Source organism: Trachurus japonicus, chromosome 20, assembly GCF_045865225.1.
Source record: "Trachurus japonicus isolate A0001 chromosome 20, Traja_1.0".
Classification (NCBI taxonomy): Eukaryota; Metazoa; Chordata; class Actinopteri; order Carangiformes; family Carangidae; genus Trachurus; species Trachurus japonicus.
The window spans coordinates 7522569-7664998 of record NC_140926.1 but is presented as its reverse complement, the minus strand read 5'-3'; the positions used below and the strand labels follow the sequence as shown (position 1 = coordinate 7664998).

Genomic DNA, 142430 nt, shown 5'->3' with positions numbered 1-142430 from the left:
AAAATACCCCACTCTGCCTTCTGTTGCCACTGGTGTATACATTACAATAAAATTTAATAATAGCTCTTATAATTTATAGCAAAAGACAACACACAAATCTAGTTGAACAGGCAAACCAGGTCACTTTATCTGCTAAATACATTAACAAGAACATAAATCTTACCAGGAATCTCCATCCCTGGAGGCAGACCCAATTCACCCGTTCCTTCTCTGTCCATTTCATACATTATGTGGGCATTCATGCTGTGCCTCCAAGAGAGCTAGTAAAACTATGACCTATGACCTTATACCCAATCTATAACCCAACAGGAGGACACTCACTCGCTCCACCATTGGTCAAGTTTTAATTTATTGGGCTTTGTGACATGGATCATCTTTTTAAACAATCAGTGGCTTCACATACCAGATGCAGCAGAAACGTTATTTATAGGCTACCACTTTTCAAAATCAGTCCACAGTCAGATGTGGCCCGCCTCGTTGACCACATTTTTTTCTACCATTTCTAAAGGGCTAAAAACTGACCCAGTTTGTTCAGCATCTTGACTGGACCCATAGTCACGTATATTTTTAGGGCGACATCTAGTTAGTATGACAGGAGCAGACAGAGAGGAGCCCAGTTAAAGCAACACCATGTAGGATTTTGTGGTACAGGTTTTGAGAAGAGCAACTGTTACTCTACCTCGTTCCCAGTACAGTAGCCTACGTGAATTTGTTGCCACCATCGATTAATCCTATTAACTGTTTTTCTACCACTTAAATGAGTTTAGAAACATTATTCTAAGGTCGCAAAACTACATAGGTTAGGAGTGTGGTAACTAATACTGAGTTCGAGACGACTCAGGATTTTCCGACCTCCTACTTAAAAAAGTGCAAGCGAACGCCACCGCATCTACCCCGACTTCTCCCAGAATCAGTTGTCTGACGCAGAACCACACCATATGGTAAAACATTGATTAAAAAGCATTTTTAAAATTATTTACACTTATAGATTACCTAATGATGTTGTGTAACACAAATTCATGTTGTTATTTCTCTTTGATTTTGAATGGTCTGTTTTATTATTTACAAATACTAATGTTTTAATTGTTTTTGTGCCCTTTGTAATGTTTTAAAGCATGACTTTCAACTGGAAGACTTCGAGTTTCGAGGTGTCCCGAACGCAGCATAAGCTAACAATTAGGCGCAGTGCGGTATTTCATCAAATGCAAGAGAGTAAAAAACGACACATTTGGTCTTACTGATCTTCTTGTGAGTGCACAAACCTCTCCCACCATTTCCTGTGCAAGTTAACAGAGGAAGGTGCAACAAATCACTTGTGTCAGGAGGATGTGGTCACTTGAAAGAAGAGGAAAGGTAAAGTAACACAAAATAAACAAAATGGGGGTGAAAAGAAACACGACCTCGGAAGGACATTGTTTACAGCAGCAGTGGTGGAAAACAAATTAGACCACAGACCCCCAACAAACACCAGAAATACACAAATGAGACTGAATAACATTGCTTTTTTTAGTCAATGTACTCAAATTACTGCCAATGGCATGAATTTTTGGAAAAAATTCAAGAAATGTCTGGGGAAAAAATTTTGAGAAAAGGTTTGGGGACCCCCTTGAACCTGCTCAAGGACCCCACTTTGGGACCACTGGTTTACAGGACATAGTTTGGCTCAGGTTGCACTAATGGTCCAACTGTGACCATGGTAACTGAGGCTTCAGTCCATGTAAAAGCATCAAAAACATCAACATATTTAGGGAAGCGGAGAGACAGGGAAGCTGATGAAACACCTGTCAGCCTGCCTATTATTTTACATGGCATAGCAAACTGTTTGTTTCCCAACTGAGGATTATGGGGCAATGTCCCAAGATAGTAAAAGTGAGCTTTACTGGTGTTCTTTATAAAAGTTAGGGATTAAGGTTTGCGTGTCCCAGTTTATAGTGTAATCCCTCTCTGCCTGTGTCATGTAAAATGATCTTGAATCAGGTCTTTTTGTTGCTCATTAGACCCCAAATAATTCCTTTGTAGGCAAAATATATTTGCAGCCTTAATAGCTTCCAGCTTCTACTAAAACTGCTGTGAAAGAACTACAGTGATTGCATTGTCTGTTAAATGAGGGAAACGTTATGGACATTATTGCTGTGTTATATGTACAGTGTATAGCTGCATAAACAAAACAACCTCATCAATTCAGTTTGAATTTTTGAAAAAAAAAAAGTACTTTAGTCAAAGCCAAAAGTGACTATCCATAAATGTAACCCAGAACTGTTATTTAAAGATTTTACTTTAAAAAATTCAGTTAAATGTTAATATGCGAGTGCAGCACGATCAGGTTTTCTTCACAGCCATTGGAAATAAAACCTCCTTATTTTTTTTACCCTGTTATCTATTTATAAGTTATCAATATATTAGATTTCTTAATTATTGAATAACCTATAAACATTGAAAGATATGATATATAACAATTGTTGCATTGTATTGGACTTTTGCGATGTCCACTTCAGATGAGTGAGTTTAGGCTTCAAAATAATGATTTAAAAGCATTAATGGTAGTATTTTAAAATTTGTGAAAAACACAATATTTTGAATTTAGAAATATATAGTTTCCAATGTCCATAAACATCTGTCAGAACACCTCCCTGGAGCATGGTTCATCCCAAATCTCATGTCAACCATCCCATTTAAGTGTCCCAGGAGAGGAAACTGGTAAACATTGTCCATCAATGATAATGGATCACTATATTTTTTGTTATAGCTCAGGTCCATATGTGCCAAAAGATTAAATGGATGTCTGCTCATGATTTTAAACAGATGTCAGCAGCAGAGATGCAGTAGATATACAGGACTCAGCGGGGTGCTGGTCTGGTCAAAAGAGAAGCAGAGGGAGACGTGGAGCAGCCTCAGAACAGGAGCCAAGGTCAAAACAGTGGCAGAGATGAATGTGAGAGAAAAAGAAAGCAAGAGGGGCCTGATGGAGGAGAGAAGAGAACGAACTCACCAACGCCGACCAGACAACCAAGTAACTGTATCAAGAACGTAAGGAAACAAGGCAGAGATTTACAACAGCAGAAACATGAAGATTGTGTAACAGAAATAAGCGGGCTCATTCATTATTAATAACGTGGTTTCTTTTGTTTATGTGAGACTGAGGAAAGCATGCACAGAGATCTTCCAATTCTGAAAGATTCACTCAAAAGCCAAAAAGGAAAAATGGAACAAAGATGGAAAAAATAATGTCAAATGTCTCAAAATCTCAGGCATCAGAAACAAGGCCTGGTGAGGCACTGAGATCAGTGCTCGTCCACCATGCTCACCAAACCTCTGTCACCATCAAACAGAGCATCCACAGGCAGGTGATGTCACAAGTATTAAATGGGAGAGTCCTTAAAAAGTGTAGGCTACATTACGGAAACAGGACACCCTGACACAGCAGAACAGCTCCCCAGGAAGAAGAGGATAACAGGAAAAGCCCAAGATAAAGAAACAGAGGAAAGATAAAGATACCCTGAGAAACCTCCAGGGAAAAACTCACATTGAGCATCCTATTACCAATCTCTCCTGCTCCTGCTTGTTCTGTCACATGTGCCCATCCAATACTTGCACACTTAATGAGCCACGTGGACTTTAAAGGCATCAACAAGCTGCAATCTGTCTTCAAAACACTGCACTTACAAGGTGTATCCAAACAGTAAACACCAGGTGTTTTACATAGCAACAGAGGGTTGCCTGTGAGCAGATGTCGAAATCACTCGGTGGTCACAGGGTATAAAGGTGCCTGCTGAAAGTCACTGTTTACAAATACGAATATGAATACGAATTACTTTATTAATCCCCAAAGGGAAATTCATCAGCTCATCTACCATTTGCAGAAGAATTAAAAAGGTACAAAGGATCTTCTCTATCTGTCCGTCCAGGTGTCCATCAAGGTCCATCAAGGTGTTAAGTGGATGATCCAAGTTGTTCAGAATGGCCTCCACCATCTTCACCGAGCATCTCTCTACATCTCCCAGTGAATCCATCAGGGAAACATGATTGAAAATCCCTGACATCATTAAAAGTTCCTCAGGATGTTTATGCTGCGCTCCAGACAGGCTTTTGAACCCATAAGTTACGACTTCAAGTCACGACTTACGACTTTGTAGCGTTCCAGGCAACCCGTAACTCGTGTTTTTCCGACCTGTTACCTGTGGAAAGTGCACTATAACGGCCGCCAAACTCGTAACTTCCGACCCATCAACTCGTACAAGATCGAACTGGTACGAGTTCACAGGTCGGAAAAACATTAGTTAGCTACAGGTTGCCTGGAGCGCACCATTAGTCTGATAGCAATGACTTCATGGAGACCTTCACATGGAACTTCAGCAGTTGTCATGGTGGGATGTGTGGGATGAGTCTTCACCAACATCTCCAGCTCATCATCACTTTTGTTTGGCAGAGAGTTGATATTTCCCATGATGACTGACAGCAAAAAGCACCTAAAGTACATCTCCACTTCCAGGCCATTAACCTTTGCACCACCAGCAGCACGGCAACCACGAAAGCACTTAATCTTCATCTCAGCTGGAACAGGGTGTCATCCTCCAGGCTTGCTCTAATTTCAATGAAAGAAGCTCCTCTCCTGAAGAATCTCCACTCCCCACAGAAGTATTTGACAAAATGTGATAGAAACAAAACAAAAACACAACAAAAATAAAGCAAAGTTTGAGTAAAAACTCAGAGCTACCAGAGCACATGTTCTGGAAAGTTTTACCCAACGCTGTTACTTGTCTTATATGATTTTTTGGGGGGCATTTTTGCCTTTATTTGACAGCACATAGTGAGATAGACAGGAAAGGGGGAGGCAGAGAGAGGGGGAATGACATGCAGGAAAGGTCTGCCCGACGCAGGATTCGAACCAGGGACGCCTGCGTTGAGGACTGTAGCCTGTACATGGGGCAGCCGCCTTAACCACTGCGCCACGCACCACCCCCTCATATGTGATTTAAGGAAAATGTCTCTACATGTTATTATTATTAGATCATACACACTATGTGAAACATATGACTCATGTTTACATTATCTAGCAACAGGTTAATAGGTTGTTTTTTTAAGTCAAATTTTATGTGAACACCCTTTAACTTACTAACTTACTTAGCAGTAAAAAGATTCAGTATAAGTGTATGAAAGATGTAGTAAGCAAGAACCAACCAGAGGCACATGTTTCCCTTCAGTGTGTTTCTTTGAGGTCTGAAATATACACCGTGTCCGGACACAGAAGCACGCAACCTCAAGTTGGACTGAAATTCTTCTCTGGTTTTCCACAAAAAAAACTCCTCAAGGAGGTTAAAGTTCCTTTTTGTTTTCTATCAGCACGCAACAGTAAACGGGAGCTCTGAATACCAACCTGACTCATCCAGTAAAAGCCAGACTTCGATAAGGTCAGGTGGCAGAATAGAAATAATATAAATTTACATGCGAGCTAAATTTCTCCGTAGATGGATGGCACATGTTGGGGATAGAAACAGGCCATTAGTCAGGGTGTTGATGGGGGAGCGCGGTGGGTCTGTACCTGGTTAGAAAAGGTCAAAGATCACGAAGACTGAACCCAATGAACCAACTCTTGCATCGTTGTTACCACAGCCAGCGATGCTACAGTATGGCCAAATTTCTAGCACAAGTTTATTGTTTTTATTTCATCCCCACTTTATGCGAAAGCCAAACCCACAAACCCAAGATATTCACCCCGATCACTGAGCTTAATTCTGGAAGCTACTAACAGCTGCAGGCAATTACTGGTGGTAATTATGGCAATATTATGTGGATTATATAGAAATATGTTTGACCTGGTCAGTATAAAACATAATTTAGAATATGTATTGCAAGAGATTGTTCAGATAGATTTATAATAAATTGTCTCTTTGCAGGAGGCCAGTTGGTTTGTTTAGCACATTTTTTAACGCCCTGTATCTCAATGTGACTGCTTCCTGTGATGCTGATGCTCGGGACTCAGTGGAGCCATAAGAGCTATGGCTTTTCCCTACGGCCGGCTTTGTGGCAACTTCTCACTCCCAACAAAGCAAAGATGTAATTTGAGTGCCCGCTCTGCCCACCACAGGTATGTTCGTTCTAGGGGACCGGATTACATATTCATGACGGCCACATATTTGTCCGATCCCGAGAGCTTTTGAAAGGTTCTTTAGGTGGTGCGGCTCAGTGACAAGTGACACAAATGAGGTGTCAGCTGAACAGAGTCGGCGGGGAAATTGACGGTTCTGTTTGCCAAAGATGAGAGAATATAATGCAATATATAATATAATGTATAATGTTGATTCCCAGATACTGCATGTCTGCATCAAATCAAATTGCCTTTGGCTTTGTTGGAAAAGACCAGACAGATGGATGGATAGGGTTAGGGTAAGGTCCATGGCTGAGTTGTATGTTTTGATTGGCTGGTTTGGAGGCATTCTTTCGTCCTCCAATAGGATAATATCAGAGCCTGGTTTGTTCCTCCGTTACACGCTGAAAGCACTCGTTAAGCACCGAAGATTTCTTCACGTTTTGGCTGAAACAAGGTGGTGAACGTCTAATAATAATAATAATAATAATAATACATTTTATTTATAAAACGCCTTTCAAGAACTCAAAGACACTGTACAGGAAATAAAAAACCAAAAATCACACAAGAAGCACAGAAAAGCATTAAAACATCAGGGGCATTACAACAGTTAAGAATAAAAACAGAGATGACATGTAGGTATTAAAAGCAAGCTTGGAGAGGTGGGTTTTGAGAGAGGTTTTGAAAGTGGACAGGTCAGAGCAGGTGCGGATGGGTTTGGGAAGGGAGTTCCAGCGGGAGGGGGCAGCGACACTTAAAGGGATAGTAGCATTTTTTTAAAGTGGGGTTGTATGATCTCCAAATAGCCCCCAAGTACTTTAATTGCAGTAGAAGACTCTCTGCACTCCTCCCATTAGCAACATCAGCCCATAGCCCTGCCCAGAGATTCACAACATACATTGTTGTGAATGGACCCAAAGAAACGGCCTATTTTCGTGGCCTAAAAGAGGTTTTACCTGAAAAAAATACACAGTTCCATTGTTCGCTATAATATAATTTTTTCCAGCCCCCTCAAAGTGCAGGAAAAACGCAGTTTTTATTTGGACCTAACCAACTGCTGATCGGCGGGTGCTAACCCTGGCCGGAGGGATACGTAAGTTGGTTACCTCCTAATAAAAACTAACTTTTTCCTGCACTTTGAAGGGCTGGAAAAAATTATATTATAGTGAACAATGGAACTGTGTATTTTTTTTCACATAAAACCTCTTTTAGGCTGCGAAAATAGGCCGTTTCTTTGGGTCCATTCACAACAATGTTGTAAATCTCTGGGCAGGGCTATGGGCTGGCGTTGCTAACGGGAGGAGCGCAGAGAGTCTTCTACTGCAATTAAAGTACTTAGGGGCTATTTGGAGATCATACAACCCCACTTTTAAAAAATGCTACTATCCCTTTAAGGCTCTGTCGCCCCAGGTCCGCTGCTTGGTCTCGGGGGGTAATGAGGTAGGAGGGAGCGGAGTTCTGGACGTACTGGAGTTTATTGAGGGTTCTGGATGAGAGGCCATAAAAGATGCTGTTGCAGTAGTCAAGTCTGGTGGTGATGAATGAATGCGTGGATAAGGGTTTCAGCGGCGATGTGGTGATCAAAGGAGCGGGTGCTGTCAAGGAAAATTCCAAGGTTACGGATGTGGGGGGAGGGGTACAACTCAGGTACAACTCAGGCAACGCTCTGAGCTCGGTCTTTCTGTGGTAACATTTGCATGTGACACAAATGTATTAATGCAAGCCAATTTCAAATTCAAGTTCACTTCCTTATCTCTACATGTAAAGGTTAGGAATGATTTTTATTTCAACCGGTGCTTCTCTACTGTATTCAGCCCCCCCCCCCTTCACCTTTGATCAGCACTACCCTCCAGTTTCTTGCTTTCTAACAGGTGTGTAAAGGCACCCAGGCGGTGAATTCATCAGGCAGTCGCCACATCTGACCTTTGTGTCAAGGCAAGATGTCAGGAAACTGCAGAGTAGCAGGATGGAGATCACCTGAAGCGAAAAATGTATTTCCAGTGTTGGGTTTGCTCTTTCAGTCAACGAACTGGGTCAAGGTTTTATTGAACACCAATTCACAACGGAAGTCCATGAAGGGCCCTGTAAATTCAATGAGTGATGATCTGTGACCCACGTATTTCGAATCACGGGTCCAACAAGTGACCATTCAAGAATCTTCTTTGGGCTGTTTACAGTAACAAACAGCTGCATCTTAAGAAAAAACAAAAACAGGTTCACATTGGCATGATTTTCTTGACAGAGAAAACACATATAGTGAAGACTGCGCAGGTCCTCGGGCGTGTTATTAGGGCTGTCAGCAGCTCGTCTCTTATCTCAGCCCCTCTAGCTGTTACACCACTTTAGACACAATTTATAGTCTTTCAGTCAAAAATGTAAATCAAAGGTGAGACGCTGGTTGTTTTACTTTACTTTTCAAAACGTAATACATAAAACAAAAACAACAATGTGACTGTGCTTTTTGTTTTTTGTTTTTTAGTCATATATGAGACTCTCAGCTGTTTCCCCCATTTACCCTCTATTTTCCTGTCACCTGTCTATGTAGACAAGCCTTGTAGGTTGCTATTTTTTGACGGGGGCTCAAGAATATCGTTGACAGACTGACTGAGTGGCTGAATGATTGATTGGCTGACTGAGTGAGTGATTGTACGTCTGCCATGGCACATGATGAGTCTCACCTCTTTGCAGCAAATAAACTGCTACTAATTGTAATCATAATTATTGAGGAAAAAGAGGAGCAACTGAATATAAGACACATTTTTTACATATTAGCCTAAAATACTTAACCTTTAATAAGTAATGAATAATATTTAACTTCTGAATTTAAAGCAAATAAAAGCTGAAGTGTTGTGGATCCCAGATGGAGGCTGTTCTCTGTCTGACGGACAAAATAACAAATCCATACGCAAATGTGAGAAGGTATGAATTTTTTTTAACATCCCTATAAATTCCTGAAGCTATAGTTGGAGACAGATATGTTGCAACAAGGGAGTCTCCCAGAAAACCAAAATCCTGATGGACTATAGAAAAAAATGTTGGGATGCATCGAATCAACAAGTCAGAGGTTTTGGTTTGGTTGTAGGACACATGTGGAAACCAGATGTGATCCATCATCTTTAACATCACATCCCATATAATAGCCCTATAAGGCATGAGAGAAAAAATTATAATTCTTATAGATGCATTCTCACAAAATGCATCCATATGGGTTTAACACACCATCTGTAAACCCCGCCACGCTGACGGACAACATTGTAAATGACCAGACATGAAAGTCCTGTAACTGGAATGTAGACTGTAAGCTGATCCGCTGAGCAAAGTATGTTTCCAGGGAGGAGGGGGACTTAAGCATAATCCAATTTATTAATCAAATCAATTAGCTTCTTTTGTACTGAGTGACCAGTGTCAGCTGTCGTCATTGATCTTTAACAACCGCAACACAAGGAAAAAGTGAGAGAGCCCTGAAGCAAGTAGCCTACCACCATCAAATACAGTTACATAAGAGTGTTAAGCAGCTGTTGCCTTTGAAATCTGATTAGCTTTATCAGCCTGAAAAGTGGATATTATTATCCAGTAAATATTAAACACACATGACAACCTGAATGCATTTTTGTTTTTTGAATTTATAGAACATTTTTTACAATAAAACAAAAGCACATGGAGTGTGTATGAATCCAGAACAGGTCCAAAGATATTTAGGGATGACGAGAAATTATGTTTTTCATTATAATAATCATGCTGTTTTCACAGGGACAGATTATTGCTTTATGAGTCAAATGCTTTAATCATGACTTATTTTATAATATCACTGGCCTTGTTAAAGGACAAAGTTATTTTAATCAGTTTATTATGATCAGGGGTTCAGCATGAATGTAAAAACAAAACAACAACTGATAATTGTTTTATATTATTCAATAAACTTGTATAAAATATGTAGCTTACGTATTCTCAAGCCCCAAAGTCTCTCTGCTCTAAATTGTGTAAAATACGACAATATGAATGATCTGAACTGAAAACACGCAGGTCACTGATGTTTATGATGCTGTGAGGCGTGAAGACAAAGAGGGGCGTGCGCTATGCATGTGCAAGCCTGCCTCTCAAATAAGTTAAAGTCGGAGAGGAGTGTGAGAAGAGACAGAGACAGAGAGCTTGACACATCACATCAACAAGAAGGACTTACGCGCTGCAGCCGCTGACGCCACCGCACCGCACCGCACCTTTTATCTTTGTGGCATCGGAGGAGAAGGAGCATGGCCACTGGAAGAAGGATGAAGCTGGTGCTCTCATGGTTGTGTATTCTCCATGTGGTCGTATCCAGTGCAGGAATCTTCACCCGCAACGATCTGCAAACTGCCCACCGCGCACTGTCAGAGAGCAGGGCCCAGGGCACCCAAAGCACAGGTGGGTATTTGTTTTTTAATGATTGTTACAACAATTGTTAAATTTTGCACGATATTAGGCTACAACATAAGATAACTAACACAAAATAAACATTAAGATACCATGACAGTGAACTTAAATGTGCATATCAATTAGGCTACTATACAGCCTAAACGAAATTTTGATTTGTGACCATGCAACCGCTGCCATTCAGCGTAAATGTGTATAAAAAACGACAACAATCGGTGTTACCCTCTGTTTTGACATGTTAGGTAGCCTATTACAATTGGAAATGTACTTTTAAGAGTCTCAAACATAGGGTTGAAGTGGATGGATTGTTTCCAAATATGAAATTTTCATCTGTAAAAAGCTGAAATGATCTAAAAAAAAAAAAAGTTTTAAAGCTGAATCTGAAAACCTGTGCATATGAAGAGGGTCTGTACTACACGCCTGGAGTTTGACTCAGGGGTGGGGTTGCAAGAGAGTGGTTGGGGCTATTTATTTTTTAAATTGCCTAATTAGACTATGGTTAGGGGCAACACAGAGAGGTCAAGTCAGTAGCAAATGGTGCTCAGACTGTAAGCTGATCTGTGGTCACTGGTCATCTCTGACAAGTCATAATTCTGCTGGAGCCATAGGCCCACATTGTAAAATATGATAGCTCCATTAAGCTTTACTACAAGCTTATTTATTTCCTTGCACTCCTCTTTGCGTGCCAAGTTCTGCCTATGGAAGTTCAAACATTTTGAGTTTTGTGATTTCATTTAGGCCTTGTCTTACTGTAAAGTAAACAGGAAGAGGATGGGAGGCTCGGGCGGCGAGGAAATCTTGGCATTTCAAGTTACAGTAAAACAAAATTGTTGAAATTATGAAACAGTTATGATATTTATTTTTAAACTAACTAAGGATGCTATGTTAGTTATCCACAGAAGTTAAAGCTGTAGTACTCCAACAATGGCTGAAATATTGACACTAAAAAACTACAGCGGACTACTTCCAACGGCGGAAGAACGCACCTGCTCCCACTGACAACAAGTTGTTGTGCAGCATTTCCCACGGAGTCACTCAAAGGAAACGAAGAGGTGAGTTGTTGGCATTTAAAAAGAAAACTGCTTTAGGCTACTTACTTTGCATTACTTAGCTGTTACTGCAGCGGGAAAAACACAGTATACCTTAGAAAATAGGTTAACTTGCAAGCTACCGTTAGCTAAGTTAGCGTAAGTGTAATTGAACTACCGTAGTTAGCGGAGTAGTCAAGAGCTTTGGTTGCTATGGTTACTAACTGAGTGATGACTGGCTGTTCCATTGTTCCATTTTGAACCGTTAGGTTTTGAATCGTTACGTTTTGAACCGTTAGCTCTTGAACTGCTGACGTTTTCCCACAAAGTCCAGTAGTAAAATAAGTTGTATTGAGTATGAAGATGTACATCTGTTTGGGGGGCTTTTGTAAACACCAGCATGAATCAGAAAAAACTTCAATTCCCTAACTTTTTATTTATTTTATCTGATGTAGTTTTCCCTCTCTTTGATACAATTTTATTTTTCCTTCTCACTTGAAATTGCTCTTGAATGTTAGGTTTGCCAATATTACCAAGCGAGTGAAGTGAGGACAATCCAATTTTACAATGAGACCGAGGGAAAATGAGTATAATTTAGTAAAAAAAAAAAGAGAATAAAATAACAAAGAACAGTTTTAATTTGATCTTTTCATTCTGTTGCTCACTCAACGACTGCTTATTATCGTTCAACATTACAACAGGACAACAATTACAGTTCATCTTTTGTATTAATAGAGTCTTTATGTTATTTCTAAGAAGACCAAAGGGAGAAAATGGATACAGTGTTATTGATTAATTCATCTTATTTTATTTTTTCACGGACTTTGTGCCCATCAACACCAATTTTATAATTATACCATTACTAACAAAGGTAGCAGAGTTACTATTCAAAGATGTAGCCTATTAACTCATATTGATTAGGGTATGTTAGTTATTGGCAAAATGAAAACATTTGAGGTGGAAAATTAACCGAGGAACATTAATGACAATGCAGTGAGTTAATTTTTTTCTTTCCTCAGTCCACATTATGAATAATATGGAAAGAGTTCAAATCAACCATTGCCATTTTAGTGTCTACATACTGACCACCAGAAGTGAATAGTTATTAATTTAAATTACTCAAAATGCAAACTATGATTAAACCTGTCCATTTGTTTTAGGTTCATAGTGGAGCTCTGGAAGTAGAAACACATCTTGGACTTCTTCATGAGTCTGGAAATGGATACCAAGAACTGCCTTGATCTGGACAGCATCAGGGTCTGTCAAGATAAAACTTGTCCTGGCCAAAATGCACAGAACCGCTGAGGTATTGTTTACAGACTGATGACTGCTTATAAGTTTTGCATGGGAGAAAACTCATTTAAAGTCAGTCAGTTCTAATATGACCTATTTCACTTATTTCACTGATGGTAAGGAATTGATGTATATGAACAGACCATATTATACAAAAGTACTTCTTACAAATATCAGATGCAGAAATGTATGGACTAAAATGATTAGAAATATTGCCACCTGCTGGAGTTGCAGGTAACTCTACCTCACTTTTCTTTTTTCTTTCTTTTTTTTAATGGGGTTTTGTGTGAGCTGTGTGATATGACCTAATGTCTAATGTTGTGATGAAGATTATACAAACGGCACATTTTCTGTAAATTCAATGAATAAACTTTTCATATCAAATGGCCACATGGAACAGTCTTTTTGTCCTATTAAATTGTAGCCTACTAGCTACTAAAATTAATCATTTTTGGAAGGGAATCTGTGTCAGACTTTCCATACCCAAACAAGATCAGCTTCCTACTGGAGAAATTAGCAAAATCATATTGTTTACTCTTGCAACATAAACGTTCTCTTTCACATTTTATCCCCTTTTAATTAAGATATAAATTTTTTGAATGAGGCATATTCACTGTTCTTAATCTGAGGAGAGATCAGATCTTCCTCCATCGCTGTCAGGTTTACAAGTGTTCAGTGTATTTCGAGATGTTTTCAATGACAGCTTTATGCATGATGTCCAGATTTACTTCTAAATGCTCTCTGTAAAGTTATAACTTACTGTTAGTCACAGACGTATAATCAAAGCCCTCAAAAGAGGGAAACCTTAAAACGTCAGGCTGCGGCTGCGCACAGATTTGAATGGTACAACATGACCTGAAAAAGGCTCACGGTGTTCTTATGTTATGTACAGCTGACACACTTTAAATTCAGGATGTTTTCCCAGCGTGAATGTCAGGTGAACTTTATTACCAAGGCGTCAAGGATAATGAAATTCAATGAGATGAGAGAAAAAAGAATATAATTTATTGTGTGTGTGTGTGTTTGCATGCACATCTGTAATAGGCTGTTGACATCCTTTTATGAGCAACGCTGCTCTAAATTACTGAATTCAACATTCCTTCTTCTAACTGAGACTTTTCTCATTCATCACTTACTAAAGACGGCAAGGCCCTCAGGCAACATTGTCACCTCTCTACAACTGGCTGCCTTTGGGTTTGTTAATTATCTTGTCATTCTCAGGGTTTCCTGCATGAGCAGGACATGTGGTTTCCGTGGCTGCTTATCTGCAGAGATCTTTTAATGGCTTGGTTTAGCGCTTCAAAAGAAGTTCAACCGGCTGTCATTGCAACTGGGTCTGATTCATTTCAACCGGAAAAGTTAAACTGTTGGCTGTAAATTACATACATTTATACACTATTCACATTTTCAGTTAAAATAAGTGATAATGGCCTGGGGTTACTACATGTTTTAACTATGCCCATTTTAAAAGCACAACTGCGTCCCAGCAGGTTCATCACCAAAATTATTTTGTGCCTTGATTCCAATATGAAAATAAAGAGAGAGAGACGGTGATTTGACACAAAGATTGATGGGTTGGACTAGAACCAAGGCAGCTGCAGTTAAGTCTTAAGATTATGACTTTGGGTTTTTTCAATTTTCCATTTGTTCAAAAACACTGACGTGCATTTGATAATACATTTTGTTCAGAGGAGCACAACCTAACTCATAACTCAGATTTTGGTGGTCAAATATCAAGATCACTTTGAACTCACTAAACTAAAAAAAAAAAAAAAAACTCTGGGATTTCATACTCAAAAAGGCAAAGGTCAGCTTTGCTGTGACAACAAAATGTTCTGCAAAAACACTTCTGGCCATTATTCACAGCTTGTCACTCAGGAAAAGGAGCTTTTGACCTTACAACTTGGGTGGTCGGTGGAGGTGTGCAACCATGAGGCAGTAGTTCGAGTGACCTACTCACATTGTCTTAATGTTATTTCAGGAGGGTCTTTCCGCCAAGGCAGACTGAGGCCCCTGTTTGCAAGGAGAGGACAATACGAACGGCAGAGTGTGCCGGTAAGCTGGAGGTTTAACCTGTCGATCATGTGCACAATGAAAACATTAAGCTAACAATAATTGTGCCTGTTTGAACAATAGCAGATTCAAAATTGTTTGTATCTTTAAGTGAACAAAACATAGACCTTTTTGTTGAAAGAAGAACATTCAGATAAGCCAGACTGAAGTTGATGCTCTCTCTTCCTGTTCTCTCCAATTTACAGAAATCCAGAGCGGTCCCTGCATCTCAAAATCGCCCTCGGCTTCGCGCTCGCCCTCCTCCTCCTCCTCCTCCTCCTCCTCCTCCTACTCCTGCTCCCCGTGCCCTTCCTACTCCTGCTCCTCCTCAGGTGAAACCCACATCTGAGAAGTTAACATGTTCGCACGTAACACAAAGCTGTTTACCCCAGGCTGGCTGCTGTGAACCAAACGCAGTATGCCATTGCCACTTCTTCAATGCTATCTGCTTCTGCCGGAGGACGAACGGACAGTACGAGAAGAAGACAAATACAAGATGAACTTTAAAGCCATTCAGCCCAAGAATTTGAAGAATTGTTATTTAAACCAAGGGCAAGTTTACGATGAAACAAGAGTTCAACATAACTTGGATGTCCTATAATTATCTGGCTGCACTATGCCTAATGCTGGGAATACACTGCCTGACCTGTGTTGTGTGTGGAGCAGCTGCATCACTCTGCTGCTGTTTGTCCGCACTTCAAATGTTCAATTTCTTTACATTACTTTACGTCAGTATTTTTGAATAAGTGTCACTAAAATGCTTCTGTCTCTATATGCAGTTTGTAAAATGGTTGGATTCAAGATTCTTCCTTGACATACATAGAAATTATGGCGGTAGATGTCAATTTATGTTTTATTTATGTTTCCGCTATATCTGTCAACAGGTCTTTTACATATATTACATATATTTTTTTATATAAACCATTTAAGCAGCTGCATGTGGAGCTGTTGGGTTGATTCTTTGTCAAAAATCAATGAATTTGTAAGAAGGAATCCAATAGTGCTGGATTAGCGGAGAACAAAGCAGTGACGCAGTTTGTCCCAGTTATATGCAGTCGTGACTGAGTACAACACAAGACACACAAAAACAAGAAACAGACTGCCATGACTTCAGATCACTCAGAGAGAAAGTGATAAAGTTTTAAGACAAAGTCAAAGTTTGTCCAAAATGTCAAGAAGACAAGATGCTGTAGACTGTCCTCTAATGAATTTGATAGTTCAACGCCGGTCGACACTTCACCTTCTGACAGACAGACAGACAGTCAGTCATGGATATTCACATTTATAAGGCTGATACTGTTGTGATCCAGCCAAAATAAAATAAAGAAGACAGGAGGTGCCTCCACAAGCTGGCCCTCCGCACCAACCAGGTTCACTCTTGCTTTCCTCAGAGACCCTCTCCCTGTGAACTGAGCTCCACAGGATCTTCTGTGAATGGTGACGCCATTTGCTAAGACTGCATTCGTCAGTAGGTGTAGGTTTGAGACACGATGATCTGTTGTCTTGAACATAACCTGTCCCAGAGCAGGCTAGATGTGCAATTTTAGTAGACATAGTGACCCTGGTGAAAAGTAGGCCACAAACTTACTACTAACTGATCTTACTTCGTAGTTCAGGACTCAGAGATGGGGTTTGAACCCCAAACCTTTGGACTGGGATTTAGAGGCAAAGTCAGTGCATGTGTGCATGAAGAGAAAATGAAATGTTGACTCCACATTACTTTTGACAGAGAATACAATATAAACTGTAAGAATACAGTTTATCTGCACAATTCAATATATATTTGAAAATGTAGACAGATCATGAAGTAACTGTTCATTGAAATTGACTCTGGTCTTAAATATTTGATCAATGAAATCATATGCATGAATGTGTATCTCTATTTATTCATGAATGTATTCCATTGTTTAAGTATTGGCATGGCCCACATATTTTAAGTGTATTTTTATGTACCCATCTACAGTCATTCATTCATTTGTTAAGTCATGGTGAACTGTGTTCTGCCATCCATTTGGTATTTATTTATACAGCTGTTTATATTATAACCATCATAAGCAGCAGCTGAAGTTATCACACTTGTTGTTATTGCAAAGTTAAATTGAGGAACAAGGCCCATTTATTAGAGAGGCCTAAATACATTAAAGATAAAACATTGAGGAAAAAAAAGTTGAAAAGGTAAATATCAGATACATTAAAATTGCAAAGAATCAAGTAAGAATCTTTTGTGTACTTTATGAAATGGCGACTTTAGATCTGACAGAAACAAATGCACTGCAGGTTTTGAAATCACTTCTTTTTAGCTTCCTTAGGACATTTTCCCCGCAGGTGCAACTTCACAGTTGGATTTGTCTGTACTGGATGTTACCTTAATTTACCCAAGAATTAACAACCTTCTTTAGGGGTGCTGTGGAGGAACACACACACACACACACACAAACCACAGTCTGTTCTTCCAAAATAATCAGGACCACTGACATAAACATTAATAGCAGCATTTTAAACTAAGTGATAAAGTCATGAAAACATTAAAAGCAAGGAAATTAAAGACAAAATTACACATAAAAACTATAAAAGCAGTCGTATAAGAGGCAGAATGCATATAAAAGGTTTTTTAAAACAAGAAAAAGCCTAACCAAGAAGATAAGATTTAAATGTGGTCAATAAAGAGGTTGCCAAAAATAAATTTGCACAAAATAATCATGACGACGGTCGTTAGTTAGGTCCATTCAGGTCACATCAGCAGCGTTCATTTCCACATAACATGTTTGCCTCTGGAGGTTGTCTCCCCTCATATTAACGGGGAAAACCGCAAATTACCCAGATGAACTGCCAAAAAAAATTGACATTTGGTTTTAATTTATTTTGAAGCAAAGGAAGTGGGCTTAACATCCTCCCTCGTCCTGTCCCATTCCCAGAGTTTTCCTCCCCTCTAGCTAGAGTACAAAATGTTTGCTTCCTGTCTTTTAGTTTGTCCGACAAATCACTACAAAACAACAAGTGCAGTGTTGCAAACCCACAATGCAGTGTCCATCTGTGCTCATGAATAAATGAAGTGCAGGATGGCAGTAGGACAGGGAGATGGACAAGCCGATAAGGCAAGGGGTTGTACCCAGGGCTGTTGTATAGGGGAGAAAGGTGATGATAATTCTAGGGGCCCAGCACCCAGTGGGGCCCATAAAAAACCCCAGTAGTCTAATCTTTGTATGACTGATTTATTCTGCGTAAGACCCTGACTAATACTCATAGTACACTGTAAAAACTCAACATCTTTCCAAGAATATTTGTCTTATTTCTTGTCCAAATGTCTCATTTCTAGTCAAAACTAATCTCTTTCCACTTAAAATAAGACTCATTACCTAAAAATTAACTTGTTTTTAGATCATTTTCACTTAAATTCACAATAAATAAAAAAATCTGCCAGTGAAAGTACGTTTTTTGTGCTTGTAATAAGGAAGAAAAACTTGCTCCACTCTCAGATTTTTTCTACTTATTCCAAGTGAAAATATGCTTGAAAGAAGTAAAAAGTGTCTAAAAACAAGCTACTTTTAATATTATTTGTCTTATTTTAAGTATAATGAGATTTGTTTTGACTAGAAATTACATTTTGACTAGAAATAAGACAAATATTCTTGCTAAGATACTTGAGTTTTTGCAGCGTAATGCTGCATTAGCATCAAAACAAAGAAGGCTAAATAAAAAACGATACATACGTAGTCTAAAAAAAAGAGGAAAAGTTAGGGGGAGGGGCCCACTTTAGTATTCTTTAAGGGGGCCCAGAATTCCTAGCAACGGCCCTGGTTATACCAAGCAGCATACAGTTCAAGAAGGAACCTGAGCTGGAAGCCAATGTCTATCTATCTTCCTATCCTCACCTCCTAAAGTCTTTGGACTCCATACAAACAAGATGGCACATGCAAGCAATTGAAATAAGTTTCCTCTGCAGGGTGGCTGGCCTTAGAGATACGTAGATCAAGGAGCTCTGACATCCAAAGAATGCTTGGAGTTCCAACCAGATCCGAACAGGCCAGTTGTGGTGGTTTGGGTGCCTTCTAGGTAGGAGGTCCTAGAGTAGACCTCACCCAGAACACACTACGGAGATTACATAATGTCATCTGGCCAAGTAACACCTCAGGATCCAGAGAGAGCTGGGAAATCTTGGGATACCTCTTTTAACCACAACTACAGTACCACCATGACCCAAACCTGGGTAAGTGGCAGAAAATGGATGGAGAAATGGATGGATGGATGGATGATAGATAGATGGACCTGCTCATTCCTTTCTAATTTCAAGTAATCTATATGTGACAGTTGACGGTTCCTGTCACTATGCCCCCAATTGATCATGCGCCCTGGCTACTTGGCCAAGGGGATGTCCCTTTGATTGACTGGCAAGCGCACATGACTCTTACCCGGGAGGTGTGGGTTCGATCCCCGCCCGGGCCCTCTTCACCTTGCCACATATAGATAAATTTGGTGTTTTCTCAAGACCATCTACTCTCTCAAAAGACCTGACAGGTGTCCTTCCTTGGGTCATCACCAATACACCTTGAAGTCGATCAAAAGAGCCGTTGTTGAGAAGAATATAGCGCAACAAAGCATCTAGATTCTGCAATGTATTTCATCATTCTTGTTTTCATTTAGCTGAAACTGGGGACAGTTTGCCAAGACAACACACATCATCATGGAGATTCAGGTTCATCCTCGTTTCATTCTCAGTTTTCCTTGTTCCATTCCTGAGGAACTAGTGTGCTTAAGGAGACGGCACCATGGGAAAGCAAAGCAGTGTGTTTTGTCTCATTTACTCAGAGCAGGTATCTTCCCCCAGGCCAGGGGAGTTTACATGTCCTAGGAGCAAGATAAGATGATGAATGATGAATAATGTAAGTGAGAAGTCACATCAGTGACTCAGTTTGACAGCAGGTAGTGTTTTTGGCCAGAACATTTTGCACCTCCGAGTTCGTTATCCTCTCAAATTAACATACGTGCTCAGAGGCTATAGGCTCCACTTCTTCCTCTTCATATACAGAGGCTTCTTTCTTTGACATTAATGGATAAGGACAAAATGATAGAAACACCTAAACGCTGCAGTGAGTTACAGGAGTAGTTTTGTGTGTATCGATTCCACATATCAGGTACCGGTCCCTTTGATCGCAAATTATTATTGTAACAACCCTGGAAAAAGCATAGGCTATCCATCGACCCATACCATACCATGCATCAAAGCAAATTCCTTACTCATGTGCTTTCTTTAAGTTGACACCTTAGTCGCAGGGCAGCATTGTTGAGTTTGTTTTTTCATTTCATGTTTTTGACGTCATCGGCATTGTGAAAAAGAAAGTGGCATCAATGCATACCCTCTACAGTCGATCAAATACAATAACAAAGAAAACATGGCTTTGAAAAGAATTGTATAGGGTCAACAGTTCTCTGACACACTCAAGTTAACCTAAATATTATGGTTTCACAAAGTATGAACTGCACAGCTTGCATAGGTGGTTATACTGTATCCCTACTGTATGTTCACCATTGTCCATGCTCCTGTTGGTAATGTTTGGCATCCAAAGCTCAGAAAAACCTTTGGTTTCATTACTGTTTGATATGGATCTTATTACTGAATTGAGTTGCTTGATCATAAATCCACAGCGATTGTAAATGTGAGATATGGAAACAAAGATCATAAGACATGAGACATTCACAATGGCAATGCAAGATTTGTGTTGGCCTACGTCATGTAATAACAGGGCTATTTGTTTATCTACCTAGTGTGGTTTTTTTCTTCTCTTTTTGACAGGGGATCAAAGAAGTATAACGAGACACTTGTTTATTGGAGGAAGACATGGGTCTAAAAAAAGGTTTTATAAGGAGTAATAATCCCTTCAGATCCTCATCGTCAGTATTATCCTGGAAGTTGTGGGTAATGATTTGACTGGTAGCGCTGCAGGAATCCAATAAAGCAAATGATGTCAGTGATGTTTCTCTTTTGGGATATCCTGACCTCAGTAAAATAAAAATAAAAAGTCCATCTGTTTATTATTCAATGGGACTGAAACAAACACATTTCAAGCGAATGCACATTCTGACTTCATATAACTATACCGTTACAAGTATATTGTGTATACAGATTGTGTAGACTATTGGGGTAAAATGTATTGAGTCACTTACATGAATGTCTGTCCAGCTACTGTAAAGTCCATAATTGCAAGTGTGGTGAAATTTCTATACGTGTACTTTGGTGCCCTCTGCTGGTCACCTGAGCTGGTCATAACTCTGTGGTTTGAATGGACCTGTATGTGCCATAAAGGTTTTTTTGTGTTGTTTTCCCCACACAAAGTCTATTCTTTGTATATTTGCCTGTGTAAAATACTGTTCTATAGGTTAGTTGTGTGACTGTGTCATATTTTGCCAAATATAGAATTCTTGTGCCATTTATTTCAACATCTCACCTCTCCTCTCCTTTCAGATTATTAACTCCTGTATCATGTGTTTAATGTGTGTATGGTTGCCTACCCTGCCTTGATCAGTCTCACCTGTCCATCATTATCAGTAATACTGGATCTACTTAGGTTTAGAGCAGGGGTTCTCAACTAGTCTCACTCTGGGACCCACATTTTCCCATGGTCATTAAGTCGCGACCCACTTTTATAGAATTCAAACCAAGACTTTTTTTTTTAAGCCTATAAAAACTCATTTTGCTCTTTATTGAGCAAAGTGCATTTCAGAGCACATGAATGAAACTGAGGAGGACCATGACAACTGCATGTACGGAAGTGAAAAATATCAAACTGCATAAAATGGAGACAGACAAAACAATATATTTGATTTCTAATGCATCTCCGCAATCAGAGCATATTCACAAAAGTGAATAAATACCAAATTGCACAAAATAAAGACCCACAAAACAAAACAAGATTCACTGCATTCAGGCCACATTAATAAGAAACTGATATCTTTGCATTCAGAGCAAATAATAAGAAACTGAGGAGGACCATTACAACTGCATGTGTTCACGTGTCTCGTGTGCCTTTCAATATAAGTTATTTTTCAAAATAAAAGACATGTCCAACATCAGATGTGCATTAAATATTATTTACTTTTTTGACCAGCTGTCCGCGACCCATCCAGAACGGGTCCGCGACCCACTTTTGGGTCCCGACCCACCAGTTGAGAACCACTGGTTTAGAGGACTATGTGTGACATCTAGTGGTGATTGCAACCAATCAGAGCTTACCGGATTCTGCCAATGGACCAAGGGCTCTCACCCTGACGTGAGAGCTATCTGAACTATTTTAAAACCTTTCTTCTTTCTTTAAAAAAAAAAAAAAAGGATCCAAATTGCCTATTTATACTATCGTTTGGTTGATGGTTATTATGTACTAAGATAAGTGTATCCATGTTGCCCTGCATGCTCAGCAGTCATAATTTAAAATCCACATATCATTTTGCATTAGGCCAGACTTGTAAGTAAATCTTGAATGAAAGTAGTCGACATAATTATTATTGACTTGGCTCAGATCATAGAGAATAACTATCGAGGTTTGTTGGTGGAGTCTGCTCTCAACTTCAGTCAAAAATCTGAGTCAGGATTTGCAGATGGATTATTTATCTAATACACACAAGCTTTGGCTGACATGTTATTTGGAAATAAAAGAGGCCAACAATTAATATCCATAACAACTTATCATGTGGTTTTGGCCCAGAAACTGACAGATTAACTGTATAAACCTCCCTCTAAACAATGGATTTCAAACATGTTTACTTGGGGATTTAGAGTGTACACACGCCATGCTTTTGTTTAACGATCCCAAATGATCATGGGTAAAAAGGTGTATCTAAAGAATCATGAACTGACACACTGAATGTGTAAAAATAACAGTTTAATAATCGGTAATTACGCAGTGTTTTATGGAAAACAAATCAGAGTTCATATTATTCAATATTTCATCATAATAATAAAAGCCAAGAGGAAAAGGCTCACATAATACACTATAAATACACTTTTCAGTAACAGAAAGTATTTGTTTTCTCTCTTGTTTTTTCATCTTGTGACTATTCATATTTATTTTTGGGACCCACTTGGTTCCTGACCCTCCAGGCTGGGAACCACTGTATCACTCAAATATTTAAACCACAATTTGTGAAGTGAAATGAAGCAGGCCTTTTGAGTGCGACAATGGGCAGTAGAAACTTTGAAAAATAAAATGGTCTATTTTGAGAATAAATTAGCCTAATTAAAAGAAAAAAAAATAGTATAGTCATTATTAGTCTGAATTTATGGCACTAATGCACCCATGTGGTGTGATTATAAATGAACACACTGTCCAACCATTATAGATAATTACCCCATGCACTCTGGTACTGCCCATCCAGTCTGACAGATTTGGTCGGAGGTCATGGGAGAGCTACAGTATCCAAGATCCTCAGCCTCAGCATCCTACCCTCTCCCACCCATAGCCCTGCTTGCTTGGTGAGTGGTGGGTGACCTCTCCTCTTCATCAACCCCAAAACGTCTTCAAACATTCATCCTCATCGCTACTAACCATGGGCAAAAAATAATAATTTTACTCAATTGGAAGGACAGAAACAAGATTTTTCACTAAAACATTGGTACAATCTGCTAACTGGACTGACTGTACTCTACAGTAGGATTAATTGGTTTTTAAAAAAAGTACTCGTTATTACTTGACCATTCCTCTTCAGACTGATAGTACTTGACCTCAGGATGACACCTAGAAAAAACCAGGTCAATCTGATATGGAATTTCAGAATAAAAGCTTTGAACTTCCATATTTCACTGTATTCTGTGTACAGTAGGATTAATTGTTTTTTTTTGTTCAAACTACCCGTTATTACTGGACCGTCCCACTTCAGACAGGTAGTAATAGACCTCGGGGTGACACCCAGAAAAAATCAGGCCAATCTGATTTGGCATTTCAGTATAAAAGCCCTTTGAACTTCCATATTTCACTATATTCTACGTACATTAGGATTCATATTTCTTAAAAACTACCCGTTATTACTCAACCATTCCACGTCAGACTGGTAGTATTAGACTTCAGGATGACACCCAGAAAAAAATCAGGTCAATCTGATGTGGGATTTCAGAATAAAAGCCCTTTGAACTCTCATTGTGGCCCTTGAGCCAAAAAGTTTGCCCACCCCTGCTCCAAACACTACTCCACACTGTTCATTCTCTCTTTTTTTGCACTCCTCCTTTAGCTGTTTTATCTACTGCTATCTACTATGTCTGATTTTTCTCTTAGTCTTTTGTTTATTTTGTTTCTGGTTTCTGTAGCACTTTGAGATTACTTTATGAAAAGTGCTTTACAAATAAAATGTATTATTATTATTCTCTCTCTCTTTTTTGATTATTCCCAACATATTCAACACCCCTCAATATGCCTGCTCACTCAATATAAATTGTATTTTGTGTGTATGCTTGTTCTGTAATTGCCCCTTGTCCCATAATGTTTTTTTTTGTTTTTGTTTTTTTACATGTTTAAATAAGTGTTTTTGGTTTAAAATAACAGATTGTCGTTGGCATCTACATCTAAAAGTGTTGACTGAGAGCCAACTCCTGTCTTGTCCTGTGTGTTATTACACAGCAGTATTTGGGGGTGGCGCGCTGTTGGTCGGAGGCTCCAGCAGCAGCGCCAGCACAGACAGCGATGGCAAGAGAACCGTAGCGGACTGCGGGGCCTGCCTGTCCGGTTGGGGATTTCGCCGACAACCGTAACGCTTTGAGAGGCGCAGGGAGAGCCGGAGAGAGTGGGAGACAGGAGCGGAGAGGGCAAGGTAAATAAAAACACGCCTGGTTACGTGACTTTAAAAAAAAAACACACGAATGTCACCGATGTTAATGTCAAGAGTGAATTCACACGAAGCAAGAAAAAACTGTTTGTGTGACTAGATAAGCGCCGCTGTTTGCCGTGATGGCGGACTGTTAGCATGTTAGCATCGCGGAGGCTAGTTAGCACGCCGGCTAGCAGCTAACTTGGCTAACTTTATAACGTAACGTCAGCTGGCTAAACTAGCAGGACCTGCGATCAAACCAAACACACGTACAGACACAGACAAACACACGGAGTGAGAGTTTCGTTTGTACGCAGACATAACCGCCTGTTTAACCGTCTGCTTTCAGCTAGTTACCAGGGTAACAGTGCGTTTCTGTGGTTTATCTCTGAAGCTAACTGGCTAATGGATCAGTTAGCTTTACTTTAGCTTTGGCAGTTAGCCTGCTGTATGCAGTTAGCTTTGTGTGACAGATGCTGCTGCACCTATGCAAACACAAGTTTACCAAACACTGGATACCCTTATTTTTTTTGTCTTTTACCACACGAAGCCCTGTTAACTTGTTGTGGTGCTTATTTATATATTTATTTTGCTAACCATAGCCTGTCAGTGGATTATCCAAAGTTAGCCCAGTGTGCGTTAATCACGTCAGAGTTTGTGTTTATGATCAGTGTTTTCGTTTAATATAATAACAGGCGGCTGTTACGGGGCATATGTGGGCCCGTTGATATTTTTGTGTGCCAATAAGTCAGTAATTCAGCAAGTCATGGTTTTATCCTTTTTACTAAATTTTGTCATCTTGAGGTGGTGTTGACATGTCGCATCTGCAAGGTGTCTCTCTCTTCTCTGTGGTCACGGTACAACTCGGGTCCAAGTTAAAACTCAGGTCTCAGGTAAACACGGGCCTGTCATGAGGCAGGCACACTGCTATTAAATACATTATTACCATGCTGCTGCACCTATGCAAACACAAGTTTACACTGGAAACACTGGAAAGGTATTTTTTTTTGTCTTTTTCCACATGAAGCCCTGTGGTTATCTCTTAACTTGTTGTGGTGCTTATTTTTTTATTTAGCTAACCTTAGCCTGTCAGTGGATTAGCCCAGTGTGCCTTAATCACGTAAGAGTTTGTGTTTATGATAAGTTTCATATAACAGGCTGTTGTTGTGGGGGTAATGGGGCCTGTGGATATTTCTTGTGTGCAGAGTCAATAATTCAGCAAGTCATGGTTTTTGTTTTACTAAAGTTTGTCATCTTGAGGTGATATTGATGCATCTGCAAGTTGTCTCTCTCTCTCTCACTGTGGTCATGCTATGTTATATTTATTTTATTGGATATGGACATCATCACAAGTACATCGAGACTGTCCCAGTGGACGGACCAGATGCTTTGCTTGGGTGTGTATAATAGCACACCTGCTAATTTTCAACACCAGTCCATACTGTAGGTGGCTTTTCTTAAAACACAGAGCATATCATATGATCAACAATAAAAAAAAATAGAGCAAACAAGTTTCATGATCATAACAATAATAATAGAAAGAAGAAAACAGTTTTGATTTGAACCATACTTTGATCACGCACAACTCGGGTCTAAGTTAAGACTCAGGTCTCAGGTAAACACGGGGCTGTCATGAGGCAGCCAGGCAGGCACACTGCTATTTAATACAGCATTGCCACCACATATCAGTAGCGCCCCTTCTATAAATACTGTACACGAACAATATAACACTTGCACAGTTACTGTTTGACTTGGCAGTAACAGTTTTGATCACAATGAACCACAAGAGAGTAACCTTGATAATAACATGGGACAGGATGTGTTGTGTATTGCCAATCGATTAAGACCCGGCCCTGTTGTCTTATTACATTCCCCCTTTTGAGGCTATGCAAAGAGAAATGGTCAAACAGGACTTTCAGTAGACGCTGAAGGTTTTTCAGCCTATTGTATTTCAGGTCCATTAGTCTGCGTCCTGGTTTGGCAGATCAGGATGTCACATCTGTACACAATGCGCTCAGAAAGTATTCCAACCCCATCACTTTTTTTTTTTTCTTCCCCTCACATCTTGTTATGTTGCAATTCACGCACAATACACAATAATAACAAGCCCAAACAGATTTAGTTTGCAAATTTGTTAAAAAGGAAAAGCAGAAATATCCTATTAACATAAATATTGATATAATTCCCTCAGTATAACGAGACAAGCTTTGCACATTAAGATTTTCTGCCACTCTTTTGTGCCCGTCCACTCAGTTTGACGGTTGGGCTCTGACCGGGCCATTTAAGGACACTACTAGTGACCGTTTCCCCAAAGCCACTCCTGTTTTGTCTTGGCTCTGGGCTTTATGGTCATTGTCCTGTTGCAAGGTGAATCTCTGGCTCTTGTCTGAGGTCCTGAGTGCTCTCGATCAGGTTTTCAGAAAGGGCGGATATCTCCGCAGTTTTCTCTGTTCAGCTCTCGTCTCAACTCTGACCAGTCTCTCTTCTCTCTCTCTCGCTCTGTCGGTGTCCCTGCTGCTGAAAAACAGCCGCCAGCCTGATGATGCTGCCACCATCATGCTTCAGTGCTGGGACAGGTCATGAGGGGGTGCCTTGTTTCCTGCGGACATGGCGCTTAGGATTCAGAAACAGTTCAATCTTGGGTTTCCACCAGGACAGAGAATCTTATTTCTTACAGTCTGAATTCTTCAGGTCATTATTCGCAAACTCCTGTCATGTGCTGCAGTGATGTTTTTTTTTTTAAGTCTGGAAGTTTCTGTATCTCCCAACAGGATCTCTGGAGCTCAGCCAGAGTGATCATTGAATTCTTGGTGACCTCTCTTACAATGGCTCTTCTTCCCTTTTAATGGTTGGGTTTGGCTCTAAGGAGTCCTGGTTGTTCCAGACTTTATGGTTTGATTATTGCACCGATATGCGCTGCGAGACCTTGGTCCGGTCTGGTGCCGTTCAGTCCTGATCAGCTGATTTTTACCACAGGTAAAAATCTGAAAGGTATTTAGGAGAAATGGGAGGCACCTGAGGTTAAAGGGATAGTTCAACATTTTGGCAAATTGGCCCATTGCCATAATCGCTATAGTCATAGCAGTAGGTTCATTACCTTTAATTGTAGGTGTAAGCTATTTTCAGTACGGAGGAGCGCAGCAGCAGGCTGCTCAGAGCTACGCTATGGAGGCTAACGGAATTTCTTGGTTTCCCTCATTAAACTCATCAAATTCAACATCCCAAAACTCCACAGCGCTTTTGTAGACAAGTTGTGACCTGCACAACCACCACGCTATGAGATAATGACGGAACGATACGAAACGGAGCCGTTTTCGAGGTAAATTCATACAAAACCGCTGATGCGCGTTGCGTTCAGGGACAGTTTTTCAGCAAGCAGTCTCCGTATTTACCCTGTATTTACCTCGAAAACGGCTCCGTTTCGTATCGTTCCGTCATTATCTCATAGCGTGGTGGTTGTGCAGGTCACAACTTGTCTACAAAAGCGCTGTGGAGTTTTGGGATGTTGAATTTGATGAGTTTAATGAGGGAAACCAAGAAATTCCGTTAGCCTCCATAGCGTAGCTCTGAGCAGCCTGCTGCTGCGCTCCGCCGTACTGAAAATAGCTTACACCTACAATTAAAGGTAATGAACCTACTGCTATGACTATAGCGATTATGGCAATGGGCCAATTTGCCAAAATGTTGAACTATCCCTTTAAGTTCAAGTGTCACAACAAAGTGTCATTTTGCGTTGCTTTGATTTATTTCGAACCTATATTGAAATGAATAGCGATTTTGTATAAATCCTGTCTGGTCAGATGAAATAATACTGGGTACAATGTTTTCAAGACGACGCGCCACCATTTTTGCAAGAATCTTTGCGTCTGTATTCAGCAGCGAGACAGGACGATATGAGCTGCAATTGAGGGTTTTTTTTATCCTTTTTTAAGTAATAAAGAGATGACTGCTTGACGCATAGTTAGGGGCAAGGAATTAGTGACTAAGGATTCTTCGAACGCTAACAATAACAAGGGAGATAACTGGTTGGAAAACTTTTTGAAAAATTTGGTTGGGAAACCATCTGGCCCAGGAGATTTGCCACTTTGCATGGCACCGATTGCCGACATTTCAGATTTTCCTTTTAAGTAGTGTTGGAAAAACTGTCTAAAATTCTGCTTTGTCATTATGAGATATTGTGTGTATATTGTTGAAGTTAAAAACGAAAGATTTCTGCATGAGGATGCAACATACAGTATGAAATATATTGGTGCCATATTGGAAAGGAGCATAAACTTACATTATGCCGGCCCGGTTGGCTCCGAATTATACTATGTTTGTGTTTTCTCTCGCCGGTCTTCCTCTGTCTCTGTTGCACTGACCTTTGAACAGCAAGAAAGCAGCTGTGGGGACAGCAGGAGTTGTAGCCTGCCACCACTGTGTGAAGCTGATGTGTCATGCCAACATAAATAAAAGTTGTGCTCCTGTTTGTTGTTGAGATGAAGGAGAGCTGTGAGTTAAAGGTTGAGCTTTTCACTTAATGTTTAAAGAGCCTTTGTTGTGATTTGGATGAATTTAGAATAAACTGTTGCACAAAGAGAGAGAGAAAGCGTATATATGTGATCAACATAAACTGATCAAATCCTTATCTTTTCTCATTTTTGTGAACCTTGGATGTGTGCGTGAATGGGAGCTGAATCCCACTGATGACAAGGCCTCGCCAGATGTTTCCTGGTGCTGCCACCGTAACACTGTGTGTGCACTGCAGGCATGATGAGTGTGCATGTTGGTATGTGTGTGTGTGAAATCGGAGGACTTTAATACCATTTCTATGAGGCCACATTTGAAGATCTGTCACCTGAAGAAGCTGTGGCATTTTGGCGTTATGCAGAGAGAGAGACACAAACACACTGTCTGGCGGTAAGATGAGCGTTCCCTGTTTTGTAAGCAAAACCACCCATATACGTAGCACCGGCGCTGGCTTCTACAGGCTGCCCAGCACAACCGACCGGTCACCCACAATGATAAATGGACAACTGAAGGGAACCTGCGCTACAAGGTTAAATTTCATTGTGTGCAGGTTGCTCTTTTTAACTCAGAGTTGTTTTTCTCACCTCAGCGTGTGATGATTTTTACATAATTAATGTTCATTATCTTCATTTGAGGCAATTGAAATTCTTCCTCAAGGGCAAACAGGCATTTTAGAAAACAAAACAGCATTCAGACCTTTGTGTACAGTATATTAACAGAAAGTTTAATTATTATTCAGATTTAGTGCTGCAACCAACAGTGATTTTTATTTTTTAGATTGGTTAATAAATAAAATGTCTCAATCACAATTGACACTCTAAATCACAACCTTATTAGAGGTGGTTCGGGTTTGAAATTATGTCCTGTTGTCTGATTTAATCTGGCATAAGGAGGTCTAAAGCCAGATGGGGAATTTTATTTTAGGAAAACTTGCTCTTTCAGACTCACATTACAACCAAGACGTGATGAGCAGCTAATGACTTTGACCTTTGATGGTAATGTTGCAGGTAGTTGTCTATTAGCGCACCGAGGCTGTGCGAGGGAGTGCATTTAAACATATCTGCATTTACTTAATGGTTTCTGATTTTGCATAGAGTTGTCATTATGACTAATACACTAATATATGCTGGTAATATGAAGATAAAAGGTCTTTTATATGATTTTTGTTATCAACATCTATTTGTTGGCTTCTGGCAAACTAAAGAAAACCTCCCTGTTGTCTCCCTGTGCGTTTATAAACACCGGGCTCTTCGTTGCTCTTCAGTGTGAGGCGGCCACAGTCATGCTGAAGTAAATTTATTATCTGCAGCAGGCCCGAGCCCCGAGCTGATCTGTAAGATCAATATTTACAAAATGAACTTTATTAAGAAATCGATTTGAAACACTTTAGAAAATCATTAATCGAGATCTGTGATGTAGTCGGGGGGAGAAAGTATTAAAGATTACCCAATTATTTTACTTAAATTGATTTTTAATGTGCTCAAAAGTGGGCCTGATCTGCAAGAAAATAAAATATTATATTGGCGATGATGATGATGATGAATGGAAACTCAATTAGGACGTCCCTCGTCTGAGTTGGATGTTGATCGTGGGAATATCTCTGAGCACCCAGAGGAAATCAGTGACGCAGACTGACGTACTTTGGGACTCCAGGCTTTGTAAAATGTAAACAATGTTTTTTTTTTATATACATATTTTCAAAGTAAGATCCACACATGGTAGGCACTGATACTGAAGCATATTCATTTTAACCTTTAACCAAATTGATTTAACTATTTAACAAGATTTGTAGGTTCTGCTCTAGTGTAATTTTATTGTAAATGTATTAGTGTGTTCAGTTGAAGCTAGCGCTCACAGAAAAGACTGACATTTACAAAAAGCATTAGTCACATTAAAATGTTTTCGCTGCACAAAAATGGTTTTTACTGAAGAAATAGTTCACTTTATCACTGTGACTGTAGAAATCAAGCATCAGTCATAACTCTGTGTAGGTGTGATTGGTGAGGATCTCAGCCGTTTTGCAACTACACACAACACAGTGTCCTAATCATTACTGGATGTTGGGGAAGCGAAACCATTGTTGCCATGGTATGAGACACAAACTCATAAACCGGTGTCTTAATCAGTCGCTCGTTTGGCGCCGTTACGCTGAGCTTTCACCTAAAAATGAGCTGTTTTCTGTTTCAGAGGAACCATGGGACACGGAGTAGGCTGAAGCACAGGGTCTTAACAGCACACACCAATTGTGAGTATAAATGATTTTTCTGTTTATTTAACTTTTAAAATGTACAAAAAAAAACCGTTTTGGACATAAAATGAAAAGGAGAAAGTTGAGCTACTTTCCTCCAAATGCTTCCCATTACCACAGAAACTTGTATAATGAGGACAGATAATGAAACGTCCAGGCTACTTTAGTATGGATGAGGCCGACTCAGATCAATTTTAGATTAATTCTTCTATTAATAGCATTTGCTTAACAAAATGTGCAGAATATACGAGCGGCTCCTAAGACGTCTCTGCTTTATTGGAGCCCTGCAGAGTTTGCCTGTTTCTTATTTGGGTATTTTCAGGGTTTATTGCCGTGTGCGTTTGATGTGTGCTTACATTTGCAATATTTTTTTTTAGACATACACGGCATTCTTGAGGTGTTCCCGTCTGGTTTATAAAGCCCTTCAGAGGCCATAGATCTGCACGTTTAAATGGTTTTAATCATCTTTTATTGGCTACTGACTCCAGGGATTCAGTCATTGTTATTCTTTTAGATCTCACAGCTGTATTTTACACAGTAGACCAAAGTGTCCTCATCTCTTTGCCTGGAGCGATATATATAGCTGTACTTATGGAGGAGTGGAGTTCCTCATGGTTTTATTCTCGGGCCAATCCCATTTTATCTGCATATGCTCCCTGTATGGTGGAAAAAATACAAGAAGATCTTGTTCCACCTTTTAAGCAGAGGTCTCTCAAATATATTCGCCTTTTGAAAGTGAAAGATACAAAATCTTTTAAAAAACCAAGGCTTAAATGTTGTTGATTACAGTTGAACTGAATTGAAAAAGTTATTTATATCGACCTGTGTTCCCTGGAAAAATATGTGAAACCCACTGAAAGAATCAGGATGTGATGATGGATAGTGATACTGGCTTAAATGTTAAAATCTGTCGTAAAACACATCTTTATTCCCTTGATTTACACAGTGTGGTGATGATGTTTCCATTAGTTTGTGTCTTTTAAACAGTTTTTTAATGGGGGAGGCTTTTGTGGGTTTCGTTATTTTGATTTTAAAACACTTTGGTCAGCTGTTATTTTTAAATATAGCTTTTTTGAGTAGACTGTGACTGACTTTGTGTGTGTGTGTGGTTTCGAAGGTTTCCCACTGTGGTGTATGACATGGCCACGGCCTCATCCAGAGCAGAGTCTAGCCATAACCACAGAGGAACGTCACAGCTTCATGCCATTGGTATGTTTTAAACACAGCGACGCGCTCGCTCGCTCCGAAGCTCCGTTGTGTAATCACAGTGTCTTGAATGAGCAGCATGCTAAATATATAGTGAGAAAATAATATGTTTATGTATAAGTTAAGATTCTTGTTTCATGTGCTGCCAGTTTCCTGTGCCAAAATCAAGAGGAAGAAGAGCCTGTTTGGGACCGCCATTTATGTGGAGGTGACAGCGGAGGGGGAGTCGCGCCGCACAGTGAAGTCTCACAGCTCCTCCAGTCCGAAATGGGACGAGAGACTCACTCTGTAAGAATCAACAATAATCTGTCTTCTCTGTCTTCACCTGTGTGTCTTGATTTGTTTTTTGGGCTTTAATCCTGCATCTTCCTGGTCTCTCTTCCTCTTTCTTATCATCTCTCTCCATCGTCAAAAGCGACCAAACAACAATAACCCACAAATCCCCAGTTGTTTTATTATTTTGGGAAAGATAAAACCAGAGATAAACTGCGAGTCGAGACGACCTCAAACATCTGGCTTCTCGCATTCGCCCTTAATCTGAAGCTTCCTAGAAAAAGTGCTGATTTCCAATTATGCCTGTGTTTAAAACCCACTGAGAGAGAAAGATGGAGTCGTGAATTACCGGTAGTCCTTTCCTCCTCCTTTCTAGGTGATATTTTAGTGAGACAGACAACACACTGTATATCTTATGTAATGTGAAACACGTTTATTAAGAAAATAATATTCTTTGGTAATTCTTAATATAATAACAGAAAAAAAAAGCCTCAGGTGCCTCATCTGATAATTATTAGAACAGAAATCCTGTAGGAGAACACACAGAGCTCTTTGTATCACTGGAGACAGTAGTGGAGCCAGCAGCATGAACATGACAGACGTTAACAGCTCTCTGGCCTCTGAACGGCTTCGCCAAATGCCAGAGACATGTCATCGGAAATGCTAATTGTCTTGATTGGGTAATTAGCGCTGACAAGCCAGTGTGCTGCTGCTGCTGTACACCATGCATCATTTGTAAGCCGTTCTGGGCGTCCTACACATGACGCTCGGGCTATAATCCTAGATATTTCTCTTTAGGCCGATGCGCTCGGCCGTGAGCACAATGACTTTGCCTGTGCAGGGTTCATTTTGTGAGAGAGGACAGAAAACACCATAAAGCAGCATTATTTGAGCCGAGTACATCAGTCGCTCGGCCCCGCAGCAAGGACAAGTTACTCTTTGGAGATTTTTTGAGGGGGAGCGGTTGTTGAAAGAGAGAGAAACTTGAAGACTGAGAGGCTTCTGATGAAATAGTTGTTTTTTTGTTGCTTTTTTGAAGAGGATGAGGAGGTTTTATGTGTTAAATGTGCACACTGTGTCTTACTTGTTCTTCCCTTAACATCTAATGAGTGATATCACACATGAATTTGATATTAGATGTGATGTGATGTGTTTGTTTGTGTGTTTCCTGACTATTTAGGAATGTAACGCCGCACACACACGTGGATTTCAAAGTATGGAGTCACCACACCCTGAAAGCAGACGCTCTGCTGGGCAAAGCCACACTGGACCTGAAGCAAGCCTTGGAGCAGCATGACAGAAAATGTGCGTATGACTAAACTTAAACACACAGAAACAGAAGTGTGCGATAACAGAAAGTTGTACACAGTGATTCAGCGGTTCATTATTCAGCAAACACAGGTGTGGTACAGTTACTGCAGAGCCGCCGCCACAGATTTATTGTGGCGTTAACTTAATCAGACTCTCCAACATCACAGGACTATGCGCTCTGAACTTTTTGCAACATAAACATTGTTATCATGTCTTCCAAATGACGGTAAAGTCCAGAATAAACAGAGTAAACATTGTAAGAATATATAAACAGATAAGATAAAGATGATGCAAAAGAAGTGGCCCTGTTGGGTGATTTATGATGGGAGAATTAATGTTTAAAGTTTGAGTACAAAATCTTGTATGCGTAAGCAAGTACAGTTTATTTTTATGCATACTGGCGCAGAACATTTGGACCTGTATTTTTATGTTTTCACAGTTCCTATTACATCCTACACATTGTAAATAGTTATTGTGCATTCTGAACAGAGACCTTAACATCTGCCTCGATCAGTCAAAAAGATAAACAGCAAGAAATTTAATTTGTTAATAGTGTTATTTGTTGCTGCAGCATCCAACTGCAGTAATCTGAGCAGCTCATAAACAACACAAAACCACCTGTCACCATGTAAACTACTGATAAAGTATTGATATAAATCTTTTAAAGAATCGATACAGCATGATACGATATATACACTGCAAAAACTCAAAATCTTTCCAAGAATATTTGTCTTATTTCTTGTCAAAATGTCTAAATTTTAGTCAAAACTAACCTCTTTCCACTTAAAATAAGACTCATCACATAAAAAGCAGCTTGTTTTTAGACACTTTTTTCAAGCAGATTTTCACTTGAAATAAGTAGAAAAATCTGCCAGTCAAAGTAAGATTTTTGTGCTTGTAATAAGAAAGAAAAACTTGATCCACTGTCAGATTTTTCTACTTATTTCAAGTGAAAATCTGTTTGAAAAAAGTAAAAAGTGTCTAAAAACAAGCTGCTTTTTATGTGATGAGTCTTATTTTAAGTGGAAAGAGGTTAGTTTTGACTAGAAATAAGACAAATATTCTTGGTAAGATATTGAGTTTTTGCAGTGTATCTATATCTAATGCCTCCTCTCACACCTCGACTCTGTTTTGACTTCACAGTGGAGAATGTGAAGGAGGTGCTGAAGCTGAGCGTGGAGCAGAAGGGCGCTGTGGTGCCGGCCGGGGAGCTGACTGTTTTCCTAGATGGACTGACCGTCACTGACCAGGAGGAGCTGGCGCCGCTTACCAACGGCAACGGCACCAGTGAGCACAGTGTTTAAATATTATCGTGAATGTTTGAATTGTCAGATAAGAAGAGGAAAATGCCACAAAATGAATTCACTAAACACACTGCAAAAACTCAAAATCTTACCAAGAATATTTGTCTTATTTCTAGTCAAAAACAAATCTCATTATACTTAAAATAAGACTCATCACATTTAAAAAGTAGCTTGTTTTTAGACACTTTTTATGTCTTTCAAGCATATTTTCACTTAAAATAATCTGATAGTGGAGCAAGTTTTTCTTTCTTATTACAAGCACAAAAAAACCTGCTTTCACTGGCAGATTTTTCTACTTATTTCATGTGAAAATGAGTTTGAAACAAGTGAAGATTATCTAAAAACAAGTAAATTTTTAGGTGATGGGTCTTATGTAAGTGGAAAGAGATTAGTTTTGACTAGAAATGGGACGGAAAGATGGAAAGATTTTGAGTTTGCATGCACTTGTGTGTAATCTCTGCAAACTGACATTGTTTTTTTTTTTTCTCCAATTCTCCTCAGAAGTCCAACAGAACGGTGACGCCATCCATGAAAATGGAGACTCGTCGTCCTCTTCCTCAAGGGCTGCCAACAGGTAAATGAAACGACCGGCTCGATATAATTAATGAGAGACTCGATTGTCTCGCATTAGCTCATTTAAAAAGAGGCTTTCGATCATTTTTTTTCAACCTCCTGTCTGTTGTTTTGTCTCTGCATCCAATCCCCTCCTCCTCCTCCTCCTGCTTTATGGTCGACCGGCTGCCCCACTGGTGCCAGTTTTTATCATCTGTCACACAGTAAACGGGGCTTCTACGAGGCTAACGGGGTTTTTTTATTGGAACGTCTGACTGGCTCCTCTCTGCATTGCAGTTGCTCAGAGGACTGCAAGACACAAGCTGAAGCCGGGGGGATTTTTAAAACTTAATAGGGTTTCCCTTTTCTGCAAGTGTTAGAGGAGGTGGACAGCTGAGGGACACATGTGGTGATGAATATTGTCCTGATAATAATAATGAAACACAAAAAGGTTTTATCACTTCTCAGAAAAACACTGTATCACTTCCATTTATCAACTCCATGCTTAAAAACCCCCTGCGTTAGTCTTTGTTCAAACCAGAATATTAAAGGTTATTTATCATTAAATATTCAAGAGTTAATGAAGTTGAAGTTTGTAGAAAAACAATTAGATATTATGCATTTTGCATGCAGTTTTCTACAATCTGGACCTTATTTCTAGCATAAAATGCGATCATTTCCTCACCCAGATAACTTTGGTGTCATTACAAGTTGTGCCGACGAAATTAGATCCAGCCGAGAGCCGCGTATATCCGTATAATGTGAGTCTACAGGGAAGCGGAATGCAGCCTCTAAATAACACATTATCTGCCCCGAAACTTGTTAATTTCACCAATATTTTGTTATGATAGGCTAGTGCTATTCCCCTCTGAGTCCGGGGTTAGCTGTTATCAACATCCAGGGTCTGTAGGTTGACCTACTGACCTACTGACCTACTGACCTTGATATAATTTCTGAGCGTTGCGCAGTGCGTCTTGTTTACCTGAAAGTTGCTACCGCTAATGCTATGGTTAGTTTCTGCGTGTTTCCGACTTGTCAGAACAAAATGAGCAGCTGGATGAAGTTCAGCTTCCACAGGCTTCCTCTCCTCAACCTGGACTCACTAAAGCTCCGGCTAGTTGCGCTAAAAATGGACCCGAATGCCGAAGCGGAATGATTATTATCAGAATGAGCCAGGCAGCGCTCAGAGATGACATCATCCAGGTCAGAGGTCAGTAGGTCAACCTACAGACCCCGGATGTTGATAACAGCTAACCCCGGACTCAGAGGGGAATAGCACTAGCGTGTCATAACAAAATATTGGTGAAATGAACGAGTTTCGCAGTGGATAATGTGTTATTTAGAGGCTGCATTCTGCTGCCCTTTAGACTCCATTATATGGATATACGCGGCTCTCGGCTGAATCTAATTTCGTCGGAACGACTTGTAATGACACCAAAGTTAAAGTAAATGATCGTATTTTATGCTAGAAATAAGGTCCAGATTGTAAAAAACGGACATTCCCCTTTAAGCAGCTTTGTTTTGATCAGACTTGATTGACAGGAGTGGCAGCACAAAAACTGCAGAGTGACAACAGCGGGGTATAAACTGCTCCTACATCTCAGTATCTGATTACACTTTTCGATATTGTGGATAAAACCACATTTATTTTCAATGCAGCTCTGTTTACCGTCCCACTGCTCCTTTCCCTCAATGTGACTTTCACCTGCTGCGGATGGAGGGGAGGGGGGGTATAAACCGAGTTAGTCTGCAGTTTATCTGGGAGCAGACGCTCAGAAAAACCCTCTGACCTACTTCTGTCCATCTGTGTCTCTTTGTCTCTTCAACGTGTTGTCCTTCACGATCTTACGTCACTGTTATGCCGCCGTGTGTGTTTTTTGTTTTGGCCGTCTTCCCACCATTGCCTCGGTTTATCTCCTCTCCTCATCTCTCTTTCAACCCACCTCACTTTGTTTATTTTGTCCTCTTCTGAAATCTTTACTTCCTGAGCCTCACTCACTTTGTCTGTGCTGTGATTTTTTCTTTGTTTTTTTTTTATTATTTTAGTTCGCTTTTCTTTGTCGTATTTCCCTCCTTTCTTTCCCTGAGCTTGTGTTTCTGCTGTTTCTCACACCGTCGAGTAGGAAAACCCTTCCTGTGGAGTTGGAGGTGTCAGATCTCACAGCTTTTAAAACACTTTAATACCGGGCTCCAAGGAGTGTAATGTTGTATTTAGTCTGTGGGTGTTCCTGCTCGAAGAATTTCAATCAGTGCTCATCTGCGTTGTCTCTCTGCATCAGATTTCAACACTAAAGCAGCAAAGACCAGTGGCCTTTGGACTTTTGTGTTTGTAATGAACCTATTAATACTGAAAATGAAGATCTGTAATAGACACAAAGATCATAACTGGGTGGTTTGGTTTGGTCGGCTCTGCTGGCTGTGCAGTGGGTCTTACGGACATTGGGTATTAGTGGAGTTAGAAGTTTTATGGTCTGTGGTTACAGTGAGTCATAAAATCGACATGCTTTGGAGTCGTCAGCACCTACGATCCTGTCTGAACGCACTGCAATGGAAAAAAATACTTGTAAACACAAACTCAGAAAAGCATCTCCATCAGTTTCTGTTATGTTGTCAGGCATTTTCTTTTATTTACATGTTTCTTTTGATTGCAGTATGAGGTTTTCTTTTAGCAGCGTGTTTGCTTACTTACTGTAGCAACCCAAAATAACAGCCAATAATGAAATGGCTGCCAATAACGTAAACATTTTGACCATTTTAAATGTAATAATGCCAATAACGTAATGAGTTATGAGATAATAACGGAACGAGACAGTTGTTTTCGAGGTAAATTCATGCAAAACCGCTGATGCACATTCCCGTCGGGGGCAGTTTTTCATCAAGCAGTCTCTGCATTTGCGTCTAAAACAACTCTATCTTGTAGCGTTCCCATATTATCTCATAGCGTGGTGAATGTGCAGGTCACAACTTGTCCACGAAAGCGTTTTGGAGTTGTTGGATTGTGTATTTGATGAGTTTGATGAGGGAAACCAAGAAATCCCATGAGCCTCCGTAGCGTAGCTCTGAGCACCGACAAAACCTACTGCTATGACTATAGGGATTATGGCAATGGGCCAGTTTTCCAAAAATGTTAAACTATCCCTTTTAATGTTGAGCTCTCAGGGCCACCGTGTTCCTGTCCTTTTCCTCCTTGCTTTCCGTACCTGCTCTTGTGCCGTTTCTCTTATCACCTCTTGCCCACACAAAAGCCTCGCCTCGAGTCATACGGCGGCTCTTTTATCGGCCTTTGTGCGGGCATTTCTGTGGCACCGACTGAACTCCTGCGCCTCACAAAAGGGCCCCTTGAGCTGTGCCCATTACATCACCACACCACCACACCACCACCACCCCGTTATGTCCTGTGCTTGCCCCCCCTCCCCTACAAGACAATAGTCTCAGTGTCACAAAGTGAGTCTTTTTATCTGGCGCAGTGAGTGGGAACAGCAGCACAGCACAGTCGGCTCACTGAGTAATTCCTGTAAAACAGAATTTATCACATGCTTTCTGCGCGCCAGTTGTAAGTTCAGTTGTGTTTAACTGTGCACACATGAAGTAACATTCAGATTTATTTTCAATTAGTTAATCGAGGATCGGTTGTGTTTTTTTTTTCTTCCTCCCACAGCACAGTGAATGGTACAGACCTGGGGCCGAGGTCAGACTCCTGTTCGGCCTCCAACGGTGTGGACGGCGAGGTGGCTTCCAGCTCCTGCAGCCCCGCCCTCAGTCATGTCGTCAACGGAGACGCCACGGCCAACTCCACCCCGGTCCACCAACCCTCAGACAGCGACACGGAGAGTAGGACAGGTGAGTGTGAATGTGTGTGTGTGTGATTAAGTGGCTAAAATAACATCTGCGAGTTCTCAGATTTGGTTTTCTCCTTGTATAGCAGGGTATCTGCGGGGTCTTGAAAAGTATTAAAAGGTGATAAATCAGTTTTGGGAAAATTAAGACCCTTAAAAAGTATTAAAAAGTATTTTCACGACTTTATAAAGTCTTAAATTTTGAAGGTATTTTTTCCGAATTAGCTGTCCAAGAGTTTGAGTCCTAAAAAACATTATAAAAGTGTGTGAATTTATTAAAAAACAAAGATGAAACAGTACATAAAATAGAAAAGAAGATTGTTGTTTTTGTTTTTTGAGGGTGGAGCAATGTTTTTGTTTTTTTGATAAACTTTGCTTTTGATTTATTATCCTAGCCTATTTTGATTTCTGTTGTATCATAGTGGTCTATAGTCTTTATCACAAACTAAAAGTGTCACTGATTTAAATGGTTACAGCTTTTAAGTGGTGGTGAGGTATTGAAAAATATTGAGAAAGTCTTGAAAAAGTCTTAAAAAGGTATTAGAATTAACTTCAAGATTCCTGTATATAACCTGTATAGGCTCACGTCAAAGATTGATTGATTGATTAATGCAACTAATTATCGGTTACACATGTGTGTGTATTTTCAGCAGTGATTCATTGTGTTGCCATGGCAGTGGGCAGGGCTCTGGTTACCTCACTCGCTTCACTCAGCACAGAAGAACAGTAGATTTATTTTCATTAAGTGAGCGGCACTGTAATCTCTGCTGCCGTCAGCACCTCTGTCTAAAAAAACTCCCAGGACAGAAAGAGAGAGGGGGGGAAAAGAAAAAGAAAGAAAGAAAGAAAGAAAGAAAGGCAGAGTGGAGTGCAGTGTAGAGAGGAGACACAGCACCAGAGCTCACATCAAACTGAGGATGACTAAAGAATATTAATCCTATAGTTGTGTTGTCATGCTTTGAAGAAATGATAATGTGCACTCGCAACTTCTCATGTGGTTTGGTGTCGTGATGTATTTAAAAATATTCATTTTACCCAAGATTTGGTGCAGAGATCAAGCTGTATTAGAAATGTTTTCATTCAGCCTGGTGCATGTTTATATTTACGTTAACAATAACGACATGAATAAGACAAGATTAGTCAACAAAAACTTACATTAAATCTTTACAATAGGTGTAAATCATCATCCTAAATCAAAGAACATATGTAAGACGCTTCAATGTAGGGATGTCACGATTATAGATTTTCTTGGTATGATTATTGTCAGTGAAATAATCACAATATTATGATTATCAAGATTATTATGCATTTATTAATTTCACAACACTATGAATGTGTAAAATCAAATACATATCTATTAATGTGACCAATTATTAACCCCCCAGGGGAACTGTTTGAAATATTCATGTCATTAATTGTCATCAATGCCAAATGTTTTAGTTTATTTTAATTGCGAATTACAAATGACACGCTAACATTTAAATACCATTATGGAATTTAGGAAAAAAGGGTCTCCCGCTGGAATTTAACCTTTTATCTTTGCATTTACATTTTATCTGCCTATATGGTTTCGACATCATCTATTTTGGAAAGTGACAGTATTTAGGAATAATGACGATCAATTAATTGTGGCATTTAATACCGTGGTTAATTGTGAAAACAAATAACCGTGACATCCTTACTCCAAAGCACAGTGGTTATAAGATAAAGAAGCAAAACAAATCAAATTGACAACAACTTGCTTTTTAAATACTGATTTCTGAACGAGTTATGGTTATTGGCATGTGTGCATGTTTACATATATAGATGTGTATGGATGTAAAATCAGTCAGTTATCTCTTTTCTCTCACTGACGTCCGTCGGTCGTGTATGGAGAAACAGTCTCGTCTCATGCATCTAAACTGCGCCGCTGTCTTTCTCTCCCTCCCTCTCTCGCCTGCAGTGAACGGGGAGTCCTGTGACGCCGCTCCTGGGTCATCATCATCTGTGACAGCGGGAGAAGCGCTGCCCCCTGCAGACGACCACGAGGACTGCAGCCAAGATGCCGTCCTGCCCGACTCAGCACCAAATAGCACATCTCAGCCCCCTCCAGCCTCCACACAGACTCCAGCCTGCTCTTCCTCCTCCTCCTCCTCCTCCTCCTCCGCTGCTGCTGCTGCTGCTGCTGCTGCTGCTGCTGCTAAGCCTCCTGACTCCACCACCACCACCGCTGCTGCTGCTGCTGTTACTTCTACTTCCTCCTCCTCTACGGTCACATCCTCAGCCCCGGGGGCCGCCGCTTCCACCACCGTCACCGCCGCCGCCGCTGCCACCACGACAACCTCCCCCTCGTCCTCTTCCTCCCCAGCACCGGGAGAGGCGAACGCTTCGGGAGCGGGCGGTGGTAACAACAGTAGCAGCAGTGCAGCTGTGACTACAGACGGGGCCAAGCCCAGACAACAGGCCCCCAATGCTGGAACCTCAGACCCTCTGCCCCCGGGGTAAAAACAACAAAAACTGCTCCTGTTTAATATCACTATACATTTTATTTACCCTAAAGTTTATGTTTATGTTTATTAAGATCCACATTTTTTTTTTTTTTTACCTTTATTTAACCAGGTGAGCAAATTAAGAACAAAATTCTTATTTTCAAGTGCAGCCTGAAGGGGAAAGGGGGAGGGGAGTGCTAGAAGTGAAAACAAGGTTATATAAATTACACAGAAAAATTCAATATAATACAATACAATGCAATACAATAAAACAGTTGATCAATAGGGCATGACAGAGGCCTATTAGCAAGTGCAGGAGTCGACTGTGATTTGTAGCAGATTTTGTTTGAAGACAGAGAGAGAGGTGAAGACAGAAAGTTTAAGGGTGTTTTGTAGGGTGTTCCAGTCCAGCCTGGGGTCAAAAACGTATTCATGGAGAAAAGAATAAACACTCACACTGGACAATATAGACATAGACATGAAACGATACATACACTAACAAAATAAATATAGACAATATAGACAATATAGACATAGACATGAAACAGTATGCACTAACATCATTACACACATTTTAAACAATACCATGACTGACAAAACAATAACTACAGTTAAAATTAACAAGACAAGACAGCTCAGACTGACTCTTTAAAATATAATGATACCCATATATTAATAATTGACTATATAATATAACCCTTATCTTTATATGAAGGACAACATCTTAATTAGTGAAAGTTCTTCTTTAAATAATGTTCTTTTAGAGCTTTTTTAAAAGCATATATACTATACTATTTTGTTGTTTAATATACTGTATACATAGTGACACCTCAGCTGCCTCTGGGTAACAAACAAACGAGCCCACACAGACTCGTATTTCAGAATGAAATGGGTTTATTGCAGAGCCATATGAAGCTTTTATTTGCTCTCTGCATGTTGCTGCTGTTTGTTATTGTAAAATATTATTGTGTGTTTTGTTTTTTTAGATGGGAGCAGAGGAAAGACCCGCATGGGAGAACGTATTATGTCGACCACAACACCAGGACTACGACCTGGGAAAGACCACAGCCACTACCGCCGGGGTGAGTATTCGTCTTGAGTAACTTAACAAGATTTATTTTTCTATTCGAATCTCTTTCAGCCCTTTCTAAAACTAAACACAACCTGTATTATCAGTTTACATTTCTTGCACCTACATTTGGTCTCCATATTTTAAGTAATGTGATGTTTTCTGAGGATACTTTAAGTCTAGAAATAGCCAAGAAATAACAATTAATTGCATAATAATGTCAAGAAATAGCCTAGAAATATCGGTCAGTTTCATTTCAATGTCAGTAATCAGTGTCAGGTTGGAGGAGAAGCTTTGACTCTCCTCGCTGGACTCTCTGTTAATTGTACCGTCCATTTCTCCAGCTGGGAGCGCCGAGTGGACGACCGGGGCCGGATCTATTATGTGGACCACAACACGCGCACCACCACGTGGCAGCGTCCCACCATGGAGTCAGTCCGCAACTTTGAGCAGTGGCAGAGTCAACGCAGCCAACTGCAGGGAGCTATGCACCAGTTCAACCAGAGATACCTCTACTCTGTAAGAAAACCCTCACCACACCTCCCTCCTGAGAAAGGTTTCTCTGTCTATGAGTTTGGTTTTAAAGGGATAGTTCAACATTTTGGCAAAGTGGCCCATTGCCATAACCCCTATAGTCATAGCAGTTGGTTGGTTAACTTTAATTGTCGGTGCAAGCTATTTTTAGAACAGCGGAGAAGAGCCGCGAGCTGCTCAGAGCTACGCTACGGAGGATCATGGGATTTCTTGGTTTCCCTCATCAAACTCATTTGTTTTAGAGGTAAATTCATGCAAAACCGCTGATGCGCGTTCCCGTCGGGGGCAGTTTTTCAGCAAGCAGTCTCTGTATTTCCCTCTAAAACAACTCTGTCTGGTAACGTTCTGTTATTATCTCATAGCGTGGTGAATGTGCAGGTCACAACTTGTCCACCAGAGCGTTTTGGAGTTAATGGATTGTGTATTTGATGAGTTTGATGATGGAAACCAAGAAATCCCATTAGCCTCCGTAGCGTAGCTCTGAGCAGCTCACGGCTCTGCTCCTCTGTTCTAAAAATAGCTTGCACCGACATTTAAAGGGATAGTTCAACATTTTGGCAAATTGGCCCATTGCCATAATCGCTATAGTCATAGCAGTAGGTTCATTACCTTTAATTGTAGGTGTAAGCTATTTTCAGTACGGCGGAGCGCAGCAGCTGGCTGCTCAGAGCTACACTATGGAGGCTAACGGAATTTCTTGGTTTCCCTCATTAAACTCATCAAATTCAACATCCCAAAACTCCACAGCGCTTTTGTAGACAAGTTGTGACCTGCACAACCACCACGCTATGAGATAATAACGGAACGATACGAAACGGAGCCGTTTTCGAGGTAAATACAGGGTAAATACGGAGACTGCTTGCTGAAAAACTGTCCCTGAACGCAACGCGCATCAGCGGTTTTGTATGAATTTACCTCGAAAACGGCTCAGTTTCGTATCGTTCCGTCATTATCTCATAGCGTGGTGGTTGTGCAGCTCACAACTTGTCTACAAAAGCGCTGTGGAGTTTTGGGATTTTGTATTTGATGAGTTTAATGAGGGAAACCAAGAAATTCCAAGAAATTCCGTTAGCCTCCAGAAATTCCGTTAGCCTCCAGAACCTACTGCTATGACTATAGCAATTATGGCAATGGGCCAATTTGCCAAAATGTTGAACTATCCCTTTAAGGTGTAGGTTCATTACCTTTGTCGGTGCAAGGTGTTTTTAGAACGGCGGAGAAGAGCCGCAAGCTGCTCAGAGCTACACTACGAGGCTCATGGGATTTCTTGGTTTCCCTCATCAAACTCATTTGTTTTCGAGGTAAATTCATGCAAAACCGCTGATGCGTGTTCCCGTCGGGGGCAGTTTTTCGGCAAGCAGTTTCTGCATTTACCTAGAAAACAACTCTGTTTGGTAACGTTCTGTTATTATCTCATAGTGTGGTGAATGTGCAGGTCACAACTTGTCCACCAGAGCGTTTTGGAGTTGTTGGATTGTGTATTTGATGAGTTTGATGATGGAAACCAAGAAATCCCATAATGAGCCTCCGTAGCGTAGCTCTGAGCAGCTCACGGCTCTGCTCCTCTGTTCTAAAAATAGCTTGCATCGACATTTAAAGGTAACAAACCTACTGCTATGACTATAGGGATTATGGCAATGGGCCAATTTGCCAAAATGTTGAACCTATCCCTTTAACTGTTGAGTAAGACTGCTTTTTTTAGTTTGGTTAAAATCAACCAGACTTGGTACGATGTGGTGTGAATCAGTGGCGTTGGTCTCAGTCCGATTCCAAACAAACTCTGGCCTGGTTTGTTTTTTGTTTTCTCATGTGGTTTCTTTCTGATGATGCATTTTTTTTGTCCACTTGAAGTTTTCTGTGCATGAAAGCAAAACAAACGGAGGAGAACATGCTGCCCTGTGTTCAACCTCAGTCCTTTCTCTGTGAACACTGTGCATTTAATGAGTCACCTGACCGCACCGGATCTCTCCGGCTGTCGGCCTTTATCAGCTCCTCGGCCTGCGCAGAACTACAGAAAACAGACCTGTGGCTTTTCACTAAATCCACTTTCAAGAATCTCTAAAATGTCTGAAGATCTCTGATACTCACTTTCCCTTTTCTTTAATGTTAGTTCCCGCTCAGAGAATAAAAATCCAGACTCCACTGGCATTTTTTTTTTTAAATACAGCTCTCTTAAAAGGACCTGGTTTAGTTTATCCAGCCTTATAACAACAAATCACAAAGACATTACACAGACTGTCATACCTAACCGCTTACATTAGCTTTCAATGTCCTTAATTTTACTCTCTCACCCCTCTGATAAAATGTTTTTTTTCTTCCTTGTAAGCACAGTAATCTCAGAAATCATAGGACAAACTTATATCCATATTTTGTGTAATGAATCCCAGTGCATTTTATTTTGTGACTCGCCTCATTTAGGCTGAAAAAATTAAAACTTTACCTGGCCGGGGCTCCAAATCTTCACACCCCAGCCTCCGCCTTAATCTGGTTATCTCTGTAAAGGGCCCCTCTCCCAGTTGTGTGTTTGATCTGAGCGGTGATGTCATCTTCATTGATGATGATGAGCTTACGACACAAATCAAAAGACAGAAGACAGACAGCTGAGACCCAGTGAGCAGGAACCAGCCGCAGAGGCCTTCTCAACCCAAACACGCTCGGTTGCTTCATCATCCAGTCCTCCTGTTGTGGAATATATCTTTTTACTTTTTCAGATTTTCTTTTTTTTGGACTGTTTATTTTTTTGTTTTTAGATATCCAACATATTGGGAATATTTTTGTTGGGTTTTCCTGGTGTTTTTCTGAATGGAGGTCTATGTGTGCATCCCTCATTTCCAGGCATCCATGATGTCTGCTGAGAACGACCCTCTAGGCCCGCTACCTCCTGGCTGGGGTGAGTTCACGTATTCTACTCTCCGTTCACATTTCATCAAATCTATTTTCAAACCAAAAAAAAATCTGTGTTTTAATGTGAAACATGAGCGAACAACGCCTCCTCCTCCTTTTCCTGAATGCTTCACAAAGATCACAGACGACAGCTTGTTGAACAGATTGTTGTGTTTATAGCACGAGTCAGCAGCTCCGGTGATTATCAGTGTGTTGCCACATTCACTCTCTCTTTATAAAGCTACAGATTCCTCTCTCTCTCTCTCTGTCTGTTTGTGTGTATGTGTGTGTGTTTGTGTGTTTATCAACTTCAGAGAGACGTGTGGACTCCAACGACCGAGTGTACTTTGTCAACCACAACACCAAGACAACGCAGTGGGAAGACCCTCGAACCCAAGGGTGAGAGCTCGCATAAAAACTCTTTGAGAATTAAGCAAAGATATAAATAATGCATCATCATCACTCAGTCATAACTCACAGAAGCTGTGTGAGCACATTAGACTAGACTAAACCCATTGTAAATTTAATTAAATTAAACAGGAAGAGATAATGTATAATGAGAGATCATCATTTTAATGTGACAGATCGTCTCGAGGCTAATGGGCTTTTTCCTGCTCTGCACCACATTGATCATCATCATCACAGCTTCTCTCTCTCGCTACCACTGGTCCCACTCAGTGTTGAGCAGTTCAAGGATATTTTCACTGATACCATAATAATTATTCCTCCTCCTCTTCCTCCTCTGAGAGACAGAAATCACTGATCTGTTCACTCGGACTGGTTATTTTTAGGCTTTAATTTTAGTTTTTAGACGGTTTGTGACGTCTGGTTGAGGTGTGAAGCCACCATTGTCTGCACTTTGAGACAAAAATATAATTTTCTTTCACATTCACTCTTGCCTTTATGTTTGCCGGGGGTAAATATGTAATGAAAAAACAACGCATTCAAAATCAGCAACAGCCTCAACTTTAAAGTAATTATGTGAATTTAATCAGGATCCATTTAAATAAATTCCTGAAGCAAATAAGTTTATAATCTCTGTTGTTGAATTAGGTTAATTTATCATCCCCTGATAACATTTTACTTTTTAGAGAAGGTTTTGTACAAGTTAATCCATCAGAAAATATCTCAAAATATGACTTGATTCTCATTTTATCAAAAAGAAATCTTATATTTTAGGCAGCACAGGATATACTGATATAGTATGAAAGACAAAACTTAATCTGAAGTTCATTTAAGTTACTATTAAATCTGAGCTGGGTGTGGTTTCTTTTTTTTAAGTTTAACAGATGTGTTGCATTCAAATGTTATTTATGTGTCGTGATTGTGGGGTTTTTTCTTGGAACACAGTATCCAAACATTAATCAGTCCATGTATATATCATTGTTTGTGTGTTCAGGCTACAAAACGAGGATCCTCTGCCCGAGGGCTGGGAGATCCGCTACACAAGGGAAGGGGTGCGCTACTTTGTGGATCACAACACCCGGACCACGACTTTCAGCGACCCCCGCACCGGAAAGTCCTCCGTGTAAGAGCGCAATTCAAAATGATTAGCTTGTTCACACGTTCTACTTTTTACACTATAAGCCACATGCAGCTCCTCTCAGACATTTAAACCTTTTTTAATTTGCTCCTCTCAGCACCAAAGGCCCTCAGATCGCTTACGAGCGCAGCTTCAGATGGAAGCTGGCCCACTTCCGTTACTTGTGCCAGGTGAGGCGGCTTTTTCACACTCAACCAGTCGAACAAACATCTGTGTCTTATTTTCACGTGCATTAATTTTCTATCCTGTCTGGCCTCAGTCCAACGCTCTCCCTAGCCATGTGAAGATCACCGTGTCCAGACAGACGTTGTTTGAAGACTCTTTCCAGCAAGTAAGTTGCTCCCTCGACTCCTTTTTCCTGTTGCGCAGAGAAACATTTCAAGCGTTGTGTTGTAGCTGATGTGTGTGTGTGTGTTTTCTCCGTGTAGATTATGGCGCTAAAGCCGTACGACTTGAGGAGGAGACTCTACGTCATCTTCAGAGGCGAGGAGGGTCTTGACTACGGTGGATTAGCCCGGTAATATAAACAAACAATAGTTTCATATGGGGATGTACTGAATCCTGACTTTTTTAAGGTTCTACCGAAACCACTGTTTAAGATTCAGCCGAATCTGAACCGAATCCTACTCCCATCATTGGCCCATACACTAAACATATCATAAATGTAGTAAACATCACACTGAGTGTTTTATTCTAACTGTAAAAAAACAAGGGTCAAGTCATTCAGGTTACAGGCTTCATGTTGCGTTTGAAACAAGTCCAAACTCGGATCTTTCCCAATTGAAAACTCAGAGTACCGACTCCATGCCAGAATAACTACTAACATGGCGGACCGGGACAAACTTTGCATTCAAAGTGCTTCACGTCAGGCATAAAACATTACAAAGGACAAAGGAACAATTTTTAAAAAGAACGTTTTAATGTATTTTGGCATTTAAATGCATCTTAATCGATGTTTTACTGTTGTGATCCTGGTTCCGACTTGTCGCAAACGCAGCATTAGTGTTTTTTCTCATTCAAAACAGGAAACAAAAAGTGAAATATATGCCTGTAATGTTCACATGTTTATGTTAAAATAATAACAGCTGTTGGTTGGTTTAAAATTACCACGATAGCGATGCTAATTTCCGTCAGCCTGTCTATGATGTTTTCCATTATGTGTTAGCATCAAGCTAGCGGACTTTATATTTAGATTGTGATAATGATAGTGATGCTGGCTGCGCTGAGAGAGCCTTAAACCTTGTTGTTCATAAACCTTCATGTAATCTTTGGCGGCATCATTACATTAACATGAGTAGGGTTTGAAACCGCATCAAAAAGCCCCAAATTCGGCCTTATCCAAAAGCGAATCCTGAATTTAGTACATCCCCAGTTTCATAGTTCTTTGGAAAACTTGAGCACTGATTTCCTCTCCTCTCATCTCGGCCCTCTTGTCCCACACAGAGAGTGGTTCTTCTTGTTGTCGCATGAAGTGCTGAACCCCATGTACTGTCTGTTTGAGTACGCCGGCAAGAGCAACTACTGTCTGCAGATCAACCCGGCCTCGGCCATCAACCCGGACCACCTCTCCTACTTCTGCTTCATAGGCCGCTTCATTGCAATGGTGAGTTCACGATCTGATCCGTCCGTCTGTGTTCGCTTCTTCAGATCGAACGCCACAGAAAAAAAAAACCAACTTCTCTCTCGTTTTGTCTCTGCAGGCACTTTTCCACGGCAAGTTCATCGACACGGGCTTCTCTCTGCCTTTCTACAAACGCATGCTGAACAAGAAGCTCATCCTCAAAGATCTCGAGTCCATTGATCCAGAGTTCTACAATTCGCTCATATGGATCAGGTGATTTGACCACACGAGCTTTTACAGTTCAGGCACGACCGCGATTAAAAAAAAGAAAAAAAAAGAAAGAAACTTGCATCGTTTGAAGTCTGTGAGCACATCCTGACTCCAGTGATCACGTTACTGTCGAGCTTTCAAGAGTGAAAAGACAGTTTTATTGTTGATTTGACAGTTTTAAATGTCAGGGCTCTTCACTCTGAGTGAAGCCTTTGATTAAAGAGCCAGCACGTGCATTTTTAATTAGATTACCCAGAGAGTTACCCTGCTCTTCTTTGCTTGGATAATCTCTAAAGGTCTCTTGTCACTGTGTGAGTGAATACTGTCACACCGAACTTGTATCTGATGCTTTTTTTAAGCAGATACAATTTCTACAGTTTTAAATGACATGAACCAAAGGGAAACAACGCATTCTTCTTCTTTTTATTGTTTGGTTTTGACCGCACTAATAATATGCAGGTGGGAATAAACCTCATGTCACGTGTCAGAGGGTTTTGATATTTAGTTATTTGCACATAAAATAAAATAAAAACTGTTTACATTTGGTACAAATCACTCTATAGAGAGTGAATTATATAAAAAACAATTTGCAGGAGAGGGCTTATATGTACATTGTCCCCACTGTGACCTGTAGTTTCCTAAGAAAAAATCAGATAAATATACAACTTATGGGGTCAAGGTTAAATAAATGGTGAAATACATTTAAATAGAGAACATCAATAGCAAAAGAAAAAGAAAAACTAAACTAAAAGACCAGTACAGGACATGAAAAAGAAAAAAAGGGGGAGAAAATAAGTAAATTAAGAGTAAAAAACATATTATATTGCATATTATCTAGACATAATACCCTCTGACCTTTAGAAAAACAGCAAAAAAAAAACGCTGGACTTGCACAGTTCCTCTTTTAAAATGACAGAATTAAGTACAGAAAGTACAAAACGTCTCATACTAAGTAAATGTTGTAGTACTGTTGGGGAGAAAACCATGGAAACCTCCACCAGGATGCAGATGTAGATACAAGAGGCAGCTCAGCAACATTAACACAGATGAGAGCTACTAGGAGGAGGAGGGGGAGGACGATGACTCAGTTAATTGCAGATAAGAAAACAAAAAAAAAACGAAACAAAAGCCGGTTGAGTCTGAGGCGCAGACACATTACTCACATTATAATAACAAGTCTTTTTCCACCATTCCTCCTCAGGGACAACAACATCGAGGAGTGCGGCCTGGAGATGTACTTCTCCGTGGACATGGAGATCTTGGGGAAGATCACGTCTCATGACCTGAAACCCGACGGCACCAACGTCCTGGTGACCGAGGAGAACAAGGAGGAGTATATCGGGTTCGTTGCATCCACAGATTTACGATGACTGCAGCGATATCTGGTGTTTTTTTTGTTTTTTTTTAAGTAAATAATTGATGTAAATTACATTTTCTCGCTCTGGCTCGCAGTTTGATGGCAGAGTGGCGGTTCTCCCGGGGGGTCGAAGGTCAGACGAAAGCCTTCCTGGATGGATTCAACGAGGTGGTTCCACTTCAGTGGCTCCAGTACTTTGATGAAAAGGAGCTGGAGGTGAGCACTCGTCCGCCACACGAGTTAGGCTTCAACTAAATGACCAATATGGTTAACTAATCATTACTTAAAGAAAGGGATACTTCACCCAAAATCAATAATTCACCAATTTTCTTCTCACCGTCATGCCAAGGAAGGGTTTGGAGAACTTTCTGAGTCATCAAAACGCTTTAGGAGTTGCAGGGGGGGTCTGGCTGGCAACGGGTTTTCATATAGTAATGGCGGAGGATAGAGTTCACTTTTGAATCGTCCAAAACACACACTATGAAACATCCAGATACCTCCATACTGCTCGTCCGTACTGACCCAAGTGTCCTGAAGCCGCCACATGAAAAAGTTGTTCTGAAAAAATGAATTTGATCTCTGTTTTTAGCCTTGTTGTAGCAGTAGCTCCCTGTGGCTCTGTTGATGTTTGTGCGCATGCGCAAGATTTGCTGCGATGTTCTTCCATGTTTACATCATACATCCAGTGGTTTACAACGACGAACGAACATCTTGCAGCAAATCTTACAGAGCCACTGGGAGCTGCTGCTACAACAAGGCTAAAAACAGAGATCAAATACATTTTTTCCGAACAACTTTTTCATGTGGCGGCTTCAGGACACTTGGGTCAGTACGGACGAGCAGTATGGAGGTATCTGCATGTTTCATATACCCCTTTCCCACTGGCCAAAAAACCTGTTTAAATCCGCTAACAATCGGCTTTTGGTGGCAGTGGGAAAGGCACACCGACCCGCGTCAAACAACTCGGCAAGCGACGCGGGTTAAAATCGGCTTCGCTTGGCTCCGATCGGCTTGCAGTGGGAACGCCAGACCCGGGTCAACCCGCTAATTTACGTGATAACGTTGAGCGTTACGTGGCGCCACGTCATCGTGCCAGTAGCGTCTCATATCACGTACCAAAACAAAGCTCTGCTCTGCTCCGCTCTGCTCTCATTCGAGACTGGGATCAAAAGATCAAAGAACACTGACCAAAAACGAATGAAAAAAAAGAAGTGACAGTCCTCACTCCGCGGCGGGCGGCTGTGGCATGATACTGTGTTTCTCGCACCACGGATGAGAGCGGGGCGACTGGTTTATGCTCTGTCTGATCCCTCAGCGGGGGGGGCAGACTCGGCTCATTTTGGTCAATGGGAAAGGGGCCAAATGCCGATTGTTAGCGGGTCGACCCACGTTTAAAAAACCTGCGTCGACCCGCTAATTTTAGTGGGAAAACGGCTATAGTGTGTGTTTTGGACGATTCAAAAGTGAACTCTATCCGCCGCCATTATATGAAAACCCGTTGCCAGCCGGACCCCCCCTGCAACTCCTAAAGCGTTTTGATGACTCAGAAAGTTCTCCAAACCCTTCCTTGGCATGATGAGTGTGAGTAGAAAATTGGTGAATTATTGATTCTTGGGTGAAGTATCCCTTTTTTAAATAAGTTGATAAACACACTCATTGCTCTGTCTGTATGTCCTGTTTTCTCATCGTGTGTGTGTGTGTGTGTGTGTGTGTGTGTGTGTGTGTGTGTGTGTGTGTGTGTGTGTGGCAGGTGATGCTGTGCGGCATGCAGGAGGTGGATCTGCAGGACTGGCAGAGGAACACCGTGTACCGCCACTACACCAGGAACAGCAAACAGATCATCTGGTTCTGGCAGGTAGAGAGGCACATTATTTTTCCACCTTCACCCTCTGCCCCCTCTCCCCCAATGTGTGTGTGTGTGTGTGTGTGTGTATATGTGTGTGTGTGCGTGATATTGACAAGCTGCTGCTGCTGTTTCTGCTTCGTGACTCACTGACGACTGACGTGTTTGCTGTCACTTCCTCCCCTGCAGCTGGTGAAAGAAGTGGACAACGAAGTGCGACTGCGGCTCATGCAGTTCGTCACGGGAACCTGCAGGCTTCCTCTGGGTGGCTTTGCCGAACTCATGGGTCAGTGACTCACACACACACACAGAGACACACACTCACACAGACACACACACTGTCAGAGTTAGACACATAATAGAGACTCTGAGATGCAGCTAATTGAATTTAGAGTAAAATAATGGACTTAGTTAAAGTGTAGAGGCTCAGCTGCTCCTTTAATGTCAGAGGTGATTTGTATCTTCACCGCAGCTTCCCTCAGTGCCTCTTGTGTGTGTGTGGGAGGGGTGGGGGTCCTCAGCCGGTAGATTTTCGACCTTCTGACCATGAAATACTCTTTGTTTGCTTTGGCTGTACAGTCAGGATTTCGTTGTCCCACTGCTGGATGATGAAATGTCGTCCAGTGGGTTTGGCTTCTGTACAGCTGAGATTTGACAGGAGTTTGTGTATTTTTCATGATTATTGACAGGGAAACATCTGTTCAAATGTATCTTACATGCATGGATGGATATTTTTCAAGTGTTTAAAGGGATAGTTCAACATTTTGGCAAATTGGCCCATTGCCATAATCCCTGTAGTCATAGCAGTAGATTCGTTAACTTTAATTGTTGGTGTAAGTCTCGTTAACGTTCTGTTATTATCTCATAGCGTGGTGAATGTGCAGGTCACAACTTGTCCACCAGAGCGTTTTGGAGTTGTTGGATTGTGTATTTGATGAGTTTGATGAGAGAAACCCAAGAAATCCCATTAGCCTCCGTAGCGTAGCTCTGAGCAGCTCACGGCTCTGCTCCGCCGTTCTAAAAACAGCTTGCACCAGGTCCGACAATTAACGGTAACGAACCTACTGCTAAAACTGTAGGGATTATGGCAATGGGTCAATTTGCCAAAGTGTTGAACTATCACTTATAGAATGGATAAATGTGCCTGTTATATGCAAATATAACTGTATTATACATTAACCAACAGCAATGACACATCGGCATCTCCTTTCACTGATTGCTTGTCTTTTGTCTTTGCTCTGCAGGAAGTAACGGGCCCCAGAAGTTCTGCATCGAGAAGGTGGGGAAGGACACGTGGCTTCCTCGGAGCCACACGTGGTGAGTTCATGGAGACTCACGGGAATTAGCCCTCAGCTTTTCTGCGAGAGTAGTTTTATGATAAACGGACGTTACTGAAGGACACTGTTTGACATTTGAAATACTCAAATACGACACAATACAACGTGATTTCTAGAAACTCTCTCCCTGTCAATCAGTATCTCTGGTTTATATGTAATCAGATATTTAATTGTGCAACTTTTATACCAACATTTATCTCTTTCTTACTATCTGTTTTTGCAGTTTTAACCGTCTGGACTTGCCTCCCTACAAAAGCTTCGAACAGCTGAAAGAGAAGCTGCTCTTCGCCATCGAGGAAACAGAAGGATTTGGCCAAGAATAGAGGAGGGGGAGCCCTGTTGTCGTCTCCCTCCTCCTCCCCCATCGCTGTTTATTCAGTCAAACAAACAAACTAAAACAAAAAAAAAATTGCACAAGATAACCACCAATGTATATAAGCTATTTTCTCATCTTAAACCAAATCTTAATTTGCAGCATCATTTTGCTGCAGCCCTGTCCCCCAGCCCTTATATATAGTATATGATACCCCATCATGAAATATGCAAGCATTTCAGCATTTTGTGCTCCTCTGTTCGAAAACAGAAATCATGGATATTTTTTTAATTTCCTCCCCACTGCTGACTGGCTTTTTAAAATAGACTGAACGTGTTTTTGAGAGGATTTTATAGTAGAAGCGTAATCTACTTTTAAAGCTCTAGTTCTATAGAGCTTTTAAAAGGGCAGGAGTAGTGCTGCGGTCTGGTGCCTGAATTTCTTTCTTTCTTTTTTCTTTCTTATTTTTCCCCCGTTGGATCCATAGTAATTACTGCAATCTTTTTTCTTTTCTTTTTTCGCGTGCTTGCATGGCTGCCTCTGAAGATGAGAAGACTGTCTTCCACCACCGCACACACACACACACACACACACAGAGACGTTTTAGCATGGACTCTCGCTCGGTCTCTAAATTACCTTTTCTTTTCCTTTCTTTTCTTTTCTTTTTGAACCATCATGTAAAAGGCAAACTGTCTGAAGCAGACAAAGTGGAGAATAACCGTCTCGTACAGTTTTCACCCTCAGTGAGATTGTGGTGGACGTCACGTCGGCCCAGAAAGAGAGAGAGAAAGAGAGAGAGAGAGAAGCATCATCAGGATCATCCTGTTCGGACAAAGACACTAATCGAGTGTGAAGCTGCTGGACGAAAAGCTTCTATATCAAAAATCAAAAGGAACACGGGGACAAAAAGGAAAAATATTGAGTATGAATGTGTGTCGTCGACAGTGGAGATATTCAAGCCAGAGACTGAGTCGACTGCAACTTCACAGCTTTCATTTAAACATTGAGCTGTTTAGGAAAATCCTCACAAAACAAAACACAAAGAGATTCAGCGACTCAGTTGTTCACGTGCGTTCGGCTGATTTTTGTCTTTTTTCTTTTTTGACAACATGCAAAATCTCCCTTTACTTCAACGCCTCACTTCTTGGCATCGCACCAGATAAAAAACACACTCACTCAGAGATTTTTAACCATGAATATATCAAAGACGACATTATATGTGACAACTGAAAGAATCTCATCTCTCATCTTGTGTTGTAATAAAAGGTCAAAAGACCTCTCGTTCACAAAATCCTGATGAATGTACTCCGTTCAGTTCATCTACACGTGTCCTGGAAGGAGCCACCAACCAACCCTCATCGCAAAATGAAGACAGCGCTGCGTAAAAAACTGTCATTATCATGGCAGTAAATGTTGTTGAATGTCCCGTAGACGGTGGTATGGCTAAATTTGGTAAAAAAAAACGATCATCATGAAGTAGAATAGAAGCACAGTATCAAATCTCACCTCTTTAAAACGACGTATACAGACATACATACATACAAACAGTGTAAAGTGAAGAAATTTGGGGCTTCTGAAAGTATTAACTGGGTCATAAACCTGCACCTGTAAAGTATTGTTAGAGTAACGATTGTCGCATATAGTGTGTGAGTGTGTGTGTGTGTGTATCTGCTAGCGGCTGCTCCGTCGACAGCTTAGGCTGGACGCACTAGACGATTTTGGGTCGGATTCGTAGGGTTGGTAAAAGACTATTTGTCTAAATAATCCTCACATATACACATACATTCTTTCTTTTCTTTTTTTTTTACTGATCCCGATCGAGTCGGGCTCTCTCCCGATCCGAAATCGTCAGGATCGGGCCATTTCGGACGGAGATACGCGCAGTAGCGAGCAAACCGGGAAGCGTCACTAACCAGATGTTGCGTACTCGTCTAGTTCGCGCCGTTGCATAGTGTATAAGTCACGCCCACACGTCTTCACATCAGAGATTTGAGAAAGATCGCACACCGATGCGTTCGTTTATCCTCCGAAGTCACGTTTGATCTCGCGAGATTTTGTGTCTAGCCGCCTACTGTGTGTATTCAGAGGATAATAATGTTTAAATAGGTTTAAACTGTGTGCGGTCGCCCAATATTTGTATATTTGAATGAATATTTGTTGAAAATCGTCTAGTGTGTAACAGCCTTATAGCTGCACAAGATGAAGCCACAGTGCTCTCAGAGAAGATTATTATTGATCTGAGCTGACACAAACACAAAAGCCTTAAACTGGTGAAGAACTGTGTGTATCAATCAGTAAAGTTCAGGCTAATTTACTTACAAATAATGATAATAAAAATAAAAAAAGATGATAAAACTCTGTAAAAGAGACACTAATGTGCCACAGACCAGGCGAAACTCCTGTGATGTGTTCAGAGACTGACGCAGAAACGAGCCTGGTGATGATGATGATGATGATGCACTGCTTTGCTGTATGTTTCTATTGTTTCGTTTTGTTTTCTTTCCTCAAACGCTTCAGAGGGGGAGAGACGCCCTCTTTTTGTTTTTGTCACGCCCGACCCCATCGTTAACGCAACGACGACTCTGGTGCTTTATTCTTTCCGTCAGTTATCTGAACTAAACTTTAAAGCTTAAATTTAAAAAAGAAAAGATGAAAAAAAAGATGCTTTAAGTTCGTTCAGGAGGAGCTCGTGATTAGTGAAGTTATCAGTCATGTATATAACATTAATTCAGCTGCGAGGAGGGGGACGAACATTTTACTGTAGCAAAAGGAGGCAAAGGAGTCAAACCTGCGTAACTGTGCTTCCTTTTGAACAGAAACCTGTAATCAAAGAAAATCAACTGTATGTGAATATTCATTGTATAAAGATAATGAAAGTAAATAAAGTACTTAAATATTATAATTAATTACACAGAGCCGCCGCTCCATTGATGGAAATCTGTGATGCCTTTTTTTTTTTGGTTCTTATCAGAAATAGAAATGGGGCGTTCCAGGTTGCGTTCACTATAACTCGTGAAAACTGATCACCGATGCTGTGGATCACCTGATGGACGCACCCTAATTGTAACATATCGCGTGTAGATACACACTGTAAACACCAACTACACTGTACAGAATGCCCCTTTACTGGAGACGATGTGTATAGAAGATTCATTTTTAATCTGCTTTGACCCATTTTAAATGAAGACAGATGGATTTATGAAATACAAACACATAAAGTGAATAACCGCCCGCCCCGCCCGCCCCTCCCCGTGCCCAACGACCCTCTCCATGACCACGCTTGCTTTTCTTTTCTTTTTTGTTTTTTGTGCGAGGCCGCCTGCTCAGGATTTACAATTACACCGGTGGAAAAATTTTTATTCTGTTCTGACAGAAAAGTGATGTGCTCTGGGTTTATCATTTTATTTTTGTTTTAATTGCCTTTGGAAAGAATCATATTTAATAAATGCATCTGACCATCTTTACTGCTGCTTTGAATCCTTTTAGTCCAATCAGTGTGTGTGTGCGTGTGTGTGTGTTTGGTTTATAGATACATTTACAGTTTTTCCTCAATTGCTAAAACACTAAACCCTGTTGTCTGAACCAAATTCCCAGTTGCCTTGAACCCACTGATTGAATCGGTCTCTCTTTTGGCAAAACCATCAGCACTTTTCACCTGTTTAGACTCATCTTACCAACACATTTTCATTGTGATGCACCTGTGTTGCATAATGCTGAGCACAGGTGGCAAAAGTCAAACACAAGTAAAGCACAAGTTTCACCGGTTGAACACAACAACTCAAAATTGATCACACTTGTGTCCAATGATGTGAGGGAACATATATAAACCAGTTCAGGATGAAGTCCTGTGGCCTGATCCAGTACAGAGAAATGATGCTGTGGCTGAGTTATGCACTTCTCATTTCTATATTTTTGTACTTTATTTTTACATAGGCTTACTGTATACTGCATACAAGTGCTAAATACACAAGATTTGTTTGTTTTGTACTGTACAACTGCTACGTGTAAATGCACAGGATTTCAGTTTTTTTTACTATGTACAAGTGCTAAATGCACAGGTTTTTTGTTTTGCAAGAGGAGATGAGAGACGACAGGGTGAAGGAAGAAAGGATGAGGGAGGGAGGGATGAACTGGGAAGAAAAAAGAAGAAGGAAGGAAAAGGGGATGAAATGGATGTGGAGAGGTGAGGAGGGTGAAAGAAAGGGAAGGAGAGAAGTGCTACAGTGTAAATGCACAGGTTTTTTGTTTTGCAACATGCATTTAGCCGACAGTGAACGATAAACATTTATTTCTACAGCTTCATGTGCTGAGCGTTGTGTTTTCTATTTTTCTATGTAGTGTTTAGTGGCTGCTCAGTAGTGTTTTTAATTTTGATTGACTCGGGGCACGATTTGACAACATAGTTCAGTTTTGGGCACAGATTGAACTGTTTTGAGGTGAAAGTTTGGTTTTGCAAGAAGAGTCTGAGGTTTTGTGAATGTAGCTTGATAATTGGGGTTTGTGTTCACAGTTCAGAGAAAAGGAGAGAAGCTTTTGAGAAATGTGTCTTAGCAATCGAGAAAAACTGTAACTGTCCAGGAATGGATCAATTAAATGTTAGAACAAACAGAAACAAGCTAAGAGGAAAAAACAATAACAGTTTAATATAGTAGTAATTGGTCACAATTCTTAATCTTCCCAACATTCAAATTGCTTGTATAACTACAATGATTGAACATAATTATGTATATTATAATTATTATATACATTATAAATAGATGTAAGTGTATTGTCATTTTAAATTAACAACAAGCTAAATGTTTGGACACAAGCTTATTATCTCAAAAGGCATGAGTGTGTTCAGTTACAGTTCCCATGTATCAGTAATTATGAATCATTAAAAAAACAGTTTGTTAATCTAAAAGTACTTCAAACACATGAAAAGACACAAACATGCTGCAAATTTATTCCTCCATCAGAATTAAGGCAAAAAAAAGAAAGAAAAAGTGATGAACCTGCTGTGACGCACTTGTTTTTCTGTGCTTTTATTTTGAAAAGCCACAACAGGGCCCCGAGCCGAGATGGAGGACCATCACTTTGTCAGTCTCCCTTGGAAACACTTTTCACTGCGTTGTCATGTTGATGAGAGTCGTTTTCTGAATTTGCAGCACGTTTGTCTGTTTATTTGCATGTCTTTGAGCCTTCAGGGCCACCGTACAAAAAAAAAAAAAAAAAGTCTGAAAGGCGTCACGGTCAAAAAAAACACAAAACATCTTCATCCGAGTTTCTTCAGAAGATCAACAGCTTCTTTATGGACCTGCAGAAAAATAAACGGACTGTAAAACCAACATCAGCGACTACTATTACTCATGCATCAAAATCCCCACAGGTACTTGAACGCCTCCCTGATTTAAACAAGTTAAAAAATAAAATAAAATGTCACCTCTTTGTCTTCGAAGGTGTGAGCGGGGTAGTCTTTAGCTTTGGTCAGCCAGTACAGAGCCTTCTCCTTGTCCTTCATGCCCATGTAGGTCTTCCCCAGCATCAGCAGGTTTTTACTGTAGAACTCAGGATCGACTGAGAAAAAAATAAAAATAAAAACATTCAGACATTTACAATCAACAGAGATGGACACAGAGAAACTTAAGTATCCTAATGTACATGCTTTTAAATTTACTTTAAAGCAGAAGTAAGTGATATATTTGTGTTAATATAAGTCTTAAATAGTTATATCTTCCGACAGCAATCACTTACATAGAGTGTTTGGACCGAAACACGGGTCTGTCAGTCACTCTGCTCTGCTCTGAGCCGAGGAGAAAACTTTTCTCGTATCCTACAAGTTTTATCCAATGAGGAGAGAGAACGGCATAAAGGGGCAGTCCTCTCTGTGTGTGCAGCCAAGGGATGTGCGTGAATGTGGCGACGTAGGGACGAGGACCAATAGATCCATGACGAGGGCGGGGGCTGCTAACTCCATCGGCTGAAAAGACGTTATGGTGCGTTCAAGGCAGCCCGTAACTCGTGTTTTTCCGACCTGTGAAGTCGTACCAGTTCGATCTGGTACGAGTTCACAGGTCGGAAGTTACGAGTGGCCGTTATAGTGACTTTCACAGGTAAAACAGGTCGGAAAAACACGAGTGGGTTGCCAGGAACGCTACAAAGTCGTAAGTTGTGACTTGAAGCTGTAATTTACGGTTTCAAAAGCCTGCCTGGAACGCAGCATTAGCCAAAACGACCGGATCGCTTACTTCTGCTTTAAGTAAAAGTAGCTCAGTCGACATGTTACTCGAATAAGAGTAAAAAAGTACTTGCTTTTAAATTTACTTTAAGTAAAAGTAAGAGTAAGAGTAAATTTCTTATTTTTCACATCAATGAATTACTATAATTTTTTCTAAATGAATTTAAGGAGCTTTTAACTCTTGTTTCTGAGAATTAACTCTTTGAAACCACCTGCACTGATGTGCTGCTTTTAGGGGTTAGGGTTTCCTTCTTTGACAAACACAGCTTGTGTTCAATAGTATTTTAGAAAGAAAAAAAAAGAGCAGACCTGAAAGTAACAAGTACTTTTCAGCCTTCCTAGAAATTAACTTGAGTAAAAGTAAAAATATTTGTCTAGGAAGTGTATTCAAGTAAGAGTAATAAGTACCAAAGAAATCTAATACTCAAGTAAAGTACAAATCATCTGGATATGTACTTAGGTACAAGTAAATTTACTCCGTTACTGTCCACCACTGACAATCAATAAATATATTTAAACCTTTGAATGAAAAAAATATATATTCCTTGTGCCTGAGTTGCAGTGTGTTTACCTTGTTCAGCCTTCAGGAAGAACTCCAGCGCCTGAAAAGAGACAAACACTGACTTCATTCAGGTTTTTAACGAAGCTTTGTAACCGAGCCAAGACAAACAAAAAACCTGACATCGTTCCAGCCTGAAGCCGTTTTGACGTTTTTATTTAACAAACAAAGGGGAGAGATAATGACCTCACCTCCTCGTACGTGGACGTGGGTGGAGTTGCAAAGATCATAGCAGCCACCTTACGCTGATACCACGGCAGCTCCGCAAAGGAAAAACACCTAAGACCAGACACATGAGGACGATGTTAATTAACAAGCTCAGTTTCTCATTGAGATCTGAGATTACAACTGTTTCTTTTGATTTCGATGAGTTGGACCTGCTGCTGTGACAAATGTCTGTCGGAGGGATTAAAATCGAACTTGGTTCAGGGTGAATTGTTGGACAGATGCTTCGTTTTCGCTCTAAATATGGTTCTTCTAGTGTTTCTGATATGATTTATTAGATGTTCGTCATGTCACAGCAGATCGGTTGAGATTCGTTTTAGGTTTTTTTTTGCAGTTTTTCTTGGTTTCTATTCCTTGAGTGTCCAATAGTCACGACTGCATCATTTGTCCAGCAGCATCAGTTTCCTGCACCATGACTACAGACATGTTTATATCTCTTTATATAAAACTCACCAGTAGCCGAGGATGTGGAAGGAAGTGGCATCTTTAGGATTGAGCTCAACCGCTCTCTGGGATAAAAAAAAACAAACAAAAAAACAAAACATGTTTCACTTAAAGGGATAGTTCAAAAGGGATAGTTTTAGCAGTGGGTTCGTTACCTTTATTTGTTGGTGCAAGCTATTTTTTAGAACGGCGGAGCAGAGCCGCGAGCTGCTCAGAGCTGCGCTACGGAGGCTAATGGGATTTCTTGGTTTCCCTCATCAAACTCATCAAATACACAATCCAACAACTCCAAAACGCTCTGGTGGACAAGTTGTGACCTGCACATTCACCACGCTATGAGATAATAACACAACGTTACGAGACGGAGTTGTTTTAGAGGTAAATGCAGAGACTGCTTGCCGAAAAACTGTCCCCGACGGAAACAAGCATCAGCGGTTTTGCATGAATTTTCCTCTAAAACAACTCTGTCTTGTAACGTTACATTATTATCTCATAGCGTGGTGAATGTGCAGGTCACAACTTGTCCACCAGAGCGTTGTGGAGTTGTTGGATTGTGTATTTGATGAGTTTGATGAGGGAAACCAAGAAATCCCATGAGCCTCCGTAGCGTAGCGTAGCTCTGAGCAGCTCGCGGCTCTGCTCCGCCGTTCTAAAAACACTTTGCACCGACAAAACCTACTGGTATGACTATAGGGATTATTTGCCAAAATGTTGAACAATCCCTTTAAGAATGTATCATAAAATATTCCACTATAAAATATTTGGTTTGATGTAAATATCCTCTCACCTCTAGATGTCCCCTGATGATGGTTGAATTTCCTATTTTCACCTTGACTCCTTCGTACTCTCCAACGTCGCTCAGACACACGGCGTACCACTGGAGAGATTCATGTCGTAATGAGCTGATAATCGTCCTGCAAGTGTCTTCATTTCATCTTTTGGAAAAGAAAACCATGATGAGACCATCTCACCTTGTGCGCTGCGAAACACTTGTCGTCTTTCTCCAGCGCCCTCTTGGCGTATTCGAAGGCCTCGAACGTCAGCTTCTTCTTCCGCTCGGCCTCCATGTCGGGAAACTGCGACAAGTCCCGAGACGCCCGGGCCAATCTCCACAGGAACTCTGCATCGTCACTGTGGACAGGTTTACATTACAGTGTGTTACTATATAATAATAACTGTCCACTTCTGGCGTCTTTTAGATGTACAGTTGTGTATTAAAGGGATAGTAGCATTTTTTTAAAGTGGGGTTGTATGATCTACTAATAGCCCCTAAGTACTTTAATTGCAGTAGAAGACTCTCTGCACTCCTCCCGTTAGCAACGCCAGCCCATAATAGCCCTGCCCAGAGATTTACAACATACAGTGTTGTGAACAGACCCAAAGAAACGGCCTATTTTCGAGGCCTAAAAGAGGTTTTAACTGAAAAGAAATACACATTTCCATTGTTTGCTATAATATAATTTTTTCCAGCCCTTCAAAGTGCAGGAAAAACACAGTTTTTATTTGGACCTAACCAACTCACGTATCCCTCCGCCCAGGGTTAGCGCCCGCCGATCAGCAGTTGGTTAGGTCCAAATAAAAACTGCGTTTTCCTGCACTTTGAGGGGCTGGAAAATATTATATTATAGCGAAGAATGGAACTGTGTATTTTTTTTCACGTAAAACCTCTTTTAGGCCGTGAAAATAGGCCGTTTCTTTGGGTCTGTTCACAACACTGTATGTTGTAAATCTCTGGGCAGGGCTATGGGCTGATGTTGCTAACGGGAGGAGTGCAGAGAGTCTTCTACTGCAATTAAAGTACTTAGGGGCTATTTGTAGATCATACAACCCCACTTTAAAAAAATGCTACTATCCCTTTAAATGTTTTAGTTTGTCGCCCCCTGGTGGCAGAATGCGAGTCTCACTTGTCTTTGTGCAGCAGCAGCAGCTGGTAGAGTTTCTCCGTCTCTGCACAGCTGTACAGGTAGTCGGCCTGCTCCAACACATCCTCTGCACGGGTGCAAAATCCAAAACAGAAAACTTTATTTAACAGCTGCTATCATGCATTTACTGACCACCACATCTGTCAAAACATATCAACCACCAGTCATGTGTCCAGCTTCTTCAATGTAAATATCTTTGACTTCATTACTGTAAAAAACTAACGACAAGCAACAACAAATGCAGAGCTAAAATATAAAAAAGGACAAGATTAGAGACATGTGTAATGTCTGCAGCTATAAAGAGATAATACGTGTCCTTAACCAGGGCTGTTTCTGTGCTTTGAGTGATTCTAAATCCTGAGTCTGTAACTGGCTAAAAACATCTGGAAACAAGTCTTATAAGTCCATATTTTTTTATCAGACTCACATAGAAGTGTTGACTAAAGAAAAAAAAACATCTTTTAACAACAGGGTCTTGAGAAACCAGCTGAAATGATCTCAGGGGAGAAGCTGTCTACTCTACATATAGAAACCAGTTACACCAGTTACAGGTCACATTCTCCATGTTTACCTCATGTAATAAGACCTTTTGAATATTAACCCTAAAACCTAAAAAAACAGAACAGAACTATTGACAGGGTATGTTTTTATATTTGAGTAAGGAGATTATATTATGATTTTTGAGCTATTATAATGAATTGAGTAAAAAGAAAATCTATAATGGATGTGGTAAAGTAGTACAGTCCAATGATAGGAATCAGGTTTGTGCTAAATATATGAATGAAACAGGGGTATTGATCTATAACAGAGGTGTCAAACTCATTTTAGTTAAGGGGTCACATACAGTGCAATTTGATTTAAAGTTAAGCATGATAACCTATAAATAATGCGAAAGTTTCCCCTTTTCATTTAGTGGGAAGAAGTACAAGCACATTTTTAAGATGTTAATGAACTATCCTTTGACAAACCATTATGAACAACCTGAAATATGTGCTGTTTTAACAATATTATGCTTCTTCTCTCTTCTATGTAATTTTCACACTTGGTCAATTAATCCGGGCCGAATGTTTGACATCCTTAATCTATTATTTAAGTCAAGTTATAACGCTGTCTATTAATGTGCTTTGAGACACTTGCGACACAGATGTTGTTCCAGAGTTGATCCTTTGGTTGCAACAGTTTTTTCAGAAACTGAACAACTTGTGCCAAACTTGTGTATAATTTGTATCTGAACGTCTTCTTCACACATGTTTTTGCACAGTGTTATCATCATGTATTGTATCTACCTACCTTTCCCTGCAGCGTGGATCACGGCTGAACTCTGCACCCGGTGATAAGCTCCATAGCCCAGGCAGGACAGAGCAGGAGCTCCCAGCAGGAATGCAGCTCCTCCACTCTGCACAAGGGAAAGAGAGAGAGAGAGGGACTCTTTAACATCTTAACCTGCACCATTATTTATACCTGATTGTATTAAAATTCTATTGTAATGTAGTTTATATGGAATATTGTTTATCTGTTACTGAATATTGAAATATGTAATACTGTATTTGTTATATTGAAATAGTTTATACAATGCTTTGGCAACAACAAATTCCTGTTCATGCCAATAATAACAGACCTACAAACTCTGGAGTAGTGAAAAAGGTGACAAGTTACAAAACTAAAACCCTCTTCATTCACTTCTACTACCTTGCCTTGGTTGACATAAGAAAAAGGTGACTGTAGCCAAAAGGTGACCAGTTTGCAGGTGTGCAAATTGAATTGAATTGAATTGAGAGAGAAAGGGGGTGACAGGTGTGAACCCAGGTAACCCCACACAGTAGGTCACTGCACTGTTGTGAATAATACAATAGTTAGATTACAAACAGTCCTGGTGGTCACACTGACCCGGGGTTAAAGCTGCCTGCCTGCTGCCCTTTCACCTACATTAGCTCCGCAGCAAAGCCCCATCAACTCTTCTGCAAAGCCGGGAAACAGTGTCTTACTCACGGCCAGAGCTGCGGCCGCTGTCCTCCCCGCGGAGCTGCTCCAGTACGGCCGGCTGCTGCTGCCCCCCCTCAGCCCGGCCGCAGCGTCGGACCAAGTCCTGCTCACAAGCCGCGTCAATGATCTCCAGGCCATCGCCAGACGCTGAACCATCGGAGTCAGACACGGAATCACATATTTATAGCAGACACGAACAGGCTGCGTTCAAGAGCTCAAACAGAAACATCAGCAAAACATTCAAGACAAGAGAAAACAAACATGTTTTATGTTTTTTGCTGCATAAACCTGTGACGTATTGAGTCACATTGACATATGGGTTTAATTTTTTTTTTTTTTAAATCACTTTCCTTTTTCATGGGGGAAAGAATATATTCTTACCTCCTATAGTCTTTTAGCACAACATCACGTAGGCCTGCACTTTGTTTATGTGCGTAGAACAATTAATTGTCTGTTTTCAACTAGAATGTCAAATGATAAACACCGGGTTGTCAAAAGAAAAGAAGAATAAAGTTTAAACTGAAGTGAGTCTTGTTTCCTGTTCAAGCTCTAGTCTGTTTTCCTTTTTAGCTCCGCCCAGTTGTAATCGTGAGGGAAGCTCGCTCCCGAGAAGCCGTGCACTTATGTACGGCGTGGGCTGAGGGTCATAATCCATATACTGTATTATACTATAGTATATATCTATGGTCATAGTCAATGAAATTCAAACTGCCGATTTTTTTCTCCTGTGATTCAGTTATCATTATTATTAAGTTTTTAAGCACAACTTGAATTTGTTCATTTGTTAAAGCTTTTGTGCATAAAAAACGCTATTCAGGAGCGTTCGAACGGGGGCGGGGCTACGCGGGAAAACATTCTTCATCAACGTTCTATGGAACGTTCCATCCTTGAACGCTCCCCGGCGTTCTGTGTTCCATTTAAATGCAGCCGATGATCAGACGGCAAACGGCCAACTCTCGTGAGAGTTCCAGCCCTCGGGATAAAAAAAGGAAAAGTGTAGTAAAAAAAAAAAAAAAAAAAGGTTGTGACACTTCACTGTCGCAGCGGGCTCACGTGAACAGGCGCTGTGAACGTTTTATTACCAGAAACCTCCTCAGGCAGAGCACAACAAGCGGCGCTGAGCGACTGCAGCTTAATATAATACATCCATGCTGCAGCTGCAGCAGCGCCCTGAGGGAGGAGGAGGAGCAGCGGTCGTAGGCGGTCCGCTGAGCGGAGCAGCTCCACCCAGGTTCCCCCAGCTGTTCTTGTCAGATATAGTTTTCCCGTAAACGACAGGAGGCGGTAGAGCAGGTAGGTACGTAAAGTCTGCGTCCGTAAATATTAAGCGATAACAAGTTTGCGAAGAGACTTTTCTGACTGTTTGTGATAGTTTGGTGGACGAGGGGCCACACCCACCAAACTACCGCATGCCTGAGAAATGACAAGTGCGACGTAGGCCATAGTCCAAGTGTTCAACTCTATTATTGTCATCATAGTGCCATTTATATAGGTGTCAATTGTACTTTACAGTCCATAGAAATGCACGCTCCGACCTTATGAAGCTGCCTTGTTTGTAAAATAGTCGTGTCTTTATTTATTTGATTATATTTTATAATAAGCAGTGTATTTCTGTGGTTGGTCTGTAGACCCCTGATAATGTTCATCATGTGACATCTGTGTGTGATCATCTTAGTGCAACAAGCTGCCATGGCTTCAGCTGGGCCCTCAGCTCCGTCTGCAGCTCCACTTGGAGCAGCCACCCACATGGCCACTAAGGTGGAGCTCACCATCTCCTGTGAGAACCTCCTGGACATGGACGTCTTCTCCAAGTCCGACCCCCTGTGTGCCTTGTACATCAACCCCTCGGGCTCCCACTGGTATGAGGTGTGTATCAAGTCATCATGGCACACAGTTTTACGCTGATATGTTTGGTGTCATCTGATAAATGATCTGACACTAGATTAATTTCTTGTGTGATTCAGTTTGGACGCACTGAGATGATCCTCAACTGCCTCAATCCAAAGTTTGCGAAGAAGTTCGTCCTCGACTACTATTTTGAGATGGTGCAGAGGCTGAAGTTTTGCGTGTATGATATCGACAATAACACCTATGACCTGAGTGATGATGATTTTCTGGGGGAGATTGAATTAACGTTGGGGCAGGTGAGCTTCACATCGTTTTCTAATAACATTTGGTTGCTCCTCAATCACTTCTTCGTTCCCTGACACCGCTGACGTTGTGTTGTGCTCAGATTGTTTCCAGCAGGCAGATAACTCGATCTCTGCTGCTGAAGAACCAGAGGCCTGCAGGCCGAGGGACCATCACAGTGAGTTCGCTCTCCTCTCCTTTCTCAAAGATGTGTAGAAGTGATAAGCTGGATCTCCAGCTGTGACTGAGGAGACTCTCTTTTTGTTGACGTAGACACACTGGATGAAAAAACATCCCCATATTAAGTAATTTTTCTGTCACGAGACTAAAACTGAAAGAGCTTTATATATATTTTTTTTATCTTAATAGATTTGTGCAGAGGAAATAACAGACACCAGAGTGGCAGAGTTGGAGGTGTCAGGGCGGAAGCTGGACAAAAAGGTAATGAAGATCATCTAAGTCTGATATTGTGGTTTCTTAAATATTTACACAGCCTTTGTATACACTTCACAGTCATATGACTTATTAATCAAATGTGTTTGTTCAGTACTTGTGGTGGTCCGACCCGTTCCTGGAGTTCTTCAAGCTAACAGAAACAGGATGGCAGCTGGCGCACAGGACAGAGGTACAGACATTTACTGTATCAACAACTCATTCATTTGTTTCCACTGAAACATCATTATCATTATTATAGACTTATGGTTTACTGCTCCCTGACTACGTACTGTAGGTTATATACAACAACCTTAACCCAACATGGAGACCCTTCCGCGTCTCATTGCGAGCTCTCTGTGGAGGAGATGTGGAGAAGCCAATAAAGGTAAATGTTTTTGGGGTCTTTTTGCCCTGTAATGTGTGCAGCCTAATCTGTTTTTATTTAATCCCCCCCCTTGTAAAATGTTTTGAGTGGTTTAAAACAGTACATTTCTTTGTAATTGTTATTATTTTTTATCAGTTTTTATTGGCTTTATTGATTCTTGACTGCTCTAACCTACTAATAAATCATTTTGCATTTTTTCTTTCCATTTAAAAATGCTCCCCGACTTAAAACAGAGGACTTGCGCCTCTCACCTGGCTGGATAAGCGATGTGTGTGTGCATGCGTGATAATGACGTCATCACATGAAGGTGTGCGTTGTTCTTTTTTTTTCTTTTTTTTTACTCAGTTTGTTACTGCATCTAAAATTGATAGTGAAATGTTACTGTATATCTTTTGCATGTGAGATGTGACCTGTGTGTGATGATCTACTGTAGGTTTTGTTGCAGAGACAAGTCTCCCTGCCGACAATAAATAGTGAATCTTGTATGTTTCAATTAATGTTTATGTCATATATAGATACATATATTATGATCATTAACATAGATTAACATAAACTAACATTAATTGTTATTTTCTTATAAATACTGTCTGCAGTTTGAAATTAATTTTGTGATATATGTAGAACGACAGTGTCTCCTGTCACTGGAGATCCTTCTGTTTATCCTCAGGTCGACTGTTACGACCATCGTTACAATGGCTCCCATGGCCTTATTGGGAGCTTTAGGACGACTCTAGCAGAGATGCAACAGGGAACACACATTTGCCCGGTGAGTCTTTTCATTTGTGTGTGTGTGTGTGTATTTGATTCCAACTCTTATCTGTTAAAATTGCTAAACTTATAATTATGACTCTGTTCTCTCTTGCAGGCTGAATTTGAATGCCTTAATCCCAAAAAGATGCGAAAGAAAAACTATAAAAACTCTGGGGTCCTCTGCGTCAAGCGCTGCCACGTAATGAGTTATTTTTTGTTTGTGAATTTAACAAACTTTTCTGAAACTTTCTGTATGTTAGTTGCATTTTTTATTCATTTTTTACAACATCTATGTTCTATGTTATAGACAACCTGAAATAACTCTTCATATATATGTAACCGCTCCCTTTATAAACTCTGGAAATTTTCTCCACCACATTGTTCTATGGGACAAAAATTGATATGAAGAAAGTATGAATAGTTTTAGTTGTAGTAGTATTTTATTTAATTTAGTTGAGTAAAAAAAAATACAAGAAGAAATGTCACAGAAAAGTTGATAATTTTGACATATGAATCATGTAAATTGAAACATTGCAGGAGGAGCAATGAGCCAAAATAGTTGAGGATGGAAATTTAAAAGATTTGATGTTTCCTCCTTCAGGTGGTGAAGGATTTCAGCTTCCTGGATTATATCATGGGGGGGTGTCAGCTCAACTTCACCGTGAGTCTGAAAACGTCACACACACAATGTGTTATGATTACTTCAACACTTTTTAAATCAACATATTAAACTCTGCTGGTTCTTCTGGTCCAGATCGCCATCGACTTCACAGGCTCCAACGGGGACCCGACCTCTCCCCAGTCGCTCCACTACATCAGGGCTGAAGGCTACAACGAGTACCTGCAGGCCATCATGTCTGTGGGTCAAGTCATTCAGGACTATGACAGGTGCAGCCAGACGCTCATCGTTCTATAGGGACATACTGCGTTTGCTATATATTATGTTTCTGAATTATTATTTTACTCATTGTTGACTTCACCGTCCTTGTATCAAGACAGTCAAGAGACATTTTCTTTCAATGGTCAAACGTTACCAAAGGATTTAGTATCAAAGCATAGTTAATGTAGTGACTCGTGAGTTTATGGTGTAACTAACTCTTTTCTTTTCTTTTTTCTATAGCACCAAGATGTTTCCTGTCTTCGGTTTTGGAGCCAAGATCCCTCCAAGCTGGCAGGTCTGACATCAGACATTAATGATTTGAGATTATTAAAGCTGTACAGAAAATAAAATTGAATTTGAGACCACTGAGGGTCTTAACAGTAGTGTAATAACTCATCTATCAGACGATGTAGGCCAAACTTTGTGCAAAATTCTATTTTTGATTAAATCCGGGATGAAAGTGTGGTATTTTTTTTCCGCATTGGATAATGCAGGTGCACGGATTATACGTCAGCCTGCTCACGATTCATCAGCCACTGATATTGGATCCATCATCCGTCAATCAAACGTCTGAGACACGCACACACACACAGAGCTCGGTCTCGCCCCAAGCTTTGAATATCCCGCCCGCTCGATAACGACCAATCAAATTAGTTTTCCTTACTCGGGTAAACTCGTGTTGCAGCTCGTGACAACTCGGCACGACAAACGGCCATTTCTGTACACCTTTAATACAGAAAAAAGCAAACTGAGCTCTCACAGGTCTGATTTTTTAATGTAACATTTGATTTTATTGTGATGTTTTACATTATCTGATACTCTGATGTACTGTATGGTGATGATAATAATATAAGCTTCTATGTGAATCGTGCTTACAGGTTTCCCACGAGTTTCCCATCAACTTCAATCCATCAAATCCTTTCTGTGCAGGTGGGTTTGCGTTTGCCATAGGACTGTCTTTTTTTTTTTTTTCAAGAAGCTGCACAGTAAAGCTCCATTTTGCCTTGTGTGTGTGTGTGTGTGTGTGTGTGTGTGTGTGTGTTGCAGGCATAGAAGGTGTGGAGCAGGCCTACCAGCAGTGTCTACCCCAGCTGAGGTTCTGGGGTCCCACCAACTTCTCTCCGATCATCAACCACGTCGCCTGCTTCGCCAGACAGGCTCTCCACCAGCAGAAGGCCTCAGTAAGAAGCTGCAGAGCTAAAACATCTGGATTTGACCTGGTCTTGTTTTGCTGCATGTTTAAAGGGATATTGTGCAACTTCTCCTGTTATCTATTCACGAAAATCGATAATTTCGTTCAAAAGTCTGTTTTTCATTAATCAGTAACCCCCCCCATCAACAAACTGAAGTGTTCCTTTCAGCTCTGAATTAGCCGTTCATATCATTCATATCTACATGGAGCGGGTAAGCTCGGTGCTGCTGCCATGTGGTGTCGCCATGTTTTTACGTTCAGTAACGCAGTGAGGAAGAATGGAGCGTTACACTGATGCTGCATTCACTGGCAGTCGGGCAGACGGCCGTCGCTAACAAACCAGATGTCATTTTAGTCACAGAAGCCGAGAGAAAGCCGGTAAAACGTGGGTCAGGTAAACAGTACAACATCGCCATGACAACATATTTTCACGTGTATTGTTTTGCCTCGTGCTGACGGACCACTTGTTTACATAGAGGCTTGTTTATGCCGTTACCTGCAGCGGCTGTCGTCCGTCTGCCGTCTGCCCAATTTCACGTGAATGCAGCATGAAAAATACGATTGAGCTGCTTGCGATATACAACCGCAACGCTAGATGGGAGGAATTCCTACACAATGTACCTTTAAAGTTTGAATATTTACTCATAATAAGATGATTCTTTATCATCTCTTTTCTCTGCCTCCATCTGCAGCACTACTACGTGCTGCTCATCATCACAGACGGAGTCATCACAGACATGGACCAGACCTGCTCCGCGATCGTAGAGGCCTCTCGTCTGCCCATGTCCATCATCATAGTGGGCGTGGGCATGGCAGACTTCGACGCCATGGAGTTCCTCGACAGTGACGACAAACTGCTGCGTGCGCCCTCGGGCGACGTCGCCGCCAGGGACATCGTCCAGTTTGTGCCCTTCAGAGACTTCAAGGTAAACGTCAGCCTGTACCTTTACTGCACTCAATTTGTAAATGCAACACATGCGTATGTAAAATAATAAATTTCACATACTACCACTCTCTTTTACAAATTGTTCATTTCAAGTCTCATGTTGGAAAAAATTTGAAAACGTGACACAAACCCCACATAGCTTAAAGGGATAGTTCATTTTGGCAAATTGGCCCATTGCCATCAGAGCTACGCTACGGAGTCTAATGGGATTTCTTGGTTTCCCTCATCAAACTCATCACACATACACAATCCAACAACTCCAAAACGCTCTGGTGGACAAGTTCTGACCTGCACATTCACCACGCTATGAGATAATAACAGAACGTTACAAGGTAAGCAGAAAAACTGCCCCCGACGGGAACACGCATCAGCAGTTTTGCATGAATTTACCTCAAAAACAACTTGTTCCATTATTATCTCATAGCGTGGTGAATGTGCAGGTCACAACTTGTCCACAAGAGTGTTTTGGAGTTGTTGGATTGTGTATGTGTGATGAGTTTGATGAGGGAAACCAAGAAATCCCATTAGCCTCTGTAGTGTCTGTGTTTGCCAAAATGTTGAACTATCCCTTTAAACTTACCACTTACATCTCTATAGATGATTATCAGTTAAAATGAACAATCTATTCTTCTGATCCATTATGGAAAATTATATTTAAAACATTGAAATAATGTGCAGTTTCTTCTTTATTTCCATGCAGTAGGTCTACTTGTGCTTCTAGATCCTCTCAATCCCTGAATGAATGTTGTGTATTTTTACTGCCATCATCCATCTGGAGCTGCTGTACTGTAGTGTGGTTGTGTTTGACTGTCGTTGCAGGGAAGCAGCGTGGCCCTCGCCCAGAGCGTCTTGGCAGAGCTGCCCGATCAAGTTGCCTCCTTCTTCAATTCTTATAAGCTGAAACCCCCGTACACATTCAACGAGTCTGAGCCTCTCTAGAGAGGTGGGGTGATGAACCCAAACACCTCCCGTTTACCTCTTGCCTTCATCCCCTGCATCCTTCTTTTGTTTTAATTCAGTACTAAAAAAAAGTGTAATTTACTGTCTGTGCAGATGGGGGGTAAGAAACTAATGATATAAATATATCATAATTAACCCCAAATCTATGACTGTTACATTTTTGATTCTAAGTTTATAAAAGAAGAAAAAATGCCTCATAGTGTTACCAAGCAATCATAAAAAATGCAATCACATTGAACTCTTGTGCACTAAAAATGTGTCAGTTGTCATGGCTTTGTTCATTAAATGTCATTATTTCTTGTACATGTCGTTGAGTTTTTTCTCAGTACTCTATTCATTGTTCTCTTTCTCTCTCACAATCCTTCAATACTCCATCCCATTTTCCCTAGAGACAAGTTTTGCATCCCGAATTGTATGAGAAAGCATAGTGCTGCTCATACATTGTGTGGTGCATAGCCTTGGCAAGGAATGTGTGTGTCAGCAGCAGCACAACCATCAAACTGAAGTGACACTGTTCCCCTTCCAGACATTGTTGGCCCAAGTCCCAGCTGCTCCTATGCCTGAAAGCAAAGTTTAATTAGCTAATGAATAATCTTCATCTTGATATTGTGGATATCAGCAACACAGAGACTGAATTTGAAAGACTACATGTACTGTAAGCAGACAAAAAATATTTTGTATTTTTCTTGCATCAGTCCTGTTAAAGCAGTGTTTACAAGTAAGAAGATACCGGGGCTATCGAGTTGTCACATTGGCAGGATCATGTTATCGCCAAAAGCAAAACAACAAACACAATGAATTTGTTCATCCACAATACACCAATAATAAGGTTTAATTTAATGGGAGATCAATAAATCAGAATGTAAAGCAAGGTTTCAAATGAGTCAACCCAAGTTTAAAAGAAAGCCAACAAAAAAAAGGTTTATAAAGCCAAGTTGATTTATCTAAAATGAAACATGTTTGTTCTGTGCATGATTTTTATGTCTGCATATTTATCAAACAACTTTGTCACTCCATCGCCCTAACGGTTGGTATCTTCGACTTGTAACTCTGTGACTTTGCAGAATAAGATGGGTATTATATCACAAAAAAATAAGTTATTGAGGTATATTTTCTGCTATCTTCAAGATGTAACTTATGAAATCCTGTTCATTTGAATGCTGGTCCTGTGAGTTACTGGATAGAAGAAGACAACATGAGGAGATGTCGTCCCCTGTGAAGGTATTAATGAAGTTTGAAGTAGCCTTGCATAAAAGACATCACACAGAACAGCCACTGAAACTGAGCAACAGTTCAAGATTTATTGGGCAGATTCTCTCCACTGTGCTGCAGTTTTTTTGGGAACAAAACAACCACATTGTAAGTTATCCCGAAATAACTATCAATTGAACAATGCTTGGTTGTTAGAAGAGATGAAGAAAGGGGGTAGTAGACAGAATACACAGAACAGTAAAATTGACCCTTTTGTCGCTTAGCAACAGTGTCAATAAATCAATTGGCGGAGGACTACATGGTGTTGGTGTCATATAATCCTCTTGATATGTCTATGGTTGGTATTGCCAAAAAAAAGAAAGGCTACATGATGAAATAAAAAATCATATTGTGTTGTCGATTATTACTGTTAATTAATAGGGCGCTTGTGGAACAACTGTCTATTAGTAAAATTACACAAGAGGGAGTGATTGAGCACTGACAGTTAATTTGGTTTGTCTTCTGTACTACTCCGCTGACTTCGACCGAATCACAGCCGTCGTGCCACTGACTGCTGACATTTACAACATCATACATCACTTCCTCTTGCGTGATGTTGAAATTTACACTTATGTGTTGTAACTTACATACGAGTCATGTGATTATTACAGCTCTACTATTTTATTTTCTACAGCCCTCCTCCGTCACGGGGAGTGGTTTACCGTGTGCTGCTGCCGCCGCCCACCGACATTCCCAGGGCGAACCGGGCACCGCCCACTACGCGAGATAGGGCTGCTGCTACTGCCTGCTGCCAACCATAAACACAGCGAATAACTAACTGGATAACAAGGTAAGATAAAGGAGTATGTCTCCTCTTAATCATATAGCTTAAGTTACATTATGTCAGTGTTTTCTGATTAAAAAGTGCTAACTTGTTTCGTGACTAGCACAGTCTGTGCTCAAACTTTTCCTTCGTATCATGTGACCGTTTGCTGCTTCTGCCGACACGAAATCAAGCCTCAACTCGTAAAAGTGAACGTTTATAGTGGGTGGTCATTCTTATTATGTTAAATTAAGTAGTCTAAACCTAAATCTTTTATATACTATGGTCTAAACGTGTCTCTCTGCTGCTGTTGCTGCGGGACACGGCCTCTCTCTCTTGTCACGCAACGTAACGTTTCTTCAGCCGCAGCTTCAGTTCGATTTCCGTTGACGTGACGTCAGCGTAGCTTTCGTTGCTAACAGTTTGTTTTACGATAAACAGAGAAAAATCAGGCGTTGTATGTTTCATTTGTCATTACTTTCACTTAGCAAGTGTGTAATACAGGCTTCAGTCAGCTAATACCAGCCCCATACGGACTGTAACAGCTGGCTTCCAGTCCGGGCTTTCCCTTTACTTCTGTCTCGGTAACGTTAGGCTACTTGCCGTTAGATAGCAACAGCATCAATGAACCTGAACCCCGGAAAAAAAACACTTATTTTATCTAAACAAAGTGGATTCACTTAGTGTTTATACTAAATAGAGGCCAGCAAATCAGTCCTAATTAAACATAAATAAGTGACAGTAAAAGAGAAAACGTATTAATAAACATTCCCATGCACCCCTCATGCCCTCATCCAACAAAAGTGGGAATTAGATATTATTAGCACACCATGCCAGAATAATAAATCATCATAGGCCATTATTAGGTATGGTTTATATCTATCTAACCCTAAGCCACATGATAAATGATACATTTCTGAGCAGTTTTTTTTGCATGTAGTTTGGAGCAGACAGGGTTTTTCCCCTAAGGCTACACTTATCGGCCTGGATGATGAAGTATTTCATGAAATTTCCCCTTTTAAACTTCAGTGTGGGCACTGCAGTTATACTAATGTCTGCCTAGTGTGGAAAATGGGGTGGAGTAAGTGTTTCACAATAATTAAGGAACTGTATTTTGTGAGTTTTATTTCTTTCAATGATCCCCCCAACCTTTAGGAATAATCTTCCACTGTGCACAGAAGAGAAAGTACCGGAAACATACCAATGTGATGATACACAGGAAGCCTTGTAACTGTTTATGGATGTCTTTGTTAACATGTGTTTGTTTAGTTATGTAACAGGTTTGACTGTTTGATCAAAGTAGTCTAATAGTTTGACTCCCTGACAAAGGCGTGTAGCTGAAACATGTTGGAGTTTTTTTTTTTCAAAGGTTAACAAGACCAAGCCATAGCAATAAAGGCTTTTAACTGTTGACAGAGAGTGCCTTGGATATTTTTTCAACTGGTCTAATAATGACTATTGCATCTGATTACTTTTTGATTTGATCTCAATACCATTGATTTAGTCTGTTGCTGAGATGTCACAACCTAATCGCCATCACAAAGTTAAGAAACACAATGCTTGAATGAAGTTAGTGAGTATTATTAGATCTCACTCTGAACACCTGTGTGACCTGTGTTCTTATTTAATTACCTAACCCCTGTAACATGTAATTCTCCAACACTATGGTGGATTAAATGTGCCCTCCAGTCACTAAAAGGCTGTTTCTTATCTGTGTTTCTGTTTGTCAGTTCTTGTATGTGAGTGTGTACCCCCGACCAGGGCCGGGATGGCAGCAGCAGGTGTAAATCCAGGTCCGAGGGCGCCCGACTGTATGTCGAAGGTGTCACTCAGCGTCTCCTGTCAAAATCTGCTCGACATGGACGTGTTCTCGAAGTCGGACCCGCTGTGTGTGCTCTACATGAACAGCTCTGGGCCACACTGGTGTGAGGTAAGTGGTAAAAAAGGTTTCATTTCCGCACCTATACAGCTCTCCAGTGAAACTTTGTACCTGCACAAAGTTTCAAGAACACACCCATGTGCATGTACTGATTAAGTGACTTGTAAAGTAAAATTAATAACATACTTTATGTGTCTATCAGATTGGCCGGACAGAGAAAATCCAGAACTGCCTTAATCCCAGCTTCTCCAAGACTTTTACCGTCGACTACTACTTTGAAATGGTGCAGAAGCTGAGGTTTGAATTGTATGACATCGACAGCGACAATTGCAATCTGCAGGATGCCGACTTCCTGGGAGAACTTGAGTGCACCTTGGGACAGGTAACACATTTCTTTCTGTATTTCTGCAATTTGAAGTGCTGTTCGTTTTGTGGCATTCTTGGTGATTGTAGTTTTTCTGTTCAGATTGTGTCCTCGCGCAAAATAACAAGACCGCTTGTCATGAAGGACAAGAGGCCCGCTGGAAAAGGAACCATTACCGTAAGTTGCTTTCATTCAAGTGTGGATGTGTTTGAACTTATTTGATATTTCTAACCTGAAACTGTCTCTTGTTTTCGTAGGTAAATGCTGAAGAAATGACAGACAACCGAGCAGTGGAAATAGAAGTTGCAGCTAGAAAACTGGATAAAAAGGTATCGATTATGGGATTCAGAAATAATATTCAGTAATTCAGAAATCCAGGTTCAACAACTTTCTTGTGTTTTATACAACAAGTTTGTTGATAGTCAAAGCAACACAAAACGAAAGTGCTTCCTACACAACTAGAACAACCATTCACCTGCTCACTGTCACAATGAACGGACGTCCTGACACCTCATTATTACAATTACATGGTTCAGCTGGATATTACTTTGATGTTTTTTTTTCTAGGATTTCTTCGGGAAGTCTGACCCTTTCCTGGAATTCCACAAGCAGACAGAAACGGGATGGCAGCTGGCTCACAGGACAGAGGTACTTCTTTTCTGGATATAATAAAAAGGAAGCAATAATTTCAAAGAAATCGCTGTAACCCCTAAAAGTTTAAGATCACAATTTCAAGTAGAAACCAGAATAATAGCATTGTGTAATAATGAGCTTGTGTGTGGGAAGTTACTTTTGGATTAAAGCATTTCTATGAAACCAAGTTTATTTTCAGACTGGGAAACATTTCAGGCATGACTTCTAGGCAGAGCACCCTGGGGTATTGAGTGCAGTCCAGATCATTAACATACCAGCTTCTTTCTGATTAAGCTGGGGGCACACTACACGATTTTCACAGTCGTTGCCAATTTAGAAAAGACTTGGAGTACACACTAACCGACTGGCCTCAGCAGATTTTAATGACGAATAGGGATCACACAATAACGACTGCGCCAGATGAGGGATCACAGACTACACGATTTGTAAAACCAACTGAACGCACCAAACTCTTGCGAAAACTCTCGCATGATCAAAATCAATCAAATCAAATAAACTTTATTTGTCCCACCAGGGGAAATTTGTCTTGGGCAAGGGAGTTGTAACAGTTGCCATGTACATGTAAAACATCCATACAGTACATAATATACAATAAAACAGTAACAAAGGCAAACATATCCAAGAGAAGAGAAAGAAAGAAAGTGCGGGGTGCAATAAATAGAATAAAATACTTATAATTCAAGTTCAAATAAAAACATACTAAAAACTAAAAGAAAGAGCAAGGGATGTTGGTATAAGCCAGCAGGTGGACAGGCAAACTGCATGTAATTGATATGATTGACTGATTGATGGGCTGATGGGCAGGGGATCCACAGCCATGGCCTCCCCCCTGCCCACATAGGGGAAGGGTTACCAGAATGGTAAAGCCAGGAACCATCCCCTTCACCCGACCGAGGTCAGATGGTGGGGTGGGAGGGGGCTAGGGTAGTGGATCCGCAGCAGTAGGCCTCCCCACTGCCCTAGTGGGGGAGGGGAGTGACAATTTCAGGAGTGTAGATGAGTAGTGAGTGATTTCCACAGATGGGGTCAGTCGAGGTAACTTTCCACTCGCTTTATCAGCCTCCTGATATACAGACATACAGCGGCGAACCACCTGCTAACTTCCTGTGAGCGGAAGTGATTTCACCCGTGAACGCTGTTGCCAGGCAACCGTGTCAATGTCAACACATTCCACAAAGTGTAAAACAAACATGGACGACATACGGCCCGCTGCTGCTGTTGTTTTAGTGGCTATCTGCTGTGAAAAATCCATGCAATTGGCAAATTAGCCCATTGCCACAATCCCTATAGTCATAGCAGTAGGTTCGTTACCTTTAATTGTCGGTGCAAGCTGTTTTTAGAACGGCGGAGCAGAGCCACAAGCTGCTCAGAGCTACGCTACGGAGGCTAATGGGATTTCTTGGTTTCCCTCATCAAACTCATCAAATGCACAATCCAACAACTCCAAAACGCTCTGGTGGACAAGTTGTGACCTGCACATTCACCACGCTATGAGATAATAATGTAACGTTACAAGACAGAGTTGTTTTCGAGGTAAATTCATGCAAAACTGCAGATGTGCGTTCCCGCCGGAGGCAGTTTTTCGGCAAGCAGTCTTTGCATTTACCTCCAAAACAGCCATTTAACGTTTTTATCTCATAGCGTGGTGAATGTGCATTATTATTAGAGTACTAAGTTTCAGTTGTTTCAGTTGTTAGTGTGTCATAAAGACAAATTTGCCAGTGTGAATTTGTTTTACGGATTAAGGATTAAGGATTTTTCCTGTTAGGACAAGAACTTGTGAATAATACATAGTGAAAACCTCAGAGTAATGTACTATGTAGTCTAGGATATAATTAGAGGCTCTTGTTATGGACATCGGGGCAGGATCGTATCAGGCTGTCTAAAGTGTTCCTTCTTTGTTCTGTGGCATTGTACAGGTGGTGAAATACAACCTAAACCCAACATGGAAACGTTTCCGTGTCCGGTTACAGGCGCTCTGTGGAGGTGATGTGGAGAAATCTATAAAGGTATACACACAAACACAGATTTAATCAAATGACTGATCATCACAACTCCATCTGTGTGTCAATCTCTCATTCATTATTAATCCGATGTATTTTACAGCTTGTTTTATACGTTAATTATGATATGTCCTATGTTCAACCAAGCTGTTGTGTAAATGAATTTCCTCTTGTGCACATCTAAGGGTCCGATCATTTTAGTGCAAATAAGGAAATGTGTATATTAGTTTATGTATGTTGTTTTTTTTTTGTTTCCGTCCCCTAACCCCCGATAAAGCACACTTATCTGGAAGAGATGTTTTCCAGTCATCAGTGCAAGTGAGTTTTTCTGTCACGACCGTGAGTGTTCTCCGTGAAGGATGCAGTGACGACACAGGACAGAAGTCCTAAATGCATCTCTATCTATCTTAAAGGAATAAACAAAAAAAGTTATATGGAGTTTGGCCCATTGGTGAACCTACCTGTTTGATGGTGACACTAAAGTCATCATGAGTCTCTGGTTGATCATTGACTCCAGTGCTCCATGTTCACAATTTATTGAAACGCTGAGACACTGGATAAAGCAACGGAAGAAAGTGTCAAACTAAAATAAAAATAATTCTCACTGGACTAAATGTCGGCAGAATACAATACAACAGAAATGTATTGGTGGAGCACCAGAGCCAACAAACTACCAGGGATTTATTGATGACTCTAGTATCTATAGGATTTATTATTTATCAACAGCCAGCACTTTAAATCTTAACTTAAAAGTACTGATAAAACATGTGTAAAATACATTACAAGTGAAAACCCTGCATTCAAATACATAGTTCATCAAAAGTACATAAGTATTATCAAAAAACTGAAAATACTGTTTCTGAAGAAGAAATTCTGCTATGACCGATATATAACATAATACACAACTTTATTATATTGTTTATGTTAATGCATTATTCCATCAGTAACACTAGTTTTTTAGCCAGTTTAGCCAGCGGTTCCCAACTAAGGACTCAAGTCCCTCCAAAAGGTGGAGTTGTTAGAATGTTTTTTCTACTTTTTAATGACTAAATATCTGGTAATTGTTCATCTTTGGACCACGAACATGTATAGAGTTTGAAGAAGAGATTTCTCTTTGGATGAATATCTGACACTGAGATCATTTCTGTAAAAGGAAACCATGTTTTAATTTTAAAAAATATCAGTATATCAGTTATAAATGTAGTGAAGTAAAAGGCTCAACAGCTGTAATGCAGAAGTTTGACGCAGCATTAAATGCCAAGTGTTCAGAGAGAAGTGCAGTGCTTAAGGAAATTAATTTGTTGACTTTCCGATGGGTGAGTTGACGAATGGGCCATTTTCCCCAGAGGTAGAGATTTTATTTTCCGTTAAGATGGATTAGTCTCAGTTATCCAATCCATGAGCTTCCCTATTCGTTCGCCTTGTAGACTGACTGTAGCACCACAGTTTGTCTCATCTGCCCTGGTTGCTCCTTTGCTGTGTCTAGACCTGTTTGCCTTATTCCTCCTGTTCTCTCAACACCGAAGCTGCAGTGTGCAGGTTGTGACCCACGACTCTGACAGAGAAGCGAGTTCAGGGCTGTGCTCACTCTCTTTGTCACTTATAAATATACTGTAAAGCCTGTGTGTGTGTTTCTGTTAGACGTTTCAGTAGCAGGGTGTTGCCTCACTCGTTGAAGCTTCACTCCCCCCATCAGCATGCTTTTTGTCTCATCCTCTTTGATACCCGGCATACATGCGCTGATAGGACTTTTATTTATCAGTTGAATATATAACAAAGGACAAAAGCGGATGGACTCACTTTGTCACCAAACTGTTCTGTGATTCTCAGGTAGATTGCTACGACTACAACAACAGCGGCTCGCACAACATCATCGGGTCCTTTCAGACCACGCTCGCCCAGATTCAGCAGGCAACACAGACGTATGAGGTGAGCTCCGTCAAATATGAACTGATCTGATGATGAAATACAATGATGGACGTTTATTCCTGATGCTGAGGTGGTGTGTTTGTCATCCTCTTTCAGGCTGAGTTTCAGTGCATCAACAATAAGAAGAAACAGAAGAAGAAAGGATACAAAAACTCTGGTGTTATCGTCATTAAAAAGTGCAGGGTAATGTGACTTTCTACTCTTTTTTCCTCTCTTTCCTTAGTTCAGATTCAGAGACATTGTTAGATTTACAGGTAGTTTTAATAGAGAATATATCAGAGTTGCACAGCATTTTACTATGTGTTGTTTCATTTAGGTTTTATAATGGATATGTTGTCTTCTTTTTATGTATTTTTGAATAATTGAGGAATTTCCTGACATCAATATTTGTTGCAGATAGTGAAGGAGTACTCGTTCCTGGATTACATAATGGGTGGCTGCCAGATTAACTTCACCGTGAGTGCTGCTTGACACATTCTTTGTCATCATGATTACCTCATACTTAGATGTTGTCATCCTTTCATACAGATTAAAAATGTTAAATTACATCTGTTATGATGTTGTCAGAGCTTTATTTGATTTTATTTGATAATCTCTGTATTTATTCCTCCTCTTTGGGTCAGATCGCTATTGACTTTACAGGCTCTAACGGGGATCCTAGGTACCCTGTGTCCCTCCACTACATCAACCCTCAGGGATACAATGAATACCTGGCTGCTATCTGGGCAGTGGGAAATGTCATCCAGGACTACGACAGGTAAATACCATTTATATATTATATCCTATCACGTTATCATGATCCACCAAAGATCGACTATAAATAAATTAAAGTTAGCCAACATTTAGTAAATATCCTGTCAAGTCCAAATACATCTGTGAGGAACAATAATATAAAAAGACATGTTTTATAAATAAATACTGAATTCCTTCTTTATAATGCATGAATACTCATTAGTATGTAGTTTATAAATACAGTAAGTGGTTGTCAATGATGAGTAAAACATTTTAACTGTGTTTATAAACTACATACTAATGAGTATTTGTGTGTTATAAATGATGAATTCAGTATTTAATGCTTAACTAATGCTTAATAGTGTGTACTTAAGTGTTACCTGCACTTGAACTGTAACATTTACTCGGCTCCACTTCCTTTGTGCAGTGACAAGATGTTCCCTGCTTTTGGTTTCGGAGCCAAGATTCCTCCGAACTGGCAGGTGATGGTTTTATTTCAGTTCAAACATACTTTGATATATGTTTAGGTTTTTGTGAATTATCACAGATTAGCTGCTGTGTGATTCATACTAATAATTGTTGTGTTCGCAGGTCAGCCACGAGTTTCCCATCAACTTCAACCCATCAGATCCATTTTGTGCAGGTAATAATAGACCAAAGCTTCAGTGGAACAGATGAGAGCATGTACTTGATGCTATTTATTTGTTATTTTCCAATACATTTGTCAATTACCATTAATTTCTGAAACAACAAGAGGATAAATGATGCACCAGATAAACTGATTACTCTGTCATTGCAGAAGAGGTATCAACAATTTTGATGATCAATGAATGTAATTCAGTAATTTACCAAGAGTAAACTGGATTTCCCTCAGCATCTCACTGCCATTTTGAATTTCTGTGCTAGATCAGCATGGATATACTATAAAATGTGTGTGTTTTTTTGTGTGTTTTAGGTATAGAGGGTGTGGTGACCGCCTACCAGCAGTGTCTGCCCCAGGTGAAGCTTTATGGGCCCACAAACTTTTCTCCAATCATCAACCACGTGGCTCACTTTGGCAGACAGGCCATGCAGCAACAAACTGCCTCTGTGAGTTTCTGGAAGTTTAGATTTGCAGTAATATAAACACCTATTGTGTGCAAATGTCTTTTATTCTACATCTGTAACTGAACACACAATCTCAACAATGAGTTCTTCTTTTCCACCCAGTAACGGTGTAACACTCTCTGTCGTTTCCCAGCAATACTTCGTTCTGCTCATCATCACTGACGGCGTCATCACAGACATGGATGAGACCCGTCAGGCCATCGTCAACGCCTCCCGCCTGCCCATGTCGATCATCATCGTCGGGGTCGGGGGAGCGGACTTCAGCGCCATGGAGTTCCTGGACGGAGACGACGGCAACTTGCGCTCTGCCACGGGCGAGGCCGCCATGAGGGACATCGTGCAGTTTGTACCGTTCAGGCAGTTCCAAAATGTAAGACTGAAAATCTGAAGAAAACGTTCTGTCGGCATGCACCATGAGCTTTTGCAAACTCTTAAACGGTGTCCCCATATTTTAATTTCAGGCAGGCACTGCAGCCCTTGCCCAGAGCGTATTGGCAGAGTTGCCTGACCAAGTGGCCTCCTTCTTCAGTTTATTTGAACTGAAGCCCCCCAACGAGCCCAGTCCTTCCTAGAAATGTAGGAGTTACCCTAATCTACACCCCAACCCCCCCATCTCCCCCTGCTGCTTATCATATGAGCCACAGCTGCATGAACTTAAAGAGAAGCAACAACAACAACCCCAATGAAGTGCATGTGGGATTGTATTTCCTGTCTTTATTGCTTATATTACAATACCAGTCAAACGTTCGGCCACACCTTCTCCTTTAGTGGTCTTTCTTTGTTTTTATTACTTTCTACATTGTAGATTTAGACTTAAGATAACAAAACTATGAAGGAACATATATGGAGTTAATGTGTTTCACTTTATTGTCATTGTACAAAACCATCAAAGATGCAGAGCAGAAAGAAATTGCAAGCATGGCTCTATAAAAACACAGATAAATACTAAAATAAAGAGTGCTTCAATAAATAGACAGGCTCAATAAATATATAAACATAACTCTATATATATAAATATATATGTTTATGTACAATAAGGGATAAAATACAACTTAAAAAGTGAGGTTATTGCACAATGTTTCATAGACAAGCAGTAAAGCAAGGGGAGGTTATTCCAGAGACACAGAGAGAGGTCCAACTGAGATGGTTTTGAGATGAGTTGGACCACAGAGTGAAGGCAAAACAGCCAATAAGTGCTCAACACCTCTGGAAAACCGTTGCCAAATCTTGCAAAAAAAAACAAAAAAACCTTTGCACACCTACATATCACCCTGAATCCACAACCTTATGGAAAATGGAAATGTAGAGTAAATTCTCCAATAGAACCCCGGGCTTTTATTTACTTAAACCAAAGATACTCTCCAACCGTCTTTGCTTCAACTGCCGAACTGACCCAGCTTTGGTCAGTTGGAGTGAGTTGCCAACTAACTACTATTCTCTTAACCAATGGAGGAGACTGTGGTGCAGGTGGGGGAAAAAAACCTCTGCTGTCACCGTGGGAGGGGCGGAGGGAACGGGGGTGACAAATCCAGCAATAGGACAAACTATCCTGCGTTTAAATAACATATCGAAAATATCTGCTGGACAACTCATGGAGCTGGAAACAAGCCTAAATAAGCAACTACACTTTAACAACAAGCCCCAAAAAAACGCAGCCCGCGACTACCAATATTTAGAAGCGACTTTACAGAAAAAGAAGCCCAAAGTCGCTTATAATAAACAGACTTGGCAACACCGCTGATGACAGAATCAAAAGTGTGCAAAAAGCTGTCATCAAAGCAAAAGGCGGCTACTAATATATACATTTTTTTCTGCTTTGTTTAACTACTACTTTTTTACTTCATAGTTTTGATGTCTTCGATTTGAATCTACAATCTCAAAAGTAATAAAAAAATAAAGGAAAACCATTGAATGAGAAGGTGTATTCAAACTTTTGACTGGGTAGTGCAGTTTAGCATTAGCATTTTGTAGTGGTATGATGCATCGTGCCTTAAACATGCAATAGTCCTAGATAGCTGTGGCTGCTTCATGTTTGGTGCCTCCATTTCAGCCCCTTCTGCTTCTGTCTAAATCTACGTATATACACACAATTCATCATGTTGTTAACCTTGTCTTCCCCCCTCCCTCTCCTGTCTTTGCCTCGTCTCTTTAGGCTCCTCAGGAAATGCTTGCTCAGAGTGTCTTGGCAGAGATCCCCGGTCAGGTGGTGGGCTTCTTCAATAGCATGAGTCTGAAGCCCCCACAGGGCGACGCACCTCCTCTCTCTGACGCCTCAGCATCAGCACCGCCGCCGCCGCCACAGTGATGTGTCTTAAGGATCAGCTTCTCGCCTCAATAAAGCGCCTTCAAATTTCCTGTCATATATGACATCATCCACGTCACCTGGAGGCGAGTCCACTTCACTTCAACTACAACTACAACAAACTGTGTATTTATATGTCTCTGTCTTTCAAGTGTATCACTCATAACACAAACTCTTCCATGGTCGTAAAACAACAAGCATGCAACATCAAGCCAAGTAGTGATGTAATGGTAAGGTGAAACTTATGAACCAATTGTATATATCCATATTAGGACGCCATGGTACATAGATGTTAACTTGCATGTAACATGTAGCTTTTTCTATGTAACTCAAATAGCTTTATGCAACACAAGTGCCACAACTTTTTTAGAGTTTATTGTGTTTTATTTTATTACTTGGTGCAAAGTATCGCATATAACAAGTATGAGTTGAGTCAAGGTCTTTGGTTCCTGGAGAAAAACTGAGGCAGTTATTAACAGTCACATGTTAAAATCTGTAGATTAAAGGGCTGGTATTTCTTACTATCTCCGTTACATTAACACTTTCTTGTGTCAGTGGGAATTGTAGCATCAGTTTCCCCTGAAATCATGGATCTTGGTCAAAGGGATGACAACCAAACAACCAAACAAACCCAAATCAGGTTGACCTCAATGATGTTTACAGATGACAATATAACAGACCAACAGGTTTGTTTCAAATCATGCCTTTTTGTAGATTTTGCACTACAAAGTGACTGCAGTGTGTCTTTGCTGCTGTTTTGTACTTCTGTCTTTTTTTCCTTCTTTTTTTCTTTTTTATAAATTCACTTCCATAATTGATTTCATGTATTAGTTGGTGCTTTCATATGGATGTTAAACTACGAGAATCCCTAGGAATGATTCATGACACCTGTTGAGAGTTTAATTTTGTTAAATTAACAACAACAACAAAAAAAAGTTGAATAAGTGTTAGAAAAAATACACATTACGTTGAATAGGTGTATGTTAAGTATGTGCATGTTAGATTGTTTGCACTCATCATTATGCATTGCCTTATATATTATATATATATATGTCTGTCATAGATTTGGATTTTATTCATATTATGTAAAAAAAAAAAATCAGATTTTATCAATATAATAGCCATTTTCTATTAACAGCTACAGTTATTAACAATGTTTTTAATGTTTGTGCCTCCTCCTTAATGTCACAACATTAAAGATGAACAGTATTTTCATCTCAGTAAATTTGAGTTTGAGTCCTAATTTGTACAGATTGATTATTAGAACAGAACAGATCGATAAGTAGCACCAATATTAATCAGTACAGATATCATTAAGTGTATTATATTGATACTAATAGTGAGTTATCTACCGGTATGTAATGTATTAATGTATGCACACTGATGCCTACTTTGAAGAAAGTAGCACCAGGGCGGACGTGCGACTTCCGGTGAGTGATTTCAAAATAAAATGACCAAATTACAGCAATTTTGGAGAAAATAGATGGTAAAAGTTTCAAAGGAGGTTAAATCGAAAGCAACTGGACTTAGTTATTTGTCTAGGAAAACTTAGACAAATAACTAAGTCCAGTCAGTTGCTTTCGATTTAACCTCCTTTGAAATACTATGACCTGGAAAAATGAGAATATGCACCGGCAGATGGTAAAAGTGATTTACATATTTATGTATTTACTAAGTTATATGTATTTACTTAGTTATTTTGAGAACAAATGTAGAACTGCGCCACTAATAGTGAGTTATCTATGTTACTGTATGCGGCTTGATGCGCACCTTGAAGACAACATCAAAGTAGTGGCAGTGTGGACATGCGACTTCCGGTGAGTACTATCAAAATAGAGTTACCAAACTAGCGATATACATTTGTAAACATATAGTCTACTTGCCAGCCCATAGGGCCACATTTTGAACCCGGAAATGTTGAGTACCCCAGTTTTATGTTAGAAATATATAGAATGGGTCCCCAGTATTCAGAAACTGCCGGATGCTAATTTATATATATTGGGCAATTAGCATAACAGACATAATTAGCATAAATTAGCATAATTGCCTATATGGGCAATATTTCAACAAAATGGACTTGGCTGATCTGGGCAATATTGGAGTGGTTTTAGGGGTTTTTGATGTTGCTGAATCCATTTCTGACATTTTCAAAATTCAAAATGGCTGTCTAAACCGGAAGTGACCAGATTTTAACCGCCAGTGGGCCGATTTTGATGGATTTCAAAATCTGGTCATGGGTTTAGACAGCCATTTTGAATTTTGAAAATGTCAGAAATGGATTCAGCATCATCAATAACCCCTAAAACCACTCCAATATTGCCCAGATCAGCCAAGTCAATTTTGTTGAAATATTGCCCATATAGGCAACTATGCTAATTTATGCTAATTATGTCAATTATGCTAATTGCCCAATATATATAAGTTAGCATCCGGCAGTTTCTGAATACTGGGGACCCATACTATCTATTTCTAACATAAAACTTTGGGGTACTCAACATTTCCGGGTACTCATTGTTGGCAAGTAGACTAATATGTTTAATTTGTCTATTTATTTTGAGAAAAAATGTTAAACTGCGCTGCCAACAACGGGAGGTTGGGGGGGAAGCAGTATCCACCCGGTTGAGCTCTTCAAAATAAAAGGTTAAAAACAGACCGAGCTTACTTTACTTACTAACGTTAGATTATTAACAACCGTTACTAAGCAGATACAGATAACGTAGCAACGCTGATGTGCAGGCTTTGCTATCAGACAGAAGATGTGTGTGTCTGTGCCTGTGTAAGTGAGCCTGTGTGTGTTTGTGTTCGTGTGTGTGTCTAAGACCAGAGTTACGTTACGGTGGGCGGACTTTGCTCGGTGTGTGTAAGTTAACTAGTCGGAGCTCATACCGGAGATCTTCAGGGCTGGATCCCCGACGTCTCTCTCTCTCTCCCGGACGGAGCAGCTCACTGTCATCTTTAAACCAACGTTACATCTTCTCCCTCCCGTGAGTCTTGTACCAAACCTTTGTATATATACTATTTAGCACTTAATTGGTTCATTAGAAGTGTTATCTAGCTCTTGCTGTCAGTTTTTTTTTCTTTTTTACAAACGCTGAGGTTGGTTGTTAGCAGCGGTAAGTTAGCGTCGTTAGCATTAGCGTTAGCATTAGCCCCGTTCCCTACACCAGCGTTTCTCAAACTTTTTTCAGTCAGGGCACCTTTCAAAAGTGAATAAAATCTCAGGGCACCCCAGTGTAAAATGTAATTCAAAATAACACTGCATAGCCTAAATGTAAATGTCCTGTTTATTTAGATGAGACAGTATAGTAGTTAACAGAGCATAATACAAACTGTAAATGCAGGGTGCATAGGTGCCTCTGTAGCCTACATATGCACACACACGCACACGCACACAATAATCCGCAATGTGAGAGGAAGAGAGAAAGGTCTACATGCGCGCAGCGCGCAGGCACGCGCTCAAATGAATCCACCGGCGTCTCCGCTCCGTTGTGACTCTCTCAATCAGAGAGTTTCTACCGTGTCACTGCAGAGTGTTTTTATACATCAAACGCACCGGAGTCGGAACAGAGCGGACACAGATCCACTGGAGAGAGGAGGGGGGGTGACTCGTGATGTGTGCCTGTCTGTACGACGCATTTTTTTCATAGCGTCCTGTGTCCGGTGGACACGGCCCCTACTGCTCTGAGCGCCCGTGACCAACGGCTGTGTCCACGGAGCGGTCTCTCTCTCTCTCTCCCTCCCTTTCCCTCTCTCTCTCTGAACGCTGCTGAAACGAGCCGCCTCACGTCCGAGCCGCTTGATAAGTGCGGCGCTGTTCCAAAAGTTGATTATTTCAACTCTGAGCGCTCTGAGCGCCGCGACAAAAAAAGAGAAGCCCCGACCCGAGAGCTTTTTTTCCGCCGAGGGCGGGTTAAAAGGGCGTCCGGTGGACACGGCCCCTTTGCATAGGCCTATATGTAAAAAGAATGTATTCTATGAAATGTCAGAAGTTTTTTTCACGGCACCCCTGACGCAGTCAGACGGCACCCCAGGGTGCCGCGGCACCCACTTTGAGAAAGGCTGCCCTACACAACAGTGTAATAAAAATGTGTCATATTTTCCACTGGGGCTCAGTCACTGCTCCACCAGGCTGCTGCTGCTGTTTTAGAGAGGTTTTTGTGTAACTGTTACTGTATGGAGCTCATTTTCTATCAGATAATCCGCTATATGGTCAAGGCGTAACGTTAACGCCCAGTTGTAGTAAAGACAGATGCAGGTAGGTTTAGTTTACTGTGCACAGGACTGGGTGTGTACTGTCACTGTGCCAGTGTGTACCCCTCTTTGAAATGCTACTTATTATTAAAGTAGGCTAATGATAATACTTTATGATAGAGAGCACTATTCATAAAATAAGTAATGTAATAAAACAAGAGGGTTATACGAGTTATAATAAGGTCAGATTTCGGATGTTTGCAGTCTCTAGTGGGATATTCAGCACATTTCATACAACTTATGTAACTAAATGTGCTGCACAATAACATTACAACTGAAAAAGAGCAATAAAACGAGGGGAGTAGAGCAATAGAGGAATAATAAAGTCAGATTTCATACCGTATGTTTGCAGTCTCTAGTGGGGTATTCAGCACTTTTCATACAACTTATGTAACTAAATGTGCTGCACAATAACATTACAACTGAAAAAGAGCAATACAACGAGGGGAGTAGAGCAATAGAGGAATAATAAAGTCAGATTTCAGATGTTTGCAGCGTCTAGTAGGACTGGGTGTGTACTGAAATGCTACTTATTATTAAAGTACAATCATAGGCTAATGATAATACACTTTATGATAGCGAGCACTATTCATATTAGATAGAGTTATAATAAGGTCAGATTTCAGATGTTTGCAGCGTCTAGTGGGGTATTCAGCACATTTCATACAACTTTATGTAACTAAATGTGCTGCACAATAACATTACAACTGAAAAAGAGCAATAAAACAAGGGGAGTAGAGCAATAGAGTAATAATAAAGTCAGATTTCAGATGTTTGCAGCGTCTAGTGGGATATTCAGCACATTTCATACAACTTATGTAGCTAAATGTGCTGCACAATAACATTACAACCACAATAGAGCGATAAAACAAGAGATAAGATGAGTAGTTGAGTTATGATAAAGTCAAAAATCAGCTGTTTACAGTCTTTAGTGGGCTGTTCTTCTTCAGTTTTGGGGCACAAATAGATTTTTACCAAATCCACAAATGATCTCCAAAAGGCATGAAGTTACAGATGACGCATTCCCTTTACATTTTAAACAATGTAATATTTTTTTATTTTCATATTTTTTAAAATGATAGTAAAAGAAAAGGGCCCACAGAAAAGGTTTGGCCACCCTGCATAGTACCTTGTAGCACTCCCTTTGGAAACGATCACAGCATGCAAATAGTATCTTGTCTGATATAGGTCAAAGTTATCTGAGAGCTCAAGTCTCCTGGGTTTCCCATTCTTTTGTTTCTGCTTTGTAGAAAACAAAGATAGTACAATGATATTGCTTAAAATATTGCAAATGAGTGCTTTATGTTTGACTTTATGCCTTTTGGAGATCATTAAATCTTCCACTCGCAAAAATTTTGACCAGGGGTCCCAAAACTTTTAATAAGTAGCCTAATATTAGTGTCTTGGTCTGTGTGTTGTTTCTCCAGCTTGTTGCCAGGCAGACATGGCTGCTCAGTGTGTTACCAAGGTGGAGCTCACCGTGTCCTGTGACCATCTCCTGGATAAAGACATTGGCTCCAAGTCGGACCCCCTCTGCGTCCTGTTGATGAACACCTCTCAATCTCAGTGGTATGAGGTCAGTACGTACATTGGATCTGGATTTGTTAATATACTGTAGGTGATTTTGAGTTTGTCTGGATGTTTGTGACTCTGTGGTCGTCAGTAGTGAACCTGTCGAGCTCTCTGGAAAACATAAGGTGATGTATTGGATCATAAATTTTCCTTAGTGCGGCCGTTATGGCACCACTTCTCTTTCAAGAGAAAATCTCACAGTGGTGTCAAGTCGTTAACCCCAGAGACAGAGAAGTGATTGTGTAAAGCAGTTATGTCATTTCCTGTTTCATCTGGGCACGATTACACCCTGAAGTTTACAGAAATCTCAGACTCTCCCATACATGAAATAATAATCCCACGTTTCCCAACAGGTGGACCGCACAGAGAAAGTCCAGAACTGCCTCACCCCAAAGTTTGCGAAGAAGTTCAACATCGACTACTACTTTGAAATAGTGCAGAAACTCAAGTTTGGGATTTATGACATCGACAACAAGACTGTTGACCTGAGTGACGACGACTTCCTCGGGGAACTGGAGTGCACCTTGGGTCAGGTAAAGTGTTTATTTTCTTTTTCCTCCTCAGAAAGTAAATAATTTCAGTTTGTGCTGCTTGACATTCTGCTGAATATTTCAGTTCCTCACTTTTTAAATGTCACTTTTCCTCTCATTGTGAAGAGTAAACAGAAATTGCAGGCAGGCAGCAGTAGTGTTGTGTAGTGTAATGGAGTCGCTACTGTTTCACTGTGTCAGAGATCGAATGTTTAACATCCCAGATAAACAGTTGCTGCTGCGTCGTCTCTCTCAGTGTAACTTGACCTCAGACGGTCTGCCTGCTTGTTCTGTCACGTAATTTTGTCTTGACGCACGCAGGCGAGTTTATTCTTCCTATTTAAACTGCTTTCTTTTTTCTTTTTCTTTTTTTTTTGTTACTTGTTTATAGATTGTGTCCAGTAAAAAACTGACCCGACCACTCGTCTTGAAGAACAAGTCGCCTGCAGGAAAAGGGACCATCACAGTGAGTGGCACAGAGAGTTAGAGAGGAATATTGTCATGACGTCTGACTGCATTTATTTTTGCTCATTCATTCATTCATTCATTCATTTATTTATTTATCCTCTATGCTGTTGTAGATCGTTGCAGAAGAAATAAAAGACAACCGGGTGGCGAATTTTGAAGTGCAAGCGAGGAAGCTAGATAATAAGGTATCTGTGTTTCTTTTTAATCTCTTAAATACTGTTATTTATTCACTTATTTTCAATGCTCAGGTGCATTTTACACTGTTGGCTTCATTCCTGTATTTGTTTCCAGGATTTCTTCGGGAAGTCGGACCCTTACCTGGAGTTCTACAAGTCCACAGCAACTGGATGGCAGCTGGCTCACAGGACGGAGGTAAACACACCCGAACTGCAGTTCTTTAACAAGCGTTAAATTATTAACCTTTTGTTTGATCCCGGCTGCCATCGCTGCACATTCCTTTTTCCGTGGAAGGGAGCAATATAACAACTGGGAGAGACTTTCTTTTTAGTGTTTGATTACCGTAACACTTTTGATTTTTACAGTTTATGTGAAAAGAGGAACCTCTGCTCGCTGTGTTACACCACAGATTTTTTTACACTATATGTATGTAGGTCAATGTTTAGGTTTCCTTTTTATCTAACTTACAGACATGACAAAATTGAGAGTAATTCATATTAAAGGGGCAGATTCCAGGATGAAGTCACTGGTGGGCAACTCCAAAAGTCTCCAGGATCTCCAGCAGCCAGAAACAAGCACAGTTTTTCCAGTTAAATTCTCTCTGGCATGAAGAACTTGTTTCTCCTTAACAACAGTTTTTAAAGAACCATGTCTCTGCTTTTTACTGCATAAATGCGATTTCAGTCAGAGATTATGAATCTACATACTTATAAATTCATCATGGATTTATTCCTGGTAAAGTTTTCTGTCTGTCTTTGTGTATTGTGTACCGTAGGTGGTGAAGAACAACTTGAATCCAACATGGAGACCTTTCCGAATCCCTCTGCAGTCTCTCTGTGGAGGAGAGATGGACAAACCAATAAAAGTACGTTAAATACTTTTCTTTTTTTTTAATGATTAATAATCTGTTTTCAGTGGAACTTTTTATTTTCGTGTTAATGACACAGTTTAACCTTTAACTAATGATGAAAACAGTTTCCCTTCTCAGATGTCTGGAAACATACAGTATGAACTCGTTATAGTTGATTTAGCACTAGTTTGATGATATACGCCTTTTTGTTTAACCTCTAAAGCAAACATGTCAGGAAGGAACCAGTTTCCAACCGTACGGGACAAGTGAGTTACCCAGAGCGCCACAAGTGTTTGTCTTTTTTTTTTTCATCTTACCATCACTTCCACGGGTGAAGTGTGTGAATGCAGTAGGTGATGGGAGATAATCTGAGACACCTCCTCTTCCACACGGTGTCCAGCCCTCCGAGTTTTCCTTCATCCAACTCGTTCCTCTTCGTCGACACATACATACTCTCTCTCCTTGGAGTCATGTTACTGCCGGTGTCTGTCTAGTCCAACAGGATAACATAGAGTTGTGCTTTGAATCTCACTTTTGCATGTTGTTTGTGTCTACATCTCCGGTTTTTAATGAACTTAAAGGGTCGGTTCACGTAGATTACAAAACCTAAAAACCTCTCGTACCTCCAGTGTGGATACGTTTGATTTTATTTGATCGGGTTTCTATTGTTTTAATTAATCTGTGGCTGTGTCACTGGATAATTTGTAGGTTGTGTACAGACTTTGTGGTTTGTGTGAACCGACTCCTTAAGAAAACTTTCTTTTTCTCAGTGTGTATTGTTTTCACATCAAGTGTTTGTGCTCGTTTCCAGGTCGAGTGTTACGACTATGACAACGATGGTTCACACGATCTTATTGGGATATTTGAGACAACGCTGACACGCCTCCAAGAAGCATCGCACTCATCTCCGGTATGATCGTGTGGGTGTGTTTACATTGTGTGTGTGCGAAACAGCTGGCATTTCAAATATCTTCACAGTTTAGATCGTCACTGAGTTCACTGTGGTGGAGGAAACGACTCTTTAATTACCATTTCAGTCAGCTAAAGCACAGTTCCAACAATAACCCATCTGTTGTAAGGGTCGATGATGTGATGCAACCCAATGTCAAGTGGTGTAACTGGTATTTTTTTCATAAAAATCTATATCTATATACAGGAAAATAAATTTGGACTCATGTGGAATAAATGTAATTCACTTTTTCAATGCAACATCATGTTTCTTGACAAAAAAATTTACATAAATAATGCATTACAATTTAAATATAGAAATAAAGCAAAAACATCTATTTCAATTTAATGTTTCAGAAGAAAGTAATATTTTCTATATTCCACTCACTGTGTAAAATATTTAATATTATTCTTTTGTGGTTACACCATTTGACATCTTCAGGGCATTCAGTCTTACTTTAGTTAAAATGTCTTTTCAAATGACATAAAACCAACATGAATACAAAATGTACATTTTAACAAATCTGATATATGCTTTTAAAACAATTTTTTTATTTTTTTTATTTTCATTAATTTCTAATTATTAGTCACTGACCCATAAATGACACGATATGCCAACCCTTTACTTGTTTTTTAGTCTTTTTAATCAACTCTTAATCGTAACGAGGTGTTGACACAGACCTGTGCTGTTGTGTTTTGTCCTCAGGCAGAGTTTGAGTGCATCAACAGCAAGAAGAAACAGAAGAAGAAAGGCTACAAGAACTCAGGTGTTGTCAGTGTGAAGCACTGCCAGGTACAACAACACTGTGTAGTTAATCTCAGCATTTAGAGTCTCTAATAATTGACATGTTTACAATTATTGATTTGATTTGATCTCACACGATGCTCCCTGTAGGTGGTGAAGGAGTACACATTCCTGGATTACATCATGGGAGGCTGTCAGATCAACTTCACCGTGAGTCATCGGGGCTTCTCTCTCATTAATGCCAATCGTTGTTGTTCACTCGGGGTCTTCGGTGACTAATGAGGGGAATGATGTCGTCGTTGTGTCCTGTTGGTTGGCAGGTGGCCATCGACTTCACAGGCTCCAACGGGGACCCGAAGTCTCCTCAGTCCCTGCACTACATCAGTCCTCAGGGAGTGAACGAGTACCTCTCTGCTATCTGGTCTGTGGGCAACGTCATCCAGGACTACGACAGGTCTGACAGCTCCTCGCACACCTAGGGCAATTATTTAAATGTCATGTAAAACCTTCCTTTTTAATAAATTAAACTGTTAGGGATATGAGAATGGCAGCTTTTCTTAATGTTTTTAAAAGACAAATTAAAAATCCATCTGTTTTTAACTTTGTTTTAATTCTGGCTAACTTTTATTTCAAAGTCAAAGTCAAAATCTTTATTTGCCATTTGTGCATACACACATTTTGTACGGTTGTTCCAGGTCAGGTGGAGAAACAAAGAGAACACACAAAGACATACAAGACACAATGAAAAACACTTTAAAAAGGCTCAAGCATTTGTATGATTGTTTATTACTTGTCTTATCGCCTTATGATCAAGCACCTTGAGATGCATTTTTTGTATGAAAGGCGCTATATAAATACTATTAATATTATTATTATTATGTACTAATGTTCCTCCACCTCAATGGCTGTCTGTTCTCTTCTCTGTGTAGTGACAAGATGTTTCCTGCCTTTGGATTTGGAGCCCAGATTCCTCCCACATGGCAGGTAATTAAAAGCTAAGCATGAGATTAAAAAAAAGTAAATGCAAATATAAGACAGCTGTTTGCATATAGTCCAGGAAATCATCCCTGGTTTTGTTTTGTTTCAGGTTTCCCACGAGTTTCCTCTGAATTTCAACCCATCGAATCCATTTTGTGCAGGTCTGTTCACAAGTCATTGTATTATAGGTTTATCTTAATGATTTAGAAATGGCAATACCCAGTTTGCAAGTCTGAACACTGCTGTCTGTGTGTGTGTTTGTGTGTAGGTATTGAAGGTGTGGTGGAGGCCTACAGGGTGTGTCTGCCTCAGGTCAAACTCTACGGCCCCACCAACTTCTCCCCGATCATCAACCACGTGGCCTGCTTCGCTAAGCAAGCCCTGCAGCAGACCACCGCATCAGTGAGTATCTGTGTGTGTGTGGGTGTGTGGATGTTGAGCTGGAAATATAAAACTACTAACCCTCATTTGGTTTCACACATGGTTTTTGATTTGTGCCAATTCTCAGTTTTAAAAATACAACATATATTTTGAGGACTGAATCAGGGCTGTCGATCTTTCACCCAAATCAGATTTGAATTTCTAACACTTCTTATGTTAAATATTCAGATTATATTAGAACTTTTAATGTTTTTTGTTTTTTTTAGCTCATTATACACACCTATTACGTCCCGTGTCCACTAAAGGGCATTCCAACCAAATCTGTTATGTAACGTTCGCAACACACTCAAGTTTTACCAACTCGATATAAAACTTCCAGAAGGGAAATCAAAATATTATAAGTAGCAGTGCAACGGATCACAGTTGATCTGTGATCAGCACACAACTGGTCCGCGGATCGATCGATAAGAAGAAAAAAAGGTGTGTAGTGTGAGTTTTATCAACATGTTTACTACCCCGAATGTTGCAACGCACATGTTATTTTGCATAGTTGCATAACGTCGTGCGTTTCCACCTTTTGAATGTTGTCATTTTTAAAATAATGTGAATTCTGTTCGAATAGCGAAGTTCGTTCTGTCAGCCCGAGACTGAATTGCATTTGTTATGCAATGAAAAACAGGCAGGACTGGTAGCAAATGCAAATTTTATTATCCTCGTGTTATTTGCAGAGCCACAATGAAGCAGGATGAAAACAGCAGGTTAAAACTCATTTCTTTGTGTAATTGTCCCAGTGCAACAGCATGATTTGATTTGATTTGATTTGATTTGATTTGATAATGGCCCGATCCAGAGCATCAGGATGTCAGTGATTACCCCCTGAAAGCCATTTTCATGAAAGGCTCAGCGTTATTAGATTTCTTTGTGTATTTGTTTGCCTTTTAAAAAAAAAAAAAAGAAGCTGTCACTTTAGAAATCCAGAGATTTATTGAAATTGCGACTAAAGAGACAGAGGCTTGGGTTTGTTTATGAATCAGAATCACTCATTCACAGATTGCAGCTGTGTAAACGTTGCTCTTCTGTCTGTTTTTTGTTTTGTTTGTTTTGTTTTTGTCGTCGTCTCCCTGAAGCAATACTACGTCCTGCTCATCATCACCGATGGCGTCATCACAGACATGGACGACACCCGCAACGCCATCGTCAACGCCTCGCGCCTGCCCATGTCGATCATCATCGTCGGAGTGGGCGGGGCCGACTTCAGCGCCATGGAGTTCCTGGACGGTGACGACGGACGTCTGCGCTCTCTGTCCGGCGAACCCGCCATGCGAGACATCGTCCAGTTCGTGCCGTTCAGACAGTTCCAAAACGTAAGGGATTTTTTTAAATTTTACCACGTTTCAGCTGATTTTTTTTTCAGTCAAATCACTGCTGTAAAAAAAACTGCATGCACTTTTTTCTTTCAGCATTTCACTGCTACGTTTTCAGTTTAACTGGCTTTAAAATGACACAAATCGAACATAACACAGTAGCATCATTATCATCAAATGCTAATATATATATATATATAATAAAATATATTATATTATAATATAAACATCCAAACCCTGGGATTCCCCTGCCTTGTGTATTTATGTCTTTTCAGGCGCCCATCCAGGCTCTTGCCCAAAGTGTTTTGGCCGAGTTACCGCAACAAGTGCCCTCCTTCTTCAATTTATTCAAACTGAAGCCCCCCAAAGAAACCAGTGCTTCTTAGGGTACCCCAAATACAGTATTTCAGTCCTAAACCCCCATCACCACATCCCAGTCTGTCCTGTAGCCCACATAACTGTACTTGCCTCACTTAACCACTGCATGAATCACTGCTGCGTTTTCTCCATTCCTACTGTACTTTTCCAACTCTTTTTTTTTCAACTTCAACTTCTTTTACATCAAAAGGGAAAACTCCACTCTAGTTCACTAAAAACAAACTAAAAAACCCCCAAATCTGTGAGTCACAATTAAGAGTTTTGATAACTTTGCTGCCGTCACAAATTCCAATCATGTCTCGATCTTTGTTTGATATTTTTAAGGATTAGCCGTGAATCTGAGGCCACATCCACACGTACAGTATCTCCTCTGCTGCTCTTGGTTTGAACACACCAGAGATGTGTTTAGTTCGGAAACAAAGACCCTCGACGACATGTGGTGTCGACACCCACGCTCACTTCCTGAACGTGTCAGATCGAGTGCCTGTGGTGAATGCAACACCGATAACACCTTGATAGCAATGATCGCAGACCCTTTTGTCTTTGCTTGCAGCTTTTTATTACAAGTTTCACCACTACAGCTGTCTTTTCCTTGCCTTTTCGTGGTATTTTCTGCGACTAACTAGCTGCAGAATTGACAGTCTGTTTCCTTAAAGGGATAGTTCAACATTTGGCCCATTGCCATAATCCCTATAGTCGTAGCAGTATTGTCGGTGTAAGCTATTTTTAGAACGGCGGAACAATAGATGAAGAAGCCACGCCTCAAAGTTCACTGTCATATTTACAAGTGGAATTTTTTTCTCTCCCTCTGAACATTTTTCATCTGCACGACTCTCTGCTTCTCATTCATGCTTTCTTCATCTAACTTAATCACTGGGGATAATGATCACACATCATGATTTATTTTGAACAAGTTATCTTAATGTCTTCTTCATTGTTCTGTACTTTTTTTTTGTTCTTTTGGGCTCCTCAGGCTCCCAAAGAAGCGCTCGCAAAAAGCGTGTTGGCTGAAGTCCCCGGTCAGGTGGTGGAGTTTTTCAACGTCATGAAACTGGCTCCACCCAACACCAATCCTGGAGAAAACCCTCCAGCGGCCGTGTAATTTAAGGAGCTGTCCAAAAATAGACCACTCTCACTCATCTTCACCTCCCATCTTGTTATATTGGAGGATTCCCTCCTCTCCAAACATCACTAATTCAACTATTTTTATTTTATTTTCACCACCTTAATGAAATGCCAGCCTGCAGCGTAGTCACTATGCAAACAAACCCACAACACACTGTGGATCATTCATCAGCGCTCCACACTGTTACAGTCTCAACTATAGATAGTAACTGATAATAACGTGCATGTATGTTAATTTTTAGCAGAAACTAACAAAAGAAAACAATCATAAATCATTCCGTCACCTTACACAGATACATTGATCATCAGGAATGCACTTTAAAAACTGTTTATCTATAGAAGTATGACACAGCAAGACAGCACAATTATTGAAACCTCAGTGTTTCTGTAGTATTTTTTATTGCAGAAAAAGCCACACTGGGTTATAAACTCATTGTGTTGCTGTATTTTTTATGTCCCTGCCTGTTTAAAATGACTGCAGCATCAAGTTATAGTTATATAAAAGATAGGAAAGATGATGCTTTAGATCATGAAGTCTATAAATCGATCGAGGCTGAGGTGAAGAAGCTTAGCGTAGGTTAGTGAACTCCACATATATCGTGTTTACGTAGCTGCAGCTCCACTAGTAGCATCATCTTTTGTCATATAAAGTTGCTTTGTAGTTGCTGCAATAGACATATGTGTATATTTACGTACATGTCAGTCCCGTATGCACTCGACTCGCCTATAATAACTATATACAGTATGATATAGTGATTGGTTATTCTGCTCACTGAAGTGCCAAAGTGTATACCTCAAAGTATTAATACAAAATATCACGATAACTGGAAAAACACTCGCTCTTATCATCCACATTATGTTGATTATGCTAATTTTCTGCGGTCCACCACTGTGCCACTTACTTTTATCTATCACAGGCTGAAGCAAGTGTCTCTTGACCAAGTTTTTACCAATGATATAATCATTGAATTTTGACCGAGTCGTGATTTAATTTCAGGAAACCGGCCTCGTATACAACACGTACACTCAGTTTTCAGTGTATTAGGAACAAGAGAACAGTTGTGTAATAAATCCACTAGAACCTTAATGAGGTTGTTTAGCTTTTACCTTCCTGTTGCATTAACAGTGGTGTTTATTTTCTATTGTGATTTGTTTATTATTAGTGTTTTTTTATGATAAATTTATCTGTGGCATCTATAAAACATGTTATCTGTTTTTTTTTTCATGTTGTGTGTCAGAAACACATCATGTGCCTTAGTGTTAACATCCAAAAAAAGTGCATCATGCCTGCAAAATAAAGTACCTCGTATTCAGTACGAACTGAGCTCGAGTTATTTAACACGCAGCTGTGTGAAGAGTCTTCTGTCGGCGAATAGACACAATATATATGTTTGAATTGTTGGAAATTTAGCTTTTATATGATTGTAAAAAGTTATTTTGTCTACAGATGAACAGACTTCTCCACTTAAAAAAGAGAAATTAAAACTGTATCCACTGGTTTTTGCTCTACAGGATGCAACACTTTTGATTCATTTTTGATGCATTGGTTAAAATATTATGATCTGTAACCTACTGTTTTGTAGTTTGTAATGAGACATATTTACTTCACAGTGGGAAAATAGCTCAATACAGCTCAATAATACTGAGCTGTATTATACACTTAGCTCCAGAATGAGATGATCTGTCCTGCACCGATTTGCTGCCACCTGCTGTCACATCTGTGTCACTACATCAACACTGAAAGGGAAAGCGATGAAACAGATTATGAAGGAATAAATGAATAGATTTTGTGAATTTTATTTGGGTCTATTAGGCTAAATGAATTAAATGTTAATAGGTGTCACTATCTACATTCATTTAGTCCCTTTGATGAGGGTTTTAAAGTATTTTTTCAGACTTTTACACCTTTATTTCAAGAGGACAGGTGGAAAGAGACAGAAAACAGGGAGTCAGAGGAACACACAGACTCACTGCAGCGAGGACTAAAACATTTGAAACTATTTGTTTTACCCACTGAGCTATAAGACACTTAAAGAGTCAGGATTCATATGAGGCTCAAATAGAAGGAACTTTGTGCCGCTTGTGCATTGATCCATTTAGAGCAGTGTTTCCTTTTCTTCTTATACAGTCCTTACATTCATCATAAACCTCCATAAGCAGCGTTTTAGTCTGCTGAGGAGAAGCTTCAGTGCGTTCGTTCCCTTTGCTTTGGGCCATTTTATGATACTTTCAGCACTCGACTGGTGTGGCTTACGGGTTAGTGTCAAGTGGAGCCAGCTGATCTCGTTTGATGGAACGGGTTGGAGCTTGGTTTAGAGTTGGCGTTAATTCAAGATTCAAGATTACACCATAGTCTGGATGTTCTTAGCGACTTTGAAGGAATACTTGGCTGGTAGCTGTAAAAAAAATATTATTGTTGCTCAACAAGGATGGGATGTGACCGAATGTGACCTGCAGTGTGATTGTAAAAACACAACCAATGCGCACAATCAAAAACTTTATTGTGCAAAAAGAGAACAAAGATAGAGCTAGTTTACTGAAACTGTTGTCAAGAAAATACAGAGTTAACAGTGGTTGTTGTGACTGTTGAGACTATTCATCTCACTGTTTAAAGACCTGTGCTCACTCAGGCACTTCACACGTTTTATATATAAAAATACTATTCTCTTTAGTGTCCGCCTCTTAAATTAAGACTTTAAACAATCAGAATAGACAACCTGAACCGCTTCTTTACAAAACACAGAGTCCTGCTTTGCTGCATTGTCTCGTGTGTAGATAAATGCACGTCAGAGCTAGTACGAACCTACAGTAAATCACGTCCACCTCTCACTTCAACCGAAGCTTAAACATTCCTCATCTTGTGCAGAGAGATGCTGCTACACTTTAAAACTACAGTGACAGAAGTAGCCACCGTCAGATCGGCTTTACTGCTGCTGTGCTCGTTTTGTTTCAACAGGCAGGTGCTGCGACTGCAACGAGCCCTGAGGTCAGAGAGGGAAGAGGAGCCTTGTTAGATCTCGGTTTGCGGTTTAGTTTACATGCGGTGGATGTTGCTGTGATCCATGAACTGCTTCAGGTTCTGCAGGTTGTCCCACCACTTGAAGAGGAAGGTCTCGGCGATGAGGCTGAACCACGGCGTGATCTCCAGCTCCTTGCGCTTGGCCTTCTCCAGCATCTCCTTCAGCTCCTCCTTGCTCACGTAACAGTGGCTCTTGATCTCGTTGGGATCGGGATTCAACTCCACGTCCTCCAGAGAGAAAGAGAGAGAGAGATGATGATGAAAGAAGAACCGGTAATTAGAAATACGAGGTTAGATGATAATTAGAAACACTTGAGAACAGGCAGAGGAACCCAACAACAGCAACATAAAAAACCCATAAGAGCTAAAAAGCAAGCAACACAGTAAGATGTAGGATGATGAAAGCAATTAAAGACAATAGAAATACTAATAAAGGAGCCATAAGAACTAGGACTGGGTTTAAAAAAATTGATTTTCCGATTCATAGCGATCTTCATTTGAAAGATCCGATATCGATTCATAAAATCCTAACATCAATCGGGTCATGTTAAATAAATGTGCATTGATATAAGTGCCTTTCTGTCAATATAATGTAAACATGAATATTTATTATTAATACACCAGGTTAGAGAGTTCCATCTTTGTACAATTTGCAACATTAGTTTTGTGAAAATCTTATTTCATAACCAAACAAATTGGTATTAAAACTGAAATATCTAAATGAATCAATATCGAATCGAATTGGGACCTTGTGAATCGGAATCAAATCAATTCAGTGAAACAGTAGCGATACCCATAAAGCACAGAATGAGACACAAAGAATTTAATCAAATAAAGTCATAATAAGTAAAAAGCAACAAGAAACATAGGAGCAGTTGATTAAAACAAGATGAAAGTGATAAAAGGAAGTGAAAAACACCAGAAATAGATGGATTATAGAACTTATTATAGATGGATAGATTATAAAATAAATAGGATAGTGAGTGATAAAGTGAAGTTAATGAGATGCTCGTCACTTATCCTAATGTACTTTAAGTCTAATTCCTAACCAGTGTTACCTTCTGCATGAAGAGGATGTAGTCGATCTCGTGTTCCCCCCAGACGCCGTCTGACTGGGCCTTGTAGTGGATCCTGGTCAGATATGTCATTTCATCTGGCGTCACCTGAGCCGGACGAGATAAAGATTCAGAGTTTCACGTCGTCCATTCAAAGCAGAAACCAGAGCTGCATCTCGATTCGATACTTCCATGAGTAAACTGTCATGTAGTAAACTATGTATTTACTTCTGTAGAGCGCACATTTCACAATTTGATCTCTGTTTTTAGCCTTGTTGTAGCAATATCTTCTAGTAGCTCTGTTGATGTTTGTGCGTATGCGTGAGATTTGCTGCGAGATGTTCGTTGTTGTAAACCATTGGATGTATGATCAAAGACGGGTATATAGAGTATCTTTAGTATGTAAACATGGAAGAACATCTTGCAGCAAATCTCACGCATCTCACGCAGCCACTGGGAGCTGCTGCTACAACAAGGCTAAAAACAGAGATCAAATTCATTTTTTCTGAACAACTTTTTCATGTGGCGGCTTCAGGACACTTGGGTCAGCACGGACGAGCAGTATGGAGGTATTTATGCTGCGTTCAAGACAACTTGGAAGTTGGAAAAAAACGAGCTCCGAGTCGTCAAAAAGGAATTGAACAGCGTCGAACTCGGAAATTACAGGTCGGAAACTCGGGTATCATTTCAGAGCTCCGACTTTCCGACTTTCCGACTTGACGTCATGACAACATCAAAACATGGCAGCCCTCGTCTTAACGGTTAGAATTTTGAAATTTTAAGTTATTTGTTGAGGTTTTAATGCATATTTTTTGTGTATTATTGCAGTAGCCTATATGAAATACGTTTATATTAAGCTGTGATTGTTGTTTTGTGTGAAATTGTGGTCCTCGTATGTGACGGAAATAACGTTTAACTGTTATCAAGGCCATAACATTATACTGTATGTGCACTCGTCTGCAGCGTCTCCTCTCCTCTTCACTCGCCTCCAAAATAAACATAATTTACTGCTGCATACATTTTTCGTATTCAGCTATGAGCCAAGGGTATCCATGTTTTTTCTCAAACAAACTTGTCAGTGTGAACGCACTTACATACTGAAAATAGTTAGTGTAAGTATGGAAGTATTCGAATGGAGGATGTGTGTTGGTGTTGACCTGCTCCATGGGGATCCCCAGCTCGGCCTCCAGTCTCCTCTGAGCAGCTCTCCTCACTCCGACAGCGTCCGCCTCCTCCAGCTCGCTGTCTGTGTGCAGAGGATGGCTGCAGCATGTGTTGGTGAAGCAGCCTGCACACACAGAGACACAGAGACACAGACACACAGAGAGACAGAGAGGAGATGTTAAGATACTAACGCTGCGACTGGTGCTTATAGCGGTTTAACTCAGAGGGGGTTTATTGTTGTAAGTAAGTAACGCTGACCTGGAAAAGTGATCTTGGCGTCAGAGCGCTGCTGTAGGAGCAGCTTCTCTTCGCTGTTGAAGATGAACACGCTGAAGGCTCGGTGCAATAAACCTGAAACAAACACAGACACAATTCACTGTAGGTATACTATAAATCTAAAAAAGAAAAGGTAGTTTAGTACTAACAGAGATATTGTACCAACCTTTGTCGATGTTGGAGTTCAGGTGGCAGTTCTTCTTGGTGTCGGCGCCGGTCCGGTGGTCGTTCTCGTCGATGAGGATGCACATCTCAGCCAGAAGCTGCACCTGCTTCTCGTCCAGGTGGTCGGTGGTGATCTCGGGCATTTTAACGGTCGACTGCAGGTGTCTCACCTGACTGCAGGGACAGAATATTGTTTTAATATCGTCTGAAACTTTTTAAATTACTGAATAATCTGCCCACTAATAGTAATAATAAAGTTTATTTATATGGCACCTTTCTTAACAGAATTGTGTTTTTGCAGATGAAATAATGTAAGGACAAAAGTAGAACAATAACAAAGTGACAAAGTGGTATTTACAAACCATAATAAGGTTTGTAAAAACACAATTCTATTAAGAATCTATTAAGATCCGGATGCTGCTTGATTTTTTATTGCTGGGAATTTCAATGGACATGAACTAGAATTCACATAACATTGATCAAAGACATTATTCTGTTGACAAGAAATATTCTTTATTTTTCAGTATTTTTCTCTAATTACATCATTTTTCACTACCGTTTTATACTTCTGTCATTTTACTTTTAATTTCAAACATAAGAAGAATAAAAAGTCTTGAACTTCTTAAATTACTGAATAATCTGCCCTCTAATAAAAATAATAATAAACTTTATTTATATGGCACCTTTATAAATAGAATTACAAGGTGTTTTTACAGATAAAATAATATAAATAAAGACAAAAAGGGAACAATAACAAAGTGACACTGTTACAAACCATGTGTTAAATTATGAAAAGCTCCACTGAGAACATTATCCACTATCAACATAGAGACTGAAAGAAATTCCCAATGCCCAAGCAGGCTATTTAAATGGCTAACCCTAACCCTAATAAATTACAGTTTATAGTTGCATTTTGATCTGGGACAATAAAACGCGCATGTCAGAGTAGCATGGAAACACATGCAGCTTCAAGGATATGGACTCATGGTTTCTTTTATCACTGTGACCACGTGGAGAGCAGAATTAAAATAGATGTTTTATTAATCGGAGTTAGTTGGCAGCAGGACTGACTCTCCCTCTCTCCCTCCAAAGACAAACAAACAAGCTGCTGCAGTTTGGTTTAAGCATAAGCTCATCAGCTATCAATAGCTCAGTCTAGTCGCTCAGCTCGGGGTCATTTGCACTTTAATAAGCTGCAGCTTCTTTCATCAAACCGTGACATCCAGCAGGTAAAAACCCTCCGCTTACCTGTATGAAGCTCTGCGGCAGGTGGTGACAGGTGAGCGGGCAGCGGCGGCTCTGATCCCCGGTGCAGCAGCAGCAGCAGCAGGTACGTTTGGTTTCAGCGCAGCGGCTCCGTGGCAAGACACTACTGTCCTAAGCACCGCCCACACGGCCCGCACCATCGCCTGACCGAAACAGAAAACCAATCACACGGGTTGAAGCTGCGGGTGTCGGTAAAACCTGGACTGGAGTTCACTCAGTCAGGATCAGGATCATACCAGGGTTTATACAGGAATCTTGAAGTTAATTTGAATACCTTTTTAAGACTTTTTCAAAACCTTCTCAATATTTTTCAATACCTCACTGCCACTTCAAGCTGCAACCATTTACATCAGTGACACTTTTAACTTAAAGCAGAAGTAAGCGATATGTTTGTGTTAATATAAGTCTTAAATAGTTATATCTTCCGACAGCAATCACTTACATAGAGTGTTTGGACCGAAACACGGGTCTCTCAGTCACTCTGCTCTGCTCTGAGCCGAGGAGAAAACTTTTCTTGTATCCTACAAGTTTTATCCAATGAGGAGAGAGAACGGCATGAAGGGGCAGTCCTCTCTGTGTGTGCAGCCAAGGGATGCGCCTGAATGTGGTGACGTAGGGACGAGGACCAATAGATCCATGACGAGGGCTGGGGCTGCTAACTCCATCGGCTGACAAGACGTTATGGTGCGTTCAAGGCAGCCCGTAACTCGTGTTTTTCCGACCTGTGAAGTCGTACCAGTTCGATCTGGTGCGAGTTCGCGGGTCGGAAGTTACGAGTGGCCGTTATAGTGACTTTCACAGGTAAAACCATAGGCGGCGCTATCAATAGGCTAAGGGAAGCTTAGCTTCCCCTAGATTGTCACAGAAAATGAATCATCACAAATAATAAAATGAAAAAATAAAATAATGTTTTTTTTTTCGTTGTTGTTTTTAAATTATATTTTAGAAAGAGGTGGGAAATACATTAAAACACACATTTTTAAAGTATTATCTATGTCGATGGTTTATTTATTTTTTATTTCAGTGGTATATGACTGGTTACCTGCGTCATTAAGTACACACGGCGTAGCTACAACGCGCAGCGTAGAAGCTTACCCCTTTGCCTCGCTATGCTACTGTAGTCACTGACAGTCCAGCGAAATTAAAAGAAAAAAGCCCGGTAAAACGGACATTAGAAGGTTTTTGAATATCAAAATTGACGAGTCCGAGAGTCCCATGAAGCAGCAGCAATGAAGCCGACCACGATGCTTCCACGACCGGCTGCCGCCTTCTCTCCTGCCACTGGCCTCCATGATGACACCGGCTGCCCCCCCCCCGGATACCGGCCACTGCCCGCGAGTCACCGGTCTACCTCCGGACAGCCGCGCCCCCCCGAACACCTGCGCACACCCTCCTCCAGTCACTGGCCTAAGTTACGTCCAGACAGCAGCCCCGACCGCCCGGACACCTGCTGCCTCCCTCCTCCAGTCACCGGCCTACCTCTGGACACCTGTGTGAGCGCACATTCTCACAGGAGTTGCGCAACTGGATGAGGACAATGGCACAGCAGATACTGTCAACTCTGTTGCTTCTGTACATCGAGAGCGACAACTAAGAGGATTTAAACCTGAAGAAATAGTTGAAAAATATGACACAAACGCCCCGTGGCGTGCTGCTTAGGGTAAGAACATTGATTAGGTTAATTATGGGCCACTACAAAAGCAAAAAAAAAACAACAAAAAAAAAACAAGTAGAGAATGAAAGGAATCATTCTGCTGCATCTCAGTTTGATGAACATCAAAACTATATAGGCTACAGTATATCTGCCTGGGTAAAGACTTTTTTTTCTTTTTCTTTTTTTTTTTGTCCCGTAGCTTCCCCATTCCTTCTGCCCTAGCGCCGCCTATGGGTAAAACAGGTCGGAAAAACACGAGTGGGTTGCCTGGAACGCTACAAAGTCGTAAGTCGTGACTTGAAGCTGTAATTTACGGTTTCAAAAGCCTGCCTGGAACGCAGCATTAGCCAAAACGACCGGATCGCTTACTTCTGCTTTAACAGTTTTAGTTTGTGATAAAGACTATAGACCACTATGATACAACAGAATTCAATAGGCTAGGTAGGATAATAAATCAAAAGGCAAAGTTTATCAAAAAAAGTTTTTCATGTACCAGTTCATCTTTGTTCTTTAATAAAATGAATAAATTAACACACTTTTACAATGTTTTTTAAGACTCAAACTCTTGGACAGCTAATTCAGAAAAAACACCTTGAAAAATTTAAAACTTTATAAAGTCGTGAAAATAAACTTTTTTTTAAAAAGAAACTTTTTTAACTTTCCCCAAAATTAATTTATCACCTTTTAATACTTTTCAAGACCCCGCGGATACCCTGGATACACTGATTTATTCCTGGGAATTTACATAAAACTGATCATAGAAATGATTTTGTTATCAACAAATGTTCAGTATATTTCTCGTTTAAGTCGGATTACTTAATTTTTTACTACAGTTTTAAACCTTTGTCATTGTACTTTTAATTCTTCTTGGCTGTATTCCTCTGGCTCTTTTTTCTACCCTGTATGCTTTTCAATGTAATTTTAGGTTTTTATCAAGAGATACACAGTATTTTTTAAGACATGTAATGTACCAGGGAATTATTATTTATTTATATGTCTGTAAAGCACTTTGGTCGACTTGGTTGTTTTTTTAAATGTTCTATAAATAAAATGGATTGGATTGGATTCAAATTTCTCAAGGTGATGTCCTCCTCTATAGTTGACAAAAAAAAAAAAACTCCATCAAATTTAAGAAGTAAAGTTTATTCTAAAAGCACATGATATATCTTCTTTCTCCAAACATAAGCAATGTGTCTATGGCCAAAGAGTTATATCTCATCTGACCAAAGGACATGCTTCCAGTACGGATTTTTCTTGGTTTACAACCTTGCAGTCTATTAATGTGCAGAGCTCTAGTGATTGTGGAAGTAAGGGAGAGGCAACTAACCAGAAGAACATTTTGTCCCTACAGTGAAACGCAGTGGTGAGAGTATTATGCAGTGCGTCTGAAATTGGGAATCTCTTCAAGGTGGAAGGAATCATGATTAAAGATTGGACATGTCAAGATTTTGAAAGAAAACCTTAAGCAGTCAGCAGTAAAACTAGGTCTGGGTTGTTGCTTTGTTGTCCAACATGACAATGAACCAAAACATACATATTATTTTTGACTGTCCTGTACAAAGGCCTGACTTGAAGCCCACTGAAAATCTGTGAGGTGGGCTGAAGACCAAGGTCCATGCCAGAAGGCCTCAAATCTGGAGGAGCTGGAGAGATTTCCCGAAGAAGAATGGACCGGGATTTGACAGGAGACGTGTCAGAGACTTGTTGAAAGCTAAAACAAGCGACTGTTTGCTGTTATCCAGCAAAAAGGGTACAAGGACATAACTGACTATTAGCATCAGGGGGCTTGTAATTTTGACACTGGTATAGTTTTTGGTTTTTGTGAAATAATTATGTTTCTGTGTGCAGAGTGCAAGCATCCAAAATAAAACTATGACGTTTGTAAAAGATGTGTAATTATTTGCTCTGTTTAACAGCACTTGGGAAACACTTACAAAAAAGTGACATTTTCATAGGGGGGGCTAATCATTTTGTAATAATTTCACTTTGCATAAGCAAACGTAGCACCTGCTTAGGGCCCCAAAGAACAATTCCCTTTTTTAAATCTATAGTGTGTAACTTCTGTCAATTCCTAGAGAAATCCTGCTTAATTACAAAAGCCCTTAACTGTTGTTGTTGCACATTGCTGTTGCAGTTTATTTAAAACCAAAAATAAAAAAGCAGATGATGTGCTTACAGAAAATACCTTGTCTTTTAGTTCATTTAGTTAGTTTTAGTAGCCTTGGCTTAAATGACCGTCAGTATCCCACTGAGTACTATATCATTTTGAATATCAAGTGTAAATCAACCCCAGGATGCACTTTTAGCTGAATTTGGTACCATTTCAGATTAAAAACCTTAGATGCCAGGCTAGGAAGATGATTCGTAATGACAGATTAGAAAAATTAAAGGGATAGTTCACCCAAAATTCAAATTTCACTCATTATCTACTCACCCTCATGTCGACTGGCTGGGAGAAGTTTCAGAGTCCTCCGTGCCTTCTCTGAGTTACAGTGGGGCTCGGCGCAGCACTGCATGTCCATATGACGGTTGCGAACGGGGGTCACTTTTCTAGCAACACTGGGAGCTTCCGCTACAAACAAGCTTAAAATATATACTTATTTAATTTTTTTCGGAACAATTTCTCATGTTGGGGCTTCAATACAAGAGGGACATTACAGACGGGCACTATGGAGGTATTTGGATGGTTTTTGGTGTGTCTTTTTGGACGAAAAAAGTGACCCCCGTTCGCAACCGTCATATGGACATGCAGTGCTGCACGGAGCCCCGCTGTAACTCAGAGAAGGCACGGAGGACTCTGAAACTTCTCCCAGCCCTTAGTCGACATGAGGGTGAGTAGATAATGAGTGAAATTTGAATTATGGGTGAACTATCCCTTTAATTTTTCTAATCTGTCATTACGAATCATCTTCCTAGCCTGGCATCTATGGTTTTTAATCTGAAATGGTACTAAATTCATCTAAAAGTGCATCCTGGGCTTGATTTACACTTGATATTCAAAATGATACAGTCCTCCCTCAGTGGGATAGGCTACTGACGGTCATCTAAGCCAAGGCTACTAAAACTAACAAAATGAACTAATAGACAAGGGGTTTTCTGTAAGCACATCATCTGCTTTTTTTTATTTTTGGTTTTAAATAAACTGCAATAGCAATGTGTAACAACAATGTAAAGTGCAACAACAATTAAGGGCTTTTGTAATGAAGCAGGATTTCTCTAGGAATTGACATAGTGAATCTTTAAATAAGTTTGTAGGCTAGTATGTGTGTGTAAATGAGCAATAATCAGTATTACTGGCAGTAATAGAGGGCCCCAATATAAAATTTTGCTAGGGCCCTATGCAGACTTGTATTGGGCTTGGACTTATATATGGATGAGGAACCGGTCCAGTCCAGTTGTTTGATCCAGTCCGGGTTTTAGACGGAGCTCTCCATCAGACCACAGCGGAGCTCCGCACCACCCAGGCCTCCGATGAGATGACAGCCCGGACCTAAAGTACGCACTGTCCGCCGCCTCACAGCAACACGAACCTGCTACGGAGAAACCGATAAGACGCTCGGTTACTTACAGAACCACTCTCCGGTCTCCTGTGGACGAACCCTGCGTCTTTTCTCTTTTATTTCTCTATCGTTTTCTCCGTTTGTTATTATTACGGCGGCGACATTTTACCGCTCCGCTGTGTGGTGGTGCTGCACTGCAACTCGGACGACGTCACGTTACGTAGCGTTCCACTGCGTGCGTCTGACGTCACGAGCTCTCATTGGTTGGCCGAGCCGCGACGTGATAGCTGATTGGCTAAAAAAAATAGAAGAGGAAAAAAAAAGAAAAAAGAAGCAAACACACAAACCACGTGATTTAAAAACGAAATACGTGGATGTGTCGGTGGGGGAAAGGAAAGGAAAATGATAGTTAATTAAACTGTCGCTGATGTTGAACGTTATTATTATTAATAAATTAATCATATTTGCACCGTGAAAGTTTCGTTGACGGTGTGTGAAGTGAGACAGACAGCGGTGAGTGTCGTGAGAGTCGTGCATGACAGAAAGAAAAAAAAAAAAAAATGCTGGGTCACGGAAGTCATGAAAAAACACGCAGCTAACCGTGATTTAATTCACCCCGGCTGTGTGTTTTTGCAATAGGTGCAATACATTCACCTGTGCTGTCGTATTTGTCACAACTGCACATGCATGTAACAGTGGCTATTTATATATTTTTTAACGCATTTTGGCTTGCACGATACAAAATGCGTCTACCCTCTTTAGCATTGCGCCGAGCTCCATTATAAAATTCTGCAAATTTAACCTCATCTTGTTTGTTTGGCACAGTATAGGTGAATTATAGCTGATGACTTCTGTATCTATTGCTTCTTCGGTTAGTAATAGTCAATTCGGGTTGGATATAATTCACAACACATTGTTTTATTTCTCTATATTTGTACTTTTTTAATCTCTGTCGCCGCCGTGTCCTCCAGCAGCAGCAGTAGTGAGTGTTTTCCCTAAACTCAGTGACCTTAAACACAGGTTTCACTGCATCAAGGGCATTTATCCTTATCATCAATATAATGTCTTGTTAACGCGAAAATCTTTGTTGCATGGGTCTATATGGACACATTTATGAGTAGATGTGTTTGCTATCTTTGAATGTATGTATTTATATTGTCCAGAAATGTGCATGACACTTAAATAAGCATGTCAAATCAATCAATCAACCAATCAAAATTTATTTGTCAAACACTTTACAATTGCCAGATGGTACCCAAAGTGCTTTACATCAAAGCAGTAAAACAATACATAAAAACACAAGCAAGTGCCACAGTGCTCCAAGAAGTGCTGCAGGGTGTTAAAGGCCCTCTAAAAGTGCATACAGTAAAATAAAAACAGGCAAAATAAGTACTACACTTAAGAGCCGGACTTCCCTAGTCAGAGTTAAATGCTAATCTAAAAAAGTGTGTCTTTAGCTTCGATTTAAAAAGACTGAGGTCAGTAATGGTGTGAATGTCGGGTGGCAGTCTGTTCCACAGCCAGATCAGATCTTACATCATGTTCTGCAGCATTAAACAGCAGCTGGATGTCTACTCTAGATGCAGGTTGTTTCAGGGCAGCAGGTGTCAGACCAACACTGGTTTTAGTTCAGATCTCAGTGGGAAGTTACTCTCAGTGGTGGACAGTAACGGAGTAAATTTACTTTAGTACTGTACTATCCGGAGGATTTGTACTTTACTTGAGTATTAGATTTCTTTGGTACTTACTTATTACTCTTACTTGAATACATTTCCAAGACAAATATTTTTACTTTTGCTCAAGTTAATTTCTAGGAAGGCTGAAAAGTACTCGTTACTTTCAGGTCTGCTCTTTTCTTTTTTCTAAAATACTATTGGACCCAAGCTGTGTTTGTCAAAGAAGGAAACCCTAACCCCTAAAAGCAGCACATCAGTGCAGGTGGTTTCAAAGAGTTAATTCTCAGAAACAAGAGTTAAAAGGTCCTTAAATTCATTTAGAAAAAATTATAGTAATTCATTGATGTGAAAAATAAGAAATTTACTCTTACTCTTACGTTTGGATACTTAAGTACAGTTAAAAGCAAGCACTTTTTTTACTCTTACTCGAGTAACATGTCGGCTGAGCTACTTTTACTTGTAACAGAGTAAATTTTGACCAGTAGTATTTGTACTCTGTCCATCTCTGCATAACTCTTCAGCATTTGCACTTGAACCTGAACTTGACTTTTTTCTTTTTTCACCTGCAGGGCGGTGGTGATAACTCACCCAGCAGCCAACCAGGAGGAGGAGGGAACACCTGCCTCTCAGGTGCAGTAGGAGCAGCGTGTGCAGCAGCAGCAGCAGCCGGCAGCGAGGGGCGGGGCCACCGGGCAGGTAGGAGGGATGCCTGTGGAGGGCGGGAGCAGCAGCGGCTCTGCCTCCGCCGCCCGTCACCCCAAGCAGAAGCGCAAAGCTCACAGTCTGTCTATCCGGCGCACCAACAGCACCGAGGACAGGCCCCTGGGCGTCCAGAGAGGAGACATGCTGGAGGGACAGGTGAGCAAACACCTGCACACACACACACACACACACACACACACACACATTGTAAACATGCAGCCAATTGAATATCCAACATTTATTTTTTAATTTGTTTATTTCGGGCATGTCAATTAAATCATCATCATTACACTTCATCTTAGTTCAAATAATACAATACACATGGCCGATAGGGGAAACGGGAGAAGCTAAAGTTTATCTAGTTCCGCCCCCATTACCCACAGAATAAAATCTTCATCATAATCTTTTCTTGTCTTTTGCTTTTTACATTTTGATTTTTTCACATTTTGACATAACATTTTCTTTTACTCGTGACATTTTGACATAACATATTACAGCAGTAGGTAGTATACAGAGCTGAAGTCTAGCTCTAGACAGTACATATACAGATTACGTGTGTGTCTGTCTGCACATGTGTCCATATTTGTCCGTCATGAGTGAACAACAGTCTCATCTTGTAGCTTGGCATGTCACAAAGTCACAGAGTGGTCCAATCGACAGAGAGCAAAAGTCCAGTGTATTTATTATTTGTTGGGATGGTGTGAGAGCCCTTTTATACCTTGTTTTTGTTCATCTCGTTATAAAAAAGCATTTACCAGAAGGATGTTGTCTGTTATTTAACCTTTTGAATGTCATCTATAGTAGTGTGAGTAGTGTTTTTTTTTTTGGTCATGACTACAGTACCAGCCGGTCGAGCAGCATTGCTTTTATTTTCTACCTGGTGTTACAACATCAGCCTTTTCCACGTGGTTTCTTCTCCCTCGGGGGGAAAAATGCAGATGTTGTCTTTTAAGTGTGAACTTGGTTTGAGGGTCAATGTTGTGTTAGATTACTAGATTTCACACTCAACTGTCTGGTTTGGATGTGAGAGTTGGTTACTGATTCTTCCTCTTAAAACAAAGGCACCTACTGTGACTTTTTAAGCCAGGTTAGTGATTAACCATCTCTACAAACATTTAAATAGGAGCTACAATTGATTTATTCCTTCCAGAAAGGGAAGAAGAGAGGAGGGTGTTCTCTCTCTTTTTTTTTTTGATGGATGAGCAGCAGACGTTTCCTGATGTAAATTTAAAAAAAACCCGTCCATGGCAAACTGTCGAGCCTCTGATAATAAAAAGCTGTTTCTGTTTGTTCAAGATTTTGTGGTTGTTAACTTTTGGGAGTTGGCTGTGAAGCGACTTTATTGTCTGTCGTGTCTCTCAGTCAGACGAACCCTAATAATAAAAGAGTTTGAGCAGCTGCACGGTGAATTCTTCAGGCGATTTAGCTGTTTGATTTTCCGGAAAACATGAAACTAATTGTGGATTATTTATTTTAGTCCTAAACATGTGATGTCTACTCTGTATTCACCACCGGCCCTTGGAAACCACTTCGGTTATTTACTTTCTCTGGCCGACCACGTCCTTGACTTATCGGCCTCTAAAACAAGAGCTCAGCTTGCACCGGCCCGTTGTCTCATCAAGTTTTAATATGTGCTGCTTGTCCAGGTCTGATTAGTCTTTTCAACAGGCCTTTTTCTCCTCTGCCAAAGCATCGCTGGCTGGCTGGCTCTGTTTATGTGCTTAGTCCTCTTACCTTGCACACACACACACACATGCACATGCACAGGGGGAGCTTTACAAACCTACATAAAACACAGTTTGAATGCTGCCATTATTAGCCTGAAGTGAGCTGTAGGTTTTTACAGCCACAACTAAAGCAGCTTTGAGTTCATGAGGGCGGCCTGTTGTTTGCTAATTGACCTTGTTTTTTAGTTGTTTTTTTTAAGTAATGTGTTGACATGTGGCGCTGACAGAACGAACGGTCAGGTGGCTCGCGACACTGTGACTGACGGCTGGTGTTTTTGAGCGCGTGCCAGAAGAAAGAAAGAAAGAAAGAATGAAAAAGAAAGAGAGGAAGGAGGGTTGACGACGGTTAAGTGTTTTGGTTTTCCCGTCTTTCAGATGGCTGCAGAGTAGACGAGCTGTCAAAAGCAGCTTTTTTTTTCAGTCCATTGTTTTCGCGGCAGCATTTTTACATCTGTTTAGCGTGGCGTTGGTGTAACTGATAACTGGGTAACTTCTACTAGGAGTTTAACAATGGAGGTAAGTCATGAGAAATGTGGAGTTTGAGTGACTGGAGCCTTGATGTTGTTATTGTAGTTAGTTCATTGTGAGTGTGAAGCTGGAGGCAGATGAAAGCAGGTGAATTTACAGGCTGCGTTCGATGAGAGATTTATGAGCTGCTCTCTTTTTTAATTTGTTTAGGCGGTGTTTATTTAATGAGTTAGTCAAACTCCTCCTTCTTTTGTCTCAAAAAACATTCATGTCAGATCATGTCGACAGCAGTAACGTTTTCAGGTCAAACATATTGATTTGTTCAAGCACAACATTTTATTTAGACTATTATAATAAATAATATAGCCAAAATAAACATACATGGGACAATATTTCACGTTGGGATCATCAACATTTGTTTACAAAACATCTTGAAGATTATAAAAATATAAAAGTTAGGAAAAAAATGTCAATGGGGTGCATGTTGAAGGAGTTCCTGTGATCAAATTCTGCCATTGTTTTAACATTTTTTTTTGAGTTTTTATGTACAATACCATACATGACCTTCATCTCTACCAATTCCTCGTGCCAAGACAAATGAAAATGGGGTCAGTTGTCTCTGTAGGATGTAGTTCAGGAGCTATATACTGTAGATTAAAATTTTTCATTTTTCACAGTCGGAAATCCAGGATGGCCACAAAAGATGGTTAAAAAAACATGCATGGGACAATAATCTGCATGGGGATCATCACAATTCATTTACTAGACACCTAAAGGATTGCAAAAAGAAGAAGTTAGAAAACTTTTGGCTGCATGGGACACCCCCTTCCTCCTAATAGACTATAATCTAAATTATAGAGCAAAGACTGGAAACAGGAACTGTGTTGTGTCATATTTTAGTTTCTCTTCTATCTTCGTCTTCATGAGCTACTCACCTGGAAAGTTTGTTAATGAACAGGTGTGGCTCATCAAAGGTTAAATAAGTAGTGGACTTTCTTTTGTTTCAGTTTATTCTAATACATTTTTGTGTGTGTTTATATGTCTGTGTGTGCAGGACTCCAAGCTTCCTCTCTCACTACGCAACAACCTCCTCGACCTCTTCGGCCAAATTGAGCGCGAGTTTGAAAATCTTTACATTGAAAACCTTGAATGTGAGTATTTTTTTCTTTTTTAAACCCCTTTACTGTATTAATGCCCAGGTGTTGACTGACTGACTGACTGACTGACTGACTGATGGTATCAGCGTGCAGGTAGTGTTTACTTATGGATGCCCTGTCACTGTGCTAACATTACAGTGCGCCGGGAGATCGACTCCCTGAATGAGCGTCTGACCGGAGATGGACAGACGATTGAAGGAGGAGACCCCACCAAGGGAGCGCTGAAGACAAAAGGTCCAGGATTTTCCACACACACACACACACACACACACACACACACACACACACACACACACACACACGTCTGTTACTCTCTTTAGTCTTTTGTACTGAACACATTCAGCAAATTCCTCTTCTTGATAGAGATAATCGTGTGGCATCCAAATAATGGTAAACACAGTGTCTCAGAGCCGTGGATGGAAAACTTTAGTTATTTCAATACTTAAAGGTGGTTTTAATTGATATGTAGTTTATTTGCATGTGTCACTTCACATAGTGGTTGATAACAATTGGCTAACAATTACGTTTTTCTGTCCTCTTCCATCCACAATAATAGAAAAGACAACATGCAAAGCAGTCTCTCTCTGTGATAACTTTATTTGCAGTCGTTCAGATTACATGCACACAGTTTTTGCAGCTTGTATAAAAGTTAAACTTTAAACTTTAAACTTTTGACTCAGGTTCATGTTGCAGCAGCAAAGAGGAACTTTCAGGAAAAGCCTGACAGGTCTTAACTATCTTCATGCTGATAAAACCTGATGACGGTCACAGGAAGTTGAACCTGAGAACTAACCTGACCAGGCTAGTTTATGTTTCCATGGTTACATAAGCTGAGCAGTCTATGAAAAAAAACAAAACACAATACTGTGATTGTTTTAACAGATGTTATAAGCTCAGCCTGATGGGTCGTTTTTGCTTTTTTAATTTTCACTGACTGAGAATATATAAAAATACGATAATGTGATTTTTCTTTTCCTCGGGGCCTGACTGATTAATCAGCTGATCCGATCAGTATCAATGTGTGTTGGTTGTGCAGTAGTAGGGACCAATGTGAAGAGTTTTTTGTAGTCTGCAGAGGCTTTTTTTCACCTTTTTGTGGTTTTTTTGTTTTTATTTTATTCACATTTTCCAACAGTTTACTGCAGTAACACGTCGAGCCTCCAGTACGTATTTGTCACAAGAGTTTGAAGCGTTTTTGAGAGACTGTTGCAAAGAAATGTGGAATATCAGGAATATCGGCAGCTCAATCAGTCATCAGAATTGCTTATGTACTAATATCGGTATCAGCATCGACCCAAACAAAACATCTGGATCAGCTCATTATCCTCCTTTATCAAACTTCTCCTCCTATACTTTATTATTTGCTGCTGCAGTGAAACCGACCGTTGCTCCTCTTGTCTCCGTCTCGCAGCGAGCCACAGCACCAGCCAACTGTCACAGAAGCTGAGGACGACCTACAAAGCCTCCACCAGCAAGGTACCTGCGCTGTTCCCACCTGAGTGATGATGATGAATGACTGAGCTGTAGCGAATCAGAAGGAAGGATGTTGTTGTTGTTGTTGTTATTGTTATTGTTATTGTTAAAGGGATAGTTCACCCAAAATTCAAATTGCACTCATTATCTACTCACCCTCATGTCGACTAAGGGCTGGGAGAAGTTTCAGAGTTATCTGTCTCGGCGTAGCAGTGCATGTCAATATATAACGGTTGCAAATGGATACCAACTTTCTTCATAACAAAAAACACACCAAAAAACATCCAAATACCTCCATAGTGCTCGTATGTAATGCCCCTCTTGTATTGAAGCCCCAAAATGCGAAATTGTTCCAAAAAAATTAAATAAGTCTTTTTTTCAAGCTTGTTTGTAGCGGAAGCTCCTCTTCCCAGTTCGTCCAAATATCGTGAGATTTGCGCAGGCGTCAGTGCGATTACTGACGCCGGCGCAAATCGGAACAATTTCGCATTTCGGGGCTTCAATACAAGACGGACATTACATACGAGCAGCATGGAGGTATTTGGATGATTTTTGGTGTGTCTTTTTGTTACGAAGACACTTGGTATCCATTCACAACCGTCATATGGACATGCACTGCTACGCCGAGACCCCCTGTAACTCAGAGAAGCCACGGAGGACTCTGAAACTTCTCCCAGCCCTTAGTCCACATGAGGGGGAGTAGATAATGAGTGCAATTTGAATTTTGGGTGAACTATCCCTTTAATTGTTCTGAAGCGACGGTGGATCAATATGAAGATATTTTGACGTCTTCCTCTCTGATCTCTTGCCGAGGCAGAGCTTGCACAGCCTCCACGGCAAAATAGGTGGACCTCGCAACTTCAGCGTGGCCTCATGGGAATTGTGGGGTGGAGATTCATGGGTAACTTCCTGGATGCTTTGTTTTGCCACTAAGCATTTTGGGGGGTGGGAGGGAGGGGGGGGATAGGGGGGCTATACAGCTGTGGGCTGAGTCTGCTGTTAACTAAAGCCTGACCTTGACTCCTCATCTCTCCTCCGCTCTGCTCCATGTCAGAGGTCGTGTAGGTGAACGGCTGCATTTGTCATTTGTTTATAAAACTTTTATATTGAGCGCACATGTGGGAAATTCACTTGCAACAGTAGCACAGAAGTACAGGACAAGTAAAGAAGTAAGGAATAAAAATATAAAGACACTCACTATATACAAAAATACATGTAAAACAAAAATATGTACTGTTATGTATAAAAAATATTAAAATACAGGGGGAAAAACTACATACAAGCTGCTTGATGATCAGATTGGGCATGGATACTAGTAAATGTGCAGCTTGTATGAACTGAGCAAGGTAAAATAGACAAGGATAAATTATACAGAGGAAAAAAAAGCCAGGTGAGGTCATGGAAAACCAGTGGCTTGTGCAAAGCAAAAAATATCAGTAGTGCAATAATGTCAAACAGGAATACACTTAATTTGGATTTTCTTATTGATTGATTTAATCATTATACTAGAGGCTAATCTCAATTAGAGGATGTCACACTGTTTTTCTCACATAATGATACAAGTTTTATTTATTTTTCACAAGAGTTTAGAAACAGTGGCTTCAAACCAAGATTTAATGCATGTAAATACAAGTGGACCAGGATGTTGCTGGGTCAGAACCAGTGCACTGGTGAGCTATGGTAAGATTGTACAACATCAATATCCAGTGTAGGGCTGCAACTAACGATTATTTTCATTATCAATTAATCTGTTGATTATTTAAACAGTTAATCGATTAGTTGTCTGGTCAATAAAATGTTGAAAAATGCCAATCAGTGTTTCCCAAACCACAAGATGACGTCCTCAGATGTCTTGTTTTGTCCACAAACCAAAGAGAAACTCAGTTTATTGTCTTAAAAGAACAAAGAAACCAGACATTTTCACATATAAGAAGCTGAAAACAGAGAATTTGGACTTTCTTTCTACCCAAACCGATTATTCAATTATCAAAATAGTTGATGATTAATGTAATAATCGATTATTGTGTGATTAATCAATGAATTGTTGCAGGTCTAATCCAGTGTCAATATTTGAGTCTAACTTGTTGCAGGAAAAGCGACTGAGTCATTCCCCAAATGTTTAAACTCAACGGTAAAAGCATTCTGCAGTCAGTGAAAATCGTTTTGGATGCACCAGTGCCAATGACTCAGAGTGTTGTAATAACGTCCCAGTCCTGTCGGTTTGCTCCTGTGCTCGCTGTATGTTCAGGATTCAGTGTTTAAAAAAAGAAATCTCTCATGTGCGGGCACCACTGCTCTTAAAAATAAATGTAAACCAGTACGAGCAAAGAAATAATCTGAAAGCAGCCGGAGAGTCTGAGCTGGAATCCTCTTTTGTAATTTGAAAAGAAAAAGAAAAAGAGGAAACATGAGATCAAGGCCGGACTTCTTAGAATAACCTCCCGACACGACTAGTTGCTATTTAATATGCAGCTAACCTCTGAGCTGTGGGACTGAACCAGTGACGGGAACATTTTGACTTTGAGAATTAAGATTAGGCACTGAAAACAAAAGGAAAGGATGGCAGTGAATAAACTGCAATGTTATAATAGACTCTAATCTTATTTAATTTACTGATGGAGGCAAAAATGGAGGAAAAAATCATAGAAAAACACAAAATACAAGAAAAAATCATAGTAAAATCAAAATGAAATGTTGTTGCCACTCTTTCCTTTCTCAGCTCAGGTCATGTTTTCAGTGCCAGGTTTTATTTTCAGGGTCAAAACGTCGCCGTGACGTCGCAGCTTCGTGCTCCTCTCTGGCTGAGAAATAAAACTAATGATCTGCACTAACTGCGTCCTCAGTTCTCTGCTGGGATGACCTTGACTGGAATGAGCTGTTCTCTTCCTAATGACGGCCGACAAATCGCATCGTGTCGTAGTTTAATATGTGAATGTAAACACACACACAGACACACACACACACAGCAGTAGTGTATATTAACACACTGACACGTGTTGAACCTGCTGCAGCTTAATGATGTGAGCTTCATCGCTGTGGTCGAGCCGTCGCTCAGTTTGGTCGCCACGAGGTCACATGATGTAGGCGACGTACGTACGTTAGTTAGTTAGTTAGTTTGTTCACGTCCAGCGGAGCTCGAATTGGCTTCTGTGCAGCCGTGATATTAATAAACCAGTGACACACAGTTTGGTGCAGTTTGAAACCGGTTTTGTGGCAGTTGAAGAGAGTCACTCTGATGTTAAAAAAAAACCAAAAAAAACACACACAACAGGATGTACAAAGACACACACACTTGGCTTCTTGCAGGCTCAGAAAGCTCAACTTGTGTGTGAGTGACTTACAGCAGCTACAGCATAGAAAACAGTAACAGTATTATATTATAAATATCTACATGGCAATTTGCAATTATATCTGTTTGATATATATATAATTTACACTGATCGACCACCACATAGAAACCATTTACAGTAGAATTTGTTCATGTACATGAATTAAAAATATCTATACGACAGTTTCTATGTAGTTGCACCTGTATTTGTTAATGATTTATAGTTAATATACATGGATCAGCCACAACATTATAACTAGTAGCTGGTTCAGTGTTGCATAAAATATATAATGTAATGATGAACCTGTAGAAAAACTATAAAATATAACTGTGATATAAATATAGCTATGAAATAAGATGAGAGATAAGACTTGATTTATCCCTCAGTGGGGAAACTTTACATGAAACAGCAGCTCAATGATAGAGCCATTGAAAAAATATAAAAAATGTCTTCAAGAGAAACAACCTAAATAAGAATAGACTTGAATATTTGACTGAGTAAGAAGGTAAAGATGTTGCAGTAGGTAGAATAATAATAGCACAGCTATATATAAATATATATAGATAGTGGTGGTTGTGGTATATAAAGTGACAGTGACATAACGGCGCTACATCATGATCGGCTGTTGTTGGGGAGTGATGCATGATGGGATGAAGCATCTCTTATTACACTGTGGGCCCAAAATCCAAATGTTAAATGTCGTCCTATGGCTTTAAATTAGAGGTAGAGTAATTAGGTAAACATATTGTAAATATTTGCATCATTTTTTTTACACTTTAAGACAAAAATAAATCACTAAAATGTTTCACTGCTGCCAGAGCAGAGAGGACGAGTACAGAGAGTCTGTGCAGACGTGGCTGCAGAAAAGAAATGGCAGATAATGCCTAAATGTTGCCTTTATAATTAAATGGCATGCATAATTAATATTCAGATATAATTGCCGTTCATTAGTCTGTGGTGGGCTGTGTTATTTTCTCTCCGAGCAGCAGAGTTACTCTACTCATTATTGGAAATGTCTCTGTTGCTTTTCATTTAAATTTTAATATTTTTGTCCCCGTCAGGATCCTGTAGAAACCATGACTCAGTTTTTCCTGTCAACAGGTTTTGATCAATTAAAAAGGAATCGGCTTCATGAAGTTGGAAAAACCTGAGTTTAGCCCAGAGGAGCTAGTTAATCCTGTCACTTAGTGATACAAGACACATATCTAACAATAAACGCACCTCTTATCTCCTTATTTATTTGTTAGACGACAAGAATAAATTGTGTGAGATGAGTAAAACCTGAGGAGTTACTATCGTGTCGACAGAATGGTTTTCTCTTTTTTTTGTTGCCAAATTTCACTTACAGGTTCAATATTTTACACTTTTCCTGTGTAAAAAATGTAGATATATATTTTTAGTTTGATGAACTCGTCTCTCAGCTTCTCTCTGGAGCTCTAGTAACAACAGGTCGGTGTCAGCCAATCAGAAGAGAGGAGGCTCTGAGGCTCTCTTCTGATTGGTTGACTGTTTTCTGAGTGATCCAATTAAAACAAAATAGAGCAGATTTCAGAATAAAAACACTCAGAGAAACCAAATCTTGCATGTACTGAATGGCGGGTCAAGGTGGGCGGGGCTTGTTGACCGCTTTGTTGTGACATCACAAAGTCACAGGAAGTCCTGACGGCTCGTTTTAAGGCTCAGTTTCTGAAAACAGGCTGTGTGCATTTCTCTGTGGACTGACTGAGGCTTTGATACTTTTTTTCACAGGACTAATATTGAGCTTTAATCTGCTTTAATATGAAATAACACATGGACGTCGTCTACTTTTATACAATGTGGGGCCTTTTAAATTATAAAGATTATGAACCTTCATCTCTGTAACTGGCAAACGAAGCCACATACACGCTGATATTTACATCATCTCATATAATCCATTTTGTTTCTTTCTTGTCTCTCTCACACCTTCCTCCCCCTCCCTTTCCCTCCCTCCCTCCCCCTCTCAGATCGTGTCCAGTTTCAAAGCCACCACCGGGTCCCGGGCCTTGTGCCAGCTGCTGAAGGAGTACGTGGGCCACAGGGACGGGATCTGGGACCTCAGCGTCACCCGGACTCAGCCGGTCGTCCTGGGCACCGCCTCTGCAGGTACACCACCAGCATTTATTATTATACACATACTATACATGGTTATTATTATTATTATTATTATTATTATTATTATTATTATTATTATTATGTCACATAATAAACACAACACGCTGCGTTGTGGTTTTCAAGATTAAAGGTGCTGCGTTCAGTATTTACATCGTTATATCACTGTCAAATTACCTGTGATGCCTCGTTGCAATGAGCAAAAATGATGCGAATGGTGACAATGATTGATGTCGTCTGTTATGCATCAGTAGTGTTGTTGGTGCTAATTGCTATAAAGACAGAATATACTGGTAATTAATTTTCATTTTTGTATATACAGGTGCATCTTAATGAATTAGAATATCATGGAAAAGTTTATTTATGTCACTAATTCAATTCAAAAAGTGAAACTAATACATTACATAGATCCATTACACACCGAATGAAACATTTAGTGTCTTTATTTATTTAATTTCTTTTAATTGTAATGATTATGACTCACATTTAATGAAGACCTAAAAGTCAGTATCTACAAATTTGAATATTACTATGTTTCAAATATGTTTATTAGGAAACCAATCACATAACAAAGAAATTAACAGTCAACAATTATGTTTCCTTGTTTTTACAAAAGATGAGAAAAAGTAATCCCTGACAAAAAGGACTAATGACAAAAATAAAAAGCAAGTAAACAGGAAGAGCCTTCCATCAACAAAACAGATGAAACAAAACGGACAGGACAAAAAACAAGTGAAATTTGAATATTACTAAAGACCAATTAAAAAAAAAAACATTTTTAGTATGGAAATGTTGGCATTCTGAAAAGTTTGTCCATTTATATGCGCTCAATACTTGGTTGGGGCTATCTCACTTTACTACTTGATTGATATGCACCTGTATATTTTTTGTAAAAGCTCAGTTTCTGCTGTAAATGAGCTGCTCAGTCTGTGTGGTCCAGACAAATCCAACAACAGATAGTGACACTACATACTGTATATATAAAAAAAGAAAAAAAACACAAAATCATTATGTGTTTAGTGTGAAATAATAATGTGAGCGGCTTCGTGTCGTCCCGCCCACAGACCACTCAGCGCTGCTGTGGAGCATCGAGACGGGGAAGTGTCTGCTGCGGTATGCCGGTCATGCAGGATCAGGTAATTAGAAAGAAAAAACTGAATGGATTCACTCACTGCTGCTGCTGCTGCTGCTGTCATTGTCGTGTCATATCTCTGTAAATACAACACCGGTTCACGAGTCGCACATATGTTGTGTTGCCGTGAGATACGACAGCGCGAGTCTGTCAACGTCGTGCTCACACGGCGGCTCGTTAGATGACAGGACGGTTTGATGCAACATATGTAACGTGTCTTTTCTCGTCTCGTCGTTCGCCCGCAGTCAACTCCATCAAGTTCCACCCGACGGAGCAGATGGCGCTCACAGGTTCGTATCGCAACGTTTTATATTTGTTTTTAGTGATTATTATTTGGTGACAGTTAATATTTCTGCTGACCATCTTTTATTGTTGTTGTTGCTCTGTGGCGATTGTTGACGCGTACTTGATGTGTTGTTGCTGTTGTTGCTGTTGTTGTTGCGCAGCCTCTGGGGACCAGACGGCTCACATCTGGCGCTACATGGTGCAGCTTCCTGCCCCGCAGCCGCCGCCAGATGTCAGTGTGAGTAACCGTGTGTGTGTACGTGTGTGTGCTGTCGTAACAAGGTTTCTCCTGGAAAAACAAAACCTGGAAAGTCCTGGAATTTAGTTTGAGAGGTTTATTTCAAGGGAGATAAAGTAAATTTAAAAGCATGTTGTGTTATTGAGCTCAGCTATTGTGTAATTATTGTTATCTTTAATATTATTATTAATACAGGGTATCCGCGGGGTCTTGAAAAGTATTAAAAGGTGATAAATCAATTTTGGGAAAATTAAGACCCTTAAAAAGTATTTAAAAGTCTTTTCACGAGGTATTTTTTTCTGAATTAGCTGTCCAAGAGTTTGAGTCCTAAAAAACATTGTGAAAGTGTGTGAATTTATTCATTTTATTAAAAAACAAAGATGAACCGGTACATAAAAAAGAAAAGAAGATTGTTATTTTGGTTTTTTGAGAGTGGAGCAATGTTTTTTTTTATTTTTTTTATTATAAACTTTGCCTTTTATTTATTCTCCCAGCCTATTTTGAATACTGTTGTATTATAGTGGTCTACAGTCTTTATCACAAACTAGAACTGTTAAGTTAAAAAGTGTCACTGATGTAAATGGTTACAGCTTGAAGTGGCAGTGAGGTACTGAAAAATATTGAGAAGGTCTTGAAAAAGTCTTAAAAAGGTATTTAAATTAACTTCAAGATTCCTGTATATACCCTGTAATAGAAGTAGAAGTTGAAGTATATAGTAACAATTCTCAACAGAAGTTATATCATGAGACATTATAGTGTCATTAAAACTAATGTTAATTATAGTGATAGTTGTAGCAGCAACAGCAATAATGGTATTAAAGGTAATTGTATTTCTCCTAATGATACAAGTGCTGCTGATGAAAGATAATACCAGTGATAGTGATAATAATAATAATAATTATTATATAGTTATAGTAGAATTAAATATAGTTGAAGCCTTCACTCTCAGAATCTATTTTAAAAGTCGTCACCTCAAAACGCATTTTCATTAAAGAGCATGTCCTGGTTTTACTTAACAATACATCTCATTATATTCAGCTGTAATTCATTGTGTTGTATTTGTGTTTAGACGTGTGCTGTATAGATAAAGTTTATTATTATTATTATTATTAGACTTCAGCGGCAGGTGGATACAGCAGTAAATTAATCGCACCAAGGCACAAGGTCCAATCAGGGTTGTGTAATTAATTAAAATGATGATAATAATAACAAACATTATTTATATAGGCAAACAAATTACATGCAGCAACTCGTCATAAAAACATAAAATGAAGATAAAAACTTGTTAGAAGAGTTGACGTGAATTGAAAATGATCCAAAACATTAATAATAATGAATAATAAAATGATGAGTCATTGTTTGGGCTCAGGCTCCGTGTGACGACGACCAGGACTCGTCGGACCGAGAGGAGGGCGAGGTGGACGGCGAGGGCCCCTGCGAGGTCCCCACGGTCCGCGTCGCCACGGCAACGCTGAAGAGCCACCAGGGCGTCGTGATCGCGGCCGACTGGTTGGTCGGCGGCCGGCAGGTGGTGACGGCCTCGTGGGATCGAGCCGCAAACCTGTACGAGGTGGAGACGTCGGAGCTGGTTCACACACTCACCGGTTGGTAAACGGCGTTTGTTTTATTATCTATATGTACACTCAGGGCCGGCCGCTGGCATAAACACTCTATGCGGTTGTTTAGGGCCACAGCCGTTAGGTGGGGGGCCACATGATCAGAAAGGTACCGGGGTTCATCAAGTCATTCAAACATCCTGAGGTCTGCACGTGCACGCTATGAGCTTTATATGTCATTTGAAGTCAATATTCAGCTTCTTTTATCTCACATTTGAGACATTTGGTGAAAATAGAACGGCAGAATGACAACATTTGTGCTCAAAAAGCAGTTTTACAAAATTTCATTTTAGACTTGTTTTCTACGCTTATATATTACTGTATTCATATCCTATTTCAAGCACCAAAACAGTTCATTCTCATGACTGAAGCTGTGTTTTCACAAGGGATTTGAAATTTTTCAAAAAGCAGACCTCAAATTTCCAGCATTTGGCCTAAATTATTTCTTTATACAGTGTTCTAGGACAAATTGGCCTCAGTGTACTTACAGCGGAGGTGACGTGTACAGCTTTTGTGCAAACTACAGCCAACAGACGCTGCATGTACCAGGATACACAAGCGTCTATGTAAAAGTCGAGAAAATGGCCTCAGACCTCAGAGGGCATAAACACGTCTGTATTCAGTTTTAACCAGTGATTCGGTGTTTGCGCTTTGAGTGGGCCACAAACAAAAATCTTGTTTAGGGGGCCACCAAAATCCTAGGCCGGCGTATGTAGGAATTCCCCCCATCTAGCAGTGCGGTTGCATATCTGAACGTATTCTTGATGTTGCGTTCATGTGAAATCTGGCAGACGTCAGACAGACAACAGACGCTCCATGTAACAGGATAAACAAGCGTCTATGTGAACAAGTGGTCCGCCAGCACGAGGCAAAACAATACAGGCGTGACAATATGTTGTCATGGTGATGTCGTATTGTTTAGACTAACGCAGGTGAAGAAAGCGAGCCTCTAATATACTCTTGGGTCACATGATCAATCAAGTCAGACATCTTGAATGCACAATATTCAAAACATTTCATAGTAAATATTCAACAAGAAAAAGGAAAAATAAGAAAAAATAGAAAAAGTATGTGCAGTCTGAGGAAGGGCACTTGAGCCCGAAACGTTACTCCCTTTGGGTGATAATAAATTATTTATTGCTTTGGAGCTTTTTGCTGGTGTGCGGATTTTTCCTTTTTCATCATTGACCTTTTTTTGTCCAGCACCCACAGCGTTAGGTTTTTTGGGATGTGCGTGCTTTTTCTATGCTTTCAATGTCGTGGAGTAAAATGACATCTGGTTGGTTTGTTACCGACGGCCGTCTGCCTGACTGCACCTGAATGCAACACCAGTGCCTCCGTCCTTCCTCACACTACACAGTGGTGACAGTTTTAACAGGTTTCCGTGGTTACCTACGGTCACGCTGCCACTGAACGTAAAAAATGGCGATGCAACATGGCCGCCTCGGTTCGGTGCGTCGCCCACTTATGTATTTGTAACGACTTGTAACAACTCATTCTAAGGTACCAGAAAGCTTTCATTTGTATGCGGGTGTGATTCCACTTCAGTGAAATACGTATTTATGAAAGCAATATTTGATTTTTGATAATAAAAAGCCAAATAAGTTACATACTGGGGCTTTAATTTATTTAAGTGTGTATTTAGTTTATGTTGTTTATCTGGTCAGACTTGTCGGCTGTAAAGTTCAACTATGAGTTTGTTTTTTTTAACTAAATTTGGCTCAACTGGATGATTTGGGGTTGTAAAAGGTCAAAGGTCAAGGTCACTGTGGCCTGACAACATGTCTTTCGCTTCTTGAATGTGATTTCTCAAAACAGCCACAAGCGATTTTTATTTCTTTATTTCTTTACTTTAGATTTGGCACAAACATTCAATCTGACCCAAAGACGATGAGCTCAGAGCAAAGAGGTCAAAGGTCACGATGACCTCGTGTTCTTGTCAGTGGGAAACATCAGGAAAAACCTGGAGGGAGTTTTACAACATCTGGTGCGAACTTGAACGCACGGATGAATTTATTAGAATCTGTTGGTCGAAGTTCAGTGGTCGAGGTGCCGTGTGGCGCAGTGGGTTGAGCAGGCACCACGATATGCAGAAGCTGCAGTCAGCCCCGGTTTGAATCCCACATTGGGCGGCTCTTTACTGCACGCTGTTCCCCCTCTCTCCGCCTCCACATTTCCTTTATTTGTGATCAATCTTTTATTGGATTTTTTTCATTTTTTGTTAAAGAAAACTGAGATGTGGCAGACAATAAATGTAAAAAACAGCAAAAAATAGAAAAGAAAATGAGAAAATAGATTAATCTACCTCTAAATTTCCTGTCTCTCTCAACTATTCTGTCAATTAAAGACAAAAAAAGCCCCCAAAATATATAAAAAGGTCACTATGACCTCCCAAAACACATTTTTTGGACAAAACTTAAGAAATCACGGTGTATTTTTTACACAGTTTAACACAAAGTAAATATTTTATGTGCAAGCAGTCAAAGGTTGATTTCACTGTGACATCATAACGCTCTCTGAAAACACCTTTAAAGAGGAACTATGCAGGATTTGTATGCTACATTTTTACCTTTACCTTTTACTTTTTAATTAAACAGCTTGGAGTTATTGTGATCAACCTTGCAAGATTGGGGCGCCGCGACACAAACGCGCCCCGTAACCTGTAATCTCTTGTTTATGACAGATTAAACTACACAAATATACACATCGTAACATCGTATATGATATATAAACATTATGTATTGCTCCATTGATTGATTTCTCACCGGGATATTTCTGTAAACGAATGCACATGGCCAAGAGGAGGGTTAGCAAAACTGGACTTACATAGTTCCCCTTTAACGCTCTGACTGAAGAAAAAGAGATCATGACTGAGGAACATATAAGTGAGCAGCTTATCTAAATATTGATTTATCATAAAAGGATTATAATCATGGATATATTTCCTCTGTTTATATATAAATATAAAAAATATAATTGATAGTTTAAGTTAGATGAACATCTGCTGCCACTTGTTCACATGGTTGTTTAGTTTTTCTTCTCTCACTCTTGAATTTCCGCATTAGATTTGGATCAATAACAGAGAGTTAGTTACATGTATGTATAGTAACCTGTGTTTGTGTGTGTGTGTTTTTGTGTGCGCGCGTGTGTGTGTGCTCTCAGGTCACGACCAGGAGCTGACCCACTGCTGCACCCACCCCACCCAGCGTCTGGTGGTCACCTCGTCCCGAGACACGACCTTCAGGCTGTGGGACTTCAGAGACCCGTCCATCCACTCGGTCAACGTCTTCCAGGGACACACTGAGTACGACACACACACACACACACACACACACACACACGCTGCAGTCCTCCTCTGGTCCACAGGGTGGTGCTGTAGTTCCTCCGCTCTCTGAACCCTCTCTGTTTCTTTTTTTTTTGCCACATTAATTTACAGACCCTGCTGCTCTAAGCCAAATCCGCCACTTTCCTCTCGTTCATTACCGAGCACTTCTCCTCACTCCGGCGGCTTGCTGCTGCTCGTCCTTCTCCCTCCTCTCCTCCTCTGTCTCTCTCTCTCTTTCTCTCTCCTGTTCATTTATCTGTCCGTTTCTGCGTTAATCCCTCCACTCTGTGTAATTTGGCACTTCGCTCGTCGCTGTTAACACTCAATTGCAGCCGCTCATTTCAAAACGATGACTGTCAGGCTTGTCTGTGGCTTTCAATGGCAGCGCTCTTTAAAAAGAGAGTGTGTGTGTGTGTGTGTGTTTGTGCAAGTGTGTGTGTGCATGTGTGTGTGTTTGTGTGCATGTCTACATGTGTGTGTCCTGGCTGGCTGGCAGCCTTTTGATTGCGAGTGGGGGGATTACATAGAGCTCATTATGTCCGACCCCAACATGTATAATTCCTGCAGATCCCACTTTAATTCTCTCCCATAGACAATTGTTGTAATGAGATTAAGCACCAGTGTTTCACAGTTAACAACAGCCCTCCTCTTCCTCTTCCTCTTCCTCCTCCTCCTCTCCATCCATCCATCCATCCATCCATCCATCCTTCAATCCTTACGTCCTTCCCAAACGGTTGTCGATGTGCTTTAAAAAGATAAAAATGTCCCTTTTACTGCTGCGTTTAAAGCACCAAACCTGCTCAGGAAAATGTAACGATTTCCCTCAAGCCTGAGCCGTCGAACACAAAGCTGATAAACACACAGTATAGAAATGAATCAAACCTGACCTGAGTCACTAGTAATGAACTGATTAATGGCATTTTTTTCCATCATTGGCATTGATTTAAACGCTCACAAGGCCGATGTTGGTGAAAGTAGCTGTGGAACAATGTTGAACAACTTACATTTGGAGCTATTAAGGCAAGACACTGCAGGCAAAAACACTGTTTTTTCATTCACTGATCAATTTTGAGATTTTAAAACTTCTGACTCTCATATGTCAACAAAATAAAACAAGAATTTTGAAAGGGGCTTTATCCATTTTTCAGATTTCGGTTCTGGAAATGTATGCAAATTAGCGCATATTTCATCAGATATTGCCTCGTTTACATATTTAAACACAAGATTTGACAAAACTTGTAATACAAAAAATATTTGTCTTAATGTAAATGATAAACTTGGGAAGTTTCATGGTGATATCTGTTATTTAAAATTTTTACACTATTCACCTGTAGTGTCTCCCCTTAAAGTCATTTTTTTGAATGTGTAACAACATTTACAGTCTATATAATCAAATTTACTGCTGTGTCTTATTTTAAAAAAGTTAGTTTGATGTAGTGACAGTAACGTCAGCTTCATTATCTGTGACAGAAACAGGCTCAATGATGCTGAAAATCTTTTGTTTCCTGTTTTTTACAACCTGCAGCTCATAAACTGAGTCTGTAACTAAAAACAAAGAAACTTACACTGCTCAGTTTTTATTTGTCTAAGTTTATTCTTTCTTTTTTCTTTTATTTATTTGTCATTCATGTGTTTTTTTTCTTTACTGCCCTTCTCTCAGCAGCCGTGTCACTCAATTATGAACCATCACAATTATTCTCAGTTAATTAAGTTATTAATTGTTCTACAAAACATAAACAAAGAACAGAAATTGCTCATCACAGATTAATGTCTTCATGTGTCTTGTTTTGTGCAACTACAGCAGGAAGGGAATGTTTGAGCACTTGTTATTATTACTGAGATAAAACTATCAATTGTTTAACTATTGTTGTTTAAAAAGACGATTTCTGTCAATTTACAAAGTGTTGCTTTGACAAAGTTTCCTGTTTCTGCCTTTAAAGGGACAGTTTGAGTTATTTGACATCGAGTTGTGTGAAGAAATGAGACAATAAGTCAAATGTCCTGGAAAATTATTTATCACACTGTGACCTCAGCTACTAGAGCTCGATTTGACTTTTTCAGACCCTGCGAAGGATTTCTTTTCCAAAAAAAACTAGAGACTTTGAGTTGATGAGTTTTCTCTCCTCTGCTGAGCGACAGATAGAGGAGCAGCACAGAGGTGTAGTGGGTGTAGTTTAAAAACAAAAACAACATGTTCGAGTTGTTCTTTGGTAAATTGGTCAATTTCCAAGCACTTAAGAGATTTCAGATTTCATAGATAAGTTAGAGCCACATACTGCACATCTTTAAATCAGACTTCTGGGACTGAGAGAGGAATAAACATAGAAACAAACTGGTTAAAGGGATAGTTCAACATAGCAACGGTGCAAGCTATTTTTAGAACGGCGGAGCAGAGCTGCGAGCTGCGAGCTGCTCAGAGCTACGCTACGGAGGCTCATGGGATTTCTTGGTTTCCCTCATCAAACTCATCAAATACACAATCCAACGACTCCACAACGCTCTGGTGGACAAGTTGTGACCTGCACATTCACCACGCTATGAGATAATAACACAACGTTACCAGACAGAGTTGTTTTAGAGGGAAATACAGAGACTGCTTGATGAAAAACTGCCCCCGATGGGAACGCGCATCAGCGGTTTTGCATGAATTCACCTTAAAAACAACTCAGTTTTCAAGAAAAGAGTGTGTTGCCCGTATGGTGTGTGTGTGTGTTTATATGTGTGTGTGTGTGTGTGTGTGTGTTTGTGTTTGTTCAGGGTCCAGTTATAAAAGGTCGGACGGCCACTCAGACACATGTGCAGTTTACTCCCTCCTCCCCTGAGAGATGTTAGTTTCAGTCTGAACCTGGATCGTCGTCTCCGTCGTGTCTCTCGCTAATTGTACCGAGTCAAAAATCGTGTTTTAACGATGAGGCATTAACGACCCCCTCTACCCACCACCCCCCTTCTCCGTGGTTTTAAAGCGGCAGAAAGAAAAAAAAAACAGAGTGGAGAGCTGGAGGGAAGACATCCTCTCGTTTACACCGTCCTCACTGGCAATTACAGCTAACGCTCCCTGACAGTGAACGGCGGCAGCTAAAAGTGCAGCACACACACACACCAGCCCCCCCCCGTCCCCCCTCCCCACAGCTGTAATTGCAGAGTAATGACGACTTCACATGAGCCAACAAAACGACGACGGAGAGCAAACGAGAAGTGACAGAGGACCTGCTCCACAAACCAGGACGCCATGTCACGTTTGTCCGTCCGTCCGCTGACGTCTCCCACACACACACACATTTTACTGCAGCTGATGGAAAAGTGTGTGTGTGTCTGTGTGTGTGTGTGTGTGTAGGTGTGTGTGTGTGCAGATCTGACATCCCCTCTCTGGAGAAATTCACCACCAGGCTCTTGGTGTCTGTCAGTTTCACTGTAGCGACTCTAAATCTACTTAATTATTTCATTTTTTACATTTACATCCATCCACCTGCTGCTGCTGCTGGTGGTCAGACCCGATCAATCAGATAATCAATACATTTCCATTATTATTATTATTATTATTATTATTATTATTACCTGAATGTGGCGATGTGGCGTGTTAATCATTGGTCAAATCATAATCAATTATTTTTGGGATGATTTGAGTTCCCTCCTCGTCTCTCCAGTCACTTGGAGTCTCGACCTTGGACGTCGAAGACTCTGCAGAGACGCCGTTAACTCCCCCTGACTCCCCCCTCCACTCCCTCCACTCCCCCTCCCACTCTAAAAACCCTTTAACCTTAATCAACCTTTTAATCAATTACCTTGTCTGATTACGCTCCCTCCCTCCCTCCTCCCGCTGGGTTGTCGCCCCCCGGTGTCACGAGGTGTCGGTAACGATGCAGCAGTTTCTCTCATAGTTGAAACTCCAGTTGGACTTTAATGCTGCATCGGTTTGAATCAAGTGGGAAGACGTTTTTTTGGCAAGAAAAACTAGATGTGGAAACATAGGTGTGTGTGTAATGCTATAGTCTTCAAGTCCAGAGTCCCATTTAAAGTCTTTTTTTTTTTTTTTTACACATTCATAATAAAAGGTGCAAGATGAGAGAAAATTCAAAAATCAAAACAACAGAAGGAGAAAAAGCCCAACAACAAGCCACATAATGAAGAATAAGAACAGCACATACATACGACGGAGTATTTGGCCACATTGAGAAATTGTTTTCACAAACTAAGAATAAAGTCATAGTTTTATGAGAAAAAGTCACAATGTTACAAGAAAAGTCATAATATTATAAGAAAAAAGTCATAATTTTACGAGAATAAAGTCATAATAGCTAGCAGATTTTGCACATAGCTGCCAACTTTTTCTTTCTTTCTTTCTTTCTTTCTTTCTTTCTTTCTTTCTTTCTTTCTTTCTTTCTTTCTTTCTTTCTTTCTTTCTTTCTTTCTTTCTTTCTTTCTCTGTTTTTATGAATCTTTGATTGAAAAACGGGAAATTGACATTTCCTTTTGAAATGAGAAAACCAAAATCGCAAAAGTATTTACTACTTCTGTGTCTTACCAAAAAAATTAAGAAAGCTGATTTCCACTCAAGTGTTTTAAATTCCAAATTTCCATTAATAATCAAAGCAGGAAAAAACTGATAAAGGTTCAGTTGTCACTTTTCTTTTCATCGCCAAACCAGAAGAAGTTGAAAACTTGTCTTTTCTCTGTTTTTGCACCGTTCACACTCAGGTTGGTGTTTTATCCCGTTAAAGGAAAAAGTAAATTCAATAGATTATCTGACATCTATACATGTACGTGACTGAACATACGTGACAGGAGACAGTCGGTGTTCAGACTGTCATTAAAAGGACAGTACGTCACGTTGTGTAACATCTCTCTTTGGTTTTGTTTTTTTGCAGCACGGTGACGTCGGCCGTCTTCACCGTGGGCGACAACGTGGTTTCAGGCAGCGACGACCGAACCGTCAAGGTCTGGGATCTGAAGAACATGAGGTCGCCCATAGCAACCATCCGCACGGACTCAGCTGTCAACAGGTTGGTGATGGGATGGAAGTTGGAGATTAATGAGGTCTTTTTTTCGACTTTGTGGTGACGGTTTTCTCTCCCAGTTACTGATCTGAGTCCAGTTATAAACTTTAACAAAGATGAAATGTGAGAAAGTGAATTTGTGCTCGATGTTTCTGTTAATATTAAACCTTCGAGACTTCTCCTCAGCAAAGTTTGTTTACTCTAACACCTCTCGCAGACACAGACAGAGCTTTATAATCAATTAAATCCAGTAAAATAAAGCAAAACCAGGATAAAAAAAGAAAACAGCAGATAACAAAACATCAGTGTCTGATCTCAGGTTTGTCTCAGGCTACAGAAAAACTTGCCTGTACATGTCAGGAGTCTGGACATGAAGCACCAAGATGTTAATGTGAAATCAGTTTTATTTTGTGGGCCACCACAGAGCAGCACATCTGTCAACATCAGCAGGAAAAACTTGAGCCGAACCAGGCTGATCAGATTCACAGTTGCAGATCTGGACTCGGTAGTTCAATTAAGTGACTCCTAAAACTTAAAAGGAGCTGTATAATAAGACTGTGGTCAACACTGTTGCTGCAGTCAAATTCAAAATACTGCAGCGGTCACAGTCTCTATGCCACCGGAGCCGCGACATTGTAGTAACAGAAAGAAATAAAGCAGATAAAACTGTAAACATACACTGAGCTTTTTGCACAATGGTCTGTTTTCCCAAAGTTGTGTGTGTCCAAAAGAAAATGAGCCACTCCAGAAATGCCACTTCGTAATTGGGAGGTGGCGATGGGCAGCACAACAGGCCAAAACACAAATTCAAAATAGAAACATGATTTGCGTGCTTTTTTCAAATTCACTTTTCAAATTCTTTATTTTTAAAAAGGGACAGTGCACGTTAATCAACATTTCTGAATAGAAAATAAATGTGCCCGAATTAGCTGAGGCCTAATTTTCATCAGCAGTCCCTTCGTCAGATGGAAATAGACATGTTAATTTAATAATAAAAAACAGCATACATTACATAGATTAGCCATTCATCCATGCAATGTATGCTTAAAAAAAAGAGTAATTAGCAAAAAAGCTATTAAAACAACATATATTACATAGATTAGACATGCAAACCAATCACACTGGCCAATACAGAGACAGGACAAATATTTTTTTTTAAATGTGAATATTCTGGCTGTACTATTGTTTCAAATTAACACGATTAACACGATACTCTCTTGTGTTTTCAGGATCAGCGTCTCAGCCAACCAGAGGATCATCGCTCTGCCGCACGACAACCGACAAGTGCGACTGTTCGACATGAGCGGAGTGAGGCTGGCCAGACTTCCCCGCAGCAACAGGATGGTGAGAGAGAGAGAGAGAGCGATCAAAATGACAGGAAGAAGTGTGTTTTAATTGATCGATCTAATGTTTTGAATGATCAATGTGTGTGTGTGTGTGCAGGGTCACAGGCGCATGGTTTGCTGCACGGCGTGGAACGAAGAGAACCAGTCGTGCAACTTGTTCACGTGCGGCTTCGACCGGCAGGCGATCGGCTGGAACATCAACATCCCTGCTCTGCTGCAGGAGAAGTGAAGCCACTGAAACACGCACACACACACACACACACAGACACAGACACACACACACACACACACACACACACACACACACACACACACACACACACACATATATATATCTATAATATATACAAGCACACTCATGATTACACACACAAACAGCGACATATAGGCGGCGGCGGCAAGAAATCAGAAATCTCTCCATGTGTATATATTCAGCACGGTACAAATAAAAACACTGTAACCTGTGGTCTCCTCCTCCTCCTGCTCTTCCTCCTCCTCTTCCTCTTCCTCCTCCTCCTCCTCTTCCTCCTCCTCCTCCTCCTCCTCCACTTTAAGTGTTTTCCCCCCGTCGACCCTGTGAAGTGCGTTCACTCTCGTCATGTTTTTCGCTGCTTCTCATCCACATCCACCGAGCCAGGAGGAGGAGGAGGTGTGTGTGTGTGTGTGTGTGTGTGTGTGTGTGTGAGAGAGAGAGAGAGATACAGTACTGTGCAAAAGTTTTAGGCAGGTGTGGGGAGAAAAAAAGCTGAATACTTTCAAAGATGGAAGTGTTCATTTTTTTTAATCAATCAATTAAAGGGACAACGAGGAGTTTCTATTTGGTTATAAAAAAGTCTCACGTTAATGTGGATGAATCTCCGCTACCCACACTTGTTAATGGGCCCATTTTAGATAAATATATCGTTTTGTCTCTATCGTTATTTTGTTATTATTAGTGGTGGCGGAAATGCTGGTCGAGCTGACCAGCGTTTCCTTACTTTCGGTTTTGTGGCGAGTCATGAGAATAACGCCGCCGAATCTCCGTTTATGGCCGGAACTACGGCGGTATGTGATCGTCTTTGAACCTCTGACTTTAATTCTTTTGTCATTAAAGTTTTTTTATTTTATTTTTTATGTAAACACATACAAACAGACAGTATTGTTTTCAGGTATACAACGGCCCATGATAAATGCTCATATTTGAAACAACCAATCTAAACATTCATCAGTTACATTCACATCAGTGCAGTCAGTCAACACATTGTCACATCATTACATTTGAGAAAGTGGTCCCATGACCTCTTGAAATTGTCCACATCATCATTGATTCTGGCTAACATGTGTTCATATGATACAACCTCCAACATTACCTCTATCCATTTTTTAACATCTGGAGAGGATGTACTTTTCCATACTCTGAGAATCATTCGAGCAGCTGTAACAACCCCTAACTTTATCACTACAAGGTTACATTTGGGTATACTGGGCAGTTCTGTTTGGTCTCCCAGTAGGCACAATCTTGGTGATATCGGTATTGTTAACCCCACCCATTTCCCTATATATTCAAGCACTTTTTCCCAGAATGGGTTAATGAATTTACACTCCCAAATAGCATGCAAGTGACTTTAATTATTGTTGAATGAAAACATGAGTCTGTCTTGCGCCGGTCAAAGAATTTTACGGTGCGCGTGGAGGCTCATAAATATAGTGGGAAAACGCTTCGCTTTTCCAAAACTCCTCGTTGTCCCTTTAACAAAATGCAGTGAATAAAGAGACGAGAATCCTAAATCAAATCAATATTTGGTGTGACTGTCGACCCTTTGCCTTCAAAACAGCATCAATTCTTCTAGGTAGCTACGACCTGCACACACTAGTTTTTGAAGGAACTGGGCCGGTGTTTTTTTTTTTTCCAAATATCTTGGATCCTTCTGTCTCTACATGTAATCCCAGACAGACTGGATGATGTTGAGCTCCAATCAGATGTTGGGTCCAATCAGACGCCTCACTGATGGTGGTATTGCATGATGGAGAAGCATTCTGACTTCACCCTGCCTAAAACTTTTACACAGTACTGTACAACATTGTTCATTATCACCGTCGTCGGTGTCGTTTTCCTACGAGCAGGAAACTATTAGAGTTGATTGATGGATGGATGGATGGATGGATGGATGGATGGATGGATGAGAGCACAGATTTTATTCTTCTTCGGTCTAAATCAGCAGAACGTCTCCTGATCTTCCACCGTGCAACAACACTTTTAATCCTCCTGTCGTTCCTCTGGGTCAAATTGACTCAATCTGGTCCCTTCCTCCTTCCTCCATCCTTCCTTCTTTCCTTCCTTTCTCCCTTCCTTTTTTCCCACAATCCTTCCTTCCCTCCTTCCCTCCATCCTTACTTCTTCTTCCTTCCTCTTTTGATCCAATTGACCTGATCTGTTCCCTCCCTCCATCTTTCTTTCCTTCCTTTTGCCCTCCCTCCCTTCCCTCTTTCCCTTCGTCCTTACTTCCTTTTTGACCCAATCTGTTCCCTCTCATCTTGTATCTTTCCTTCCCTTTCCCCTTCCTTCCTTCCTTCCCGCCTTCCCTTCTTTCTCCTTCCTTTCTTGAACAAATCTGTTCCCTTCCTCCATCTTTCTTTCCTTCTTCCCTTCCTTCCTTCCTTCCTTCCTTCTTTCTTCCCTTCGCCGTTACTTCCTTTTTGACCCAATCTGTTCCCTCTCATCTTGTATCTTTCCTTCCCTTTCCCCTTCCTTCCTTCCTTCCTTCCTTCCCTTCTTTCTCCTTCCTTCCTTGAACAAATCTGTTCCCTCCTTTTATCTTTCTTTACTTCCTTTTTCCCTCCCTCCCTTCCTTCCTTCTTTCCCTTCGTCCTTACTTCCTTTTTGACCCAATCTGTTCCCTCTCATCTTCTATCTTTCCTTCCCTTTCCCCTTCCTTCCTTCCTTCCTTCCTTCCTTCCTTCCTTCCTTCCTTCCTTCCTTCCTTCCTTCCTTCCTTCCTTCCTTCCTTCCTTCCTTCCTTCCTTCCTTCCCGCCTTCCCTTCTTTCTTCTTCCTTCCTTGAACGAATCTGTTCCCTCCTTTTATCTTTCTTTACTTCCTTTTCCCTCCCTCCCTTCCTTCCTTTTTTCCCTTCACCCTTACTTCCTATTTGACCCAATCTGTTCCCTCTCGTATCTTTCCTTCTTTTCCCCTTCCTTCCTTCCTTCCTTGACCCAGGAGGACAACAGTGTGCGTGTGTGAGCGTGTGCGAGGCCGTTGCGTGTTCGATCCCCTCCCACCACCACCACCCCCCCCCACCCCCTCACTCACTTATATAGCATGTGGATTGTGATTTGTGACGTGGCTTTAAGAGCTGATCCGTTCACCTGTAGTCTCTCTGTCGTTGTTGAAGTGTATTTGAGTCTCAGGCTGCTGCTCACATCACTGCTGTGTGTGTCTGTATCTGTGTGTGTCTGTGTGTGTCTGTGTGTGTTTTGTTTTTTTAAGTTACTGCTGAACCGACGCTCCTGCATGTGGATTAAAAATAAAACGTATCGGGATCGTGTGAGCGAATGTTACTAAATGTAAAAAGTGAAGCGGAGAACAATTTACAAAAAGGCCAGGACTGTGTGTGTAGATTATATGGTTTTAAAGACTTTATGTGTACTATATTGTTATATAAGTTGTGGCCTCATGCAGCGACTGTGTCTTCTGTGAAACCTTTTTTTAATTATTATTATTACTGTTATTATTATTCTTTTAGTGAATTATTTCCTTAACGTGGAGCCAAACATATCAGATTCAGAGTCGGAGTCGTCTTAAACTGTGTCAACAGAGATTCGACTCTTTGCCTATTATTTTAAGATGCTTTCAGTTCACAGCGCAGCCTCTTGTGTTTAAAACGTACAAAACTTAAGATACT

General features: G+C 40.4%; 8 protein-coding genes across 13 annotated transcripts in view; 6 read left to right on the top strand and 2 right to left on the bottom strand.

The window, feature by feature from the left end:
• The first annotated feature begins 9936 nt into the window (after positions 1-9936).
• LOC146966326 (uncharacterized) lies at positions 9937-15849 on the top strand. The gene is made up of 3 exons (XM_085763236.1): positions 9937-10486; positions 14798-14871; positions 15075-15849. Exons 1-3 carry the CDS (start codon positions 10336-10338, stop codon positions 15366-15368), a joined length of 519 nt encoding a protein of 172 aa, XP_085619362.1. The 5' UTR covers positions 9937-10335; the 3' UTR covers positions 15369-15849.
• Positions 15850-24527: 8678 nt separating this feature from the next.
• wwp1 (WW domain containing E3 ubiquitin protein ligase 1) lies at positions 24528-56116 on the top strand. The gene is made up of 25 exons (XM_085763390.1): positions 24528-24660; positions 31354-31411; positions 32532-32623; positions 32770-32908; positions 34074-34198; positions 35348-35491; positions 36010-36082; positions 39719-39900; positions 41839-42376; positions 43351-43446; positions 43778-43952; positions 46803-46857; positions 47165-47249; positions 48250-48378; positions 48491-48563; positions 48653-48724; positions 48822-48910; positions 49837-49996; positions 50094-50227; positions 51426-51566; positions 51677-51797; positions 53332-53436; positions 53614-53710; positions 54669-54741; positions 54985-56116. The coding sequence occupies exons 3-25, from the start codon at positions 32554-32556 to the stop codon at positions 55082-55084; spliced, it is 2976 nt and encodes a 991-aa protein (XP_085619516.1). The 5' UTR covers positions 24528-24660; positions 31354-31411; positions 32532-32553; the 3' UTR covers positions 55085-56116.
• Positions 56117-60198: 4082 nt separating this feature from the next.
• rmdn1 (regulator of microtubule dynamics 1) lies at positions 60199-66582 on the bottom strand. Its single transcript, XM_085763391.1, has 10 exons — positions 66431-66582; positions 65732-65837; positions 64424-64508; positions 63491-63650; positions 63307-63396; positions 62529-62584; positions 62042-62129; positions 61863-61893; positions 60497-60630; positions 60199-60370 (listed from the first exon to the last, which is right to left on the bottom strand). The coding sequence occupies exons 1-10, from the start codon at positions 66578-66580 to the stop codon at positions 60329-60331; spliced, it is 942 nt and encodes a 313-aa protein (XP_085619517.1). The 5' UTR covers positions 66581-66582; the 3' UTR covers positions 60199-60328.
• Positions 66583-67463: 881 nt separating this feature from the next.
• On the top strand, positions 67464-74405 carry LOC146966323 (copine-3-like). 2 transcript variants are annotated; one of them, XM_085763383.1, is made up of 16 exons: positions 67464-67717; positions 68100-68290; positions 68389-68568; positions 68658-68732; positions 68924-68995; positions 69102-69179; positions 69285-69374; positions 70042-70140; positions 70240-70323; positions 70726-70785; positions 70879-71012; positions 71245-71299; positions 71883-71934; positions 72052-72185; positions 72889-73122; positions 73962-74405. In XM_085763383.1, exons 2-16 carry the CDS (start codon positions 68114-68116, stop codon positions 74079-74081), a joined length of 1644 nt encoding a protein of 547 aa, XP_085619509.1. In that variant the 5' UTR covers positions 67464-67717; positions 68100-68113; the 3' UTR covers positions 74082-74405. The 2 variants fall into 2 exon arrangements, with proteins under 2 accessions (XP_085619509.1, XP_085619510.1); XM_085763384.1 differs by having other exon boundaries at positions 67700-67721.
• Positions 74406-76017: 1612 nt separating this feature from the next.
• On the top strand, positions 76018-87344 carry LOC146966322 (copine-3-like). Of its 2 annotated transcripts, XM_085763382.1 has the most exons (17): positions 76023-76143; positions 77847-78046; positions 78198-78377; positions 78462-78536; positions 78617-78688; positions 78927-79007; positions 80933-81022; positions 82847-82945; positions 83042-83128; positions 83342-83401; positions 83569-83702; positions 84105-84159; positions 84269-84320; positions 84633-84766; positions 84918-85154; positions 85246-85360; positions 86937-87344. In XM_085763382.1, exons 2-16 carry the CDS (start codon positions 77885-77887, stop codon positions 85354-85356), a joined length of 1629 nt encoding a protein of 542 aa, XP_085619508.1. In that variant the 5' UTR covers positions 76023-76143; positions 77847-77884; the 3' UTR covers positions 85357-85360; positions 86937-87344. The 2 variants fall into 2 exon arrangements, with proteins under 2 accessions (XP_085619507.1, XP_085619508.1); XM_085763381.1 differs by lacking the exon at positions 85246-85360 and having other exon boundaries at positions 76018-76143.
• A 2624-nt stretch (positions 87345-89968) lies between these two features.
• On the top strand, positions 89969-102166 carry LOC146966321 (copine-3-like). Of its 3 annotated transcripts, XM_085763388.1 has the most exons (17): positions 89969-90070; positions 92765-92913; positions 93263-93442; positions 93831-93905; positions 94021-94092; positions 94199-94279; positions 94860-94949; positions 95746-95844; positions 96589-96675; positions 96778-96837; positions 96948-97081; positions 97557-97611; positions 97715-97766; positions 97874-98007; positions 99114-99350; positions 99626-99737; positions 100702-102166. In XM_085763388.1, the coding sequence occupies exons 2-16, from the start codon at positions 92782-92784 to the stop codon at positions 99734-99736; spliced, it is 1599 nt and encodes a 532-aa protein (XP_085619514.1). In that variant the 5' UTR covers positions 89969-90070; positions 92765-92781; the 3' UTR covers position 99737; positions 100702-102166. The 3 variants fall into 3 exon arrangements, with proteins under 3 accessions (XP_085619514.1, XP_085619512.1, XP_085619513.1); XM_085763386.1 differs by lacking the exon at positions 99626-99737; XM_085763387.1 differs by lacking the exon at positions 99626-99737 and having other exon boundaries at positions 89969-90079.
• A 1171-nt stretch (positions 102167-103337) lies between these two features.
• Positions 103338-113174, bottom strand: idi1 (isopentenyl-diphosphate delta isomerase 1). Its single transcript, XM_085762772.1, has 7 exons — positions 113021-113174; positions 107781-107941; positions 106534-106706; positions 106350-106442; positions 106085-106215; positions 104931-105035; positions 103338-104100 (listed from the first exon to the last, which is right to left on the bottom strand). The coding sequence occupies exons 2-7, from the start codon at positions 107936-107938 to the stop codon at positions 103888-103890; spliced, it is 873 nt and encodes a 290-aa protein (XP_085618898.1). The 5' UTR covers positions 107939-107941; positions 113021-113174; the 3' UTR covers positions 103338-103887.
• Positions 113175-113306: 132 nt separating this feature from the next.
• Positions 113307-142430, top strand: part of LOC146966319 (WD repeat-containing protein 37-like) — a 30398-nt gene continuing 1274 nt past the window's right edge. Inside the window, exons 1-16 of one of the 2 annotated variants that reach the window (XM_085762770.1) lie at positions 113307-113465; positions 115198-115486; positions 118580-118676; positions 118821-118916; positions 120094-120158; positions 120973-121056; positions 125470-125608; positions 126679-126750; positions 126992-127036; positions 127193-127269; positions 128639-128873; positions 132048-132189; positions 137076-137210; positions 138434-138548; positions 138648-140800; positions 141757-142430. The exon at positions 141757-142430 is cut by the window's right edge and continues 1274 nt beyond it. In XM_085762770.1, coding sequence (XP_085618896.1) covers positions 115334-115486; positions 118580-118676; positions 118821-118916; positions 120094-120158; positions 120973-121056; positions 125470-125608; positions 126679-126750; positions 126992-127036; positions 127193-127269; positions 128639-128873; positions 132048-132189; positions 137076-137210; positions 138434-138548; positions 138648-138779 — 1587 coding nt within the window. In that variant the 5' untranslated portion in view covers positions 113307-113465; positions 115198-115333 and the 3' untranslated portion in view covers positions 138780-140800; positions 141757-142430. The remainder of the gene's footprint in view (positions 113466-115197; positions 115487-118579; positions 118677-118820; positions 118917-120093; positions 120159-120972; positions 121057-125469; positions 125609-126678; positions 126751-126991; positions 127037-127192; positions 127270-128638; positions 128874-132047; positions 132190-137075; positions 137211-138433; positions 138549-138647; positions 140801-141756) is intronic. The other variant, XM_085762771.1, reaches the window with a different exon arrangement.

Coding starts and splice junctions, on each gene's coding strand:
- LOC146966326 (XM_085763236.1), top strand. CDS start 10,336: ATGGCCACTGGAAGAAGGATGAAGCTGGTGCTCTCATGGTTGTGTATT. Junction 10,487..14,797: donor CCAGGGCACCCAAAGCACAG/GTGGGTATTTGT, acceptor ATGTTATTTCAG/GAGGGTCTTTCCGCCAAGGC. Junction 14,872..15,074: donor ACGAACGGCAGAGTGTGCCG/GTAAGCTGGAGG, acceptor TCCAATTTACAG/AAATCCAGAGCGGTCCCTGC.
- wwp1 (XM_085763390.1), top strand. CDS start 32,554: ATGGCCACGGCCTCATCCAGAGCAGAGTCTAGCCATAACCACAGAGGA. Junction 39,901..41,838: donor CGACACGGAGAGTAGGACAG/GTGAGTGTGAAT, acceptor TCTCGCCTGCAG/TGAACGGGGAGTCCTGTGAC. Junction 46,858..47,164: donor CCCGCTACCTCCTGGCTGGG/GTGAGTTCACGT, acceptor TATCAACTTCAG/AGAGACGTGTGGACTCCAAC.
- rmdn1 (XM_085763391.1), bottom strand. CDS start 66,580: ATGGTTCAGCGTCTGGCGATGGCCTGGAGATCATTGACGCGGCTTGTG. Junction 62,585..63,306: donor TCATCAGGGGACATCTAGAG/GTGAGAGGATAT, acceptor TTTTTATCCCAG/AGAGCGGTTGAGCTCAATCC. Junction 60,631..61,862: donor CTTCCTGAAGGCTGAACAAG/GTAAACACACTG, acceptor TTTTTTTCTCAG/TCGATCCTGAGTTCTACAGT.
- LOC146966323 (XM_085763383.1), top strand. CDS start 68,114: ATGGCTTCAGCTGGGCCCTCAGCTCCGTCTGCAGCTCCACTTGGAGCA. Junction 68,569..68,657: donor TTGAATTAACGTTGGGGCAG/GTGAGCTTCACA, acceptor TGTTGTGCTCAG/ATTGTTTCCAGCAGGCAGAT. Junction 72,186..72,888: donor TCCACCAGCAGAAGGCCTCA/GTAAGAAGCTGC, acceptor CTCCATCTGCAG/CACTACTACGTGCTGCTCAT.
- LOC146966322 (XM_085763381.1), top strand. CDS start 77,885: ATGGCAGCAGCAGGTGTAAATCCAGGTCCGAGGGCGCCCGACTGTATG. Junction 78,537..78,616: donor CTGGAAAAGGAACCATTACC/GTAAGTTGCTTT, acceptor TTGTTTTCGTAG/GTAAATGCTGAAGAAATGAC. Junction 81,023..82,846: donor ATGTGGAGAAATCTATAAAG/GTATACACACAA, acceptor TGTGATTCTCAG/GTAGATTGCTACGACTACAA.
- LOC146966321 (XM_085763386.1), top strand. CDS start 92,782: ATGGCTGCTCAGTGTGTTACCAAGGTGGAGCTCACCGTGTCCTGTGAC. Junction 97,612..97,714: donor AGATTCCTCCCACATGGCAG/GTAATTAAAAGC, acceptor GTTTTGTTTCAG/GTTTCCCACGAGTTTCCTCT. Junction 98,008..99,113: donor TGCAGCAGACCACCGCATCA/GTGAGTATCTGT, acceptor GTCTCCCTGAAG/CAATACTACGTCCTGCTCAT.
- idi1 (XM_085762772.1), bottom strand. CDS start 107,938: ATGGTGCGGGCCGTGTGGGCGGTGCTTAGGACAGTAGTGTCTTGCCAC. Junction 106,707..107,780: donor TGCCGCAGAGCTTCATACAG/GTAAGCGGAGGG, acceptor CTGTCCCTGCAG/TCAGGTGAGACACCTGCAGT. Junction 106,216..106,349: donor CGCCAAGATCACTTTTCCAG/GTCAGCGTTACT, acceptor CTGTGTGTGCAG/GCTGCTTCACCAACACATGC.